Genomic DNA, 121,896 nt, shown 5'->3' with positions numbered 1-121,896 from the left:
AGCAAGCGTGAAAAGGCTGTCAGGAAAATCCCCCTTCCCTGGGTGCCGTGCTCAGTCCCGGCTGCTCTCCCTCAGCAGATACGGCGGGACAGATGGGGCCCAGAGCCGAGCCGTGGATGCAATCAGCCTCCTAGAGAGACTGAAACAACTGGGGCCTCTGGGCTGGGAGAGGCCGTGACTGAGGGAGAACAAACAATGAATAGGTGAGAGAAGGCAAATGGAGTCTCCTAGTTCCCGTCCTACAATACAAGACCCAGGCTTGTCCCGTGGGCAGTTAACCCCAGGTGCACAATGCTACAGGCGAGGGTCCAAGGTCTGACTGGACAGCAAGAACAGCCGGCTGCAGATACCAAGTGCCCTACCCACTAAGTGACGTGCGAGAAATGTTCCCCAATGGCCCCTGCTCTCCCTGAGCCCCACTGCTCTGACCTGGGCTGGCAATCTCAGGGCAGCTCCCCGAGGGCCGGTTCTGGCTGCTGGCCCAGAAGCTGAAGCTTCAACTCATATCCTAGGGCTAGAGCTGCCGGCAGGGCCAGGTTAGGAGCCCAGCAGTTAGGCAGAGTCACTGTGAACCTCTAGGCCAGGCCCCTCCACTTGCGGCTTCCCCGTCCTGGAAAGGGGCAGGCTCTTGCATGCGACACAGCCCTCCGGGGACGGAGAGATGGAATCGGAGCTGGATGTGAAGCCAAAAGGATCCTTCCCGCTGTCTTGGGGGTAGCCAGGGAATTGTGGGGCAGAGCTCAGCAGGGACAGCTTCAAGCCAAGATTCCCTTTCCATGCTGCTTTGTCCTGTGTGCCCCCGTGGGGATGGTCTGCCTGGGTAGAGACTGAGGGCCCAGCGCATTGGTCCACAAGGGCCGAGCAGCCTAGCGCTACGCAGGCTCTGTGCCCAGGGCTGCAGGGGGGAGAGACAGAGAGCACAGACAGATGCCCATCAGGGGGTGCTCCAGGTTTATTAGTGGGGGGCAGACTGCTTGCGACACAGTCTAGAAATCTGGGCTGGTGTTTGTAGCAGCACCGAGATCCGGTCTGAACAGGGCCACTGGGTCCTGCCGGGACACAGAGGCAGTTTGCAGGAATCAGACTAGGCAGTACCCAGCACTGTAAAAAAAGAGTCAGTTCAAGTGATACTGAGACGAGTGAGAACCAAAGCCCTGAGACCAGCGCCTCACTCCTCCTCCTCTTCCTCCTCCTCCATGGCTATTGGCCGGGGGCCAGCAGCCCCAGAAGGGCCCCGCTGGATGGAGACGATCCCGCTGAGGAAGGCATAGCCAATCATCGCCGCCAGTCCCACCAGCACCGACAAGATCTGGTTGCGCCGTTTGTAGGGATCCTCCTCAGACTCAGTCCCTTCGGAGGCAGACATCTTGGGGGTGCTGGACGGGGCGTCCCCTTGCAAGGAAACGACAGGTCAGAAACCCAGACCCAGCTGGCGAAGTGCACCCAGCCCAGAGGGCAGACAGTGGGGGCAGCCTTGTTCAGGGGAGGGAGGGGCACTGCTGCTGGGGAACAGGGTGAACAGGGAATGGTCGGGGCAGGGGTCCGAAAGCAGCAGGGGGATTAAAAAGAGAGCCTGGGGGAAGCTGCCCCTCCTTTTCCAAGAGCCGGACGGGGGGCGCTCCCCATCCTCACTAGACCCCAGTTACAGCCAGCAGGGTGTCAGGAGATGCCCCCACCATGGCCCGACACAGAGCGCTCCCTGTGTTACACCTGGTGGGAAGTCCAGTCCTGTCCCCCTTCCCCCACACACACACAGCAGCCAGGAGTGGAGCAGTCCAGGTGAGCTGAGCTCCCCCCCCAAGGCACTGCCCCACCTCTCCTGATCTGCCGTGGGCTAGCAAGCCTCAGCCTGTGGGCTAGTGGGGGTCTGAGGCATGGTTCAAGCCTGTTCGCATCCTCCCCCATCTTTGTGACCTTGCTTCAGTGATTCCAGTTGACCCCCAGCTTCCCAGCGCCGAAGGAGAGGCTGGAGGCCTGGCTGCTCACCTCCGTCCCAGGGGAAGTAGAGGCTGAGGATGGAGGAGCAAAAGTCACACAGGTTCTGCAGGGACTTCAGGTGCTGCTGCAGTTTCCCGTTGGGCAGCTTGGCTTTCAGGAGAGGCGCCAGATGACTGAAGACGAACGCGTCCAGGGAAGCAGGGCTGCGGCACAGAGAGCTTTGCTAGTGGCTCCCGGCCTCTGCTAGCGCCAGCGGCCCAGGACCCTCAGCACTGGGAACACACGACCCCAGGCTGTAGGAACAGGCTGGCTCAAATTCACACCGTCACTAGGGTCCAACTGTTGTGTGCGCTGGGCATGACCAAATTACCTAGAGCCCTTGAGGCCGCTCCTCTCCCCTGCTACTCCAATCCCAACATGCAGGGAGCAGAGCAGGAGTGCTGGCTGTGGGTGGTGAGCCCAGCTACGCTCATCTTGGCCTGTCCAGCAGACGGTACTGCTGGGAGCTGGGTAGGGCTGCTGGAGCTCACAACTCCTCTTGCAGGCAATCCTGGAGATGCCTGAATGCCAGAGGTGCTGGGTCACCAAAGGCAGGAGGCGGCTTCTCAGCAAGCGCTTGATAAGTGTCTGTCTCCTCTGATTCCTGCTCACCGCAGCTGGTTCTTTGGAAGGGATAAGGAGCATATTCAGCCATTACCGTTTATAGCTTCATAAATTATGAGCCATTAAACATGAAGCAAACAAGGCAGCCGTCTAATGGGCTAAAACTTCCTACGCAGGCCGTGGCTGAAGTGCTGGAACATCTGGTCCTGGCTCTCAGTTTTACGGGAGAGGAAGGGGAACTGTCGGGACGGCAGTGGGAACGGATGGAGCCTAATGGGCTGCAAGAAACTGCCCTCTCCCTGGGCCCTGCCTTCCATTAGAGAGACACTATTCAGCCCAGTTCGCAGCCCCCCTTTCGCTTTAATTGCCTTCGAGGTTTCTCTGCAATACCCAGAGCTCTTTCAAAGGGCTGCCGAGGCCCGTGTCGCAGCACGCCGGGGAACTGCAAGGAGACCTGAGACTTAACGCCAAGAACCCCTCTGCTCCGACGTTCTGCTCCCAGCCATCAGCGCCAGGCAGGGGCGTGAGAGCCACGTGCAGGCAAGTGAGGAAAGAGCCCTCGCTTCCCCCCACAAAGAACGTTTCTCCACGAGCCACTTACGAGTCTCCAAAGAAGAACTTCTGGTCCCCGAGGCGCTGAGACAGGAGCGTCAGGCACTCCCGGGCTTCGCGGTACATCTACGGAGCAGGAGAGAAGCAGCGCTGGTGTCACATCACCTCAGCACACGAGGTGCAGGAGGCATGTCCCAAGACTGAGCTATCTCCAGTCCAAGAACGCCAGCAAAGAGAGCGAAGGTCATCCTTACTGGGAGCAAAGCCACTGGTTGACCTGCCCTTGCCAGCTTCTGCATCACAGCCAGCGACCACAGAGCATTCTGGGGCTGGGCACAAAAGGGTTAAACTCAGTGCCCCCTTGGAGCTGGCTCTGTTCTAATCCAGCGGGAACCAGGAGCCATGCCCAGCGGCTGGGGAAGGGGTGACCCCTCATGTTGCTTCCATCTAGGGCAGGGTGATGGATTCCCAGGAGCCCCAGCCAGCCCTCCCAGCTGCCCACAAGGGTTGCAAGAGCTGCAAACGGAAAGTGCCCGTCACCAGAATCCTTCCCCCCAGAACCAACATGACAGCCGAGCTTAGCTATTCCTCCAGCCCACTCACTTCCTTCTCCAGCTCCTCCTCGTCCTCCAAGCAGCTCTCCCCCCAGACCAGCTGCAGCCGCTCCAGACGCTGCTTGTGCATGCGATTGGGCAGGAAGAAGTTGAGCGGGAAGGGGATGGCTTCCGCATACCATTTCCGCGTGTGCTCCACATAGTTCTTTGCGTCTACCCAAAACGTGTGAATCTACGGCACGAGGACAGTGGTGATCCGCGAGAACTAGTGCAGGGCTGCTTTCTGCAGTGCCCTACGAGACAGCCTGCTACCCCAGACCCCCCCCACCCCCGATCCTCGCACAGCTCTGTCACTGCACCATAATCCCAATCTCCAGCTTCCACCCTGCGGTTCCGGGATCTGCCGATACGCCTCAGTCACTCACTGTGAGGGACCGTCCCCAGAATCCATCTGAATTCTGAACTAGCTCCTCCCATAGCAGTGTTCCGGGAACATTCCCACTGGCCCAGGCGAGCACTCACCAACACGGGCAGCAGCTTCTCCTCTAGCAGAGACACAAAGGCCAGTGTATCTGCCCCTTGTCTCGCAGAGAGGTCGTAGTCAGCATTGTATTTCTACAGAGTAAAGGGAACAGTGTGAGGCCTGGGCTGGAAGTGGCGATCGGGCTCATCCTGTGCTCCAGCCCCCTCCCCATGAACTGCAGAGACAGACACGGCTACGGGGCCCCTGTCTGGGTATTAGAGGCCGGGGGGGAGGGGGTGGGACACTAGCCCCAGGCAAGTTCCCTTCACAGACAGACGCTTTTCCAGGCACTAAGTCCCATGCCTGGGTTTTTCCTAACGCTGATGCGCGGCCGACTCCAGGAGCCTGGGGTCAGAGCTCATCCGCCCGGCTGTTTGCTTTGAGGAGACGTGTTCCCTTTAGAGACCCAGCTTTACCAAAGCTGAACCGTGTTCACGTTAGTCTGGACTTCCAGAGACGCCCCAGGAAGCAGTATCGACGGGCTGGGGGGAGGTGCGTGGACAGGAGCCCAATGCACAGGCCGCCTGCTCCCCTTACATCTTTCAAGGGGAGACTCCGGCCAGCCCTGCAGCGAGCACCGCCTGGTGTGTTTAACCTGGCCGGAAGCCTGTTCCCTTTCAGAGCACACTGGCTGCGGCTGTGCTCGCCTGCGCTGCCGCATGACCCGAAGAGGAAAGCTGGGGCCGAGGCAGAGTCTGGGATGGAGGGTGCAAGCGGCGAAGGAGGGCGGCTCCCGCCTTTCCAAGGAAAGTTGGCACCAGGCCGGCCTATTTCCACCAGAGCCGGGAGCAGCCTGAATAGCGGCGTGGCTGGCACACACCCTGGCGTCTGAAAGCCGCCCGAGTCCCCAGACTGACACTTCCCTCAGGCCTCAAAGGAGCCACTTGTGCTCCTCCCCACAGCTAGCCAGCCCCAGGCAAACCACCCTACTTGCCTCAGCACTTGGGGGCAGGGAAGACAGGAGGGGAAGAACTGAGTCCTCAGACAAAAGTTCCAGACACAGAGCAATTCCGAAGGGTGAAACTAGCACACAGGGACAGAGGGGCTTCTCTGGCGGGGACCCCTGCATCTTCTGCCCTCTCCTCCATGGCCACACAGGGATCCTCTTGTGACAGGGCCACTACAGATGTGCTGCTCGGGGGAGATGGGTCAGGATCTGGGGAGCTGAGCTGGGCTTTGGGCCTTTGGCAGTTCTCACCCCTCTCCTAGTCCAGACTGTCTGACTGCAGAACCAGCCAGATGTCTCTGCATCGGTCCATGGGCAAGGCTCTGTGGCAACTGCGTAACACAATGCTTCCACTGGCTGGGTTTTGCAGACCCTGCTGAGCCCCCTCCCAAGAGTCGCTTCCTACAGGCTCTGGGATTCCCTGCTCACCCATGACTCGGCTTCCCACCCACTGCAGCAAGCCCTTCCGGTTACTTCCATCAGCAACTCCACTCTCAGCTTTCCCCAACTCCCACCCCCTATAGGCCTGAGCCACAGGGGGCACGTGACTGTCTCCTCTGGCTCTGGGGCAGCAGGGCCTGAGTCCATGTCCCCATCCCATACCTGTTTCCTGAGGTGAGTGATGATCTGGTGCATCTGGGAGAGGACACCTTCCTCCTTCGTCTTCAGAGCAGGTAAACACCCTGAAAGCAGAGAAAGGGAATACAGGGGAGACCCTGCCCAGAGCTGCCCCTTCATGGGCCTCCTGCACGCAGCGAGCGCCCCCAGCCCCATCTGCTCTCATTGGGGATCCTGGTGCGGGTGCCAGCATCGCACATGGGTTGCAAGAGACCCCTTTGTTTTCATGTGCCCCAGTGGCGTTCAGGGTTTCCACGTTTGGTCTCAGCCCACGCAGTGACTTCCTTTTGGAAGCCTGAACTGGTCTGGCGTTGAGACTTATTCCAGGGTGAAATGGATTTTGCACATGGACAGCTCGGAACTGGCTGGACTTCACACATGAACTTTCCATGTGGCTAGCCCCTGCTGAGGAGTCTCCAGGCTAGATGTGGCGACAGGATTCAGAAGTAACAAATGCCATGTTGGGCCAGCTGGTCGCAGAGCTCCGCAGAGCTGTCAGCTCTGGCAAGGGTTCTGGGCGGCTCTGACAGCTGAGTTCCAAAAGGGAGAATGTCCCCCCGCCCCGGGGCAGGGCCGTGAAGTCAGGAAAGAGGAGCTGTTTGTTTGCCTGCCTCCTTAAAAAAAATGGGGAAATTAAATGGAAAGCTTTGTTTAAAGGCAGTGCAGCCCAGCAGCCTCAAGGGAAGCTGGGCACCAGCACTCCTCAGTTCTGATATTGGCTGTCCCGCCAGTTTGCCTTGGGCACCTCACCATGCCTCAGTTTCCCCACCTGTAAAAGGGAGATAATCTCTGCCTACTTTCCGGTGGCTTGTGATGGCTCCAATAGCCACCTGTGTGCCACGTGTTTATTTCTATCCCCCACATGCCCCTCCCCCCGTTCTCATAGGTGCCTTTACCTGAGGGACTTCGCCACGGGTTAGTGACCTTGTGAACTTTGAGCGGCGCGCCTGTGAATCTGGCGTAGGTCTGAAGAGAAGCGGAAGAAAGACTCAGACAGAGTCTGTGTACAAATGTGTAACGATGCACGTCTCAGAGTGAGAATGACTCCAGCAGCCAGGGCGCTCAGCTGGATGTGAGACCCCGGTTCCAGTCACGGGGGAACGGCCCCGAACACCCCACAGACCAGTGGTTAGGGACCTCACCTGCCAGACGGGGAGACCCCAGTTCAAATCCCTTCTCCGCGTCAGGGGGACTGAACCCTGGGTGACTAGCTAAAGAGTAGAAGGGGACACCTCCTCCTGTTTCTTGCAAGAAGCAGTGTAGGTGCGCGGCTCCAGGAGAGGGGAGTCCCGAGCAGAGACAAGCGCCTCTCTATGGCCCAGATTCAGGTGCCAAATTTCCTTTGAGCGCCGGGCTTAGGCCAAACCCCGCTCCTTGGCTTTTACTGGCTAGCTAAGGTGGCTTGGCATGTGGATCTGGATGTCAGGCATCGGAAAGGAAACCTGGGGTTGCAAAACCGGTGTCCCTTGGTGGGTCTACCCCGAGGCTTTCTGTGCCTTCCCTCCGCCCAGCATGCCCATGTGCCGGTCCTTCCCCGCGCCCCAGACCCCAGGGGTGCCGGTCCTTCCCCCCCCAAGTCTGCCCCCGGGGGTGCCGGTCCTTCCCCCCCAGTCCGACCCCGGGGGTGCTGGTCCTTCCCGCGCCCCAGACCCCAGGGGTGCCGGTCCCAGTCTGCCCCCGGGGTGCCGGTCCTCCCCCCCCCCCAGTCCGACCCCGGGGGTGCCGGTCCTTCCCCAGTCCGACCCCGGGGGTGCCGGTCCTTCCCCAGTCCGACCCCCGGGGGTGCCGGTCCTTCCCCAGTCCCGACCCCGGGGGTGCTGGTCCTTCCCGCGCCCCAGACCCCAGGGGTGCCGGTCCTTCCCCCCCCCAGTCTGCCCCCGGGGTGCGGGTCCCTGCCCCGCGGAGGGCCCGGCCCGGCGCTCACCAGCACGGCCAGGCAGTCCGGGTCCACCGAGGGCAGCCCCCAGCCCCCGGCCCAGCAGAACAGCTCCATGGGCGCCGCCATCTTCCGCCCGCCCGACCCGGAACCACACGGCCCGGCCGGCCCCGGGCCCGGCTCCTCCCGGCCGGCCGAGCCCCTCCCCCCCGTGCCCCGACCCCCCCATTGCTCCATAGCCCCCCGTGCCCCGACCCCCCCGCACCTCTGTGCCCCTCCCCCCCGTGTGCCGACCCCGCCCCGCATCTCTGTGCCCTCCCCCCCGGGTACCGACCCCCCCATTGCCTCCATAGCCCCCCGTGCCCGACCCCCCGCACCTCTGTGCCCTCCCCCCCGGGTACCGACCCCCCCATTGCCTCCATAGCCCCCGTGCCCCGACCCCCCGCACCTCTGTGCCCCTCCCCCCCGTGCCCCGACCCCCCCTGTGCCGACCCCCCGCACCTCTGTGCCCCTCCCCCCGTGCCCCGACCCCCCATTGCCTCCATAGCCCCCCATGCCCCGACCCCCCCGCACCTCTGTGCCCCTCCCCCCCGTGCCCCGACCCCCCCATTGCCTCCATAGCCCCCGTGTGCCGACCCCCCCATTGCCTCCATAGCCCCCCGTGCCCCGACCCCCCCATTGCCTCCATAGCCCCCCGTGCCCCGACCCCCCGCACCTCTGTGCCCCTCCCCCCCGTGCCCCTGACCCCCCCATTGCCTCCATAGCCCCCCGTGTGCCGACCCCCCCATTGCCTCCATAGCCCCCCGTGCCCCGACCCCCGCACCTCTGTGCCCCTCCCCCCCGTGTGCCGACCCCCCCATTGCCTCCATAGCCCCCCGTGTGCCGACCCCGCCCCGCATCTCTGTGCCCCTCCCCCCCGGGTACCGACCCCCCCATTGCCTCCATAGCCCCCCGTGCCCCGACCCCCCGCACCTCTGTGCCCCTCCCCCCCGGGTACCGACCCCCCCATTGCCTCCATAGCCCCCGTGCCCCGACCCCCCGCACCTCTGTGCCCTCCCCCCCGTGCCCCCGACCCCCCCTGTGCCGACCCCCCGCACCTCTGTGCCCCTCCCCCCCGTGCCCCGACCCCCCATTGCCTCCATAGCCCCCCATGCCCCGACCCCCCCGCACCTCTGTGCCCCTCCCCCCCGTGCCCGACCCCCCCTGTGCCTCCATAGCCCCCCGTGTGCCGACCCCCCCATTGCCTCCATAGCCCCCCATGCCCCGACCCCCCGCACCTCTGTGCCCCAATACCCCAACCCCCCCGTGCGCTCCCGCCCTGAAATGCCCCGCCGCCCCAACCCCCTCATAGCCCTCCCATAGCCCCCCCATTGCCTCCATAGCCCCCCGTGTGCCGACCCCCCCATAGCCCCCCGTGTGCCGACCCCCCGCACCTCTGTGCCCCTCCCCCCGTGCGCTCCCGCCCTGCAATGCCCCCGCGCCCCAATACCCCGACCCCCCCCGTGCCCAACCCCCCCTGTGCCTCCATATCCCCCTGTGCCCCCCTTGCCTCTATACCCCGACCCGCCCGGGCCCAACCCCCCCATTGCCTCCATAGCCCCCCGTGTGCCGACCCCCCGCACCTCTGTGCCCCTATACCCCAAACCCCGCGTGCCCCAACCCCCCTGTGCCTCCATAGCCCCCCGCACCCCTGTGCCCCCCTTGCCTCTATACCCCAACCCCCCCGTGCCCCAACCCCCCCCATTGCCTCCATAGCCCCCCGTGTGCCAACCCCCCGCACCTCTGTGCCCCTATACCCCAACCCCCCGTGCTCTCCCGCCACAACCCTGAAATGCCCCCGTGCCCCAATACCCCAACCCCCCCATTGCCTCCATAGCCCCCCGTGTGCCGACCCCCCGCACCTCTGTGCCCCTATACCCAAACCCCCTGTGCCCTCCCGCCACACCCTGAAATGCCCCTGCGCCCCAATACCCCGACCCCCCATTGCCTCCATAGCCCCCCATGTGCCGACCCCCATACCTCTGTGCCCCAATACCCCAACCCCCGTGCGCTCCCGCCCTGAAATGCCCCCACGCCCAAATACCCTGACCCCCCCATTGCCCCCTTGTGCCAACCTCCCGCACCTCTGTGCCCCTATACCCCAACCCCCCCCGCCCTCCCGCCACACCCTGAAATGCCCCCGTGCCCCAATACCCCCAACCCCCGCATTGCCTCCATAGCCCCCCGTGTGCCGACCCCCCGCACCTCTGTGCCCCTATACCCCAAACCCCCCTGTGTCCTCCTGCCACACCCTGAAATGCCCCTGCTCCTGACCCCGCTGCACCCCAATACCCTGTGCCTCTGTGCCCCCCTGTGCCCCAATACCCCGACCCCCCTCCGTGCCCCAACACACCCTGTGCCTCCATAGCCCCCCGCACCCCTGTGCCCCCCTTGCCTCTATACCCCAACCCCCCCGTGCCTCCATATCCCCCATGTGCCGACCCCCTGCACCTCTGTGCCCCCCGTGCCTCAATACCCTAACCCCCGCGTGCCCTCCCGCCACACCCTGAAATGCCTCGTGCCCTGACCCCCCCTGCGCCCCAATACCCTGTGCCTCTGTGTCCCCCGTGCCCCAATACCCTGACCCCCCGTGCCCCAACCCCCTGCGTCCCAATACCCCGACCCCCTCCGTGCTCCAACCCACCCTGTGCCTCCATATCCCCCTGTGCCCCCCTGTGCCTTTATACCCCAACCCCCCCCATGCCCCAATACCCTGACCCCCCTGTGCCCCAACCTACCCTGTGCCCTACCGCCACACCCTGAAATGCCCCCCGAGCCTGACCCCCCCCCGCGTCCCAATACCCCAACCCCCTGTACCACCATGTGCTGACCCCCCACGCCCCTGCACCCCATACCCCGACCCCCCCGTACCCTGGTGTGGCCGACCCCCTGCGCCTCTGTGCCCCTATACCCCCCCGTGTCCCAACCCACCCTGTGCCCCAATACCCCAACCCCCTGTACTCCCATGTGCCGATCCCTCGCGCGTCTGTACCCCCCATACTCTGACCCCCCCGTGCCCCGACCCACCCTGTGCCATACCGTGTGCCAACCCCCCGCATCCCTGTACCCCAACCCCCCGTGCCCCCATTCCCCCGTGTGCTGACCCCTGTGCCTCTGGTGCCCCTATACCTGACCCCCCCCGTGCCCTGACCTTCCATGTGCCTCCGTACCCCCTGTGTGCTGACCCCCTGCACCCCTACACCCCAACCCCCTGTACCCCCATTCCCCCCGTGTGCCAACCCCCCGCACCTCTGTGCCCCTATACCCCCTGAGCCTGATACCCCTGCACTTTCCCTGTGCCCTGCCAGCCCGGGAGACCCGAATCCCCACCATCACCCCCTTGCAGAGACCTGCTCATGTCTCTCTCCCCAGCAAACCCTGCAACTCTTTCTCTCAGCCCCTATGTGACGAACTGGGCCTGTTCTCACTGTGGTCTGTGAATGCTGACAGGGGATAGTCTGCATTGGAGGATGGGATCTGCCCGAGGGCGCATACCTGAGTGTGTAACATGAGAACCCAGGAAGGGGTTGAAGGCCAGGTGACTCCTGAGCCCGGGAAACTGAACAAAGGCTGTGGGAGGGGTCGCTGAAGGCAGAGTGCTGGAAGCAGGCTGGAGAGATGGCTGGGAGACAGAGATGGCTCTGACCCCCCCGAAGGGGGTGGGCTGGAGTGCCCTGGGACCCCAAGCTGGACTTAACTGAGGGGGGTCTGTTGTCTGTGCCTGCAAGACCTGTCTTGGACTGTATTCCTGTCATCCAAATAAACCTTCTGCTTTACTGGCTGGCTGAGAGTCATGGTGAATCGCAGGAAGCCGGGGGTGCAGGGCCCCTGAGTCCCCCAATACTCCGTGACAACTGGTGGCAGCGGTGGGATCTACTGCACCCCGTGGACGGCGCTTCCTGCAGTAAGTGACCTGGGGAGCAGTAAAACGAAGGGGGATTGACGGGGACCAGGCCTGCTGAGAGTGGGAGAGAGACGGTTATTACCCCTGGAGTGTGTGACCAGCGAGAAGGACTTTTGCAGTAACAGGGTCCCCCGGGGGGGATCGCAGCGAGTGGTCCCAGGGGCGGAGGAGTCTGCAGCTCGACCCTGGCAGAGAGGTGGTGACCTCGAGAAGGGCTGGCACACTAGGGGGCCCCCCTGGGAACTGTGGGGAGCTGTGAGCACACAGGCCGGTGAGTGGCCAGCAGGAAGATGTATGCCAAGCGGCTTAAGAGCGACCTGGTGGAGCTGTGCAAGCAGAGGCGGCTGCGCATTGGGAGGCTCACCAAAGAACAGCTCATTGCCCAGCTGGAGGCGGAAGATCGCGCGAATGAACTGATCCTGTGTCTCAGGGAAGCAGCCTGGCAAATGCAGCGCAGGCACCAGTGTCTGTCCCAGCTGGGAGTGGTCAGCCGGCTGCTGAGGGCTTCCCGAGACCCCTCCTTCCTATGCCTAGGGGAAGGGTGGGGAGGAGCCCAGCAAATACCGAAGGCGCTGTGACCCCCCCGGCCAGCAGGGGATCCCCCCGGCGAAGCCCGCCGGCCAGCAGAGGATCCTCCCGGTGACGTTCGGCATCCGTGGAGCGAATTGGCTGGAATGGGAGAAAGAGCTAAAACTGAGAGAGCTGGAGGATCGTGAACGACAGAGACAGCATGAACAGGAGGAGAAAGAGAGACAGAGACAGGAGAATGAGAGACAGAGACAGCATGAAGAGAGACAGAGACAGGAGAATGAGAGACAGCGTCAGCATGACCTGGAACTGGCGAGATTGAAGGGCAGCGAACCCCCGGCTGCGGTGAGTGAGGGGGGACCCAGGACTGCACGGAGCTTTGAGAAGTGCATCATGGCCCCATACAAGGAGGGGGAGGACATGGATGACTTCCTGGAGGCCTTTGAGACGGCCTGCGAGCTGCACCGGGTTGATCCCGCGGACAGACTCCGGGTCCTTACCCCCTTACTGGACCCCCCAAAGCCGTGGCATTGTACCGCCAACTGGGAGAGGCAGAGAAAGGGGACTACGAACTATTCAAAAGGGCCCTGCTACGTGAGTTTGGGCTGACTCCTGAGATGTACCGGGAAAGGTTCCGGAGTCAAGATAAGACCCCTGAGGTCTCATATCTGCAACTAGCCGTCCGCATGGAAAGATACGCCAGCAAGTGGGCTGGTGGGGCCCAGACGAAGGAGGACCTGATTAAACTGCTGGTACTGGAGCAACTGTATGAGCGGTGCCCATCCGACCTGAGGCTGTGGTTGGTGGACAGAAAGCCAGAGAACCCGCGACACGCCGGCAGCTGGCTGATGAGTTTGTAAAGAGCCGGTCAGGGGGTGGCAGGGAGGAGCCCCAAAGGAACAGGCCCGCCGCGATGCAGAGAGAGAGTCACCCTGGGACCTCCCAAAGGGGGAATATGGGGAATCCCCTCCCACGGGAATGCCCAGCATCAGGGACAACCGACCGGCTCGAGGGGGACCCACGGGACCTGAGCTGCTATTACTGCGGCCAAAGAGGCCACGTTCGGGCCCAGTGCCCCAAGCTCAAGGACAGACTGAGCAGACCGAACCCGCACCGGGTTAACTTGGTAGAGGCCCAGACGGACGAGGGGCAGGTCTTCCCACGCAAGAGGGGCTGGCAGCTTATCAACTGCTCAAGAGAGAGAAGGGCCCCCGGCCAGCTTCTCTGGGGGGCCAGATGCTCCGGATTCAAAGTTCTCCGTTTACAGGGTTGGCGCGGGGCTGTCCCTGCGGAGCGAGTGCCTTGTTCCCCTGGAGGTGGATGGGAAGAAAGTTTATGGATACTGGGACACGGGCGCAGAGGTGACACTGGCCCGGCCCGAGGTGGTGGCCCCAGATCGGGTGGTGCCCAACACCTTCCTGACCCTGACCGGGGTGGGCGGGACCCCATTCAAGGTTCCCGTAGCGAGGGTACACCTGAAATGGGGGGCCAAGGAGGGCCCCAAGGACGTGGGAGTGCACCACCATTTGCCCACTGAGGTGTTGATGGGGGGGGACCTAGAGGACTGGCCAAGCAGCCCCCAGACCGCCTTAGTTGTGACCCGCGGTCAGAGCCGGCGAGGGGCACTGCGCCCTGGCCTTGGGGGGGGTGCCTTGCCTGAGGCGCAGGACCCTAACCTGGTGGGGAGGGAACGCCCAGGGACACGGCTCAGGGAGGCTGCAGCTTCGGACCCAGCGGGCGAGAAAGAGCAGGTGGCCATCCCTGTCCCAGCTGCTGAGTTCCGCCGAGGTGCAGAAAGATCCCCCCTTGCGGAAGATAAGGGACCTGGCCGACCTCAATGCGGTACAGACCATGGGACGAGGTGGCCGGAAAAGGTTCCTGTGGGAGAAGGGGTTCCTGTACCGAGAATGGGCTCCCCCAGGGAAAATGGAGTCAGGGGGGATCAGGAGGCAGCTGGTGGTACCCCAGAAGTATCGCCGCCAGCTGCTGTGCCGGGCCCATGACATTCCCCTCTCAGGGCACCAGGGAACCTGGCGTACCCAGCAGAGGCTGCTACGGAGCTTTTACTGGCCTGGGGTCTTTGTTACTGTCCGACAGTACTGCGGATCCTGTGACCCCTGTCAGAGGGGGAGGAAGGCCTGGGACAAGGGGAAAACAGCTTTAGGACCCTTGCCCAGCATAGAGGAGCCTTTCCGGAGGGTGGCCAAGGTAAAAAGGGCGGCTCTAAACCAAGAGAGCCCAACGCACAGACCTCCAGACTGGAGCGCTGGGAGAAGACCACAGCCCAGTTGGAGCCCCAGAGGTATGGGGGTGGGAAAAGGGCACAGGCCGCATAAACCTTCCCACATGCGAACTGCGAGTGCCATCAAGCACCCCCAACCTAAGGGGGGGCGTGAAACTGGAGGGGCCTGGTGTAATTCTCACCAAGGAATGGGAGGGATGCGGGGGCATCCATGGGAACGGGGGTAGGTTTGAACTTCCCCGGGTCACTGGCTAAAGTGACCCTGCTCAGTTCGGTCTCGAAGGGGGGAGAGATGTGACGAACTGGGCCTGTTCTCACTGTGGTCTGTGAATGCTGACAGGGGATAGTCTGCATTGGAGGATGGGATCTGCCCGAGGGCGCATACCTGAGTGTGTAACATGAGAACCCAGGAAGGGGTTGAAGGCCAGGTGACTCCTGAGCCCGGGAAACTGAACAAAGGCTGTGGGAGGGGTCGCTGAAGGCAGAGTGCTGGAAGCAGGCTGGAGAGATGGCTGGGAGACAGAGATGGCTCTGACCCCCCCGAAGGGGGGTGGGCTGGAGTGCCCTGGGACCCCAAGCTGGACTTAACTGAGGGGGGTCCTGTTGTCTGTGCCTGCAAGACCTGTCTTGGACTGTATTCCTGTCATCCAAATAAACCTTCTGCTTTACTGGCTGGCTGAGAGTCATGGTGAATCGCAGGAAGCCGGGGGTGCAGGGCCCTGAGTCCCCCAATACTCCGTGACACCCTATATCTCCAAAGGACCTGCCTGTCTCTCCCCGGGGACTTCCAGCGCTGGGCCATGGAGCATCTTCTCTCAGCATTGCAAATTCCAAGGACGAATTATTTGTGGAATCTGTGCAGAATGGGTCTGAATGTGCAGCGAGTCATAAAAGAGTTGGAATGTCTTAGCTAGTCCCCACATCATAAACCTGCCACCCCGCCCTGTATGGGGCGGCTGGTAAAAGCTGCTGGGGAGTGGGGGGGAGATTGCAGAAGGATAGATGGTTGGGGGTTGGTTAAAGAGCTGCTTTTGCTCTTGGCTCTGTGACCGATTCCTTGGGTGACCTTGTGCCATATACATCTCCTCGGGGAGGGGGGAACTCGTCTCTGCCTCAGTTTCCCCTCTGTAAAACAGTGATAATGATCCTCTCCCAAGATTGGGCTGCTGTGGCTTGTAAGGCTCTTAGTGATCCGCAAGTGAGCAGGGAACTGACAGCAGTTTAGCATCAATTGCTGCAGCTTTGACAGGCCCCAGGGGATGGTCACAGCTTTGTGACAGATGGTTACAGGCTTGGCCCCGCTTCAGCAGCTTTGCGTTTACAATGCACTCATCCTCGTGGTATGAGGTATGCTCTGTGCAAAACTACTGTGGAGTTAGGAGGCGCTGAAGAAGGGCTCCCCCTGTCCCAGGGACACCGTGTTTGTCTCTCACCCAGGGCTGGATTAAGCTTTTGTGGGGCTACCGCCAAATTTATGTGTGGGCCCCCCATGGAGGCAATGGAGCATGGCACGGGGGGAGGGTGTCAGTCCCCAGAGCAAGGGGACAGCCAGGGGCAATAAAGAGGAAGAATCCCATGCACTGCTACAGACTAGGGACCAAGTGGCTAGGCAGCAGTTCTGCAGAAAAGGACCTAGGGGTTAGAGTGGACGAGAAGTTGGATAAGAGTCGACAGTGTGCTCTTGTTGCCAAGAAGGCTAACAGCATTTTGGGCTGTATAAGTAGGAGAATTGCCAGCAGATCGAGGGACGTGATCATTCCCCTCTACGCGACATTGGTGAGGCATCATCTGAAGTACTGGGTCCAGTTTTGGGCCCCACACTACAAGAAGGATGTGGAAAAATTGGAAAGAGTCCAGCGGAGGGCAACAAAAATGATTAGGGGGCTGGAGCACATGACTTATGAGGAGAGGCTGAGGGAACTGGGATTGTTTAGTCTGCAGAAGAGAAGAATGAGGGGGGATTTGATAGCTGCTTTCAACTACCTGAAAGGGGGTTCCAAAGAGGATGGATCTCGGCTGTTCTCAGTGGTACCAGATGACAGAACACGGAGCAATGGTCTCAAGTTGCAGTGGGGGGTGTCCAGGTTGGATATTAGGAAACACTATTTCGCTAGGAGGGTGATGAAGCCCTGGAATGGGTTCCCTAGGGAGGTGGTGCAATCTCCTTCCTCAGAGGTTTTTAAGGCCCGGCTTGACAAAGCCCTGGCTGGGATGATTTAGTTGGGGATTGGTCCTGCTTTGAGCAGGGGGTTGGACTAGATACCTCCCGAGGTCCCTTCCCACCCTGAGATTCTCTGATTCTATGACTATGGCATGGCAGGGGCAGCCCCGCTCCGCCCAGCCCAGTGCGAGGGCACTATTTACAAACCGACAGCTGCCAGATACACAATGGCCTGCCCGTCCCTGTGCTGCCAGCGTGCTCCTTCCCCTTGGGAGTGGGCCCAGGCTGCGCCACACAGCCCCCTGCCCAACACCGGAACCCCCCCCCCCGATTCCCTAGGGCCAACCCCACCCCCGCGGACCCGCTATGCCTCTTCTGCAGCTTTTCCTGCAGGGCATAGTCTCCCTGTCTCTCTCTCTCTCCCTGCCACATCTCGAATCCACCTGAAAACCTCTCTCTCGTCCCTAGCCGATACCTCTTAACTTCGCAGTCCTTCAGCCGCTGCTCTGCTGTGCACACTGCTCCAGGGACCGAGGGTTACAAGAGAGGCCGTACTGCCTGAAGCCGTCACACTGAAAAGCGCCACCAGAAAACTGCAAACATGAACCAGGAGGAACTAAACCCTAACATGCATCGGCAACGGGGGCTCGTCCCTTGTGACAACAAAAGGCAGAGTGAGTGCTGGATTTGCCACCCTGAGCCCTGGTCTTCGCTGGAGAGGCAGCCTGGCCCCCCTCAGAGCGCGTGTGCGGGGAAAGTAAGTCAGCTGCGGCTGAACGGGAGTGAAGCAGGCCCCGAATCGGGGCCCAGGGCTTCCTGGGGATGTTGTTGTTAGAGAGGGGAGATTGCAGGGTTGATAGCGGGTCTCCCCTCCCCGGGCATGGCAGGCCCTGGGCTGAGAGGTGAGACAACCCTCCTGCCTGCTCTTGTCTTCCCAGCTTTTGTTAATGGAGAGAGGGGCGCTTGCATCACAAGCTGTGCTGTTCTTGTCTCTGCCTTTCCCATCATTTGCGGGGCCTCTGGGGCTGCAGCGGCCTGGGGCAGACTTTCACCTGGGGAAAAACCCTAGAATAAGCTGCAGTTTGACCACGTTCTCTCTGGATCTAGTCTCCTGGGATGTGCGTGTCAAGAGCTCCTGCGTCTGCCTCTCTAGCCAGCAGCACATCTGAGTCCCCATCCTGTTCTTAGCGAGGAGGGTGGTGTGGGCCTGTTCAGACACTGCATGTTTTCAGAAGGTCGTGATGCTTGGATCCAAACCCACCCAGCAGCGCGCAGCCTGCGTTCCAGAGTGCATGTTGCCATGGAAAGAAAACAGGGGTGGGGGAGCAGCACACGCAAAGCACGAGGATGGAAAATCTCTGCTCTCTGTAATTTGGGAGAATCCAAGCAGGAATTCTGTTCCCCCTCCCTCTTTGGAGTCCCTGTTAATTAGGACTCGGTTTAGTCCCTCGCCGCAGTGGATCGAGCCGAGCCGCTGGCATTGGCTTGCCTGGCTGAGAGCAGCAGGAAGGGCTAGGGCTGGAGGGAGCCCACCTGGGCATGGCTCATCGCGTTGTTATGGCGGCAATGGAAACAAAGAGTAAACACGGCTGACGCTGCACTCAGCGAGCCTCGGTGCGGCAGAGGGCTTGGCTGTGGTTCAGGAACGACCTTCCTGGCCAGCTGCGTGAATTCACCAGGGAGCTCCTTGTGTCCCATGGGCCCCAGTCAGATACGGACACAGGCAGGCCTGGAGAGTCACAGCTCTCGCCCCGCCAGGGTCCAGCCCCACTGCCACTTCACCCCAGCAGGGCAGAGGGAGGGTACCAGGATGGCAGAGCAGGATTCGGGAGATCTGACAGGTTCCACAGACAGCGAGGTGCAGAGACGGTGCAGGGCGTGATGCTGTGGGAGTGGATGGGACACTGGAGTGAGGACCCTGCTCTCTCCCTCAGGGGGCTGGGGACTCCAATCTATTGGGGCAACAACAGGAAATCAGACCAGTCACTTGTCTTAACTGTCTGTAAACCGACCCTCTCCCACACTGCCTCCAGATTCTGTGTCCTGCAAACCTCTGCCATCCCCAAATGCACTGACCGTCCGGAGCCTCACCGGAAAGGACCCGTGTCATTGCAGGCAGCTCAGCGAGGATGCCCAGCCACCCCCAGCTAGAGAATGGCATATCCTCATTGGCCACCACCAGAAACTGGGCCCCAGGGCACATGGATCAAAGGCAGGGCCGGCGCAACCCATTAGGAGACCTAGGCGGTCGCCTAGGGTGCTACAATTCGGGGGGCGGTGACCGTGGCAGCATTTTGGAGTGGGACCTGGCGCTGCCCTGGTCCTGTGGGATGCCAGCTGGGTGCCCTGACCAATGGTGCCTCCCAATTCCCTGATCTGTGGGTCCCCGCCTGCCCCCCTCTGCCTTTCCCTGCTAGCAGAGTTCAAAGGTGAAGGTTCTTCCAAGATGACCTCGTTGTTTTGTTCTGGAGCTTAGGTCGGGTCCTGAGAGCTCATTTATGCAGCGGTTGGGTGGCCTGGCTTTGTTGCCTCACCTCCAGCGCGGGCTGAGAACAACCTGTCTTGAGACTTAGGAAGGGGACCCCCCCGCCCCGCCACCATGGCAGACTCTCAAATGTGTGTATGGAGTTAAATCCCCTGTGTATCTGGCAGGCCCTGGGGCATGTGGGGGTGACCCCCTGTCTCTGGCAGGCCCTGTGGGATGGGTGGGGGGGGGGTGACTCCCTGTCTCTGGAAGGCCCCGGGGGATGTGGGGGTGACCTTCCAGGCTCTGGAGCTGCCCCTGTCACACACATCCCCTTTTCTCCCCTTCAGTCTCTGTCATCTGCTCAGGGGGCCCCTGGTTTCTGCTGCCTTCCCTGGAGCATGACCCCTCTCCCCCCGAACCCAATGGAGCCATTTCCCCCACCTAGCTGCTTGACACCCTCTTTCCCATGGCCTTGCCAACTGCCCTGGACCTTTCCTGCGCCAACATTCCCTCAGCCTCTGGAAAGCGCTGGTGCCCAGAACCTCCCCAAGCCCAGGAAGGAGAGTTCCTCAGGGCGGAGGGCAGGTTGTCCCATTTTCAGCTGGGGCGGGTCGGCAGGATGGTTGGTGTCAATTGTTGTCTGGGTGATGGTGTATCATGGGCCGCATGCTGCACACTCCTGTCAGGAAACCTCTCCCAGGGGGGCTTGTGCAACATGCTGCGCTCAGCTTTCCAGCCCACAGTGGCTTGGAGCTGGAAGAGCGCGTCCATCCTTTGTTCCAAGTTCCCATCCTCCTCCTGGGGGCTGACGCTGGGGCAGGCTACGTGCGTGTCTCCTGCACGCGTGGGCGCACAAACGTACACCAGGGCCGGCTCCAGGGTTTGGGCCGCCCCAAGCACCTGCTTGCCAAGCTGGTGCCTGGAGCCGCCCTGGGAAGAGCGCGTCCATCCTTTGTTCCAAGTTCCCATCCTCCTCCTGGGGGCTGACGCTGGGGCAGGGTACGTGTGTGTCTCGCGCACAAATGTGCCCCAGGGCTGGCTCTAGACTGACTGACCTCCCCATGACCCTGCAGCTGCCAGCAGGATCTGAAGTCAGGGCATCAGGTTTAATTTTGGTGAGTGAGGAGTTGGGCCTGGGGAAGGTGGCCGGTAGCAGCCGTCTGGTCCAGCTGTCTCACGAAGGCAGGGCTGCCTGGCTAATCAGGGCTCTGGCGAGGCCGGGCCACTGGAAAGTGAGTCACTGACAGCCACGTGGATGCTGGCTGGGAGTCGCCTCCTCTGCCGTCTGGGGCCATTACGTTCCTGCACTGATTTACCTGGCGGCGCGGTACCGGCCCACGAGCCCAGCTGTCTGTCTGCCGGCCTAACGGTGACTAATAGCCCGTCTGCCTCCAGCCCCTTCCCAGGCAGGCCAGGGCACCGTCTGGCAGCAGCTACCCCCGGGCAGGGAGAGCCCTGCCAGTGCTCAGTGGTGTGCCTCTCTGCGGTCTGAACCCCGGCCTCCATCAGAGGCAAGATAACCCTGAGTCTCCGTGCTAAAGCCCAGCGTGCTCCAGGGCACGGCAGCCCCCGGGTGCTGCAAGCAGAGACCCAGCACACCCCGGGGTGCGGCAGCCCCCAGCAGAGACCCAGCACACCCCGGGGTGCGGCAGCCCCCAGCAGAGACCCAGCACACCCCGGGGTGCGGCAGCCCCCAGCAGAGACCCAGCACACCCCGGGGTGCGGCAGCCCCCAGCAGAGACCCAGCACACCCCCGGGTGCTGCAAGCAGAGACCCAGCACACCCCGGGGTGCGGCAGCCCCCAGCAGAGACCCAGCACACCCCAGGGTGCGGCAGCCCCCAGCAGAGACCCAGCACACCCCAGGGTGCGGCAGCCCCCAGCAGAGACCCAGCACACCCCGGGGTGCAGCAACCCCCAGCAGAGACCCAGCACACCCCCGGGTGCAGCAACCCCCAGCAGAGACCCAGCACACCCCAGGGTGCAGCAGCCCCCAGCAGAGACCCAGCACACCCCGGGGTGCAGCAGCCCCCAGCAGAGACCCAGCACACCCCGGGGTGCAGCAGCCCCCGGGGGCCCCCAGCAGAGACCCAGCACACCCTGGGGTGCAGCAGCCCCCAGCAGAGACCCAGCACACCCCAGGGTGCAGCAGCCCCCGGGGGCCCCCAGCTGAGACCCAGCGCAACCTGCCCCGTGCCGCTGCGCGCTGCTGACAGCCGAGGGCTGGGCTCCCCGCGGCGTGGGAGGGGACGAGGCCTGCGAGCCAGCTGGCCTGGCGGCGGCTCAAACCTCCGAAGCCGGGCTGCGTGCTCCGGGTCCCCGCGAGGAGCGCCCCTGATTGACGGCTCTTTGTTTCCGCCCGCCATCCCCCGCCCCCGAGCAGCAGCGCTCGGGGCTCCGGCGCTTCCCCCGGGCTTCCCCCGCGCGCAGGGGCTGGGGAGCAGCATGGAGACGGGGGCGCTCCGCGGGCTGCTCGCGCTGCTCGTCCTCGGCGCGGCCAGCGCCGCCCGGCAGGAGCTGCAAGGTAAGCCGTGCCCCTGGGGGCTGCCCGGTGCTGCCCCGCGCCCGGGCTCTCCTGCCCCTGCCCCCGCCCCGGCCGGCTGCAGCCCGAGGGCGGCAGAGGGATCCCCGAGTGTGTGTCGGCTTCAGCCTGCCGGGCGCTGCGCCCTGGGTAAGGGAGAGACCGCCCCGAAGATGTAGCAGCGGGAAGCCTCAGCCGCCCTTCTCCTGGGGGACCTGCCTGCCCGGGCTGGGGCCGTGTGGAGCCTGGCGCTGCAGGATGGTGCCAAGGATGCTGCAGTGAATGGATGGGGTGCGGGGTTGTGAGGAGCTGCAAGGGCTGGGGATGCCGGAGTTGGGGGCCAGCGCAAGGTGGGGGCAGGATGGACTTTCTGGGAGCTGCAGGCTGGGGAAGTTGGAAATCCTGGGTATAGGGGGATGGGGTCACGGAGGTGTCTGGGAGCCGTGGGGCCCTGGGAACTGGTTGGGATTTGGGGAGCGGAGCGACTGGGAGAGGGCAGATACCGGTAACATGTTGCCCCGCACCCCTGCCCAGCCTCTCTTCTGTATCCCCTTCCTGTGAGCCAAGGAGTGGAGGAGCCTGGGATTCACATGCCCCAGCGTCCCAGCCAGTGGCTTCCAACTCTGCAGCAGCAGGAACTGGCAAGGGCTCCTGGAACCCTCCTTCCCCAGCCGGGGCAGCCCGTCTGCGCTCAGCTCCGCGCATCAGGCTGGTGGGGACCAGCATGCCGGCTGGAACCTGGGAGCTGGATTCCTGACCTCCCTGGGAGGTCTGGCGCTAGGGACTGTGGACAGCTACAAGTGTCTGGGTCTCTGTGCTGCAGTACAGAAGGACATTCTTCCCCCCCAAGCCTGGAAACCACAGAGCAGCCTGCAGTGTGGTGGTGCTGGAGGGAGTGGGGGGTCCATCCAGGACGGGGTGTTGCCCACAGCGCTCTGCAGGGACTAGTGGTGGTGAACCAGACCAAAGGCTGTGTATAAACCTATCAATCTAAATATTCAGCCGGTAGCTGAGAGCTGGTTCCAGACCTGAAGCTCCATCCAGCACACTGGTGGGTGCAACCAAGTGCTAGCAAAGGGGCTGGTTCCGGAGCAGCCCATGGTCAGAGTTCAGAGGTGCTGTCAGGATCGGGATTATTCAGGGGTGCTCATTGGCCAGGAGGAACCCATAGGTCAAAAGTCAGAGGTGCTGACTGGCTGGAGCTAGCCTGGGGTCAGAGTTCAGAGGTGCTCAAAGGGTCAAGGTGCTAGATGTCTAGGATACAGCCTGAGGTCAGAGTTCAAAGGGCTGGGTCACGGTTCATTCTGGCTTTAATCAGATTCACGTCAGAAAGGAGGCCCCTCTGTTGGTGACCCGGAGTGCCAGCCTGAGCCGGCTGGGACATTCAGGGAGCTTCCTGTCAGGGCTGGATTTGAGGGGCTGCTGGTTGAGCTCACCTACCGCGGGGAAATTCATCGGGGGCACAAGCCACACCCTGCTGCCCCGGATTCCCTTGCAGAAGGAGCAGGCGGCATCTCCGGGCGCATTGGGGTATCTGTGTGCCCCACGCACACTATGTCAGTGTTAAAGATTCTGTGGGGTTTTCCAGGGTGCTGCTGGTGTAGGACGGCTGCCAGGTCCTACCCCAGAGGTAGCTGAAACAGCTGAGGGATCCCAGTATTCAGCATCCAGGACTTCCCATCTCCAGCGTGCTTTTCAGACCTGAACTGGTGACCCTCCTAGCTCCGGTGGGTGGGGGGCAAGGATCACTCTCCCCCCTTTCACAGGTGAGGGGGCTGCAGTGGAGAGGTGGAGTGAGAGAGACCGTAGCAGGGACCGGATCTGAAATCTGGAGCACCAGGCTCCCGGTCACTCTGGAGCACGCTGTTCAGAGTCTGGTGGATGGAAGGGGGGTGGGCAGCCGCTGCGGTTTTCACAGGGGCAGGTCCTATGGCCACTGAACCTTTAGTCCAGATGAGTGCATGGCTGGTGGAGACATGCCAGGCAGTAGGACCAGCAGCGGTAACCCCCCTCCCCCCTGCCAGCATCTCTGTGGCTTGGCCTCCCTGCTGCCTGTTTGTGAGGGGCTCCCAGGACCGGACCCGGCTGTTTCCAGAGGTGGCAGAGACGTGGCTGGGCTGGGCCAGGACAGCGCTGAACGGTGTTAGGATGGCCACAGCCACCAGCCCATCTGCTTGCGATGCCGGAGCGCCACCTTGTGGGGAGTGCTCCTCCGCTCTGCCAAGCCTGCACCTTTCCATGGGGCTGCCACCGCCCGGGCTTGGTCTCCCTGTGGGCAATGCTCCCCCGCGAGAGGCCTGTGGGCTCCGCTCCCAGGAGAGGTTTCTCCCTCCTCGGGCTGGGTGCTGCTGGGTTCAGTTCCAGGCCCCTGGGGCTCTATAGTAATTTCTCCTGCACTGATGCAAGGGAAGAAGAGTGACGTGGGCAGGGAAGATGAGGGGGGATCCTGGGGGCTCCGACGAGCTGGAGAGGAGGCCCTGATCCTGGCTCAGGCAGAATGGAAAGGATGCCAGCCCCCCAAGGCAGGAACTGCAGCCTCTGAGCTCTGCTCTGCCAGACAGTCACTGCCCTGGAGGTAGAGTGGGTTTGCTCTGTTTGCATCTGTCCATCTCTGGGGTCCTTCGCTGCCCTCTTTGACCGGCCATGCCCCTTGCAGGGGAAGCTTTGCAAAGTCTCCCCAAGCGTTGTGCTCCCTTGCCCGGGGGTGGCGGGCAGGTCCTGGGTTAGGCTCTCTGCAGGTACCTCTGGCTGTCGGTGCAATTGCCTGTTCTCTCCTCCCTGCAGTCCTAGACCTGCTGACGGTGACCGAGGCCCGGCACATGGCCAGTGTAGCAGACAAGATCAGGACACAGCTACTGGCAGTCGATGACATTTACCTCCTCTCCACCTTCCGCCTGCCCCCCAAGCAGGGCGGGTTGCTCTTCGGCCTGTACTCCAAAAAGGACAACACCAGGTGGCTGGAGGCCTCCGTCATTGGGAAAATCAACAAAGGTAAGGGGGGTGCTGAGCCAGGGACGGGGGTGCCCGTCGGGAGATGGGAGGCCTCTGGGCTTGTGCCTGCCTCAGGCCCTGGAAGAGAAGTGGACAGGTGAGGTGTATGGGGGCAGTTCACGCAGGGAGCTGGCAATACAGGCGTCCCAGCCAGGAGAGTGGTCCCAGCAAGGCAGGGCGGGCTCTGCGGGGAGGGGAAACTCTGACGGTTGCATCAGTGGACCTGGCCGTTGAGGCGGGCCGTCTGCTGGGTAGGGTACATTGGCTGGCGTGGGCGTGCCCGGCACAGCATGCCCATCCCCTGGGGGTCCCCACCCTGTGGAGAAACCCTCACGGCCGGTCCTTTGCTCGGCAGTGCTGGTACGCTACATGCGGGAAGATGGCAAGGTGCACTCCGTCAACCTGCAGCACGCCAGCGTGGCGGACGGGCGGAGCCACACGGTGATCGTGCGGCTGAGCGGCCTGCGTGGGGACACCCTGGCCGTGGAGCTCTATGTGGACTGCAAGCAGGTGGACTCCAGCGTGGGGCTGCCCGAGGTGATGATCCTGCCCCAGGCCGAGGTGGAGTCGGTCGAGGTGCGCACAGGGCAGAAGGCCTATCAGAAGATGCAGGTGAGCAAAAGGGGGTGCAGGCTGGGAACTGCGGGGCTGCAGGAGCCCAGTGCTGCAGGCGGCCGTGTCCCACTCTGACCCACGGGTACCGAGACCATGGCAGTGGGATCCCAGAGGCTGAGCCATTTTCTCTTTGTGGATCAGGGGTTCGTGGAGTCAATGAAGCTGATTTTAGGAGGGTCCATGAGCCGAGTTGGGGCCCTGAGCGAATGTCCCTTCCAAGGGGATGAATCCATCCAGAACGCAGGTAACTTCAGGGGGCACCGCAGGGGCGCACGTGTCCCGCACACACGTATGTCATACAACCAACACGGGCACCGCAGGGGCACACATGGGCCGGACACACGTATGTCATACACCCCACATGAGCACCGCACAGACACACATGGGCCGGACACACATATATCATACATCCAACACAGGCACTGCACAGACATACACACACGTTACATACTGAACAAGGGCTCCATACCGGCACATACGGGGGGTCCAGGTACACCTACATGTGTGTGTCACATACTGAACAGGGGGCAACTGCAGGGACATGGACAGAATTCGAGTCATGTGTGTTACACATGGAAAGCAGGTGACCCAGATGTGTGTGGCACGTAGGAAACACAGGTGGCCACAAAGCTCACACACACACAGGTTGCTGAGAGAGTCCGTCAGGCAAAGCACAACTGGGTGGTGCCACTTCCTTCTCCTCCAGCACCTGACACCACCAGGGCAGGCTCTCCCCAGCAGCCTCCTCCTGGAGGGCGCAAGGCCTCGAGCCACCTGGAAGCTTTCCCAGGGGGCTCTGAGGCATTCATCATCTCTGCAGCCTGGCTTCCATCTGGCCAGCGGCTACCCCTGCTGGTGACCTGCCAGGAATGGCTGGCCCAGTGGCAGCTGCAGCAGCCCTGAGCCGTGGTCTCCTGCCCCAGGAAGGCAGGTGATGCGCTAGCTGGACTAACTTCTCCTCCTGTCTCTTCCCTTGCAGTGACCGGGGTGCTGAACTCCATCCTGGGTGAGTTGCTGGCTGCTCGTCACCCTCCCACCCTCTGGGGTCTGGGGAGCCGCTTGTGGGCAGCTGGAGGCCTCAGGGATGCTGGGTGGGGAAGGGGAATCGTGCAGCTGTCTAATGACCTCACCTTTTTCCCAGCCACACTTTGGTGCAAACACTGCCAGAGCCACCAATGCAATGAGTTTGGGGGTCTCAGCCTGCTCCCTTGTCCACAGCATAAGGCCACTGAACAGGAGTGTCATTCTGTGCTCAGAAGACCTAGGGTTGGGATATGAGGGGCACTAGCAGGGCTGTGTGGGATGGGACTCAGCCCTCGTCTGGGTTGCTTGGCCCTGGCCCTGTCTGTCTCGGCAGGTCTGGTGACCAGGGGAAGAACCAGGAGCCCAGGGTTGACTCGGGGTTTGTCCCTGGCGGGCTCGGCTCCTACTGGCCACTAGGTGGTGGCGTCTGCCCTTCCCCGTGAGCTCAGGGCGGCAGTGGGCAGAGCGGTCCCCAGCCAGCGGCCCCCAGAGTCTTTGCCCTGGACCCTGACCTTGTCCTTTGTGTGTGGGCAGGTGAGCAGGCCAAGGCCCTGGTCACTCAGCTGACCCTCTTCAACCGGATCCTGGGGGAGCTGCGAGAGGACATCCGCGACCAGGTGAGCCAGCTTCGGGGGCCGGTGCTCCCGGTTCCAGGGCGGCCCCCTTGCTGTGGCAGGATCAGCACTGTCACGGAGTCCCCGGGCGATGCTCTGGAACTGCTCCCTACGAAGCCAGGCAGGACTCTGGGGAAGTCTCCTCTCTGTGAGCAGAGTGTCTTCAGGGCAAGGAGCTCACACGGCTTCACCTTCCTGGGTCTGCCCTTGGAGCATTCAGCATCCTCTGCCCCTCCGTGCGCTTCCCACAGCGAGTCCGCCCCGGCGGGGTCCTGGGGCAGCCAGAGGGTCCTGCATCCCCAACTCCGCAGTCAGACGTGACTCTCAGCCAGCCAGTAACACTGAGGTTTATTAGATGACAGGAACACGGTCTAAAACAGAGCTTGTAGGTACAGCGAACGGGACCCCTCTGCCGGGTCCATTCGGAGGCCCAGCGAGACAGACCCCCATCTGCCCTCCCTTCCAGTCCCCAGCCAGCTCCAAACTGAAACTCCCTCCAGCCCCTCCTCTCTGGGCTTTGTCCCTTTCCCGGGCCAGGAGGTCATCTGATTCCTTTGTTCTCCAGCACCTTCAGCTATCTCCTTGCAGGGGGGGAGGGCCCCAGCCATTAGTTGCCAGGAGACAGTGTGTCGGCCATTTATTTTACACTGGCCATTTGCTCTGCAACAATTACACCCCTTATCCCACCACCTAGAGACTTAAGAAGTGCATAGGGGAAACTGAGGCACCCCTACAGTATTCAGAGGAAACATTAAGAACAGTCCCACTTTGTCACAAGCACAGTCTGGATGTGGCCATTAGCCCGACTCTTGCCCTGGGCCCGCGCGTTGGCAGGAGGCTGGTGGTTGGGTGCTGGGGTGGAGTCTAGGGCGGTACAGGTGGGGTCACCGAATGTAACTACAGCTGGGAGCCAGGGGACTTCCCATTGTTTCACCTGCCCCCACACTTCCCAGATTGGTTCCCGTGGCCCCACCCCCACCCCCACTGACCCACCTGGCCCCTTCCCCTCTCTCTGTGGCGTGAAGAAGGTTCTTGTGTCCTTAACTGGGCCCTGTAGTGACATTTGGGGGCGCAGCATCTCCCCCGCTTGCTGCCCGGTGCGGGGACCGTCTGGCCTGCAGACCGTGCCCTGCCTGGCACCCAGTCCCTGGCTCTGAAATCCTCCATTCGGCTGCCTTGCAGGTGAAGGAGATGTCTCTGATCCGGAACACCATCATGGAGTGCCAGGTCTGCGGTGAGTGCCTGGGCCCTGGGGGAGCTGGCGCCCGCCTCGGGGGTCCCCTTCCCTGTGCTGGGCCGGCCAGCTGACCTGCGCTCCCCTCCCCTCCCCGGCTCTGTCTGCAGGGTTCCATGAGCACCGCTCTCGCTGCAGCCCCAGCCCCTGCTTCAGTGGCGTCGACTGTATGGAGACGTACGAGTACCCCGGGTACCGCTGCGGGCCCTGCCCGCCCGGCTTCGAGGGCAACGGCACTCACTGTGCTGACATCAATGAGGTGAGAGCGACACCCCCCCCGCCACGCCCCTGGGGCCAGCGTCTCCACTGAGCGCCCCCCCCCCGCCACGCCCCTGGGGCCAGCATCTCCACTGAGCGCCCCCCCGCCGCGCCCCTGGGGCCAGCGTCTCCACTGAGCGCCCCCCCCGCCACGCCCCTGGGGCCAGCATCTCCATGGAGCCCCCCATCGCACCTCTGGGGCCTGTGTCTCCGCGGAGCCCCCCCCTGCACCCCTGGGGCCTGCGTCTCCACTGAGTGCCCCCCCCGCCGCGCCCCTGGGGCCAGCATCTCCATGGAGCCCCCCATCGCACCTCTGGGGCCTGTGTCTCCGCGGAGCCCCCCCCTGCACCCCTGGGGCCTGCGTCTCCACTGAGTGCCCCCCCCCGCCGCGCCCCTGGGGCCAGCATCTCTGCACGGCTAGCAGCTGGAGCTCACGAGGGCCCAGGAGACACCACCCCGTCCTTCTCCAGCACACAATGGGGCTCCATTACCTTCTGGCTCCAGGCTAAGGGAAGCACCTCTGTGCCCCTGCTGCCCATTAGTCCCAGCATCCCCCAGGGCCTGCCTGCAGGCTGTGCCCTCTAGGGAGGGTGCCAGGACCCCACAGCTCATCACCAGCCCTCGCCAGATGGGAGCTGATCCTGCAGATTCCCGGCTCTCACAGCAGGAGAGTCTCAGCTTTCGGTGAAAACAGAATTTCTAGCCATGGTGTCTGCGGGAAGCACTGGGGAAAGTCACCCAAATGATCCCCTCTCCCCATGGGCCTCCTGCCAGGGGGCCAAGGAACGGACCCAAAGGGAGCCTTGGCCTTGCTCCTGGTTCTAGGGACCTGGCTCATCACTCGGGACCATCTCTCTGTCTCACAGTGCGGTTATACAGACCCCTGCTTCCCGGGCTCCAAGTGCATTAACACCGCGCCTGGCTTCCGCTGCGAGCCCTGCCCTCGCGGGTACAAGGGGAACCTCATCTCTGGCGTGGGCGCAGACTATGCCAAGGCCAGCAAGCAGGTGAGTGCAGCACCTCCACGGCCCTGCTGCCGGCAGCTCTGTGCAGCTGGGAGCCTCTGGAGAGCACAGGAGGCGGGTGAGGCTGGGAGCGGGTTCCTCGAACAGGCTCTGTGCCCAGCCTGTGGCAATGGGTGCTGTGGGGATACGTAGCCTTTGGGGGGGGGTGTCTGGGGAGACGCTGGGCCCAGGGGCGCGTGATGCTGCTGCAGGACAGTACGAGGCAACAGGCTGAGTGATGGTCTCCACGTGCTGGGCCTGGTCTCCCCCCAGCAATTCCAGAGGGGCGCCTGCAGGGAACACTCAGCTGGGGAGGGGCAGATTCCCTCTGGGCAGCGGGTATTGCAGTGTAACTGGGGGGCGTTATGCTGTCGATGGGCCCTGGGCTGGGCCCAGCCCAGGAACCCCTTGTCCCTGCGCGCTCAGAAGCACCCATAGGAGCCGCAGGCAGGGAGAAGCCAATGAGTGCCTGAGTTTGAGGCCCATGGGTGCAGGGTGAGGCCTATAGCTACGTGCCCTGGGACCCCTGAGAGCAGGGAGGGTTGAGGGCCTGCAAAAGCCAGGCAGGGCGTGGGGTCCCTGTGGTGTCGGGGTGGAGGGGGTCCCCGTGCGTGCCAAGGATGGCGCTGGGTTGCTGTGGTGCCAGGAATGGAGTGGGGTCCCTGTGGTGCTGGGGGGGGTGTCCCCGTGGTGCTGGGGGAGCGGGGGTTCCCCGTGGTGCTGGGGGTGTCCCCGTGGTGCGTATCTATGCTAGGGAAGGCACAGGGTCCCTAGGGGCCCGTGCCACGGAGTGACCGTCTCTCTGGGCTGCTGCAGGTTTGTACAGATATTGACGAATGTAACGATGGCAACAATGGCGGCTGCGACCCGAACTCCATCTGCACCAACACGGTGGTGAGTAGCACCTGCCCCCTCGCCTGCACCGAGCGGCCTGAGCCGGGGCTGCCTGGACGCGTCTCACCTGCTCCGCCCCGTCTCCCTGCAGGGCTCCTACAGGTGCGGGCCGTGCAAGGCTGGGTTCCTGGGGAACCAGACGCTGGGCTGCGTCCCACAGAAATCCTGCAGCAGCCCCACTCACAACCCCTGCGACATCAATGGCTACTGCATGTTCGAGCGGAACGGCGCCGTCTCCTGTGCGGTGAGCGCGGGGGGGGGGGGGGGGTTGGCAGAGCCGGGGCAGGGCCCAGTGAGTGCGGGGGGTGGGGGCAGAGCCAGGGCAGGGCCCAGGGAGCGCTGGGGGTTGGGGGGCAGAGCCGGGGCAGGGCCCAGGGAGTGCGGGGTGGGAGTGGGGTGGGCAGAGCTGGGTCAGGGCCCAGGGAGCGCTGGAGGTCGGGGGGGGGGCAGAGCTGGGTCAGGGCCCAGGGAGCGCTGGAGGTGGGGGGGGGGGCAGAGCTGGGTCAGGGCCCAGTGAGCGCTGGAGGTGGGGGGGTGGGCAGAGCCGGGTCAGGGCCCAGTGAGCGCTGGAGGTGGGGGGGGAGGCAGAGCTGGGTCAGGGCCCAGGGAGCGCTGGGGGTGTGTGTGGGGGGGCAGAGCTGGGTCAGGGCCCAGGGAGCGCTGGGGGTGTGTGTGGGGGGGCAGAGCTGGGTCAGGGCCCAGGGAGCACTGGGGCTGTGGGGGGGGGCAGAGCTGGGTCAGGGCCCAGGGAGCGCTGGGGGTGTGTGGGGGGGGCAGAGCTGGGTCAGGGCCCAGGGAGCGCTGGGGGTGTGTGGGGGGGCAGAGCATGGGCAGGGCCAAGTGAGTGCGGGGGTGGGGGGTGGCCAGAGCCGGGACAGGGCCCAGTGAGTGTGGGGGGTGGCGGGGACAGACACGGCTGGCTGCTCCCTGTGGGCCTCTTTCCCCCATGACGGCTCCCACTTTTCCCACCTCTCCCTCCAGTGCAATGTGGGCTGGGCCGGGAACGGGAACGTGTGTGGACGGGACACGGACATCGATGGCTACCCGGACGAGCCACTGCCCTGCATCGACAATGACAAGCACTGCCAGCAGGTGGGGGGCTGGAACCAGGGGGGCTGGTGTGGGGGACCCAGCCCCGGGGCGAGAGCGGCTGGTGTGGGGGACCCAGCCCCGGGGCAAGGAGGGTCGGGGGACCCAGCCCTGGGGTCTGGAGGCTGGCTGTGGGACCCTGCCTCTGGGAGGGGTGCAGTAGGGAGAGCAATGGGGGTTCCCAGTTCCAGGCTGGTTGAAGGGGGGAGCTGCCCCAGCTCTAACGCGGGTTCCCCACTCCAGGACAACTGCCGGCTGACGCCCAACTCCGGGCAGGAGGACGCTGACAATGACGGCGTCGGAGACCAGTGTGACGATGACGCGGACGGGGACGGCATCAAGAATGTGGAGGTGCCGTGGTGCTGCGCCCTGGGCTCTGTCCCTGGCACTTGGGCTGAGGGAGGCAGGCGCCGGGCAAGACCCCTGCCATGGCGCCCAAGGAGCGGGGCTTTCTGCTTGTGGTGGGCTCTCAGCTGAGAGCCCCACTGATGGCACCTATGACGGTGTCCCCCGGCATGGTGGGGGCAGGATCTGTCCTTCACCTCCCTCCCCGGCTGGGATGTGGGTCTCTCCCCATTCCCCCTCCCAGTGACGGGGGTCTCTCCCCATTCCCCCATTGCAGTGATGGAGTCTCTTCCCATTTTCACCCCCACCCCGGCTGTGAGGGGGGGGTCTCTCTCCCTGTCCCCCGGCTGGGATGGGGGCCTCTCCATGCCCCCCCACAGCGGAGATGAGGGGGGTCTCTCCCCATCTCCCCAGTGATGGGGGTTTCTCTCTCTCGCACAGGACAACTGCCGACTCTTCCCCAATAAGGACCAGCAGAACTCAGACACCGACTCCTTCGGGGACGCCTGTGACAACTGCCCCAACGTACCCAACAATGACCAGCGGGACACGGACAGCAATGGTGAGGGGGATGCCTGCGACAACGACATCGACGGGGATGGTGAGTGAGGGGAGCTGGGGGCTGGGGTTGGGGTCTGGGCCATCAGGAGGCCTGGGGGCTGGGTCGGGAGGGGGCTGGGGGCTGGGCTGGGCGGGGGGTTGGGCTGACAGGAGGCCTGGGGGCTGGGCTGGAAGGGGGTTGGGCCAGGAAGGGGCTGGGGGCTGGCCTGGGAGGGGGTTGGGCTGGCAAGAGGTCTGGGGGCTGGGCCGGGAGTGGGGTTGGGGGCTGGAGGCCTGGGGGCTGGGCTGGGAGGGTGTTGGTGCCAGGAAGGGGCTGGGGGCGGGGCTGGGAGGGGGTTGGGCTAGCTGGAGGCCTGGGGGCTGGGCTAGGGGGAGCAGGGCCGGCGGGAGGCCTGGGGGCTGTGCCGGGAGTGGGGTTGGGGGCTGGAGGCCTGGGGGTGGCCCGGGGGCTATGTGGGGCAGGGGCTCGTGTGCCCATTCACACACACACACTGCTGTCCTTCAACAGGGATCCCCAATGTTCTCGATAACTGCCCCAAGGTGCCCAACCCGCTGCAGACGGACCGGGATGAGGATGGCGTCGGGGATGCCTGCGACAGCTGCCCTGAAATGAGCAACCCCACTCAGGTATGGGGCCGGGCGGCACTGACCCTGCCATGCTCGCCCCCGGCTGCCGGGCCACAGGCTACGTCGACTGCTGCTCCGAGCTAGAGGGCACCATGGACTGTCTAGTCTGGTCTCCCACAGAACCGGCAGGGCTGGGGCTGGGAGTCCCCATTACAAATTCACAGGGGTGAGCTGCCTGGCCCTCGTACAGAACCTCGAGGGAAGAGCCACGGTTCTCTGCCAAGCCCGCCACTCGGGCTTTCCCGCGAGTGAGCTTTGCAGTCCCTGGCTCTGAGACTGCGCTGTCGGGCTGCAGCCCCCACCCCTGGTTCTCTCCACGGGCTCCCAAGGGTGAGTCCAGCCGAGCTCACACTCCTGCTTAGAGGCTTTTTCTCCTGGAGGGGGCAGCACACCCAGCAAGTAGTGCAGCCTCGTCAGAGCAAGCCAGCGTTTATTAATCACCTGGAATCCAGCACTGGCCAGCGCAGGTCAGCATGGGGAAGCCAGGCTGCAGACACAGCCAGAGCTGGGCGAGGAAACTACCCCGATACCCCAGGCTCTTCTGGGATCCATTCTGGGGCTCCCCGGCCCCGTCCTCGGTAGCAGCCTTAACAGAGACCCCTCACATCTCATGCCCTGGTGCTGTGTCCCCCTCTTCCCCTGCCTCGGCTGCAGGGCTTCACAGCTACTGTCCCAGTAGGTTGCTGAGGCTTCTGTTCTCTCCATTCATACGTGGACAGTCCTTGGTAGTTCATTCACACCCGCCTAGGGCCTGCACATGCGCCTCCAGCACCCGGCTTCTATTCTTTGTCCCACTGAGTGCGCAAACTGAATCACCGTATAGTGTTCAATAAAATGTTACCAAAAATTTACACATTTTCTTCCCCTCCCTACTACTGGGATACCTGGGAGCCCCCTCTCCCCCAGTAGGTGGGGGTGCCTGGGGCTGGGAGCCCCCTCTCCCCCAGTAGCTGGGGGTGCCTGGGGCTGGGAGCCCCCTCTCTCCCAGTAGGTGGGGGTGCCTGGGGCTGGGAGCCCCCTCTCCCCCAGTAGCTGGGGGTGCCTGGGGCTGGGAGCCCCCTCTCCCCCAGTAGCTGGGGGTGCCTGGGGCTGGGAGCCCCCTCTCCCCCAGTAGCTGGGGTGCCATTGGGGTGCCTGGGGCAGGGAGCTCCCTCTCCCCCAGTAGCTGGGGTGCCATTGGGATCCCATTGGGGTGGCTGGGGCAGGGAGCCCCCTCTCCCCAGTAGCTGGGGTCCCATTGGGGTGGCTGGGGCAGGGGGCCCCCTCTCCCCCAGTAGCTGGGGTGCCCCTCACTGTCCCTCGGAGGTTCCTTGCTGAACTAGGGCTCTGGTCTCTTTCAGACAGATGTGGACAGCGACCTGGTGGGAGACGTCTGTGACACCAATGAGGACAGGTGGGTGCCCGTGTCCCTGCCCTGCCCAGCAGAGATTGGCTGGAGGGGGCAGCTATTGGCTTTCCTGTCTCTGTCCCTCCCTGGAAGCTCTGTGCTCCCACAGGAGGAAGCGCGGGTCCCTGCGGGGCAGCAGGGCTCTCTAGGGGGCAGTGGGAGTCCCTCAGGAGTTGGGATGATGAGAGCCTAGGTGGAGATGGGGGTGGCAGGGGCCCTGGGGGGAATCCCTTGGGGAAATTTGGGGTCCCGGGGGGAGGTGAGCATCGCTGGGGGGGCACAAGGGGCTTAGAGGAGGTCATGGGGGGTCTCTGGGGATCCATGGGTCCCTGTGTTGTGCCCCACATGCACTCATCCCGCTCTCCGTCCGCTCAGCGATGGGGACGGGCATCAGGACACCAAGGACAACTGTGCCGAGATCCCCAACAGCTCCCAGCTGGACTCGGACAACGACGGGCTGGGGGATGAGTGTGACAACGACGACGACAACGACGGCATCCCCGATTACATGGCCCCCGGCCCCGACAACTGCCGCCTCATCCCCAACCCCAACCAGAAGGACTCGGATGGTGAGCGGCCCGGCCTGGCGGGGAGCAGGGAGCAGCACGGCTCAGGCCTGGGTGACTTGAAGGAGCCAGCTGTCCCTGCAATGCAGACATGTGGGCTGCTGCCATACAGACTGTACCACTTTGGCCCGGGAAACGGGCCCTGCTGGGACAGGCATTTCCTGGCCACTGGAACCGTGTCTGCCGAAGGCTCTGCTGGCATGGAACGGTCACCCAGAGTCAGCCCCCAACTGGCAGCTACAGCACCGAGTGCCAGGCTGGTCAGAAGCTCTGTTGCTCCCAGGCCCTAGAGCCCGTGAGCTGGAGGCTGAGCCCCCACTGCTCTGTCCTGCGTCCTCCCCTGGCGCCGTGTGCTCTGCCCCGCGCCCTGCCCTCCCCTCCCCTGGCGCCGTGCGCTCTGCCCCGCGCCCTCCCCTTCCCTCCCCTGGCACTGTGCGCTCTCTGCCCCACGCCTTCCCCCTGCTTTGTACATGTGGGTCCCTGCCCATGGCCGTTCCCGTGACCAGCCGTGTGCTGTGTGCTCAGGGAACGGTGTGGGCGACGTCTGTGAGGAGGATTTCGACAATGACACTGTGGTGGACCAGCTGGACGTGTGTCCGGAGAGCGCCGAGGTGACACTGACCGACTTCCGGGCCTACCAGACCGTCATCCTCGACCCCGAAGGGGATGCCCAGATCGACCCCAACTGGGTGGTTCTCAATCAGGTACAGCTGCGCCAGGTGCCCCCTCGTGGGGCAGGGGGTACGTGGCCTGTGTGAGCTGCATGGGGGGAGACCCAGCCCCATCTCCTGTTCCCCAGCTGGTGCCCGGGGCACACAGTGCTGGGGAGAGTGAAAGCAGGGAACAGCATGGGGAGCTCCTCCCTGCAAACAGAAGGGACCATGGCTGGGGCAGTGTGTGGGGCCGGAGAAGTGCTGGCCCTGGGGCAGGGCGCTCAGAGCTGTACTTACAGAGACTGAAAGTCACATCCAAATTCTCTTTCCAGGGCATGGAGATTGTACAGACCATGAACAGTGACCCAGGCCTGGCAGTAGGTAGGTGGGTTTTCCTGGCCTTTGCCCAATGTTCCTGTGCTGCTGCTGGTCTCTACAGCAAGTTACACCTCCCCACCTCCCCCTCCTCCTTCCCCTTTTCCCTCATTAGCTGAGATTTAAGGTCCAGGCTCCCCACTCCCCCCACGAGCGTGACCTCTGGGTCCCGGTGCCGGAGACAGGAGATGAAGGCTGGGAGGCAGCAGGCTGCTGGGGTGATGCTGGACAAGGCCTTGTCTCGCCATGGCCAGTCCCCCAGCTGGAGCACTGAGGTCCCTTCCCCTCTTGACCAGGTAGCCCAGGTGTGGTTGTCGCTTGCTAACTCTCCCCCCTGCCCTTGTGCACAGGCTACACGGCCTTCAATGGGGTCGATTTCGAGGGCACCTTTCACGTTAACACCATCACGGATGACGACTACGCCGGCTTCATCTTCAGCTACCAGGACAGCGCCAGTTTCTACGTGGTGATGTGGAAGCAGACAGAGCAGACATACTGGCAGGCGACGCCCTTCCGGGCGGTGGCCGAGCCAGGTCTACAGCTCAAGGTCAGTGCTGGGCAGCTGGGGAGCTGCATGGGAACCCCCGGGCCTGGACACAGCATCAGGCAGCCAGCTGAGTCCCTGCCCCACTGTGGGCACCCTAGTCCCCATCCTCTACCCTTGGGATCCCTCTCCACTAACTCTCCTGCCCGCTTCCCACAGGCCGTGAAGTCCAAGAACGGCCCCGGGGAGCACCTGCGCAATGCCCTGTGGCACACAGGCCACACCCCAGACCAGGTCCGGCTCCTCTGGAAAGACCCCCGCAACGTGGGCTGGAAAGACAAGACCTCCTATCGATGGCAGCTCACACACAGGCCCCAGGTGGGCTACATCAGGTGAGGAGGGGCAGGCCCAGAGCCCGGCAGTATGAGTGGGGCGGACACGGAGAGTACACACCCCACTGGGGATAGTGCGGCTGGCGGGGGTGTCCCAGCACCCCACGGGTATGGTAGAGCTCTGTGGGTTTGGTGGGGCCCCCAGTGGATATAGTGGGGCTGGCAAGGGGACCCCAGCACCCGTGGGTTTCATGGAGCCCCAGTGGTGATAGTGAGGTTGGCGGGGGGACCCCAGAGCCTTCTGGGTTTGGTGGGGCTCCAGTGGGGATAGTGGAAATAACAGGGGGACTCCAGAGTCCTGCAGGTTTGGTGGGCCCCAGTGGGACTGGTGGGGGGACCCCAGAGCCCTGTGGGTTTGGTGGAGCCCCAGTGGGTATATGGGGGCTGGCAGGGGGTGTCCCAGCACCCCATGGGTCTGGTGAGGCCCTAGTGGGTATAGTGGGGCTAGCGGGGGGGGGTGTCCTAGCACCCCGTTGGTTTGGTGGGCCCCCAGTGGATATAGTGGGTCTGGCAGGGGGACCCCAGCACCCGTGGTTTTCATGGGGCCTCAGTGGGGATATGGGGCTGTTGGGGGGACCCCAGAGCCCTGTGGGTTTGATGGGGCCCTCAGTGGATATAATGGGGCTGACAGGGGGACCCCAGAGCCCATTCTCAGGGCAGGGGGCCCCACTGGAAGCTGGGCTCAGGAGGATGGCCATGCAAGGCAGTTTCCTTTTTAACCAGGCCACCGCGCTGGTTGGCAGCTCCTGGGGGGTGGGTGGGGGACGTGTTTGTGCAGCTCAGCGCCTGGGAACCAGCCCCCACAGCCCAGCGCTGACTCCATTCACAAGCTGGGCCTCAGCGGCCATTGTCCCTGTCGCCATAGCAACCCAATCCCTGCTCGGAATGCTCCAGCCCAGCAAAGGCCTTTCACATGCAAACAGGCCGAACAATGGGGCCCGGAGAGGCCAGGTGCTGGGGCCTGAGAATGTCCCTTCCTGAGCCCTGGGGGGCAGCCTGGGAGCTGGCTGTCCCCCAAAGGGTGCCCCCCCATACATGGCCCCCCAGGTCTCGATGGCCAGCGCCCCCACCCCGTGGCACTATGCTCACTGGGCCCGGCCCATCTCTCCCCAGGGTGCGGCTCTATGAGGGACCCCGTCTGGTGGCCGACTCTGGGGTGATCATCGACACCACCATGCGGGGCGGGCGGCTGGGCGTCTTCTGCTTTTCCCAGGAGAACATTATCTGGTCCAATCTGCAGTATCGATGCAATGGTGAGCATGGCGGGGTGGAGGATAAACCTGCGTCCTCAGGGGCACGCTGGCTCCAGGATTCAGCCCCGAAGCCTGTCTGCCCTGCTGTGTGACCTGCCCGGGCAGGGACGGTTTGGGTGGGGGTGGGATCCCCCCACACCTGGGCTGCACAAGAGGTTGTGCCAGGCAGCACCCATGCAGCCGTGGTGTCAAGAACTCGACAAGGCTCTTCTCAACATAGAGCGTTCGGATTTTATTGATGTTCTGCCAGGGCCGGGGGGCTTGGACTCCGCGCCCCTCCACTGGGGCTGCCCAGGGCACCGGTGCAGGTGCTGATCTCTGTGGCGTGGGGAGCCACAGCCCGCTTAGGGATCACTGGGGCAGCAGTGAGCGAATGCCCTTTACAGTCAGATCAGAGCCAGCGCCCCCGAGAAGAGAAGGTCTGTGTCCCATTCCCCTGAGCCAGCTGGTTCCCCCCAGCCTGCATCAGACCTGGTGCCCCCTAGAGGGGAAAGCCCCTGTGTCCCACTCCCCACCTCTCTGAGGGAGGCATGAGCCCATAGGGTCAGGGTGTAGGAGCCGCTATGGGGCAAAGTGCCCAGTGATCCCTGTTTCCAGGTGCCCCCTGCATTTGCCTTCATCCTGTCTCTCTCCTACCTGGCAGACACGATCCCAGGAGACTTTGAGCCTTTCCGCCGATTCCTGCTGGAGGGCCGTGAGTGAGCCAGCCTCCTTCCCCAGCCACACCCAGGACCTCTCCAAGTGCGTCACCAAGGGACTTCTTGTGGCCTCCACAGCCTCCTCCTTGAGCTGGGCCTCGGCCTCTCCCTGCCTGTGGCCCACAGGCCTCCACGCTGTCCAGACCCGGGTACTGGAACCCATTGGACCTTGCGTTGCAGCTAACTGGTACTAAAGTGCCTGCCCAGCCCAGCTGGGCCTGTCTTCCCCTCAGCAGGATAACCAAAGCACACACCCTTGCCAGGACCCAGCCTCATGGGGCTCTGTAGCTGGGCATTGAGCAAAGGACCGCAAGGCAACTGGTGTGTCTGCCGGTGGATTGGGGCCATCAGGCGAGCTTCTCCAGTTGGTACTGCTAGTGCCCAAAGCACCTGCCCCTCAGCCCTGGCGCTCCTTCTCCTGCTGGAACCTTCACCCTGAGTCTGGCCATAAAGTTCTGATTGTTTTCTACCCTGTGCACCTTGTTTCTGGGTGGGGTGGGGGGGCAGGGTGAGGAGAAAGAGGGCAGATCGACCCCAGCACTTGGAGCTGCTTGCCTTGTAGATCCCTGTATCCCCTGGGTTCACAGGGGCCCTGTTTCCCATTGGAAGCTTGTCCAGGGCTGGTGGGAATGCTGGGGTCTCTCTGGGATGCTGCTGGCTGCAGAGAGGAACCCAGACTACGTCCTCTTTGCTGACATGCACTTCCAGTCTTACTGCGGTTTCTAGCCTGTACTGGCAGGGCACTGCTGGGAGGAAGCTCGCAGCATTGAGGTCTCAGCTAGGCACTGAGAGGGCACTGCTGTTGGGAAGCGTGTGGTGCCTGGGTCCTCAGCCGGGCACTGACCGCACACTGTTGGGAGGAAGTTTGCAGCACCGGGAATCGTGACAGGCCACTGCTGGAAGAAGCTCACACGCATGGTAAGTCAGCCCTGGCAGGAGGGGTAACTAATCCCTTGCCAAGGAACCTGTTCCAGGACGGGGCGCTCATCTCCTTGCTGAGTGGCTCAAATCCCTTCTGACTCCGGCCGGGACGAGTGCAATGCCTCTGAAAAATAGTCATGCCAATTACAGCTCTCCCAACCTTAGAACGAAAGGGACCGGCTCCTCCCCGCAGGGCTGGGGAGCAGCGAGCAAGGCCGGGCAGGAGGGGGCGGCTCTGGAGCCTTGGGTGCGGAGGAGCCCAAGGAGGCAGGAGGCCGGGACGAGTGCAATATTGGTTGGTGATAGAACAACACTGCACAGCATCCCGTCCCTCCTGCTGCCCTGGAAGGAGATGGCAGCCGCAGCCCTTCACCCGAGCGACATCTCACCTCCGCTGGGCTCATCCTCTCGGGCTCCCCCTGCTCCAGGGGGCAGCGCCTGGCTCCACGGCTTCTCCTGGCCCCGGGGTTGAGGCTGGGCCCCAGCTAAGAGCTCTGGGAAAGTTCAGGAATTACTGATCCCCCCAGCACAGGCCCAGGGCTGTTGGAGGATCCAGGCGGGCCAGAACCACCCCAGCCAGGGGGGAGACCTGCCTGGAGCCAGTGGGTCCCGGTGCAGCTAGATTCCGCAGCCCCGTCCGGACCCACTGGGTCCCTGCACTCCAACGCACCCTGGCTCTGTGGGAATTCAGTTAAATAATCAGAGTTACTGTTGCCATGGAGACAAGTGCCCCAGCAACAGGGCTGAATGCAGGTCACATTGAGCAGCTGAGCCCGCAGCCTCCCCTCCCCCTGGAGCAGCCCAGCCCCGAGCCCAGGTCCCCAGGGAAAGGACCCCCCTTACCTGCCTCGCGCCCCCAGCCAGGCAGAGGAGCAGGGGGACCCAGCTCTCCTGTGCCGGCCCCGGGCTGCTCTCTGCGCCCATCCCGGCTCCGGCCACCTGCCTGGGCCGGGTCCTGCCTCCTTCCCCTCCAAACTCTGCCGCAGGGAGTGCGAGGAGCGCCCAGCCCCGGGCTCCGGCCCCAGCCGCAGCAACAATGGAAATGCCAAGTCGCCTGAGTTCACTGAGGCATGGAGAGTCCCCTCTTAAAAGGGCAACGCGCTCCCACCGGCCTGGGACTGAACCGACCCACTGGGGATAGCCCAGCCTGGCAGTGTGCCCTGCCCAGGCCAGCTTTCAACAGTGCCAGCCAGGGGGCTTCCAGCCCTTGTTGGGGGGGGGGTGCAAGGGACTGTGGTACAGTCAGCTGGTTATGCCCCCACTTCACACCCCATGCACAGGAGATGGGGCTGAGGGCCTGCTGGAGGCATTCAGTGCCACCTCCTAGTCACCAGGGGCTGCCATGTCCCTGTCCGGTCTAGGCAGCAGGGTGTACAGGTGGGTGTCACCTGTACTGGAGAAGCGGCGGCTTGTCCCATTTTGAGCTCCTGCCAAACCACACTGATGGGGAGATGGAGCGGCTCATTGCCACCTGTAGTCAAGGTTGCCTCATGCTTCCCGCGATAAGACAATTTTCAATTGCTTGTAACTTGACCAAACTTAGGCTGTTTTGGCTGAAATTTCCCAGGCTGAGCATCTGCTTTCGGCTGAATTTTTCTGGAAATTTTCAGCCAAAACAGTTCAGTTATTTCTGAGAATGAGGTTATGGGGAAATCCATCATCCATGTTACAGATGTCTTACAACTGCTTCAGTGAGAAGCTCTAGTTCAGGGGTCGGCAGCCTTTCAGAAGTGGGGTGCCGAATCTTCATTTATTCACTCTGATTTAAGGTTTCATGTGCCAGTCATACATGTTAACGTTTTTAGAAGGTCTCTTTCTATAAGTCTATAATATAGAACTAAACTATTATTGTATGTAAAGTAAATAAGGTTTTTAAAATGTTCAAGAAACTTCATTTAAAATTAAATTAAAATGCAGAGCCCCCCAGACCGGTGGCCAGAACCCGGGCACTGTGAGCGCCACTGAAAATCAGCTCGTGTGCCGCCTTCGGCACGCGTGCCATAGGTTGCCTACCTCTGCTCTAGTGCCCCCATGCTTTGGTGCAGGGACTTGTCATTTGGTCTTTGTGTCGGGGAGGGGCCTTTTGCCGTCCCCATGAAAGTGGACCCAAATCTGCCCATTATAAACTTCTGACAATATGCACACGTTTAGTAAAGGCTCATCAGAGGCTGGTAGCTACATTCTCCAAACATTCCACCTGCACTGAGTCTGCTCCACCCCCCATGCCCCAGCTCCTACATGGCAACTGTCCTGAGGTCAGACTTTCTCTGCAATTGCTCCTTCCAAACCCCAGAGTAGCACAACAGAGGGCAGAGAGACTGTCTCTCCCATGCGCTCTGTGCCCTTCCCCCATCCGCACTAGCCTCAGGCAGCCTGGAGGAGAGGAGAGACATAGAGCCCTTTTGTGAGACAGGAGACAATACTCACCTGCAGAACCTGGCATGGAACCCAGGATTCGTGAGTCTCAGGCTTCGTCTACGCTAGAGCTTACTTTGGTATAACTTACGGTGCTCAGGGCTGTGAATAATCCACCCCCAGCACCAACCTAAGTGCCAGTGTGGATGTGCTACGTCGGTGGGAGAGCAGCTCCCGCCTCCCAGAGGTGGATTTATTATGCCAATGGGAGAGCTCTCTCCTGTCAGCATAGAGCATCTTCTCCAGACACCCTGCAGCTGCACCACTGTAGCACTTCTAGTGTAGGCGGGTGCTAAGTGTTCCTCTCCTGTCAGCAAACAGCTGTGAAACCCACTGGCAAACAGTGTCTCTCATCCCCCTCTGCTGGTGTGTCCTCATAGAGAATGACAACCTACTACTGCTACCAGTTACCTCCCTTAGCTCTGTGCTGTCGGTCGAAAGGTTCCAGCCCTGATGGCAGTTCGTGTGTGGGTCAGTGTGATGCCACAGGATGGAATTTCTATTTTTTCAGTTGTCTTTTTGAAAAACCTAGGATCTACATTACAAAAAAATCTGTGTTGCAAGACCAGTAAGGCTACAAAGGCATGCATTAGGAAATGCCCAAATGAGCTCTGCCCATGCAAACTTAATTTGGCCCCCTTGTATGTACGCATTATGATTAGGCTTGGTAGAATTTGATTTTTATTTTTCTAATAATTTTGACGTGTAATAGCAATGTTTATCCTTAAGCAACCCCCCTTCCAGTTTTTAATCAATGTAAATGTTCACACTTGCACAAAGTTATGGGTTTACATTTTTTTTTCCAGTTTAAATTTTGACAGTTGGGAAGTCAGACAATAATTGTTGAATGACAGCAGACATTGAGATTCGAAAAGTTAAAGCTTTATACCCATTAAAACACAAATGATCAACATCACATGTCAAAATATACAAGGTAAATATCCTTAAATCAACCAGCATTTTTTGTAATCTGCCTGGTTATAAATTCCAATCATTACTGAGGGCAATAGTTGTCATTGGTTTGTGTGTGTATTATGACATAGATGTTTATCAACATTTACCGATTTAAAAAATCTATTCCTTCCAAGCCTAATTATGAGACAATCTTTAACTAAACAACCACATACGAGTTTTTGCACAACAGACGAGCCAGCCCTGGATCGCACGGTGCGTATTTCAATGTCAGTACATGCTTCCCAGCTGCCCCTCCCTCACAGGCAGTTCCTTCTGGTCAGAAGCACAAACACGCTCATGTTTTCCAAGTGTTGGTGCTGACGAGGTGAGGGTGGAGTCTGGCTCAGTGGCTTACGGGTTTTTGGGAAGCCATTCCAAGGGCAAGGGCAGAGGTGTCACACCCCTCCCCCACCCCCGTGGGTGAAGAACGGCTCATGTGACTGCGTGAAAGCATGTTCCCAGAACTGGTGCTCACACTGCCCCAGCACCTGCTGATCGTGGAGGGCTCAGCGCTTGGCAGGGTGGAGGCACTTCAAGGTGCCCAAACCCAGCCAAGCAGCTTGGTCTGGCAGGCTGGGAGTCGGGTTCTGTTCTTGAAGGTTTGAGAAATCCAGGTGCATCCCATCTTACTGCGGGTCTCTCTGTTATAGTAACAGGGAGACTGAAGTCTCCTTTGACCCCCAGGAGAGTGGGGTCGCTCCAGACCCAAGGCAGGGTCCATTGGTAGGAAGTGTGAGAAAACAGCAGGCTAGCTGGAGAAAAACTGCAACATGTAGATCTGAGACTGGGCCCATTGGTGCGTGCTAGTGTGCGGCAATGGGATGGCCCCACCAGTGGGTGCTGGGGAGCTGCCAGTGGGCAGTGCTGGGGGCTGGGCCCACCAGAGGGCGCTAGGGACCCGCCAGTAGGTAGTGCTGGGGGCTGGGCCAGTGGGCAGGTTGGGGGTTTACAATTGATGGCAGGCAAATGAAATTCACACACACAAAACACCGTTTTTAAGTGGTGTCTGTGCCCTGGTTCCTGTCTTCCTCCCTGCGGGGCATCTCCTCAGCAACACTGGACACCATGTGCGTCACCCCTGCCCTCTGCTCCCTACACTGGCCTCCCAAAGAACAGAGCCAAGTGTCACGGAGTGTGGGGGAGTCCAGGCCCCGTACCCCCCACTTCCTGCAATTCACCGTGACTCTCAGCCAGCCAGTAACGCAGCAGGTATTTATTAGCCCACAGTCCTAAGCAGGCCTTGTAGGTACAACCAGGACCCCTCAGCCAGGTCCCTCCGGGGGGCAAGAACCTTAAACCCTAGACTTGGGGTTCCCTGCCTCTTCCCAGCCAGCCCAAAACTGAAACCAAAAACCCCTCCAGCCGCTCTCTCCCTCCTTCTCTCCCCCTCTCCCTTTGTCCAGTTTCCCCGGGCAAAGGTGTCGACTCGCCCCACCCCCCTCCTGGCTCAGGTTACAGGCTCAGGTACGGTCCCTCACCTAAAGTCACCCCTGCTCTCCCATCCTCCATGCAGACAGTCCCAGTAAAACTAACCGACATTCCCAGGTCAGTCCTCCCCACTCCCTGCTGTGTCACACCAAGTTCAAGGTCTCCGTGTCCAGGCGCCTCCTGGCCTGGTCCCAGGGTATCTGTAAGATTAGGGTGAGACTTTCAGGGGGTGGGGGTAGAGTCTCACACATCTGCCTAATGCAGGGTATTTACACCTTCCTGTGCAGCATCTGGTGTTGCCCTGTTAAAGAGAGACACTGGCGGACCTCAGGTCTGACCCAGTCTGACTGTTCCTAAACACAATCCCTCTGCCCTGGGAGGAGGCGGAGGGAGAAGACGAATCACACAGGACACACGTTAGTCAGTTGCAGTGTTGTAGCAGTGCTGGTCCCAGCAGACGAGGTGGGTGAGGTAATAGCTTTCACTGGACCAATGTCTGGGTGGTGGAAAGTACCAGCCTTCCGGCTACGGAGCATAGGAAGAGCTCCGTGTAGTTCAGACGTTGGTCCAATACCAGGTATTACCCCACCCACCCAGTCTCTCTCCGATGTTAGTCATGGTGCTTGGTGCACTGATGGTTTTTGTTGCCCTTCTCTGCACCTTTTCCAATGCTAACACGTCCTTCTGAGATGGGGCGACCAGCCCTGCCGGCAGTGTTCAGGTGTGTGTGTGGGTAACCAGCATTTACATAGTGCCATTATGGTATTTACTGTCTATCCCCTTCCCTAGCAGGCCCTAACCCCGTGTTCTCTGCTTAGCTGGCCGCTGCACACTGAGCACCTTTCCAGAGAACCAGGCACGATGAAGCAGCTGGTGCTGAGCGAGGGGCCGGGCCCCGAACTGGCCAGTCCTGGGGTCCCTCGCTCAGGCTCAGACTCACCTGCACTTCAGTGACCCCAGCGGCCAGGTGAGCTGCTGCGAACACAAACATGCCCAGTAGGTGGCAGCGTCACTCGAACAATGAGCTGCTGTCATTGCAGAACAGGTGCCACTGGGATGTGGGAAGGGGATGTGGGAAGGGCGGGGGCAGGAGGGGAGGAGCTCACCGGACACCCCCCCCCCCCAAACTTTACCACTTTACAGGGTTACACTGTTGGGGGAGGGGAACAAGGCCAGGGCAGGGGATGTAGAGGGCATGGGGCAGATAGATATGGGCAGGGTGGGGGTGTAGCAGGCATGGGGCAGATAGACATGGCCAGGGAGGAGGTGTAGAGGACATGGGGTGGATAAACATAGGCAGGGTGGGGGGTGTAGAGGGCACAAGGCAGATAGACATGGCCAGGGTGGGGGGCGTGTAGTGGGCATGGGGCAGATAGACATGACCAGGGCGGGGGGTGCAGAGGGCAGGGGAGAGATAGGGAGAGGCACCAGCCTCGGCCCTCCCCTTGCACCCTGTGTCCATCCCCCTCCCGTCTGACCCCCCTCGCCCCTTTGTCAGGAATGAGGCAGTGAAAAGGGTGGCTGGTTATAAAGGAGCTCACCCCCTCCTGCTGCATCCTGGGGAACTGCTGCCCCATTGGAGAGGTCTGGTCCTTCCCCTCTCCCCCCCCCCCCGCCAGCATATCTCAATCACCCACTGCAGGGGAACGGATCATTTTCACCCCACGGCTGGGGACCCGGACGTCCGTAATTGCTCCAACCCAGCCAGGTGCTCAGTGATCTGGGCAGGTTCCTCGAGGCCTTGTAGCTCGGGGCAAGGGCAGCACCGAAAGGAAGTTGCTTTTCCCCGATCCGCCGGCCACACCCTTGGCTTGTGCCCAGGCTCACCACCCCGGTGCCTGCTGGCGGCTCCTAAGAGGCAGTGCTCACGTTCAGGAGCGTCCTTGGGTCATCTGAATCTGCATAATCTCTTCCCTTGTTTGCTTTGACTACTGCGCCCTCCTGCCAGCCCCGTCAGCTGGGGTCTGAGTTTCCTTTTTCTCCGGGGCTTTGGGCAGTTTGCTGTGTAAGTTTGCACCTGTTAGACTCTCTCTGTTTGCAGACCAAGGACATGGGAGGCTTCCAGTGCTGCTATTTCCAGCACCGGGGTGGCTCCAGGCACCCATGCACCAAGCGCGTGCCTGGGGTGGCAAGCTGCGAGGGTGGCAGTCAGGGAGCCTTCGTCGGCGTGCCTGCGGGAGGTCTGCCGGTCCCGCGGCTTCAGCGGTAATTTGGCGGCGGGTACGCCGAAGTGGCGGGACCAGCGGACCTCCCGCAGGCATGCTGCCGAATCCGCGTGTCACGGAGTGTGGGGGAGTCAGGACCCTGCACCCTCTTCCTGGGATTCACCGTGACTCTCAGCCAGCCAGTAAAACAGAAGGTTTATTAGATGACAAGAACACAGTCCCAAGCAGAGCGTGTATGTACAACCAGAACCCCTCAATCAAGTCCTTCTGGGGGATTTAGGGAGCTTAGACCCAGTTTGGGGTTCCCTGCGTTCCCCACCCAGCCCAAACTGAAACCAAACCAAAACTCCTCCCGCAGCTCCTCTCTTCCCCCTCCCCCCAGCTCCTCCTGTCCTTTGTTCAGTCTCCCGGGCAGAAGGTGTTAATTCTCCCAACCCCCTCCTGGCTCAGGTTACAGCTCAGATTACTTCCTTCAAGGGAAGTCCCCTATCCCCAGTGCAACCCCCCTGCAACATTCCCAGGTCAAATCTGCCCTGCTCCGCTCCCTGTTCCGTCACACCACATTACCAGCCGGACCTCCCGCAGGCGCGCCACCGAAAGCTGCCTGACTGCCGTGCTTGGGGCGGCAAAATACATAGAGCCGCCCCTGCCAAGCGCACTGGGTGTCATCTGCAGCAGGGGCTCATTCTGCACCCGCCTAGGAAACGAGATTTCAGTGTGAACCCTGGGCACTCGCTAACCTTGTCTGTCAGGGGGTCGCGCTGTGCTCAGCGCCTGCCTTTGTACATCTAGCGTGAGACCCTGGCAGACCCTGCTTCTGCCTCGTCTCCGTCAGAGCTCTGGCCGCCCGAAGTGCAGGCGGGCCTGGATTTTGCAGCTCTTTGCTGTTGGTGCAGGGGTGACGTGCTTCCAACACTGCTGCGTTTCTCACGTGAGCCACTCTTGCCCCGTGGGCTCAACATGGTGTGGTGGTGGCCTCCACATTTCTCGCAGACACGTGCTCTCTGCTCTCCCCATCCCCCGTATCCCATTTTCACACTGGGGCATCAGCACTGATTACCCTGGCCGCAGTTCTGTTGCCCTGGGCTGCCACGTCCCTTTGGGAAGCGCTGGCCCTGCAAATCTCTGCTGGTCGTTGGTCTCAGCTCAGCCCACCTGGTAGCTGTTCAAACCCAGCTGCCTTGGCGTCATTCCGCAGTGCAGCGCTTGCTGGGCTCCCCCGGCCCCGCATGTCTTTGCCCAGAGCCGCTCCTGTCTCCGGAACAGGCCCAGCCTTGCCCTGCTCCTGCTGGACTCTCCCCACATTGTGAGTGCAGCACTTAGCCCCAGCCCACCCCAGTCCAGCACAGAGACCTTGTACCACAGCGCTGGGCTCGTCAGGCGCCTGCTGGGGGGCCTGGCCAGACCCCGTGCTCCTGGGGTGTCCCTGGGCCTGCCCCCTCCTGATTCCCAGGTCGTCTCGCCTCTTGGCTCCCATGCCCAGTGCAGCCAGGTGGGCGCCGTGGGGTGGCAGTGGGACATGGGGGGGGCAGGATGCACCTGCCACACTCCCAGCTCCGGCAGCTGGCCCCAGGCCCGGGGCGCCTGTATGGAGACAGCCCCCTCCCCCATCATCTCCCCCAGCCCAGCCCCGCCCTGGCATGGCGTCAGCAGCCCTGGCCTGCTCATGACATGCCTGGTGAAACTGCTTTTTCCTTTTTCCTTGTTTCTGTTGGGCAATTCCTGCTCTCGCTCCTTCCCTGTTAGCAAACATGAGCTCCATGTCACCAACTCCCCTGATGACACCCGGGCGGCTGGGAGTTTGTGTGGCCGTGGATGGCGCCGTGGTCTGGCAGGGGTGCTGGGCAGAGGACCATGTTCCCCAGTTCCTGGTGCTGCAGACCGGGCCCCCTGCCCAGGCACTGGGAACTCCGGCGACACACAAGGTCCAGCCCCCAGTGACTCAGTGCCGGAGGGGCAGGGAATCGGGGGCTCAGCACAGAACTCTCTGCTGCCACTGGGCTCCCCTTCCCCAGGGTGCCCTCGGCGTGGGCCTGGGTCACTGAGTCAGCTGCCAGGGGCATGAGGGCAGCTCATGGGCAGAAGTAGGGAGGGGGCAGAGGCCCTAGTGCCAGTAGAGGGAGAGACACGGTCACTCCAGCCCCAGAACCATGGCAGGTGGGAGCCCGAGGCGGGGTGGGGGTGGGGGCTGGTGCCCAGCAGAGCGAGGGCTGCTGGCAGCCGGCAGGGTGGGCTCCCACCACCATGGCCTGGGCATGCCCTTGGGATTACACCATGTGCGTTCCACAGGGGTGAATCTGGGGCAGGTGAGGGGAGCCCAGGGCCAGACAATAGCTGGCGCCTGGAATGATTAACCCCACGCCGGGCGTGAGCTGGGGAAGGGACCAGGCGGCCGGCTGAGCAGCACCAAGACCCCCAAGGCATCTGGGTGGCTGAGCCAAGGGGCTGCAGGGACCCTCTAATCCTCCCCCCGACATCTCTGGCCCGGCTCTGGAGCTGTGGTGCAAGGCCAGGGCTGAGCCCAGGTGGGACGGGGGAATTAGACCCCCCCCCCATTCCTCCAGCCTCGGGCTTCTGCCCCATTCTCCACCCAGTGGGGCCTCTCCCTATCCCCAGTTCGGGGCCTCCCCTGGCCCTCACCGAGCTCCTGTGCTGGGGACAATCCAGGGGTTTGTTCTGACCTTTCCACGCCCATCTCCAACCTAGGGAGGGCGGGTGAGGCAGGGCTGGGGGCGAGGTTTTTGGGGGCAGGGTCCCAGGGCTGGGGGGTGCCCTGGGGGGGGGCAGGGCCCTAGGACCAGCACAGACCTGGGCAACACTGAGCGAGCTCCTGGGAGTGTCCCCAGCCCGCTGAGTGAGGCCCCACCTGCTCGCAGGTGCTGCTATAAAGCTTCAGCCACAGAGCCGCTGCCAGTTCCTGATTCCTGGATTGTGGAGAGCCCTGCGGGCTAACGGGAGGCGCAGCCCCATCGAGCGAGGCAGAGAGAGACAGAGCCCGGTGCTGGGACACTCGGGGCCGAGCCCCCCACCTCACCACCTGCCATGAAGCCCCGAAGTCTGGGCACAGCTGCCCTGCGGCTGGGTCTAGGGCTGCTGCTGCTGGCCACAGGTGAATGGCACTTGGAGCCGGATCGGCCCCACCCCGGGGCCCTGGGCTGCGCAGGGGGTTGGGGGAGGCGTGGAGTGGGGGACGGTGGAGGACCCGGGGCAGGTTTCTGTCCGTTCCTAGAAGGATCCGAGGGGTGGGGCCGTGGCTCAGCAGGTCGGGCAGCCCCAGGGCCCAGCTCTGTTCCGCTGCCTTTAGCCACTGATCTACCGCTCGGGGGGAGGGGGGGGGGGGGGGGGGGGAATGGGCGAGTGGGGCCTGATTGTCCCAGGCGCCGCAGTGACCCAGAAAACAATGGGCAGCGCCTGGCGTTCCCGGGGTCCCCTCTGCCCAGCCCCCCCAGGGCCCAGTGTTCCCAGGGTCCCCTCTGCCCACCCCCCCAGGGCCCAGTGTTCTTGGGGTCCCCTCTGCCCAGCCCCCCCCCAGGGCCCAGTGTTCTTGGGGTCCCCTCTTCCCTGGGGAGGGTGCTTTGGGGAGCCCCTTCTCCTCCCCCAGGGACCCTTGCTGACGATGCCCAGGAGCAGCGGGTTGGGACCCAGGAGGGCGTTGGCCGACAGCCATTGGTGCCTCTGCCCAGGGGCTGACCCTGGTGTGTCTGCCCTGGGTCGGTCTGGCTGAGCCCAGCGCTAACGGCCCGGGGCCAGTCAGGGAAGCCCAGCAGGGAACGTCCTGTCCAGGACCCTGGGGGCAGCATGTAGATCCCTGACTGCGAGTGCAGGTAGCCCACGCCCTGCGTGACCTGCCAGGAGACCGGGACACGGCGCCCTAAGAGAAGGGGGGATGTTAGCCCCAGGCTGGTGCTGGCTGCAGGACAGGCCCCGGCTGTGGGCTCAGGCCGAGGACTGCGGGGCCCATGGGCCTCCTGTGGACGGGGCAGCGCTGCCCACTGGCCGGCCGTGCTCTCTGCATCAGGGTGGGCTGCTGGGTTAGTGGCAGGAATTGCTCCGCAGGACGCGCCAGCCGGGCGCTGTGAGGCCCAGGAGGGACGGGGTCAGAGCCTCAGCGCTCCAGGGCTGAAGTCCCGGCCGTTCTTACTGCCTGGGGGTGTCAGCAGGGGAGGAGAGGCCAGGAGGGGCAGGGAGGGCTCTGCCCATGGGGTCAGCGCCGTTCCTTCAGGCACCTTCCACAGCACGGAGGGAGGCAGAGGCCGCGGGAGCCCCTGGTGGGCAGGACGCTCTGGCCAGGCTGGCGCTGCCAGGCCCCTGCTCTGGACCCCCAGCTACTGACGCCAACAAAAGGTGCTTGGGGAATGAGCCAAGTACACCAATAGGCCAGAACACAGAGCGCAGCCCAGCCCAGCCAGCCCCACGGCTCGCTCCACACAGGGCACACGAGGGTGGGGGTGTGGGGAGCGCTCCGGGGAACCTAGGGGGGGAGGCAGATCCCCGGACCCTGCAGGGCTTGTCTCTGCTGGGGACGTGAGGCAGCTCCAGATGGGACCAGGGGCTCCCGACACCCAGCTCACACCAAGTCTGACCCCAGACGCGAGGCTTGGGGAAGGTGCCTGATCCGCAGCGGGGCTGAGCTGTGCTGGAGCCCCCAGGGCACTCGGCTGGGCCCACGTCAGACCCCACATTGGGGTGTTTGAGCCCCAGCAGCGCAGCCCCTCTCTGAGTTTGAGCGGGGGGGCTCGGTGCATCAGGCTGCGGCCCCAGGCGCTCTGGTCGCTCCCATCCAACTGGGGATCATCAGCACGGCCCCGGGACCTGCCCCCCAGGGGCCACCCCCGGCTCCTGCAGGATCCCCAGAGGACAGTGACATTTCCCTTCCTTGGAGCAGCTTTGTCCCCTCGGGGTCATCATCTGTCCCCCTTGTCCCTGTGACCGTCCAGGTCTTGGCTGAGCCCTGGGAATTTTCGGCCTCACTAGGATCTTGTGGCAGTGAGTTCCCCAGGCTAGTCACGTGCTGTGTAAAATAACTGCCCCTGACTCATGGGCGCCTGACGCCTCAGCTGCCACATCCAGGGGTTTCTACTGCTCCCCTGTGCCCCATATTTTGTTCTGTTTTCTTCTGAACTGAATGGACCAATTCTCTCCTAGGCGCAACACAGGGCACCACCAGCCTCACTGGCGGCACCGACACGACCACCCTGCCCCTCAGCAACACGACCACCGCGTCCACCACCAACACGACTACAGCACCCCGCGGCAACACAACCACCCCTCTCCCCACCAACACAACCACCCTGCCCCCCACCAACACAACCACCCTGTCCCCCGGCAACACGACCACCCCTCCCCCCAGCAACACGATCACCCCTCCCTCCACCAACACAACCACCAAGCCCCCCGGCAACACGACCACCCCTCCCCCCAGCAATGTGACCACCCTTCCCCCAGGCAACGCGACCACCCTTCCCCCCGGCAACGTGACCACCCTGCCCCACAGCAACACAACCACCCCTACCCCGGGCAACACGACCATTCCGTCCTCCAGCAACACGACCTCCCCTCCCTCCACCAACATGACCACAGCGCCCCCCGGCAACACAACCAACCTGCCCCCCAGCAACACGACCACCCCACCCCCCGGCAACACACCCACCCCTCCCCCCAGCAACGTGACCACCCCGCCGCCCGGCAACGTGACCACCCTGCCCCCCAGCAACGTGACCACCCTGCCCCCTGGCAACGCAACCACCCTGCCCCCCAGCAACACGACCACCCCTCCCCCTGGCAACACGACCACAGCGCCCCCCGGCAACACAACCAACCTGCCCCCCAGCAACATGACCATCCCGCCCTCTAGCAACACGACCACCCCACTCCCCAGCACCTCCATTACGACCCCGGCCCCTATCCGTTTCTCTCTCTCGTTCCGCATTGTGAACTGGAACTTCAACGACTCCCTGCTCGACCCCAGCACCAGTTACTACAAGGATTTATATTCCAAAATCCAGAGCCTGGTGAGCACAGCAGCCCCTCCCTCCCCTCCCGGCCCCCTGCCCCTGCCTGCCAGCTGGGGGCGGCTGCCAGCCCCAGGCTGGGGGGCTCCGCGGGGAGCTCCATCGAGCTGCCGTGTGATGAGCCTTCGGGGCTCTGGTGGCTGCTACAGTTCAGGCTCCACAGGCAGAGACCCCACGGAGCGGGGAGGGGAGACGCCCCCACCCCACCCCCAGGCCCAGCCCTGGGCACCAGGCCCCTCAGCCCCACAGTCTCCTGTCCTGGAGCAGTGAAGGGAGAGTCCCTCAATCCTGTCTGGGGAGCCCCCCTGACTCCCCCGGGACCCTGCCCTCAGCTCTGGGCTTCTCTGCCCCTCTCCAGCCAGCTCTGGGGATACCCCCCCCGACCTTGCCCTCTGCTCTGGGTCCCTCTGCCTCTCTTCAGCCACCTCTGGGGAGGCACCCTGTGCCCCTGCACCACAGGGAAGAGCAGAGAGAAGAGCAAGGAAAGTTGGCAGGGGCCAGGGCAGATCTGCCAAGCTGGGTGCTCCCTGCCCCCCTGAGCTGGCTGGGGTGCTGGCAGTGACCCTGTTCCCCTCTCTGTCTGTGACAGTACAACAAGACCTATGGCTGCCCAATGTGCCTGAATGGGGAGAACTACCTGGGATTCACTGATCTGCATTTCAGGTACAGTGTGTGCCATGGGGCTGCCCCACCTGTGGGCAGGGAAGGGTGCCTCCGGGCTGAGGGGTGGGGAGAAAGGGGAGGAGAGAGAAGCTAAATCTGTGTGACCCTGGGGGTGCCATGTCTGACAGCCCAGAGCTTTGGTTGCCTGAGGCTGTGCTGGGCGGAGCTGCGAGGGGCAGATGGATGGTGTGGGGACGCCAGTGCAGGGGCAGGTGGGAATGGGGGAGCCGGGGCAGAGGTGCGGGAAGGGCCAGGGCCAGAACCAGTTAACTCCCCCTCTCCGGCACGCTCTGCAGCCAGGGGTCGGTGGTGACTGAGTCCGTCCTGCAGTACCGAGTGAGCAACACCAGCATCAACGCCACCAACCTTGAGCAGCAGCTGACACAAAGGCTGGACGGCCAGAACAGCACAGACGGGCTCGAGCTGGACAGTATCCGCGGTGAGCAGGCTCTGGCCGGACCCCACAGTGTCTCCACAGCCACGTGTCCCGGGGTCCCTGTGCTGGGGATTCAGCCCATGGCTGAGGGGGGCTGGTGTCCATGGCCCTTGTGCAGAGCTCTGTGGAGACGGGGCTGCCCTCGGGGCCTCCTCCAGCTCCCAGCAGAGGCCCCTGGCTGGGTTGCTTTGGGGCGTGTGGAGGGTGCCTGCCCTGCCGGCCCAGCCCAGCCTGTATCTGTCCCGGGGGCGGGGGGGAGGGAGGGCTGAGCCCTGGGAACTTTCGCCCTCGCTAGGACCTTGTGGCAGTGAGTTCCCCAGGCTAGTCACGTGCTGTGTATAACAACTACCCCTGACTCGTGGGCGCCTGATGCCTCAGTTGCCCCGTCCAGAGGATTCTACTGCTCGCCTGTGCCCCATATTTTGTTCTGTTTTCTCCTGAACTGAATGGACCAATTCTCTCCTAGGCGCAGCACTGGGCCCCAACAACACCACCCCGCCCCCTGGCAACAACACCACCCCGCCCCCCAGCAACACGATCCCCCCACCCCCCAGCAACGCGACCATAGTGCCCCCCGGCAACACGACCACGCCGGCCCCCGGCAACGCAACCACCCCACCCCCCAGCAACGCGACCACAGCGCCCCCTGGTAACACGACCACGCCGGCCCCTGGCAACGCAACCACCCCCCCACCCGGAAACGCAACCACCCCGCCCCCCAGCAACATGACCACCCCGCCACCAACCAACACGACCACCCTGCCCCCCGGCAACAATACCACTCCGCCCCCCGGCAACACGATCCCCCCACCCCCCAGCAACGCGACCATAGCGCCCCTCGGCAACACGACCACGCTGGCCCCTGGCAACGCAACCACCCCACCCCCCAGCAACGCGACCACAGCGCCCCCTGGTAACACGACCACGCCGGCCCCTGGCAACGCAACCACCCCACCACCCGGAAACGCAACCACCCCGCCCCCCAGCAACACGACCACCCCGCCGCCAACCAACACGACCACCCTGCCCTCTGGCAACAATACCACTCCGCCCCCCGGCAACACGATCCCCCCACCCCCCAGCAATGCGACCATAGCGCCCCCCGGCAACACAACCACGCCGGCCCCCGGCAACGCAACCACCCTACCCCCCAGCAACACGACCACAGCGCCCCCTGGCAACACGACCACGCCGGCCCCCGGCAACGCGACCACCCCACCACCCGGAAACGCAACCACCCCGCCCCCCAGCAACACGACCATCCCGCCACCAACCAACACGACCACCCTGCCCCCCGGCAACAACACCACCCCGCCCTCCAGCAACACGACCATCCCACCTCCCAGCAATGCAACCACCCCGCCCTCCAGCAACACAACCACCCCGCCCCCCGGCAACACGGCCACCCCACCCCCCGGCAAGACGACCACCCCGCCACCAACCAACACGGCCACCCCACCCCCCGGCAACACGACCATGCTGCCACCAACCAACATAACCACCCCGCCACGAACCAACATGACCACCCCGCCCCCCGGCAACACGACCATCCCAGCCCCCGGCAACACGACCACAGCATTCCCCCCGCAACACGACCACCCCGCCCCCAACCAACACAACCACCCCGGCCCCCAGCAACAGGACCACCCCGGCACCCAGCAACATGACCACCGCACCCCTCAGCACCTCCATTACAACCCCGGCCCCGATCCATTTCTTTCTCTCGTTCCGCATTGTGAACTGGAACTTCAACAACTCCCTGCTCGACCCCAGCACCAGTTACTACAAGGATTTATATTCCAAAATCCAGAGCATGGTGAGCACAGCAGCCCTCCCTCCCCTCCCGGCCCCCTGCCCCTGCCTGCCAGCTGGGGGCGGCTGCCAGCCCCAGGCTGGGGGGCTCCGCGGGGAGCTCCATCGAGCTGCCGTGTGATGAGCCTTCGGGGCTCTGGTGGCTGCTGCAGTTCGGGCTCCACAGGCAGAGACCCCACGGAGCGGGGAGGGGAGACGCCCCCACCCCACCCCCAGGCCGAGCCCTGGGCACCAGGCCCCTCAGCCCCACCGTCTCCTGTCCTGGAGCAGTGAAGGGAGAGTCCCTCAATCCTGTCTGGGGAGCCCCCCCGCTCCCCCAGACAGTTGGCAGGGGCCGGGGCAGATCTGCCAAGCTGGGTGCTCCCTGCCGCCCTGAGCCGGCTGGGGTGCTGGCAGTGACCCTGTTCCCCTCTCTCTGTGACAGTACGTCAATATCTACGGCTGCCCAACGTGTCTGAATGGACAGAACTACCTGGGATTCACTGATCTGCGTTTCAGGTACAGTGTGTGCCATGGGGCTGCCCCAGCTGTGGGCAGGGGAGGGGGCAGCCTCCTGCCTCCTGGGCTTGGCTGTGGGGGGGGGAGAAAGGTGAGGAGAGAGAAGCTAAATCTGTGTGACCCTGGGGGTGCCATGTCTGACAGCCCAGAGCTTTGGCTGCCTGAGGCCGTGCTGGGCAGGTGTGTGCTGCCCTGCGGGGGGCGGGGGCAGGTGGGGGCATAAGGGGGGTGGTTCAAGGGGGTTGTGGGTGGGGCAGCTGGTGCAGGGCCCAGTGGGTAGTGTGGGGAAATTGGTGCAGGGCCAGGTGGCAGGAGCTGGGGGGCAGATGGATGGTGTGGGGAGGCCAGTGCAGGGGCAAGTGGGAATTGGGTAGTCAGGGCATGTGGGACTGTGGCGCGGGAAGAGCCAGTTAACTCCCCCTCTCCGGCACGCTCTGCAGCCAGGGCTCGGTGGTGACTGAGTCCGTCCTGCGGTACCGAGTGAGCGACACCAGCATCAGCGCCACCGGCCTTGAGCAGCAGCTGACACAAAGGCTGGACAGCCAGAATAGCTTTGATGGGCTCCAGCTGGACAGTATCCGCGGTGAGCAGGCTCCGGCCGGGCCCCACAGTGTCTCCGCAGCCACATGTCCCGGGCCCCTGTGCTGGGGGCTCAGCCCATGGCTGAGGGGGGCTGGTGTCCATGGCCCTTGTGCAGAGCTCTGTGGAGACGGGACGGGGCTGCCCTTGGGGGCTCCCCCAGCTCTCAGCAGAGGCCCCTGGCTGGGTTGCTTTGGGGCGTGTGGAGGGTGCCTGCCCTGCCGGCCCAGCCCAGCCTGTATCTGTCCCGGGGGGGGGAGGGCTTCTGGGCCCCCTGGCAGCGCGCCCATTGACAGCCGTCCTCGCTGACCCTGGGCTGGGGCTGGGCCCCCGGCCATCACACTCAGCCTCTTCCCAGCACCCCAGGGCCAGCCCCCTTCCGACAGCCCCTGACTGTCCCTGGCCCTTCTGCCTGGCCAGCTGCGTCCCCTGGCCTGGGCCCCTCTCCTAGGATCCCTCCCCTCCGGGTCCTCCCCAGCCCCTGACTGCTCCTTCTTGTGTTTCAGCCAACTCTGGCAGCTCTCCCCCGGCCACCTCGGCGCCAGCCCCCCTGGTGCCTGGCTGGGGCATCGCCCTGCTGGTCCTGGTCTGCATTGGGCTGGTGCTGAGCATCGTCATCTTCATCCTGCTGGTGAGTGCCCCCCGCTGCCCATCCCTCCAGCCTCAGGCCCCACTCCAGCCTCTCTGCTCCCTGCCTGACCCCACCATCCCCTCTGCGCCCCGCCCCCACTTACCAGCCTCCTCTCGCCCCTTCAGATCGTCTGCTCGTGCCGCAGGAGGAACCGTGGGAAGCTGGATCTGTTCAGCTCACAGGCCTCGTACCAGCCCATGAACGAGTACCCCACCTACCACACCCATGGGCGCTTCAGCGGCCCTGGCAAGAAGCAGAATCCCTACAGTGACGTAAGCAGCGGGGCCTGGGCCTGCCCTGGGTGCCCCCTTGCCCAGCATGTGCCCCAATGTCTGTCCCCGTACACTGCCTGGGTACACACCTGGACCCCGGTGCCCGGTACCTGGCAGCCCTGCCAGGCACACGCTGGGGTGCCAGTGGCGGGCACTGAGGGTGGATGCCCCCCCATTGCTCACTGAGGGCGGGGGTTGGGGGGAGGAGGGGTTGGTCAGCTCATCCTAGAAAATTTCACCAGAGGGAAGAACACAAACCCGGGGTGCAGGGGTTAGTGTGTGATGGTGGCACGGTGTTTCCCACGGTCCTAATTGTGTCCCACCCAATGCACACCCCCCCCGGGAGAGAGCCGGGGGGGGGTCAAGGGCACAGGGGGACCCAGAGACAGAAATGTGAGCACGGGGCCCTGCTGCACTAGTCAGCTCGTTGGGGGGGATGTGCTGGGGGGGGGGATGCGATGTGGGGGGAACTCCTAGGGTAGATGGGGTGGGATTATGGGATTATAGGGCCTGGACTTGGTTTGGTTATGGGGTGTGGTTCTTGGGGGCGATGAAATGGGGGGTGGGCCTGGGGGATTATAGCGCGAGGTACTGGGGGGTAGTCCTGGGGTGGGGGGGTGCATGTCCCTGGGGGGCAGGGGACTGGCCTGGCCAGATCCAGGGGAAATGTTGCTCTCCCCAGTCAGGTAGCTGCAGCCCAGGCCCCGTGTGGCGGCCTCTGACCTTAACCCTGGCCCCCCTCGCTGAGTTAATCAGTAATGGGGCAGCTCCCGGCTGACATCAAACCAGCAGCTAAACAAACAGCTAATGGGGCAGGCCGATGGCTCTGCCCACCCCACCCCCACGGCTCTGCCTGGGTCTCTGGGGGCCGCTAGACCTGTACCTGCCATGGCCTGTCCTGCCCTCGGCAGCACCAGCATCCCTTCCTGCCCTGGGACCGGCCCCGAGCCCTGCTGGCTTCTCCGTCCCCGGCAGGGTCTGTGGCCAGACAGGACGTTTGCTGAACGCTCGGCCCTAGTTCAGCAGGAATTCACTCCGGGCCGGTCTCTGGCCTGGGCGCGACGGGAGGTCAGACTAGACGGTCACCATGGGCCTGCTGGCCTGGGACACTCGCACCTGGAATCTGTGACTCCTGCCTCTGTCCGTGGGGGACGAGCCCCCTGCCTTGCTCCAGAGGGGTGGGGGGCTGGGAGGGCTGGAGTGGGGCTGGGGTCAGAGGGTGGTACTGTGGGTGGGGGGGGTTGGAGGGGTGGTCAGAGGGTGGCTTCGGGATGGCATTGGGAGTGGGGCAGGGTGAGGGTGGGGCGATGGAGTGGGGGTAGGGTTGCAGGGTGGAGTTGGGGTAGCGGGATGGGGTGGGGTCACAGAGTGAGGTTGTGGGGCAGGGGAGGGGGTGGGGTCGCAGGACGAGGTTGTGGGGCAGGGATGGGGGTGGGGTCGCAGAGCGAGGTTGTGGGGCAGGGGAGGGGGTGGGGTCGCAGGACGAGGGTGTGGGGCAGGGATTGGGGTGGGGTCGCAGAGCGAGGTTGTGGGGCAGGGGAGGGGGTGGGGTTGCAGGACGAGGGTGTGGGGCAGGGATTGGGGTGGGGTCGCAGAGCGAGGTTGTAGGGCAGGGATGGGGTCGCAGAGCAAGGTTGTGGGGCAGGGATGGGGTGGGGGTGGGGTTGCAGAGTGAGGTTGTGGGGTAGGGATGGGGATGGGGATGGGGTCGCAGAGCGAGGTTGTGGGGCAGAGAGGGAGGGGGGTGGAGGTGGGGCTGATGCCTGGCTCTGGGAGAAGTTACTCTACAAATGGCGCCGTGGCAGCGCCGGTTGTGCCCCTTGCCCAGGGCGGCCTGGCTGGGCTCTGCCCCGGCACCGTGCCTATGGATCCCAGGCGGCCCCGCTTCTGCCCCGGGACGGGGGTTAGTGTAACTCTCATGCCCCACAACCTCGCGGGGCTCCCGGCGGGGGGCAGCCTGCCCTGACGGAGCCTGGCTGGAGCCGGGCCTTGCGCTCCCAGGGAGGGACGCTGGGCTCCCTCAGCCGAGCCCATCCCTGCTGGCCGGTGGGAGGCAGGCGAGGCCTGGGCTGTGCCCTGTGCAGAGCCCGGGGTGGCAGGTCCCTCGGGGAGGGCGGCTGGGCTGGAGCCGGCGGAGTCTGTACGTGGGGCTCTAGTTTTCCCTCCCCTGACCCGTGGGGACCCGGCCGCCCTCGGTGGGTGGCTGGTGCCTCCTCGGCTCCACGTCTCTCCCTGTGACTGAACGGCCGCCGTGCCCCCTCAGCCCGGCTCTGGCCCGGCACCGCCTGAGGGACTGGGGGGCCGGGGGAGCCTGTCAGGGCAGTGGGTCACTCTGCTGTTAAATGGCCTTAGCCAGGCCAGCCCCAGGGTACCCGGCCAGCCCCACAGCCCCAGGCCAGCCCCAGGGTACCAGGCCGATTGGGCAGCTGTGAACATGGAGAGGGCTGGTCTGCTGGCCTGTGGGGCCAGCTCAGAGGTGCCGCATGTGGGGAAGTTGGGGGATGAAGGGGGCTCTGCTGCTAACTCCCTGCATCAAGCACAAATTGTTTCCCAAGTAAACCTTGGGGGGGCGGGAGGGGAGGGGGCTGAGGGATCAGGGAACTCCTCAGCGATAACGGGGTGGAGTCACCAGTGGGCTCAGGGATGAGGGGCGTAGGCAGGTGCAGGGGTAGAGGACTTGAGGGGACATTATCCGCGTGAGGGGCCTAGTGATGCCAGCACCACAAGCCCTGCAGTGGGTGGGTGCGTCCGCCGTGGGCCCCGCCAGCCGAGCAGCCTGTGCTGGGCCGGGCTCTGCCTTTGGCATGGCAGAGAAGCGCTGCTGCCCGGCCGTGGCCGTCGGGGGGCGGGCCCCGGTGAGGTTCCTGTGGGGCTGGGCCCTGAAACCGCCCCAGTGGGTGTTTGTGTTACTCGCGTCCCTGTTCCTAGCTGGGCTGGATCCAGCTCCTCTGCTCTGTGCAGCCAGTGGCTCAGGCTGTTCAAACACCCGGGCTGAGTAAATATTTACCTCTGCAGGCTGGCTAATGGCGGGAGACAAAAGAGCCAAGTCATGGGAAGCCTGGGCGGGCGGGCGGGGGGAGCGTAGCCAGCTCATAGGCACCCAGGAGGGGCTGGTGTTGCTGGAGGGTGGGGACACTCCTGCCCGGGTGTGCCACCTCAGCCTGGACCCCTCGCCTGCGGAGCGGGGCAGGCCTGTGCACGTCCGGGGTGGGGAACGGGACGTTGGGGGCAGTGAGGGGCAGAGCTGGGCGCGTGACGAGTGCCGTATTTACAGTAGACACTGGGCTGTTTGTGGTGCTCTTGGCAGGAGGCCAGCGCTTGCTCCAGCGGCGCCAGGTGCTCTGAACATTAACCCCCTGAAGCAGCCACAGCCCTGCGGGGCTCTGGGTTGGAGTCACCTTCTGGCCCCGTCATGTGCCCCCCGTGCTGCCGTGGGGCGGCGGAGCTGGAGCGGGTCCCTGATGTCTCTCCCTGCTGGCAGGGATGGGGGTGGCCGGTATCGAACGTGACTGGGGTCTGTTCGCCAGGGCTAGGCCCAGTGAGCCCCTCCCCGGGCCCAGAGCCCCGGTTTCTATGCCCACAGGGATACGTGGTGGTTGCCTGGCTGGGGGTCCTGGTTACCAGGTAACGGTGGATTGGCCCAGCCTGCCTCTAACTCCATCCCCTCTGCTTCCTCCCAGATCGCCACCGGCAACGGCACCAACGCCTTCTACACCAACCCTGCCACGTCAGACAATCTCTAGGGGCGCCACCCTGAGGACTGGTGGGAGCAGAGCTCCCACCATCGCCATGTGCTTCCTGCAGCTCGACTCCAGGGTGCTGGGCAGGGCCGACAAGGCAGCCCCAGGCAGGGGTTTGCTGCACGGGGCAGAGGGGGTATCAGCCCTGGGGACTCCCCCCCCCCTGCAACTCCCGGCCCTGTGGGAGGGGGAGCTGCTCCAGCTCCGATTGGGCCTGTGGGGCAAGCACTGATGGGGCAAATTCCTCCCCCCGCTCCACAAGGGAGGGCAAAGGGGCTGCTCCAAATATACCCCACCAACCAGCCTGGGCAGTGCAGGGAATACGACAGGGACTCCCCAGGGGAGCCCCCCCCCATACTGTCCCAAGCTGTGTATGGGGTGTGTCCCTGCTCCTCCCCCCACAACCTCCCCGCAGCCTGGGGAGCTCTCTCTGGCCCAGCTCCTGCCTGTTCCCAGGAGGTGGGGGAGCATCAGATGGTTCCGGAGCAGCCGAATTTGAATGCATGAAGGAACTGGATGAACAATGCAAGGGAGGGACCCTCCTCTGTCTCCCCCCAATTCCAAGCCCCTCCTGCCCCCAATCACTTGCCAAATGTATCCTGCCATGGGGCCCCCAGTATGCAGTGTTCAGGTTCCAGGGGTCGCGTTTGCCTGCACCACTGGCCTGGGGCTCTGTTTTTATACCTGTGATCTGTAACCACTTGGCTCTGTGACGGCCGCCCCACCGTGCAGGGGGGTCACAATGTCCTTGGGAAGGTCTGTATTTACAGTGCTGCACAATAAAGGGATCTGTGCTGAGTCAGGCTCTAGGCTGGTTTTCTCCTGCACCTCTCGGACCTCTGCTTCAAAAGGGTTGGAGCAGTGGCTGCCCTGGCCCTGTGACGGGGCAAGGTGGGGCTGTGCCAGCCCTGAGCTCTCGTTCTGCAGGGCAGCTGGAGTTCTCAGGGGCTGAACGGCTCTTGCTGGGGATCGGGGCCTATGGCGGAGCCGCCCTTCAGTGCCATCTCTTACTGGCTCACAGCATGTGACGGGGAGAAACCGCCTGCCACTGCCCTCCTCCCTCCAGCTGTGTGTTGACGTGTGGATCCAGGCGCCCAGCCTGGGACAAGCTGAGACTCATAGGACGGGCTGGGCAAGGCACTGGGCAAACATTGAAATGCCAGAAAACACGGAAACAAAAGTGAATAGTTATGTAAGGAAATGACTGTGGGCTAGGCAGCACCACCCCAGCCAGAGCCTCAGGTCCCTGGACCCTTGAGCTCCCTGGATCCTGACTCAGGAAAGCTGCAGCTACAGCCCCAAACCCAAACCCCTGTGCCCCAGGAGGGCCTGACCCCAGTCTGCTGGTATGGAGTGCACCCAGGAGGGGCTGGGACCCATGGCCATCACCACGCCCTGGGGGTCCATGAACTCCTTCTGGCCCCTCGATGGGGAGGAGGAAGCAGGAAATGCTGCTGTCTCCTGGCATGTTTTGAAGCTACTTTCTCCCAGAAGCAGTCAGGCGGGATGCGTGGAGAAGCCTGTGACGGCGTGGGAATTATGCATAATATATTGGATGAATATTGTGTTTCTCAGTTTCCCCCATGTGATGCATGGGTAACTAGTTGTGGAGGAAATAGTTATTTGCTCTTTGCAGAGACACAGGCACGCTGCCTGGAGGCCCAGGGAGAGTCCCAGAGGACAATGGCCACTTGAATTGCCTGGACTCTTGGTACCTAGCAAAAAAATGACCCTTGCTCTCCCCCAGAGCCAGATGGGTGTGACTGGCTGGGTGACAAAGGACTGGGGAGGGTCCAGGTGGGGCTTTTACCTGTGGGCTGCTGGAGGCTGGAGAAGCCTCTAGACTGGGCCTGAAGAGGGGTCAGAGGGCTCTGGGCTGACCCAGCTGGACTTTGCTGTAACTTTCTGGTCTCTGTGATAACTAAGGCCGCTCTGTGCTGTGTCCAGACACCTGATAACCCTCCTGCTGTCACCCCGCTGGCTGAGAGTCCCTACAGAGTCAGGAAGTCGGGGTGCAAGTCTCCCCAGGTGTCCAACTCAGGTGGAGTCGCCGCAGGGAGCTCACGGTGTGACCCAAGGGTGCTGAAGGTGCCAGAGGTTCGGTCCCAGGAGGCAGTGAAGCCGAGGGGCTGAGCCCACTGAAAGTGTGACCCTAAGGGCGGGGTGTGTGTGAGGGGACGAGGCAGGTGGGGAGGTGGACATGAGGGGATAAGGCAGGTGGGGTGGGACATGGGGCTGGGTGTGAGGGGAAGAGGGAGGTGGAGGTGGGCTGTGGGGCTGGGTGTGAGGGGACGAGGCAGGTGGGGTGGGGTTTGAGGGGACGAGGCAGGTAGGGGTGTGGAAATGAGGGGATAAGGCAGGTGGGGATGGGTCATGGGGCTGGGTGTGAGGGGATGAGGAATTTGGGGGTGGGTCATGGGGCTGGGTGTGAGGGGATGAGGAAGGTGGGGGTGGGCCATGGGGCTGGGCGTGAGGGGATAAGGCGGGTGGGCCGTGGGGGCTGGGTATGAGGGGAAGAGGGAGGTGGGAATGGGGGTTGAGGGGACTGTGACGTTGCACTCCATATGTTTTATGGAAATATGCTGATGAGAGAGTGAATATGATGTAACTGGAATATGCTTCATGCAAAAGGTCTCTTGTAAGGTGAGTGTGATCATCCGATTTGTAGGAATGTGTCATTTCTTGTATCTGAAGCTAGAAATATGAAGTATTACTCTGAACTCTTACTGTAACTATGCAAAGTGTGGGCCATTAATGGTGGTTTAGAATCTTGATGGTTCCCATTAACCAGGACAATTGGTTGTAAATGGCTCTGTTTACTTGTAAGCCTTCCTGTGTTCCTGTGAGTCAGGCCGGAAAGAATGGAGGCTGGGGTCTCACAGGACATGTGATCATGTCACCTGGGACTGGAATCCATCTTAAACCTGGTGCTTTTCCATTTAGAAGCAGGGGTGGGGACCCAGAGAGACAAAGGATTCCCGCCTTGTGCCAAAGCTATAAAAGGGGGTGGAAAAGAACAAAGCGGGCTGCCAGTCATGAGAAATTCCCTAGTTACCACTTGAGCTGGAACTAACAAGAACTGTACCAGGGGAAAGGATTGGGCCCAGACTAAGGTGTGAGCATCAACTGCTGGGAATGGGCCACATCCACCTTGATTGAATTGGCCTCATTAGCACTACAAAAAGTAATTTTACCTGTTAATATTCACACCTTCTTAACAACTGCTGGGAAAGGGCCACATCCACCCTAATTGAATTGGCGTTGTTAGCACTGACCCCCCACTTGATAAGGCAACTCCCATCTTTTCATGTGCTGTGTATTTATACCTACTTACTGTATTTTCCACTCCATGCATCTGATGGAGTGGGCTGTAGCCCACAAAAGCTTATGCCCAAATAAATGTGTTAGCCTCTAAGGTGCCACAAGGACTCCTCATTGTTTTTACTGATACAGACTAACACGGCTACCGCTCCGTAGTCAGTAACAGAAGCTTCCTGGAACATCTGAGGGTGAGATTTACCTGTATTCAGTTTCTTAAATGTATTAGGCTTAGACTTGTGTGTTTTTGTTTTACTTTGCTTGGTAACTTACTTTGTTCTGTCTGTTATTACTTGAAGCCACTTAAATCCTACTTTTTATATTTAATAAAATCACTTTTGTTTATTAATTAACCCAGAGCAAGTAATGAATCCCTGGGGGAGCAAACAGCTGTGCATATCTCTCTATCAGTGTTGTAGAGGGCAAACAATTTATGAATTTACCCTGTATAAGCTTTATACAGAGTAAAACGGATTTATTTGGAGTTTGGATCCCATTGGGAACTGGGTGTTGGGGTGCTGGAGACAGGAATATCTGCTGAGTGTTTTTTGGTTAAAGTCTGCAGCTTTGGGGGGGTGGTTCAGACCCTGGGTCTGTGTTGCAGCAGACTAGCGTGTCTGGCTCAACAGGGCAGGGTTCCCAAGCTGGCAGGGAAAATGGGCTCAGAGGTAGTTTCAGCACATCAGGTGACAGTCCCAAGGGGGTCTCTGTGACCAAACCCATCACAGGGACGAGGCAGGTGGAGGTGGGGCTTGAGGGGACAAGGCAGGTGGGGGCTGGGTGTGAGGGGACGAGGCAGGTGGGGGTGGGCCGGGAGTCCGTTAGCACCCTGGCTAGTCCATCCCAGTACCCAGTCAGAGCAGTGCCACGTCCTCCCTTAGCTCCAGTCTGGTTGCTGGCACTTGCAGGGGGTACAGGAGGAGTTCTCATGTGGCCTCACGCCCTTTTGCCACCCCAAAACCTTTAGGTTTGAAACTGGGCTGGGGTTCTGCCATTGCCCTTCCCCCTCGTCTGCCAGGGAGTGAGGGGGGCAGGACCCCACCTGCCTCCATGTATCAGCTGCCTTGGCCACAGACCGGGGTGTCCTGCCCCCTGGTTGGAACAGGGAGTGATGCCATGATCATTGGTGCTTACCCCAGCCCTCTGGGGCTCTGGTGCCCCGGGGAATGGTGAGACCAGGGTGCAGGGTGCCCCTGCAGGCCCCCTCTGGAGTCGCATCCCAACCCCAGGGCTGTGTGTATGCCAGGAGCCCAGCCTCCCTTGTGGGGTTAACCTGTTGCCCTCACTCCCTGCCCCCCTTCCAGGGGGGCTGTGATTTGGGCTCTCTCACCATGGCCCCTCTCTGACCAGGCCTCTGTGTTACCAGCAGCATCCTTCCAGCTGCTCCCCTATTCCCTGGGGTCTCTTTCACCCCTGGACAGGGGAAAACATGTTTGGCCATGGTCCTGCCCTGCCCGGGGCCACCCCGTGCTCGGTTGGGAGCTCAGCTCCCACCATGCTCAGCTCTGCCTTTGCTTTCCCGGGGGTGGGGGGGTGGGGAAGGGAGTGTCAGAGCCAGCATAAGTCGCATCTCCCATGGGGGATGGGTGGGGACCATCCCTCTGTCCCACTCAGATACCGGGCTCTGGTTACAGACAGGCCAGTATCCAGAGCTTAGCAGCTCCTCCTTGTGTTACCAGCCAGGGGGAAAATCCCCTCTTTCCTGCCAGCCGAGCTAGTCACATCTTCACATGCACCTGCCTTCTCCGCCTTCTGGCTCCCTGGATTTGAATCCTTGGCCGTTACAGACGCAGGGCTGCCTGGATCCTGTGTTAAAGAAAGACAGTCATTTTCCAAAAGGATGTCAAAGCTGGTGTCCTGGAGAACCTCAGCTACCAGCCATCCCGACCTCTCCTGTGTCTGCACAGGGATCCGGGCCATAGGCAGGGCAAGTGGCTTCATCCCGGGGACCTTCACCCAGGTCATATAGCCCCTCAGCATTGGCTGGAGTTGCACCACACAGGGTCTGACAAGGGGTCTCTGTGTCCCAGAATCTCCCCACCCCAGGAATGTCTCCCCCATTGACCACCTCCTTCCGCTTCCACTGGGAGTCCGAGGGGCCTGAGCCAATAGGGTACAACAGGACATGTGTACTGGGGCCTGGCGTGGGAGCCCGTCTCTCACCCCCCTGCCCCCGAGGAGCTGGCTGCGTGGCTGTTTCCCTCCCAAAGTCCGTCACACAGTTCACTCTCGGAGCCTGGGCTACAGGCTGCCTCCCTGGGCCGGCAGAGGCTGAATTAGCCCATGTCCTAGGCATTCGCCAAGTTAACCCTTCGAGGGTTCTGCTTGGCCACCATTTCCTTGGTCTCTGGGCATTGCGCCCACTTCTGCCCGCAGTAGTTACATCTCAAGTCCAGTCGCGTAGTCAAGGTCTAAGTGTAGGGGGAGCAAACAGAAAAAAGGCGCTCCCCCTTGGCTCCTCCCATTCTCCCCCCCCCCCCCGATTAACCCCGGGGCCCGGCTCAGGACTCCTGCGGGCTTCCCGGGGGTGCGGATACCCCCGTCCCCCCGCGGTCCCGGGAGAGTCTCTCCTGCCCAGCCCGCTCTGCAGGTGTCCCCCGCCAGGCTGCGCCGCCCGGCCCTACCCACGGGGTCCCGTCCCCCCAGCCCGGGGCTCCAGGTTCCTGCGCCCCGCCAGGGCCCCCCGTCCAGACAACGCGGCCTGCGCCCCTGCCCTGCGGGCCCAGCCCTGGGGAGCCCCTCGCCTGGAGGGGACCCCCCAGTGCAAGGCACCGGACCCCCACCGCTCACGTTCTGTCCTGCGCCGCCACCTGTCCCCGGCCGATCCCGGCCCCGCGCCGCAAGCGGATCCTGGCTCCGGCTCGGGGTGGGGAGCGCTTGGCCGCTGAGCCCCGAACCACCGCAGGAGGTGGCTGCGCCTGTGGCGATGTTGGGGTCACGTGGGGTGCAATGGCCGAGGAGCCGGCCCCCTCTCTTCTCCGGCCACGCCTGCCGCTCCCTCCCATGGCTCCTCCAGCAGTGCTGCCCCCCGCGCCGGCCCGGCAGGCGCCGCTTTTGGGAAAAGCGGTGAGGGGAAGCGGCTGCTTCCCCTGCATCCCGCTAGCTACGCTACTGCTCACTTCCCTTTGGGTCTCTTTTCATATCCGGACCTACTGTCCACAAACTCATCTGCCAGCCTAGGCTGCAGGTCACACCCGCAGTCTTTTGCCCACACCAAAACCTCTTCCTATGTGCCTCAGTGGTCAATTCAAACTTTAGCAGCAAAGCTCTGTTGAACAGTTCATAGTCCCCAATCTCCACTCCGTCCACTTGGCTGTATGCCTCTGTGGCTTTGGGACCGAGCCAGGGGGTGAGACAGTAGAGCCGATCCGCAGGGTTCAAATCCCTAGCCTTTTGAGGCAGTGAGGTAGGCATCTATATCGCCCCCCACCCCTTAAACTGGGGCAACAATTTGTTATCTAGGTTCCCTGCGGAATTGGCATCCCGAGGCCCTTCCTCACTTACCCCTTGGTGGGCCCTCTTGCCCCTCGGCTTCTCCATCTCCAGGTCATGCTTTCGCTGCTTCTCTGCTGCTCCAGCTGCCGCCCCTTTGCCCTTAGCCCCAGCTCCCACGGCTTCAAATCCACCATCGGGAGCCAGGTCATGAAGGCCCCTGCTGGACGAGGTGCTGGGTCTGGTGGATGCCCTGCTGCCGCTCGCTTCGGCTGTTGCCTCTGCTGCGCCCAGATCCTCTCAAAGCCTCACTTGGGCCTGGAACCCGCTTCTTGTCTCAGGGAGATGGTTCTACAGCTTTTCCTCGCTGTGTCCTTTAACGTCCCTTGTTTTACTGCTGCCAGTCACTTAGCGCAAGGCACTTCCGGTGCCTTCAGCAGCCAACCGTCCACTGGGTGCATTCGCCATCCATCCAATGGTGCCACCTGTCACGGATCCCCAGGCCTGGTGCTCTCGCACGGCTCTGGAACAGTCCCTGGGAGGAGCCCGTCAGTGTGTCAGCCCCTCGGGATTGAACCTCAGCGCCTTCAGCACCTCTGGGTCATGCCGTGAGCTCCCTGCAGGGAGTCCATCAGAGTTGGACCCCAGAGGGAGAATTGCACCCCCAAAGGCAGCACAGCACCCCGACTTCCTGACTGCAGCAACTCTCAGCCAGCAGGGTAACGGCAGGAGGGTTATCAGGTGTCTGGACAAAGCACAGAACGGCCTTAGTTACCACAGAGACAGGAAAGTTACAGCAAAGTCCAGCTGGGTCAGCCCAGAACCCAGAGCCCTCTGACCCCTCTTCAGTCTGAGTCCAGAAGCTTTTCCTGCCTCCAGCAGCCCACAGTAAGAGCCCCTCCCTCGTACTTTGTCCTCCAGGCGGTCACACCCTGCTGGCTTCCTGGGCCATCTATGGTAGTTTGTTGCTAGGTGCCAAATGTCTGGGCAATTGGAGTGGCCATTGTCTTCTGGGATTCTCCGTGGGCATGGGGCCCTGCGTGGGTCAGTCCTGTGTCTCTGGGTCTCTGCAAAGAGTAAACAACCCTTACCCCTACCTCGTTACCCATGCACCACATAGGGGAAACCGAGGCACAGACAATATCCACCCAAAATATTATGAAAAATTCACTCTGTCACAGGCGTGGGGGAGAGGGCTGGATGTGAGGGGCTGAGGCAGGTGGGAGTGGGCCATGGGGCTGGATGTGGGGGAATGAGGAAGGGGGGGCTGGGTATGAGGGGCTGAGGCTGGTGGGGGTGGGCTATGGGGCTGGGGATGAGGGGTTGAGGCAGGTGTGGGGGCTGGGTGTGAGGGGATGAGGCAGACGGGGGGCTGGGTGTCGGGGGCTGAGGCGGGCTGGGGGTAAGGGGGCTGAGGCAGGCAGGCAGGGGTGGGGTATGAGAGGGCGGTTGGGCGAGGAGGCCAGCATGTAATGGACACAGTCCCTGCTCTGTGGGAACAGGCAGCTATAAAGAGCCCTGAGGGCTGGGTGCGGCCAGGCCAGGGGAGATTACAGGAGCCCTGTGTGGTGAAGGAGCAGCGGTCACAGCCCTGAGCTCCTGCGTCACTGAGCCGTGCGCCCCCCTCACAGCAGGGCCCTGGCAGAGCCCTGATGAGAGTGACTGTGATGTTACCTGCCAGCTCTGTACAGCCTCCTCCCCCCGCATGCCCCCAGTCTCTGTGATTCGGGGCACAGGCCTCTCAGGTGTGTCGACACTGCAGTGTGAGCCCAGGGTCAGAGGGACTCGCGTCAGCTGACCTGTGAGAGAGAACCTGGGGTGTGGCTGAACCCCATGTTAACAATGTTCTAACCCGGGATTGAACCAAGGGTTCTGGTGTCCCCCCTGCAGCACTCAGCCCTGCGTCAGCCCAGCCCGACTCCCCAGCGCCCGCCCGAAATGGGGCCACTCCAGCCCTGTGACCACCATGCGCTGAGCGGGGACTTGGCTTCCACCCTGCACGGCCCAGGAGGTTTGACCAGCCCCAGCACAGCTACTCCGAAGGTAAGTGCTGGGCACAGAGCCTGTCCCCAGGGTCAGCCGGGCTCCCCTGCAGGGCTCTGGCTGGCTCTCCAGCCCCCGTGGTCTCAGCCGCTGGCCTCTCTGCAATGGCTGTGTCTGGCGGGGGGCAATCCGGGAGCACCATGCACCGGGTCTGCGCGGGGGGACACGCTCCCCCCATGTCAGACCCAGAGACGCCTGAGTCACCACCTGGCTGCGCCATCTGCACAGTGCTGTGTCCAGGGACAAAGAACCCCAGTGGGGCCAAAGGGCCTATGGGGAAGCAGGGCCAGAGCCCCGGGCACCCCTGGCCTGGGTCAGCGCAGGCAGCACAGCTGGGCCAGGAGCCTGGGTCTCTCCCTCAGGGCTTCTCTCTCCCCCACTCAAAACTGAGTCCCACGCGCTGGGCGGAGGTGCTGCCATGTGCAAACGAGCCACCTTCCATTCCTGGAGGGCTGGGCACGGTGCCCGGGCTGCCTGTCCTGCCCAGCCATCGCTAGGCTCAGCAGGGCCCTGGGCAGGAGCTGGACCAGCGCTGCCCACCCCTCCCCCTAGCGCCCGGCACACCCTGCTCCACACCTGGACACAGGTGTGTCACAGAGACGCTTCTCACCCGCCTGCCACAGCCCCTTTCCCGTTCCCTCTGAGTCACTGAGTGAAGAATTGTTTCGGAGTAGCAGCCGTGTTAGTCTGTATCCGCAAAAAGAACAGGAGTACTTGTGGCACCTTAGAGACTAACACATTTATTAGATTTATTTTGTAAATATTTTATTATTTTTTAAATATTTTAAATATTTTTTAAATTTATTTTTTAAGCTTATGCGCTAATAAATGTGTTAGTCTCTAAGATGCCACAAGTACTCCTGTTCTTTTGACTGAAGAATGGAGACAACTGGGGACAGGGCAAGACGTTTCCTCCACACCCTGTGGCCAAACCCCTCCCATGTCCAGAGGCCCCCACCCCCCCACCCGAGAGTGGCTGTCCTGCCCCTCTGAACCACAGCCCCCCGCCCCCTGGGAGGGCCCCTCCTCCAGCTTCACAGGCCCCTGCTCCTCTCTCCCAAGGGCTCCAAGGCATCAGAGCTGGATGGGCTCCCTGGGGTGCCAGCCCCGGCCCAGGGGCATGAGCCTCCTCCCCTCTCCAGGGCTCAGCTGGAAATCCCCTGGCACTGAGCCAGTCACACTCAGCCCCTGGAGCCCCAAACCATGCCCTGCTCTGGGAGCTGGACGCCCAGTGCTAGCAGCTGGCTCCTAGCGGGCCCATCGCTGGGCCATGCTGGAGTTTGTGGGCTGTGATGGGTACGGGGGGGCCCGTAACATCAAGACACACGTCCAGCTCTTGCTAGTGGGCATGAGCCCCCCAGGGAATCTGTGCAGCCCTTTGCCATCCCCCCCTGCACCACAGGTGCTGGAACTAGGAGGGCTGGGGGGCGCTGCACCCCCTGGCTTGAAGTGGTTCCATCATACACAGGGTTACAGGTTGGTTCAAAGCTCTCAGCTCCCCCACTGTACATTGTTCCAGCAGCCCTGCCCTGCACCCCCTGCTCAGTCCTGCGTGACTCTGGTGTTCCCAGCCCAAACAATGATCTTTTATGACCCTTTACACCCCTCATAAACCTTTACAGCCCCCACCGCAAGCACATGCCAGGGGAAGGCTGGGCAGGGACGAGGAAGTGTTGCCCCAGAAGTCCCACCCAGCCACTGCCTGCAGAGCCCGTGTCCGTGTCCAAGGGCCGGGCAAGCGAGCAGCGCACTCCCAGCTACGTGTCCACAGCCCTGCGCGCCCCTGGGCCCCAGCCCCACACCGTGCCCGGGTGCGAGACTGCCCCCTGCTGCCAGGGCATGGGGATACACGGCCAGAGTGCAGGGTTGGCACCGCAGTGCATGGAGCTGTCTGTACGGCAGCCCCTCCCCTGGCTCCCGGTGTCCATCCCTGGGCTGACATTGCCCTCTGCCGGCCGGCCGTAGCGGTGCAGTGCAGTGTCTGCTACACACAGGCCTGTTCGGGTGGACTCCTGACTGCACAGACCAGGGAGCAGCAGCTGTGACCCCAGGGAAGCCACCTTCACCCCCCAGGGCCAGGACCCCCTGCTAACAGGGGGAGGGGCCAGTGTAGCAGGACCCAGGCCAGGCTCTGGACACTCCCCCCCAGCAGCTGCCAGCAATTCCTCTACAGGGACCATGGCCTAGTGGTGAGAGCAGGGTCAGGAATCAGGAATCCCCTCTGACACTGATTGACTTGGACAAATCTCTTGACACCCACGGTCTCTTCCCTAGGGTGGTTGGGATGTCCAAGGTCTCTGGGGGCAGCTGCTGGAAGGTTTTGGGGGGCATGGCCCCAGGGCTGCGGGGAAGGCTGTCGACGCCAGTGCCCCAGGACTCAGGGGGAGGTTCTTGGGGGCAGGGCCCCAGGGCCAGTGCAGACCTGGGTGACACTAAGCAAGCTCCTGGGTTATGTCCCATGTCACGGATCCCCAGGCCCAGAGCTCTTGCTCTGCTCTGGGACAGTCCCTGGGAGGAGCCCGTCAGTGTGTCAGCCCCTCGGCTTCACCACCTCCTGGGACTCACCTCAGCACCTTCAGCACCCCTGGGTCACGCCATGAGCTGCCTGCACTGAGTTCCCCTGAGCTGGACCCCAGAGGGAGACTTGCACCCCCAAAGGCAGCACAGCACCCCGACTCTGCAGCGACTCTCAGCCAGCGGGGTGACAGCAGGAGGGTTATCAGGTGTCTGGACACAACACAGAACGGCCTTAGTTACCACAGAGACCAGAAAGTTACAGCAAAGTCCAGCGGGGTCAGCCCAGAGCTCAGAGCCCTCTGACCCCTCTTCAGTCTGAGTCCAGAAGCTTCCACTGGGCAGCCCACACTTACCAACCCCACCTGGCCCCTCCCCAGTCCTTTGTCCCCCAGCCGCTCACACCCAGCTGGCCCCTAAGGAGGGGGGACAGCCAGGGGCCTTTGTTGCTAGGTGCCAAGTGCCCAGGCAATTGGAGTGGCCATTGTGGTCTGGGACTCTCCCTGGGCCCCCAGGCAGCTCTGTGTGGGTCAGGCCTGGGTCTCTGGGTCTCTGCAAAGAGCAAACAACCCTTTCCCCCACCTAGTTACCCATGCACCACATAGGGGAAACTGAGGCACAGACAATAGTCATCTGAAATATTATGAAAAATTCCCATTGTGTCACAGCCCAGCCCGCTGGGTGCGGCCTGCCTCCCTCCCTCCCCACCTGCTCGCAGGTGCTGCTATAAAGCTCCAACCCCAGAACCACTGCCAGTTCCCAATTCCTGGATTGTGGAGAGCCCTGCGGGCTAACGGGAGGCGCAGCCCCATCGAGTGAGGCAGAGAGCGACAGAGCCCGGTGCTGGGACACCCGGGGCCGAGCCCCCCACCCCACCACCTGCCATGAAGCCCCGAAGTCTGGGCACAGCTGCCCTGCGGCTGGGTCTAGGGCTGCTGCTGCTGGCCACAGGTGAATGGCACTTGGAGCCGGATCGGCCCCACCCCGGGGCTCTGGGCTGCGCAGGGGGTTGGGGGAGTAGTGGAGTGGGGACGGCGGAGGACCCGGGGCAGGTTTCTGTCCGTTCCTAGAAGGATCTGAGGGGTGGGGCCGTGGCTCAGCAGGTCGGGCAGCCCCAGGGCCCAGCTCTGTTCCGCTGCCTTTAGCCGCTGATCTGCTGCTCGGAGGTGGGAGGGGGCGGAATGGGCGAGTGGGGCCTGATTGTCCCAGGCGCCGCAGTGACCCAGAAAACAATGGGCAGCGCCTGGCGTTCCTGGGGTCCCCTCTGCCCAGCCCCCCCCCCAGGGCCCAGTGTTCTTGGGGTCCCCTCTCCCCTGGGGTGGGTGCTTTGGGGAGCCCTTTCTCTTCCCCCAGGGACCCTTGCTGACGATGCCCAGGAGCAGCGGGTTGGGACCCAGGAGGGCGTTGGCCGACAGCCATTGGTGCCTCTGCCCAGGGGCTGACCCTGGTGTGTCTGGCCTGGGTCAGTCTGGCTGAGCCCAGTGCTAACGGCCCAGCAGGGAACGTCCTGTCCAGGACCCTGGGGGCAGCATGTAGATCCCTGACTGCGAGTGCAGGGGGCCCACGCCCTGCGTGACCTGCCAGGAGACCGGGACACGGCGCCCTAAGAGAAGGGGGGATGTTAGCCCCAGGCTGGTGCTGGCTGCAGGACAGGCCCCGGCTGTGGGCTCAGGCCGAGGACTGCGGGGCCCATGGGCCTCCTGTGGACGGGGCAGCGCTGCCCACTGGCCGGCTGTGCTCTCTGCATCGGGGTGGGCTGCTGGGTTAGTGGCAGGAATTGCTCTGCAGGACGCCCCAGCCGGGCGCTGCGAGGCCCAGGAGGGACGGGGTCAGAGCCTCAGCGCTCCAGGGCTGGAGCCCCGGCCGTTCTTACCGCCTGGGGGTGTCGGCAGGCGGAGGAGAGGCCAGGAGGGGCAGGGAGGGCCCTGACCATGGGGTCAGCGCCGTTCCTTCAGGCACCTTCCACAGCACGGAGGGAGGCAGAGGTTGCGGGAGCCCCTGGTGGGCAGGACGCTCTGGCCAGGCTGGCGCTGCCAGGCCCCTGCTCTGGACCCCCAGCTACCGACGCCAACAAAAGGTGCTTGGGGAATGAGCCAAGTAAAACTCCTCACCAATGGGCCAGAACACAGAGCCCAGCCCAGCCCAGCCAGCCCCACGGCTCGCTCCACACAGGGCACACGAGGGTGGGGGTGTGGGGAGCGCTCCGGGGAACCTGGGGGGGGAGGCAGATCCCCAGCCCCTGCAGAGCTTGTCTCTGCTGGGGACGTGAGGCAGCTCCAGACGGGACCAGGGGCTCCCGACACCCAGCTCCACACACCGAGTCCGACCCCAGACACGGGGCTCGGGGAAGGTGCCTGATCCGCAGTGGGGCTGAGCTATGCTGGAGCCCACATCAGACCCCACATCGGGGTGTTTGAGCCCCGGCAGCACAGCCCTCTCTGAATTCGAGCGGGGTAGGGGGACTCGGTGCATCAGGCTGCAACCCCAGTCGTTCCAGTCGCTCCCATCCAACGGGCACGGAGATCGTCAGCACGGCCCCGGGACCTGCCCTCCAGGGGCCACCCCCGGCTCCTGCACGACCTCCAGAGGACAGTGACGTTCCCCTTCCTTGGAGCGGCTTTGTCCCCTCGGGGTCACCATCTGTCCCCCTTGTCCCTGTGACCGTCCAGGCCTTGGCTGAGCCCTGGGAACTTTCGGGCTCACTAGGACCTTGTGGCAGTGAGTTCCCCAGGCTAGTCACGTGCTGTGTAAAATAACTGCCCCTGACTCATGGGCGCCTGATGCCTCAGCTGCCCCGTCCAGGGGTTTCTACTTCTCCCCTGTGCCCCATATTTTGTTCTGTTTTCTCCTGAACTGAATGGACCAATTCTCTCCTAGGCGCAGCACAGGGCACCACCAGCCTCACTGGCGGCACCGACACAATCACCCCACCCCCCGTCAACACGACCACACCTCCCCTGAGCAACAAAACCACCCCACCCCCCACCAACACAGCCACCCCGTCCCCCAGCAACACAATCACCCCTGCCCCCGTCAACACGACCACACCTCCCCCCAGCACCACAACCAACCTGCCCCCCAGCAACACGATCACCCCTCCCCCCACCAACACAACCACCCTGCCCGCCGGCAACGCGACCACCCCTCCCCCCGGCAACGCGACCACCCCTCCCCCCGGCAACACGACCACAGCGCCCCCCGGCAACACAACCAACCTGCCCCCCAGCAACACGACCACCCCTCCCCCCAGCAACACGACCACCCTGCCCCCCGGCAACATGACCACCCTTCCGCCCGGCAACGTGACCACCCCTCCCCCCAGCAACATGACCACAGCGCCCCCCGGCAACACAACCAACCTGCCCCCCAGCAACATGACCATCCCGCCCTCTAGCAACACGACCACCCCACCCCTCAGCATCACGACCACCCCGCTCCCCAGCACCTCCATTACGACCCCGGCCCCGATCCATTTCTCTCTCTCGTTCCGCATTGTGAACTGGAACTTCAACGACTCCCTTCTCAACTCCAGCACCAGTTACTACAAGGATTTATATTCCAAAATCCAGAGCCTGGTGAGCACAGCAGCGCCTCCCTCCCCTCCCGGCCCCCTGCCCCTGCCTGCCAGCTGGGGGCGGCTGCCAGCCCCAGGCTGGGGGGCTCCGCGGGGAGCTCCATCGAGCTGCCGTGTGATGAGCCTTCGGGGCTCTGGTGGCTGCTGCAGTTTGGGCTCCACAGGCAGAGACCCCACGGAGCGGGGAGGGGAGACGCCCCCACCCCACCCCCAGGCCCAGCCCTGGGCACCAGGCCCCTCAGCCCCACAGTCCCCTGTCCTGGAGCAGTGAAGGGAGAGTCCCTCAATCCTGTCTGGGGAGTCCCCCTGCACCCCCCGGGACCCTGCCCTCGGCTCTGGGTCCCTCTGCCCCTCTCCAGCCACCTCTGGGGAGGCACCCTGTGCCCCGGCACCCCAGAGAAGAGCAAGGAAGGTTGGCAGGGGCTGGGGTAGATCTGCCGAGCTGGGTGCTCCCTGCCCCCCTGAGCCGGCTGGGGTGCTGGCAGTGTGACGAACTGGGACTGTTCTCACTGTGGTGTGTGAATGCTGACAGGGGAGTGTGACTAGGATGGTCTGCATCGGGGGATGGGAGCCGGCCCAAGGGAACATACCTGAGCTTGTAACATGAGAACCCAGGAGGGGGTTGGAGGTCAGGTGACTCCGGGGCCCGGGAAACTGAACAAAGGCTGTGGGAGGGGTCGCTGAAGGAGAGTGCTGGAAGCAGGCTGGAAGGAGGCTGGAGAGATGGCTGGGAGGCAGAGATGGCTCTGACCCCCCAAGGGGGGTGGGCCGGCATGCCCTGGGACCCCAAGCTGGACCTAACTGAGGGGGGGCCCTGTTGTCTGTGCCTGCAAGACCTGTCTTGGACTGTATTCCTGTCATCCAAATAAACCTTCTGCTTTACTGGCTGGCTGAGAGTCATGGTGAATCGCAGGAAGCCGGGGGTGCAGGGCCCTAACTCCCCCACAATCCGCAACAACTGGTGGCAGCGGCGGGATCTACTGCACCCCGTGGATGGCGCTTCCTGCAGTAAGTGACTGGGGAGCAGTAAAACGAAGGGGGATTGACGGGGACCAGGCACGCTGAAGAGTGGGAGAGAGACGGTTATTACCCCTGGGAGTGTGTGACCAGCGAGAAGGACTTTTGCGGTAACAGGGTCCCCCGGGGGGATCGCAGCGAGTGGTCCCAGGGGCGGAGGAGTCTGCAGCTCGACCCTGGCAGAGAGGTGGTGACCTCGAGAAGGGCTGGCACACTAGGGGTCCCCCTGGGAACTGTGGGGAGCTGTGAGCACACAGGCCGGTGAGTGGCCAGCAGGAAGATGTATGCCAAGCGGCTTAAGAGCGACCTGGTGGAGCTGTGCAAGCAGAGGCGGCTGCGCATTGGGAGGCTCACCAAAGAACAGCTCATTGCCCAGCTGGAGGCGGAAGATCGTGCGAATGAACTGATCCCTGTGTCTCAGGGAAGCAGCCTGGCAAATGCAGCGCAGGCACCAGTGTCTGTCCCAGCTGGGAGTGGTCAGCCGGCTGCTGAGGGCTTCCCGAGACCCCTCCTTCCTATGCCTAGGGGAAGGGTGGGGAGGAGCCCAGCAAATACCGAAGGCGCCGTGACCCCCCCGGCCAGCAGGGGGTCCCCCCGGCGAAGCTCGCCGGCCAGCAGAGGATCCTCCCGGCGACGTTCGGCATCCGTGGAGCGGAATTGGCTGGAATGGGAGAAAGAGCTAAAACTGAGAGAGCTGGAGGATCGTGAACAACAGAGACAGCATGAACGGGAGGAGAAAGAGAGACAGCATCAGCGTGAAGAGAGACAGAGACAGCATGAACGGGAGGAGAATGAGAGACAGAGACAGCATGAAGAGAGACAGCGTCAGCATGACCTGGAACTGGCGAGATTGAAGGGCAGCGAACCCCCGGCTGCGGTGAGTGAGGGGGGACCCAGGACTGCACGGAGCTTTGATAAGTGCATCATGGCCCCATACAAGGAGGGGGAGGACATGGATGACTTCCTGGAGGCCTTTGAGACGGCCTGCGAGCTGCACCGGGTGGATCCCGCGGACAGACTCCGGGTCCTTACCCCCTTACTGGACCCCAAATCCGTGGCATTGTACCGCCAACTGGGAGAGGCAGAGAAAGGGGACTACGAACTATTCAAAAAGGCCCTGCTACGAGAGTTTGGGCTGACTCCTGAGATGTACCGGGAAAGGTTCCGGGGTCAAGATAAAACCCCTGAGATCTCATATTTGCAACTAGCCGTCCGCATGGAAAGATACGCCAGCAAGTGGGCTGGTGGGGCCCAGACGAAGGAGGACCTGATTAAACTGCTGGTACTGGAGCAACTGTATGAGCGGTGCCCATCCGACCTGAGGCTGTGGTTGGTGGACAGAAAGCCAGAGAACCCGCGACACGCCGGGCAGCTGGCTGATGAGTTTGTAAAGAGCCGGTCAGGGGGTGGCAGGGAGGAGCCCCAAAGGAACAGGCCCGCCGCGATGCAGAGAGAGAGTCACCCTGGGACCTCCCAAAGAGGGAATATGGGGAATCCCCTCCCACGGGGAATGCCCAGCGTCAGGGACAACCGACCGGCTCGAGGGGACCCACAGGACATGAGCTGCTATTACTGCGGCCGAAGAGGCCACGTTCGGGCCCAGTGCCCCAAGCTCAAGGACAGACTGAGCAGACCGAACCCGCATAGGGTTAACTTGGTAGAGGCCCAGACGGACGAGGGGCAGGCTTCTCACGCAAGAGGGGCTGGCAGCTTATCAACTGCTCAAGAGAGAGAAGGGCCCCAGGCCAGCTCCTCTACGGGGCTGGATGCCCCAGACTCAGGGTTTTTGGTTTATACGGTGGGCGCGGGGCTGTCCCTCCGGAGAGAGTACCTTGTTCCCCTGGAGGTGGATGGGAGGAAGGTCAATGGATACTGGGATACGGGCGCAGAGGTGACGCTGGCCCGGCCCGAGGTGGTGGCCCCAGATCAGGTGGTGCCCAACTCCTACCTGACCCTGACGGGGGTGGGCGGAACACCAGTCAAAGTGCCCGTGGCAAGGGTACACCTGAAGTGGGGGGCCAAGGAGGGCCCCAAGGATGTGGGGGTACACCCGTATTTGCCCACTGAGGTATTGATGGGGGGGGACCTGGAGAACTGGCCAAGCAACCCCCAAAAGGCACTGGTTGTGACCCGCAGTCAGAGCCGGCGAGGGGCCCTGCGCCCTGGCCTTGGGGGGGGTGCCTTGCCTGAGGCGCAGGACCCTAACCTGGTGGGGAGGGAACGCCCAGGGACGCGGCTCAGGGAGGCTGCAGCTTCGGACCCAGCGGGCGAGAAAGAGCAGGTGGCCATCCCTGTCCCAGCTGCTGAGTTCCAGGCCGAGCTACAGAGAGACCCCTCCTTGCGGAAAATAAGGGACCTGGCCGACCTCAATGCGGTACAGACCATGGGACGAGGTGGCCAGAAAAGGTTCCTGTGGGAGAAGGGGTTCCTGTACCGAGAATGGGCTCCCCCAGGGAAAATGGAGTCAGGGGGGATCAGGAGGCAGCTGGTGGTACCCCAGAAGTATCGCCGCCAGCTGCTGTGCCGGGCCCATGACATTCCCCTCTCAGGGCACCAGGGAACCTGGCGTACCCAGCAGAGGCTGCTACGGAGCTTTTACTGGCCTGGGGTCTTTGTTACTGTCCGACAGTACTGCGGATCCTGTGACCCCTGTCAGAGGGGGAGGAAGGCCTGGGACAAGGGGAAAACAGCTTTAGGACCCTTGCCCAGCATAAAGGATCCTTTCCAGAGGGTGGCCAAGGTTAAAAGGGCGGCTCTAAACCAAGAGAGCCCAAAGCACAGACCTCCAGACTGGAGCGCTGGGAGAAGACCACAGCCCAGTTGGAGCCCCAGAGGTATGGGGGTGGGAAAAGGGCACAGGCCGCATAAACCTGCCCACATGCGAACTGCGAGTGCCATCAAGCACCCCCGACCTAAGGGGGGGCGTGGAACGGAAGGGGCCTGGTGTAATTCTCACCAAGGAACTGGAGGGATGCGGGGGCATCCATGGGAACGGGGGTAGGTTCGAACTTCCCCGGGTCACTGGCTAAAGTGACCCTGCTCAGTTCGGTCTCGAAGGGGGGAGAGATGTGACGAACTGGGACTGTTCTCACTGTGGTGTGTGAATGCTGACAGGGGAGTGTGACTAGGATGGTCTGCATCGGGGGATGGGAGCCGGCCCAAGGGAACATACCTGAGCTTGTAACATGAGAACCCAGGAGGGGGTTGGAGGTCAGGTGACTCCGGGGCCCGGGAAACTGAACAAAGGCTGTGGGAGGGGTCGCTGAGGGAGAGGGCGGGAAGCAGGCTGGAAGGAGGCTGGAGAGATGGCTGGGAGGCAGAGATGGCTCTGACCCCCCAAGGGGGGTGGGCCGGCATGCCCTGGGACCCCAAGCTGGACCTAACTGAGGGGGGGCCCTGTTGTCTGTGCCTGCAAGACCTGTCTTGGACTGTATTCCTGTCATCCAAATAAACCTTCTGCTTTACTGGCTGGCTGAGAGTCATGGTGAATCGCAGGAAGCCGGGGGTGCAGGGCCCTAACTCCCCCACAATCCGCAACAGGCAGTGACCCTGTTCCCCTCTCTGTCTGTGACAGTACAACAAGACCTATGGTTGCCCAACGTGCCCGAATGGGGAGAACTACCTGGGATTCACTGATCTGCGTTTCAGGTACAGTGTGTGCCATGGGGCTGCCCCACCTGTGGGCAGGGGAGGGGGCAGCCTGCTGCCTCCGGGCTGGGGGGGAGAAAGGTGAGGAGAGAAGCTAAATCTGTGTGACCCTGGGGTGCCATGTCTGACAGCCCAGAGCTTTGGTTGCTTGAGGCTGTGCTGGGTGGAGCTGCGAGGGGCAGATGGATGGTGTGGGGACGCCAGTGCTGGGGCAGGTGGGAATGGGGGAGGTTGGGGCAGGGGCAGGTGGGAATGGGGGAGGTTGGTGCAGGGGCAGGAGGGAATGGGGGAGGTTGGGGCAGGGGCAGGTGGGAATGGGGGAGGTTGGTGCAGGGGCAGGAGGGAATGGGGGAGGTTGGGGCAGGGGCAGGTGGGAATGGGGCGGGGGTTTGGTGCAGGGGCAGGAGGGAATGGGGGAGGTTGGTGCAGGGGCAGGAGGGAATGGGGGAGGTTGGGGCAGGGGCAGGTGGGAATGGGGGAGGTTGGTGCAGGGGCAGGAGGGAATGGGGGAGGTTGGTGCAGGGGCAGGTGGGAATGGGGAAGCTGGGGCAGGGACGCAGGAAGGGCCAGGGCCAGACCCAGTTAACTCCCCCACTCCGGCACGCTCTGCAGCCAGGGCTCGGTGGTGACTGAGTCCATCCTGCGGTACCGAGTGAGCAACACCAGCATCAACGCAACCGACCTTGAGCAGCAGCTGACACAAAGGCTGGACGGCCAGAACAACACAGACGGGCTCGAGCTGGACAATATCCGCGGTGAGCAGGCTCCAGTCGGGCCCCACAGTGTCTCCGCAGCCCCGTGTCCCGGGGCCCCTGTGCTGGGGGCTCAGCCCATGGCTGACGGGGGCTGGTGTCCATGGCCCTTGTGCAGAGCTCTGTGGAGACGGGGCTGCCCTCGGGGGCTCCTCCAGCTCTCAGCAGAGGCCCCTGGCTGGGTTGCTTTGGGGCGTGTGGAGGGTGCCGGCCCTGCCAGCCCAGCCCAGCCTGTATCTGTCCCGGGGGCGGGGGGGAGGGAGGGCTGAGCCCTGGAAACTTTCGGCCTCGCTAGGACCTAGTGGCAGTGAGTTCCCCAGGCTAGTCACTGCTGTGTAAAATAACTGCCCCTGATTTGTGGGCACCTGCTGCCCCAGTTTCCCCGTCCAGGGGTTTCTACTGCTCCCCTGAGCCACATATTTTGTTCTATTTTCTCCTGAACTGAATGGACCAATTCTCTCCTAGGCGCAGAACTGGGTCCCAACACGACCACCCCACCCCCTGGCAACACGACCACCCCGCCCCCCGGCAATACAACCACCCAAAACCCTGGCAACACGACTACCCAGGCCTCCAGCAACACAACCACCCCGCCCTCAACCAACACGACCACCCCGCCCCCCAGCAACACGACCACCCTTCCCCTCAACACAACCACCCCGCCCCCCGGCAACGCGACCACCCCGCCCCCAACCAATGCAACAACCCCGCCCCCCGGCAACATGACCATCCCACCCTCAAACAACACAACCACTCCGCCCCCCGGCAACACAACCACCCCACCCCCCAGCAACACGACCACCCTGCCCCTCAGTAACACAACCACCATTGTCCTCAACATGACCACCTCGCCCCCAACCAATGCAACAACCCCGCCCCCCGGCAACACAACCACCCCGCCCCCAACCAACATGACCACCCCGCCCCCCAGCAACAGGACCACCCCACCCCCCGGCAACATGACCACCGCACCCCTCAGCACCTCCATTACGACCCCGGCCCCGATCCATTTCTCTCTCTCATTCCGCATTGTGAACTGGAACTTCAATGACTCCCTGCTCGACCCCAGCACCAGTTACTACAAGGATTTATATTCCAAAATCCAGAGCATGGTGAGCACAGCAGCCCCTCCCTCCCCTCCCGGCCCCCTGCCCCTGCCTGCCAGCTGGGGGCGGCTGCCAGCCTGTCACGGAGTATTGGGGGACTCAGGGCCCTGCACCCCCGGCTTCCTGCGATTCACCATGACTCTCAGCCAGCCAGTAAAGCAGAAGGTTTATTTGGATGACAGGAATACAGTCCAAGACAGGTCTTGCAGGCACAGACAACAGGACCCCCTCAGTTAAGTCCAGCTTGGGGTCCCAGGGCATCCCAGCCCACCCCCCTTCGGGGGGGTCAGAGCCATCTCTGCCTCACAGCCATCTCTCCAGCTCGCTTCCAGCACTCTGCCTTCAGCGACCCCCCCCCCACAGCCTTTTTCAGTTTCCCGGGCCCCGGAGTTACACGGCCTCCAACCCCTTCCTGGGTTTTCATGTTACAAGCTCAGGTATGTTCCCTCGGGCAGACTCCCATCCCCCGATGCAGACCATCCTAGTCACACTCCCCTGTCAGCATTCACACACCCCAGTAAGAACAGACCCAGTTCGTCACACAGCCCCAGGCTGGGGGGCTCCGCGGGGAGCTCCATCGAGCTGCCGTGTGATGAGCCTTTGGGGCTCTGGTGGCTGCTGCAGTTCGGGCTCCACAGGCAGAGACCCCACGGAGCGGGGAGGGGAGACGCCCCCACCCCACCCCCAGGCCCAGCCCTGGGCACCAGGCCCCTCAGCCCCACCGTCCCCTGTCCTGGAGCAGTGAAGGGAGAGTCCCTCAATCCTGTCTGGGGAGCCCCCCTGACTCCCCCGGGACCCTGCCCTCAGCTCTGGGCTTCTCTGCCCCTCTCCAGCCAGCTCTGGGGAGACACCCCGTGCCCCTGCACCCCAGAGAAGAGCACAGAGAGGAGCAAGGAAGGTTGGAGCACCCGGCCCCCTGAGCCGGCTGGGGTGCTGGCAGTGACCCTGTTCCCCTCTCTCTGTGACAGTACGTCAATATCTACGGCTGCCCAACGTGCCCGAATGGGGAGAACTACCTGGGATTCACTGATCTGCGTTTCAGGTACAGTGTGTGCCATGGGGCTGCCCCAGCTGTGGGCAGGGGAGGGGGCAGCCTGCTGCCTCCTGGGCTGGGCTTGGGGGGTGAGAAAGGTGAGGAGAGAGAAGCTAAATCTGTGTGACCCTGGGGGTGCCATGTCTGACAGCCCAGAGCTTTGGCTGCCTGAGGCCGTGCTGGGCAGGTGTGTGCTGCCCTGCGGGGGGCGGGGGCTGGGGCAGGTGGGGGCATAAGGGGGGTGGTTCAAGGGGGTTGTGGGTCGGGCAGCTGGTGCAGGGCCCAGTGGGTATTGTGGGGAAATTGGTGCAGGGTCAGGTGGCAGGAGCTGCGAGGGGCAGATGGATGGTGTGGGGAGGCCAGTGCTGGGGCAGGTGGGAATGGGGGAGCCGGAGCCGGGGCAGGAGGGAATGGGGGAGCTGGTGCTGGGGCAGGTGGGAATGGGGGAGCTGGTGCTGGGGCAGGTGGGAATGGGGGAGCCGGGGCAGGGACGCGGGAAGGGCCAGGGCCAGAACCAGTTAACTCCCCCTCTCCGGCACGCTCTGCAGCCAGGGCTCAGTGGTGACTGAGTCCATCCTGCGGTACCGAGTGAGCAACACCAGCATCAACGCCACCGGCATTGAGCAGCAGCTGAGGGATAGTCTGGACAGCCAGAACAGCACAGACGGGCTCCAGCTGGACAATATCCGCGGTGAGCAGGCTCCGGCCGGGCCCCACAGTTTCTCCGCAGCCACGTGTCCCGGACCCCTGTGCTGGGGGCTCAGCCCATGGCTGACGGGGGCTGGTGTCCATGGCCTTTGTGCAGAGCTCTGTGGAGACGGGGCTGCCCTCGGGGGCTCCCCCAGCTCCCAGGAGAGGCCTCTGGCTGGGTTGCTTTGGGGTGTGTGGAGGGTGCCTGCCCTGCCGGCCCAGCCCAGCCTGTATCTGTCCCGGGGGCGGGGGGGAGGGAGGGCTGAGCCCTGGGAGCTTTCGGCCTCGCTAGAACCTAGTGGCAGTGAGTTCCCCAGGCTAGTCACGTGCTGTGTAAAATAACTGCCCCTGATTTGTGGGCACCTGACGCCTCAGTTGTCCTGCCAGGGGTTTCTACTGCTCCCCTGTGCCCCGTATTTTGTTCTATTTTCTCCTGAACTGAACAAACCAATTCTCTTCTAGGCGCAGAACTGGGCCCCAACACGACCACTCTGCCCCCCGGCAACGCAACCACCCCACCCCCCGGCAACACAACCACCCCACCCCCCGGCAACACGACCACCCTGCCCTCCAGCAACACAACCACCCCACGCCCCGGCAACGCAACCACCCCGCCCCCAACCAACGCAACCACCCCAGCCCCCAGTAACACGACCATCCCGCCCCCCGGCAACACAACCACCCCGCCCCCCGGCAACATGACCATCCCACCCTCAAACAACACGACCACCCCGCCCCCCGGCAACATGACCACCCCGCCCCCAACCAACGCAACCACCCCGCCCCCCAGCAACGCGACCACCCTGCTCCCTGGCAACGCAACCACCTCGCCCCCTAGCAACACGACCACCCCGCCCCCCGGCAACGCAACCATCCCGCCCCCAATCAACGCAACCACCCTGCCCCCCAGCAACGCGACCACCCCGCCCCCCGGCAACACGACCACTCCACCCTCAAACAACATGACCACCCCGCCCCCCGGCAACACAACCACCCCGCCCCCAACCAACGCAACCACCCCGCCCCCCGGCAACATGACCACCCCGCCCCCCGGCAACACGACCACGCTTCCCCTCAACACGACCACCCTGCCCCCCGGCAACGCAACCACCCCGCCCCCAACCAACGCAACCACGCTGCCCCCCAGCAACGCGACCACCCCGCCCCCCGGCAACACGACCACTCCACCCTCAAACAACACGACCACCCCGCCCACAACCAACGCGACCACCCCGCCCCCCGGCAACGCAACCACCTCGCCCTCCAGCAACACAACCACCCAACCCCCCGGCAACGCAACCACCTCGCCCCCCAGCAACACGACCACCGTTCTCCTCAACACAACCACCCCACCCTCAACCAACACGACCACCCCGCCCCCCGGCAACATGACCACCCCGCCCCCCAGCAACAGGACCACCCCACCCCCCGGCAACACAACCACCGCACCCCTCAGCACCTCCATTACGACCCCGGCCCTGATCCATTTCTTTCTCTCGTTCCGCATTGTGAACTGGAACTTCAACAACTCCCTTCGTGACCCCACCACCAGTTACTACAAGGATTTATATTCCAAAATCCAGAGCATGGTGAGCACAGCAGCCCCTCCCTCCCCTCCCGGCCCCCTGCCCCTGCCTGCCAGCTGGGGGCGGCTGCCAGCCCCAGGCTGGGGGGCTCCGCGGGGAGCTCCATCGAGCTGCCGTGTGATGAGCCTTCGGGGCTCTGGTGGCTGCTACAGTTCGGGCTCCACAGGCAGAGACCCCACGGAGCGGGGAGGGGAGACGCCCCCACCCCACCCCCAGGCCCAGCCCTGGGCACCAGGCCCCTCAGCCTCCTGTCCTGGAGCAGTGAAGGGAGAATCCCTCAATCCTGTCTGGGGAGCCCCCCTGGCCCCCCTGGGACCCTGCCCTCAGCTCTGGGCTTCTCTGCCCCTCTCCAGCCAGTTCTGGGGAGACACCCTGTGCCCCGGCACACCAGAGAAGAGCAAGGAAGGTTGGCAGGGGCCGGGGCAGATCTGCCAAGCTGGGTGCTCCCTGCCCCCCTGAGCCGGCTGGGGTGCTGGCAGTGACCCTGTTCCCCTCTCTGTGACAGTACGTCAATATCTACGGCTGCCCAACGTGTCTGAATGGACAGAACTACCTGGGATTCACTGATCTGCGTTTCAGGTACAGTGTGTGCCATGGGGCTGCCCCACCTGTGGGCAGGGGAGGGGGCAGCCTGCTGCCTCCGGGCTGGGGGGGTGGGGGGAGAAAGGTGAGTAGAGAGAAGCTAAATCTGTGTGACCCTGGGGGTGCCATGTCTGACAGCCCAGAGCTTTGACTGCCTGAGGCCGTGCTGGGCAGGTGTGTGCTGCCCTGGGGGATGGGGGTGGGCAGCTGGGGCTGGGGCAGGTGGGGGCATAAGGGGGGTGGTTCAAGGGGGTTGTGGGTGGGGCAGCTGGTGCAGGGCCCAGTGGGTATTGTGGGAGAATTGGGGCAGGGCCAGGTGGCAGGAGCTGGGGGGCAGATGGATGGTGTGGGGAGGCCAGTGCTGGGGCAGGTGGGAATGGGGGAGCCGGAGCCGGGGCAGGAGGGAATGGGGGAGCTGGTGCTGGGGCAGGTGGGAATGGGGGAGCCGGGGCAGGGATGCGGGAAGGGCCAGGGCCAGGCCCAGTTAACTCCCCCTCTCCTGCACACTTTTCAGCCAGGGCTCGGTGGTGACTGAGTCCGTCCTGCGGTACCGAGTGAGCGACACCAGCATCAGCGCCACCGGCATTGAACAGCAGCTGACACAAAGGCTGGACAGCCAGAACAGCTTTGATGGGCTCCAGCTGGACAGTATCCGCGGTGAGCAGGCTCCGGCCGGGCCCCACAGTGTCTCTGCAGCCACGTGTCCCGGGGCCCCTGTGCTGGGGGCTCAGCCCATGGCTGAGGGGGGCTGGTGTCCATGGCCCTTGTGCAGAGCTCTGTGGAGACAGGACGGGGCTGCCCTCGGGGCCTCCTCCAGCTCCCAGCAGAGGCCCTGGCTGGGTTGCTTTGGAGTGTGTGGAGGGTGCCTGCCCTGCCGGCCCAGCCCAGCCTGTATCTGTCCCGGGGGGGGAGGGCTTCTGGGCCCCCTGGCAGTGCTGTCCTCGCTGACCCTGGGCTGGGGCTGGGCCCCCGGCCATCACACTCAGCCTCTTCCCAGCACCCCAGGGCCAGCCCCCTTCCGACAGCCCCTGACTGTCCCTGGCCCTTCTGCCTGGCCAGCTGCGTCCCCTGGCCTGGGCCCCTCTCCTAGGATCCCTCCCCTCCGGGTCCTCCCCAGCCCCTGACTGCTCCTTCTTGTGTTTCAGCCAACTCTGGCAGCTCTCCCCTGGCCACCTCGGCGCCAGCCCCCCTCGTGCCTGGCTGGGGCATCGCCCTGCTGGTCCTGGTCTGCATTGGGCTGGTGCTGAGCATCGTCATCTTCATCCTGCTGGTGAGTGCCCCCCGCTGCCCATCCCTCCGGCCTCAGGCCCCCTCCAGCCTCTCTGCTCCCTGCCTGACCCCACCATCCCCTCTGTGCCCCGCCCCCACTCACCAGCCTCCTCTCGCCCCTTCAGATCGTCTGCTCGTGCCGCAGGAGGAACCGCGGGAAGATGGATCTGCTCAGCTCACATACCTCGTACCAGCCCAGGAGCGAGTACCCCAACTACCACACCTACGGGCGCTTCAGCGCCCCTGACAAGAAGCAGCATCCCTACAATGACGTAAGCAGCGGGGCCTGGTCCTGCCCTGGGTGCCCCCTCGCCCAGCGTGTGCCCCAATGTCTGTCCCCGTACACTTCCTGGGTACACACCTGGACGCCGGTGCCCGGTACCCGGCAGCCCTGCCAGGCACATGCTGGGGGTGCCAGCGGCAGGTGCTGAGGGTGGATGGCCCCCCATTGCTCACTGAGGGGGGGTTAGGAGGAGGAGGGGAGTTGGTCAGCTCATCCCAGAAAATTTCACCAGAGAGACGAACACAAACCCCGGTGGCATGGCGATGGTGGCACGGTGCTTCCCACGGTCCTAACTGTGTCCCACCCAATGAACGCCCCTGGGAGAGCTGGGGGGTGTCAACAGCACAAGGGGTCCCAGAGCCAGAAATGTGAGCACGGGACCCTGCTGCACTAGTCAGCTCATCGGGGGGGATGTGCTGGGGGGATGCGATGTGCGGGGGGGGTGGGGTCGCAGAGTGAGGTTGTGAGGCGGGGAGGGGGTGGGGTCGCAGAGCGAGGTTGTGGGGCAGGGATGGGGTGGGGGTGGGGTTGCAGAGTGAGGTTGTGGGGTAGGGATGGGGATGGGGTCGCAGAGCGAGGTTGTGGGGCAGGGATGGGGTGGGGTCGCAGAGCGAGGTTGTGGGGCAGGGGAGGGAGGGGGGTGGAGGTGGGGCTGATGCCTGGCTCTGGGAGAAGTTGCTCTACAAATGGTGCCGTGGCAGCGCCGGTTGTGCCCCTTGCCCGGGGCGGCCTGGCTGGGCTCTGCCCCGGCACCGTGCCTATGGATCCCAGGCGGCCCCGCTCCTGCCCCGGGACGGGGGTTAAGTGTAACTCTCATGCCCGGCTCGGGGCTCCGGCGGGGGGCAGCCTGCCCTGACGGAGCCTGGCTCCACGTCTCTCCCTGTGACTGAACGGCCTCCCTGCCCCCTCGGCCCGGCTCTGGCCCGGCACCGCCTGAGGGACTGGGGGGCCGGGGGAGCCTGTCAGGGCAGTGGGTCACTCTGCTGTTAAATGGCCTTAGCCCCACAGCCCCAGGCCAGCTCTGGGGTGGGGTCACCTTCTCCCGCCCCATCATATGCCCCCCGTGCTGCCGTGGGGCAGCAGAGCTGGAGCAGACCCTGAGGCCTCTCCCTGCTGGCAGGGACGGGGTGGCCGGTATCGAACGTCACTGGGGTCTGTTCGCCAGGGCTTGGCCCAGTGATTCCCTCCCCGGGCCCAGAGCCCCGGTTTCCATGCCCACAGGGGTACGTGGTGGTTGCCTGGCTGGGGGTCCTGGTTGCCAGGTAACGGTGGATTGGCCCAGCCTGGCTCTAACCCCATCCCCTCTCCTTCCTCCCAGATCGCCGCCGGCAACGGCACCAACGCCTTCTACGCCAACCCTGCCACGTCGTCATAGGATCTCTAGGGGCACCACCCGGGGACCGGCGGGAGCAGAGCTCCCACCATCGCCATGTGCTTCCTGCAGCTGGACTCCAGGGTGCCGGGCAGGGCCGACAAGGCAGTCCCGGGCAGGGGTTTGCTGCACCGGGGGGGTACGGGGGGCGTTTGGAGTCACAGTGTGGCAGGGTGGGGAGGGGGTGACTGCCCCCCCTTGCAGCCCATGGCCCTGCAGGAGGGGGAGCTGCTTAATTCCTCCCCCGCTCCACAAGGGAGGGCAAAGGGGCTGCCCCATATATCCCCCCTCCAATCAGCCTGGACAGTGCAGGGAGTATGGCAGGGGCTCCCCAGAGGAGCCCCCCCATACTGCCCCGAGCTGTGGATGGGGTGTCCGCCCCCCCCCCCCCCACACACACAGCCTGGGGAGCCCTCTCTGGCCCAGCTCCCGCCTGTTCCCAGGAGGTGGGAGTGAGCGTCGGAAGGTTCCGGAGCAGTCGAATTCGAACACATGAAGGAACTCGATGAACAATGCGAGGGGGGACACTCCCCCCAGCTCCAAGCACCTGCTGCCCCCAATCACTTGCCAAATGCCGTATCCTGCCATGGGGCCCACAGTGTGCAGTGTTCAGGTTCCAGGGGTTACGTTTGCCTGCACCATTATAAAGGCCTGGGGCTCCTTTATAATGTAACCACTTGGCTCTGTGACGGCCGCCCCACCGTGACGGGGGGTCACAATGTCCTTGGGAAGGTCTGTGTTTATAGTGCTGCACAATAAAGGGATCTGTGGTGAGTCAGGCTCTAGGCTGGGTTTCTCCTGCACCTCTCGGACCTCTGCTTTGGCAACGCTGCCTGCAGGGTGGTCTAATCAGCTCAATGGTCCGTGGGCAGGGGGCTGCGGGACCATCCCTCAGAGCCAGCACCGCCCAGCTCACAGCCCAGCAAGTCATCCCTCCATCTAGGGCCAGGGTACCCCGGCCTCAGGTGCCCTCTCCTGCTCCGACAAAGGGGAGCTCAGCCCCTGGTGAGAGCAGGGCAGCGAAACGCACCAAGGAAATGGCTGGGCAGGTGTAAAATGGACTCAAGGAAAAGTCTGGCTCTGAGACTGGCCTCGGTGTGACCAAGAACCCTGGCAGAACCCAGAATCCCCGGTGTTACCCAGAATCCTGCTGGGCAGCACGTTGGCAGTACCCAGAATCCTCTGGGTGTTACCCAGAATCCTCTCATCAGCGCCAGCGCTCTGTCGGGTATTTCAGTGGGACTGAACTGCAGTAAATGGGGTTTCACGGCAGCCACATGCAACCGGCAATGGCCCCAAAGGCAAATTGGACAAGAGGAGGAGGGGGCCATAAAACCATCATGAGGGGCCAGAACAGACCCAGCTGCCCTCGCACCAACAGTAGCAGCTTTAGAAATACCTGTGAGCTGCTGTCATGGGCAACATGCCCCCACCCAGGGACGGTGACAGCTGGTCTCCAGGCTTCCTGGCCAGGGCTGGATTAACCCATTGGGGCCCTAGGCACAACACACGTAGGGGCCCTACCCACTGATGCATAACAACACGGCGCTAGACAGCGCACTCCCTGCAGCTGGGCTGGCCGTGCTGTGGCTGCCCCGGGACCGGCTGCGTGTTCTGTTGCTGCTCGGGGCGCTGCTCATCGTGACTGGGGGGCGGGTCGTACCTCCACTCAAATTTCCCTGGCCATAAAGTACTCCGTGTGGCTGTTTGTTGGCCCCCCAGGTCCCTCCCCCCACGTGTGGGCCCCAGGTGCACACCTAGTGTATGTATGCGTTGTTCCTGGCACTGGGCACCGCTGGTCACAGGCCGGTCCCTGGGGAAGGGTGGGAGCAGTGGCTGCCCTGGCCCTGTGACGGGGCCGGGTGGGGCTGTGCCAGCCCTGAGCTCTCGTTCTGCAGGGCAGCTGGAGTTCTCAGGGGCTGAACAGCTCTTGCTGGGGATCGGGGCCTATGGCGGAGCCGCCCTTCAGTGCCATCTCTTACTGGCTCACCGTGTGTGATGGGGAGAAACTACCTGCCACTGCCCTCCTCCCTCCAGCTGTGTGTCGACGTGTGGATCCAGGCGCCCAGCCTGGGACAAGCTTGAGACTCATGGGCCGGGCTGGGCAAGGCACTGGGCAAACATTGAAATGCCAGAAAACACGGAAACAAAAGTTAATAGTTCTGTAAGGAAATGACTGTGGGGCTAGGCCCAGCCAGGAGCGCTGCCAGTTTTTTTGCCGCCCTAGATGGCGGAAGGTCCCGCCCCTGAAATACCGACGACGACCGGGGCGGCCGAAGATCCGGCCGCTGCAGTCGCCGCCCCCCAAATGTTAGCACCCTAGGCGACCGCCTAGGTTGCCTAATAGGTTGCGCCGGCCCTGGGCCCCAGGCACGGGGCCAGGCAGCACCACCCCAGGTACATAAGAACGGCCGCACTGGGTCAGACCAAAGGTCCAGCCAGCCCAATAGCCTGTTTTCCGACAGTGGCCAATGCCAGGTGCCCCAGAGGGAATGAACAGAACAGGGAATCATCAAGTGATCCATTCCCTGTCGCCCATTCCCAGCTGCTGGCAAACAGAGATTAGGGACACCATCCCTGCCTATGCTGGCTAACAGCCATTGATGGACCTGTCCTCCATGAACTGATCTAGTTCTTTTTTGAAGGTGGGAGCCAGTGAGCCCCAGACAGGGCCCTGGCATGGGGACAGGCAGACCCCTGGAGAGCCTCCGGGCACAGCCAGGGCATGGTGCCAGCCAGTGCCTGAGGTGCCTGGGCCCCTGATCTGCCCCACCCCAGCCCCAGAGGTGGGTTACTGGGCTCCCCAGCCCCTGACTCAGGAAAGCTGCAGCTACAGCCCCAAACCCAAACCCCTGCTGCCCCAGAGAGGGCCTGACCACAGTCTGCTGACCACCCACCTGTCACAGCGTTTGCGGGAGACAAGGCCCTGCACCCCCAGCTTCCTGGGATTCACCATGACTCTTAGTAAAGCAGGTTTATTTAGATGACAGGAACACAGTCCAAGACAGGTCTTGCAGGTACAGACAACAGGACCCCCCCAGTCAGGTCCATTTTGGGGGGCCAGGGAGGCCAGAGCCCCATTTGGGAGGCTAAAGCCCCGTCTGGGCTCACCTCCATTTTCCCAGCCAGCTCCATACTGAAACTCTCCAGCCCCTCCTCTGCCTTTGTCTCTTTCCCGGGCCAGGAGGTCACCCGATCTCTTTGTTCTTCAATACTTTAGTTGGTACCTTTGAAGAGGAGGGGCCCGGGCCATTAGTTGCCAGGAAACAGGGTGTCGGCCATTCTCTGTGCAGACAGGATCACACTGGCCCCCCAGGGCTCTGCAACAATCACCCCGCCCCAGACACTCGAGAAATGCATAGGGGAAACTGAGGCACACACACAGCACCCAGGGAAAACACCAAGAACACTCCCACCTCGACACATCTTTATCCCACTTCATCACTGTGACGAACTGGGACTGTTCTTACTGTGGTCTGTGAATGCTGACAGGGGAGTGTGGTGAGGATAGTCTGCCCGAAGGCGAATACCTGAGTGTGTAACATGAGAACCCAGGGAGGGGTTGGAGGCCAGGTGACACCTTGGCCCGGGAAACTGAACAAAGGCTGGGGGAGGGGTCGCTGAAGGCAGAGTCTGGGAAGCTGGGTGGTGAGATGGTGGGGAGGCAGAGATTGCTCTGACCTCCCAAGGGGGGCTGGGATGCCCTGGGACCCCAAGATGGACCTAACTGAGGGGGTCCCTGTTGTCTGTGCCTGCAAGACCTGTCCTGGACTGTATTCCTGTCATCCAAATAAACCTTCTGCTTTACTGGCTGGCTGAGAGTCATGGTGAATCGCAGGAGGCCGGGGGTGCAGGGCCCTGAGTCCCCCAATACTCCGTGACAATCACAACACCCCGCCAAGGCAGGGCTGGGGCCCACGGCCGTGCCCACGCCCCAGGGGTACATGAACGCCTGTCCTGTGGTTAGGGAGGAGGAAGTAGGAAACACTGCTCTGTCCCTTCCGCCTGTGACGAAGTGGGGAATTTTCTTGGTTTTTCCATGTTTTTCCAGTGGTTTGCATGCAGAGGGGGTGAGACTCAATTTGCCTGAGTGTTACTGGTTTAACGAGTTGAGGGGAGAGGGAGTTCGTTGGGACACAAGACTAGAGAGGGAACCTGGGACCCCAGCCGATGGCCTGGAGGAGGGACACCCCAGCGACTGGTGACCTGGCGACCCAGAGGCCCAGCTCAGGAATCGCAGCTGATTCTGGCCAGTGGGAGGACAATGGGCTGCGGGGAGAGGGGACCCCAGTGACCTGACCAGCCGGTTCCACCCAGAGGGCCCAGAGGACAGAAGAGGGGAGAGGAGGCCCAGGCGACCTCTTTACGACCCTGTTTCCCTGGAGAGAAGACAATGGACAGAGGCGGGGCTTGGGGCCGGGGGTATCAGATGCCCAGCTGGGAAGCAGGGGAGCTCAAGGCTGGAGAGGGGGAGCAGGCAGAGCCCCCCTGGATACAGGGGAGACAATCCGGGAGCACCGTGCACCAGCTCTGCGCAGGGGGACACGCTCCCCCCCGTCAGACCCAGAGACGCCTGAGTCACCACCTGGCTGCGCCGTCTGCACAGTGCTGTGTCCAGGGACAAAGAATGCCAGTGGGGCCAAAGGGCTTATGGAGAAGCAGGGCCAGAGCCCCGGGCACCCCTGGCCTGGGTCAGCGCAGGCAGCACAGCTGGGCCAGGAGCCTGGGTCTCTCCCTCAGGGCTTCTCTCTCCCCCGCTCAAAACTGAGTCCCACGCGCTGGGTGGAGGTGCTGCCATGTGCAAACGAGCCACCTTCCATTCCTGGGGGGCTGGGCACGGTGCCCGGGCTGCCTGTCCTGCCCAGCCATCGCTAGGCTCAGCAGGGCCCTGGGCAGGAGCTGGACCAGCGCTGCCCACCCCTCCCCCTAGTGCCCGGCCCACCCTGCTCCACACGTGGACACAGGTGTGTCACAGAGACGCTTATCAAACGCCAGCCACAGCCCCTTTCCCGTTCCCTCTGAGTCACTGACCGAGGACTGGCCACAGGGCAAGATGTTTCCTCCACACCCTGTGGCCAAACCCCTCCCACGTCCAGAGGGCCCCCTCCCCGAGAGTGGCTGTCCTGCCCCTCCGCACCACAGCTCCCCGCCCCTTGGGAGGGCCCCTCCTCCAGCTTCACAGGGCCCCTGCTCCTCTCTCCCAAGGGCTCCGAGGCATCAGAGCTGGATGGGCTCCCTGGGGTGCCAGCCCCGGCCCAGGGGCATGAGCCTCCTCCCCTCCCCAGGGCTCAGCTGGAAATCCCCTGGCACTGAGCCAGTCACACTCAGCCCCTGAGGCCCCAAACCATGCCCTGCTCTGGGAGCTGGACGCCCAGTGCTAGCAGCTGGCTCCTAGCGGGCCCATCGCTGGGCCATGCTGGAGTTTGTGGGCTGTGCTGGGTACGGGGGGGCCCGTAACACCAAGACGTGCGTCCAGCTCTCGCTAGTGGGCATGAGCCCCCCAGGGAATCTGTGCAGCCCTTTGCCATCCCCCCCCTGGCACCACAGGTGCTGGAACTAGGAGGGCTGGGGGGCGCCGCACCCCCTGGCTTGAAGTGGTTCCATCATACACAGGGTTACAGGTTGGTTCAAAGCTCTCAGCTCCCCCACTGTACATTGTTCCAGCAGCCCTGCCCTGCACCCCCTGCTCAGTCCTGCGTGACTCTGGTGTTCCCAGCCCAAACAATGATCTTTTATGACCCTTTACACCCCTCATAAACCTTTACAGCCCCCACCGCAAGCACATGCCACGGGAAGGCTGGGCAGGGACGAGGAAGTGGTGCCCCAGAAGTCCCACCCAGCCGCTGCCTGCAGAGCCCGTGTCTGGGGCTGTCCGAGGACCGGGCGAACAGGCAGCGCACTCCCAGCTACGTGTCCACAGCCCTGCGCGCCCCTGGGCCCCAGCCCCACACCGTGCCAGGGTGTGAGGCTGCCCCCTGCTGCCCATGGCCAGAGTGCAGGGTTGGCACCGCAGTGCATGGAGCTGTCTGTACGGCAGCCCCTCCCCTGGCTCCAGGTGTCCATCCCTGGGCTGACATTGCCCTCTGCCGGCCGGCCGTAGCGGTGCTGCGCGGTGTCTGCTACACACAGGACTGTTCGCACAGACCAGGGAGCAGCAGCTGTGACCCCAGGGAAGCCACCTTCACCCCCCAGGGCCAGGACCCCCTGCTAACAGGGGGATGGGGCCAGTGTAGCAGGACCCAGGCCAGGCTCTGGACACTCCCCTCCAGCAGCTGCCAGCAATTCCTCTACAGGGACCATGGCCTAGTGGTGAGAGCAGGGTGCGGTGTCGTGGGTTCTGTTCCCCCCTCTGACACTGATTGACTTGGACAAATCTCTTGACACCCACGGGCTGCTCCCTAGGGTGGTTGGGATGTCCAAGGTCTCTGGGGGCAGCTGTTGGAAGGTGCTACACAAAGGCCAAAGATTTGTACAAGGGAGAGATGCGTGCAGCCAGCCCGAGCGTGCCTGGGTGCCCCCTCCAGCGCTGGGTCCAGCAGTGGGTATGGCAGAGCCCAGAGAAGAGTCTCTGTGTTATGTCAAGGGGTAAATAACACTTCACTTCATTCGTGATGTATAGCCCTCTACCATAGCCCACCCCCCCCCAGCCATCTCTTTTTCCAGCTGAACATTCCCAGATTTAATTTCTTCTTGTACAGAAGCTGTTCCAGCCCCGTGATGGTTTTTGTTGCCCTTCTCTGCACCTTTTCCAATGCTAACACGTCCTTCTGAGATGGGGCGACCAGCCCCTCCGGCAGTGTTCCGGTGTGTGTGGGGGTAACCAGGATTTACATAGTGCCATTATGGTATTTACTGTCTATCCCCTTCCCTAGCAGGCCCTAACCCCGTGTTCTCTGCTTAGCCGGCCGCTGCACACTGAGCACCTTTCCAGAGAACCAGGCACGCTGAAGCGGCTGGTGCTGAGCCAGTCCTGGGGTCCCTCGCTCAGGCTCAGACTCACCTGCACTTCAGTGACCCCAGCGGCCAGGTGAGCTGCTGCGAACACAAACATGCCCAGTAGGTGGCAGCGTCACTCGAACAATGAGCTGCTGTCATTGCAGAACAGGTGCCACCGGGATGTGGGAAGGGGATGTGGGAAGGGCGGGGGCAGGAGGGGAGGAGCTCACCGGACACCCCCCCACCCCCCCTGCACGGTTACACTGTTGGGCGGGGGGGGAACAAGGCCAAGACAGGGGATGTAGAGGGCATGGGGCAGATAGATATGGGCAGGGCCGGGGTGCAGAGGACAGGGGGCAGATAGACATGGCTGGGGGGGGTGTTGTGGAGGGTAAGGGGCATATAGACACAGCCGGAGCGGGGGATGTAGCAAGGATGAGGTAGGTAGACATGGCCGAGGTGAGGGGTGTAGAGGCACTGTGTTTAGGACTAGCCCCACCAGAGGGCGCTGGGGAGCTGCCAGTGGGCAGTGCTGGGGGCTGGGCCCCCGGAGGGCGCTGGGGAGCTGCCAGTGGGCAGTGCTGGGGGCTGGGCCCCCGGAGGGCGCTGGGGAGCTGCCAGTGGGCAGTGCTGGGGGCTGGGCCCCCGGAGGGCGCTGGGGAGCTGCCAGTGGGCAGTGCTGAGGGCTGGTCCCCAGAGGGCGCTGGGGAGCTGCCAGTGGGCAGTGCTGGGGGCTGGGCCCCCAGAGGGCGCTGGGGAGCTGCCAGTGGGCAGTGCTGAGGGCTGGGCCCCCAGAGGGCGCTGGGGAGCTGCCAGTGGGCAGTGCTGAGGGCTGGGCCCCCAGAGGGCGCTGGGGAGCTGCCAGTGAGCAGTGCTGGGGGCTGGGCCCCCAGAGGGCACTGGGGAGCTGCCAGTGGGCAGTGCTGGGGGCTGGGCCCCCGGAGGGCTCTGGGGAGCTGCCAGTGGGCAGTGCTGGGGGCTGGGCCCCCGGAGGACGCTGGGGAGCTGCCAGTGGGCAGTGTTGGGGGCTGGGCCAGTGGGCGCTGGGGAGCTGCCAGTGGGCAGTGCTGGGGGCTGGGCCCCCAGAGGGCTCTGGGGAGCTGCCAGTGGGCAGTGCTGAGGGCTGGGCCCCCAGAGGGCGCTGGGGAGCTGCCAGTGAGCAGTGCTGAGGGCTGGGCCCCCAGAGGGCGCTGGGGAGCTGCCAGTGAGCAGTGCTGGGGGCTGGGCCCCCAGAGGGCACTGGGGAGCTGCCAGTGGGCAGTGCTGGGGGCTGGGCCCCCGGAGGGCTCTGGGGAGCTGCCAGTGGGCAGTGCTGAGGGCTGGGCCCCCGGAGGGCTCTGGGGAGCTGCCAGTGAGCAGTGCTGGGGGCTGGGCCCCCAGAGGGCGCTGGGGAGCTGCCAGTGGGCAGTGCTGGGGGCTGGGCCCCCAGAGGGCGCTGGGGAGCTGCCAGTGAGCAGTGCTGGGGGCTGGGCCCCCGGAGGGCGCTGGGGAGCTGCCAGTGGGCAGTGCTGAGGGCTGGGCCCCCAGAGGGCGCTGGGGAGCTGCCAGTGGGCAGTGTTGGGGGCTGGGCCAGTGGGCGCTGGGGAGCTGCCAGTGAGCAGTGTTGGGGGCTGGTCCCCAGAGGGCACTGGGGAGCTGCCAGTGGGCAGTGTTGGGGGCTGGGCCAGTGGGCGCTGGGGAGCTGCCAGTGAGCAGTGTTGGGGGCTGGTCCCCAGAGGGCACTGGGGAGCTGCCAGTGGGCAGTGCTGAGGGCTGGGCCCCCGGAGGGTGCTGGGGAGCTGCCAGTGGGCAGTGCTGAGGGCTGGGCCCCCGGAGGGCGCTGGGAAGCTGCCAGTGGGCAGTGTTGGGGGCTGGGCCCCCAGAGGGCGCTGGGGAGGTGCCAGTGAGCAGTGCTGAGGGCTGGGCCCCCGGAGGGTGCTGGGGAGCTGCCAGTGGGCAGTGCTGGGGGCTGGGCCAGTGGGCAGAGTTGGAAGTTTTGGGGGTTGTTTCTTACATAGGTACCTATTACCCCCCATCCCCATCCCGATTTTTGCTCTTGCTATCTGGTCACCCTAGTCAGATGTGTAGGGACACCCAGGGCATGGACTTGAGTCCCTGCCCATCCTGGCTAATAGCCACTGACAGACCAATCCTCCATGAACTGATCTCATGGGTTTTTGAAGCCTGTTATAATTTTGACCTTCACAACAGCCCCTGGCAACAAGTTCCACAGGTGGATTGTGCGTCGTGTGAAGAACTTCCTCAGATTTGTTTTACACCTGCTCCCTGTTAATTTCATTGGGTGGCCCCTGGTTCTCGTTGTATGTGAAGGGGTAAATAACACTTCCCTCTTCGCCTTCCCCACACCGGTTGTGATTACAGCCCTCTGTCATATCCCCCTTCATCGGCTCTTTCTAGCTGAACGGCCCCAGATTTCATCTCTGCTCATACGGAAGCTGTTCCAGCCCCGTGATGGTTTTTGTTGCCCTTCTCTGCACCTTTTCCAAATCTAATACGTCTTTCTGAGATGGGGCGACCAGCCCCGCAGGCAGTGCTCAGTGTCCAGCGGCCAGGTGAGCTGCTGCAAACACAAACCTGCCCAGTAGGTGGCAGCGTCGCTCGAACAAGGAGCTGCTGTCCCTCGCCGAGCCCCTGTGCTGGGGACACTGCCGGGGTTGCTGCTCTCAGACCTTTCCACGCCCATCTCAGGGGGAGGTTCTGGGGGGCAGGGCCCCAGGGCTGCGGGGAAGGCTGTAGAGGCCAGGGCCCCAGGGCTCAGGGGGAGGTTCTGGGGGGCAGGGCCCCAGAGCCAGCGCAGACCTGGGTGACACTAAGCAAAGTTCCTGGGTTATGTCCCATGTCACGGATCCCCAGGCCCAGAGCTCTTGCTCCGCTCTGGGAGGAGCCCGTCAGTGTGTCAGCCCCTCGGCTTCACCACCTCCTGGGACTCACCTCAGCGCCTTCAGCACCCCTGGGTCATGCCATGAGCTCCCTGCAGGGAGTCCATCCGAGTTGGACCCCAGAAGGAGACTTGCACCCCCAAAGGCAGCACAGCACCCCGACTCTGCAGGGACTCTCAGCCAGCGGGGTGACAGCAGGAGGGTTATCGGTGTCTGGACACAGCACAGAACGGCCTTAGTTACCACAGAGACCAGAAAGTTACAGCAAAGTCCAGCGGGGTCAGCCCAGAGCTCAGAGCCCTCTGACCCCTCTTCAGTCTGAGTCCAGAAGCTTCCCCTGGGCAGCCCACACTTACCAACCCCACCTGGCCCCTCCCCAGTCCTTTGTCCCCCAGCCGCTCACACCCAGCTGGCCCCTAAGGAGGGGGGACAGCCAGGGGCCTTTGTTGCTAGGTGCCAAGTGCCCAGGCAATTGGAGTGGCCATTGTGGTCTGGGACTCTCCCTGGGCCCCCAGGCAGCTCTGCGTGGGTCAGGCCTGGGTCTCTGGGTCTCTGCAAAGAGCAAACAACCCTTTCCCCCACCTGGTTACCCATGCACCAGATAAGGGAAACTGAGGCACGGACAATAGTCATCCAAAATATGAAAAATTCCCATTGCGTCACAGCCCAGCCCGCTGGGTGCGGCCTCCCTCCCTCCCCACCTGCTCGCAGGTGCTGCTATAAAGCTCCAGCCACAGAGCCGCTGCCAGTTCCCAATTCCTGGATTGTGGAGAGCCCTGCGGGCTAACGGGAGGCGCAGCCCCATCGAGCGAGGCAGAGAGAGACAGAGCCCGGTGCTGGGACACTCGGGGCCGAGCCCCCCACCTCACCACCTGCCATGAAGCCCCGAAGTCTGGGCACAGCTGCCCTGCGGCTGGGTCTAGGGCTGCTGCTGCTGCTGGCCACAGGTGAATGGCACTTGGAGCCGGATCGGCCCCACCCCGGGGCTCTGGGCTGCGCAGGGGGTTGGGGGAGTCGTGGAGTGGGGACGGTGGAGGACCCAGGGCAGGTTTCTGTCCGTTCCCTGTATGGATCCGAGGGGTGGGGCCGTGGCTCAGCAGGTCGGGCAGCCCCAGGGCCCAGCTCTGTTCCGCTGCCTTTAGCCGCTGATCTGCCCCTCGGGGGTGGGGGTGGCGGGGACAAAGGGCGAGTGGGGCCTGATTGTCCCAGACACTGTAACCCCCCAGAGTATCACGAGCAGCGCCTGGCACTCCTGGGGTCCCCTCTGCCCTGCCCATCCCAGCCAGCCCCACAGCTAGCTCCGCACAGGGCACCACGGGGGTGGGAGAGTGGGGAGCTCTCCAGGGAACCCAGGGGGTGGGGGGAGCTCCCCGGGGACCCTGCAGGACTTGTCTCTGCTGGGGACCTGAGGCAGCTCCAGATGTGACCCCAGGGGCTCCTGACACCCGGCTCCACACACCGAGTCCGACCCCAGACACGGGGCTCAGGGAAGGTGCCTGATCCGCAGCGGGGCTGAGCTATGCTGGAGCCCACGTGAGCCCCCACATCAGGGTATTTGGGCCCCCACAGCACAGCCTCTCTCCGAGTTCAAGCTGGGGGTGGGGGCCCTGTGCGCCAGGCACTCTGATCACTCCCATTCAACCGGCAGGGAGATCGTCAGCACGGCCCCGGGACCTGCCCCCCACGGGCCAGCCCGGGCTCCTGCAGGGCCCCCAGGGGACACTGACGTTCCCCCTCCTTGTCTGACTCCTGCCTTGGAGCGGCTTCATCCCCTCGGGGGTCACCAGCTGCCCCCCTTGTCCCTGTGACCGTCCAGGCCTTGGCTGAGCCCTGGGAGTTTTGGCCTTGCTAGGACCTTGTGGCAGTGAGTTCCCCAGGCTAGTCATGTGCTGTGTAAAATAACTGCCACGACTCATGGGCGCCTGATGTCCCAGGTGCCGCGTCCAGGGACTTCTGCTCCTCAACTGTGCCCCACATTTTGTTCTGTTTTCTCTGAATTGAACGATCCTCTGTCTACACCACAGAAAACACATCTGCGACCACTACCAGTGAGACAACCACCAGTGAGACAACCAGTGACACGACCACCACCAGTGACAGAACCACCACCACAGACGTGACCACCACCAGCGAAGCGACCACCACCAGTAGCATGGCCACCACAACCGACACAACCACCGCCAGTGACACAGGTACCACAACCCATGTGACCACGACTGGTGACACAACTGCCAACAGTGACAGAACCACCAACAGCGACACGACCACCACCAGTGACACGACCACCAACACCGATGACACAACCACTATCCGTGACACAACCACCACAACCACCGCCAGTGACACAAGTACCACAACTGACGTGACCACGACTGGTGACACAACTGCCACCAGTGACACAACCACCACCAGCAAAGCGATCATCACCAGTGACAGAACCACCACAGATGTGACCACCACCAGAGACACAACCACCACCAGCGAAGCGACCACCACCAGTAGCATGGCCACCACAACCGACACAACCACCGCCAGTGACACAGGTACCACAACCCATGTGACCACGACTGGTGACACAACTGCCAACAGTGACAGAACCACCAACAGCGACACGACCACCACCAGTGACACGACCACCAACACTGATGACACAACCACTATCCGTGACACAACCACCACCAGTGACACAACCACCACCACCGACGCAACCACCGCCAGTGACACAAGTACCACAACTGACGTGACCACGACTGGTGACACAACTGCCACCAGTGACACAACCACCACCAGCAAAGCGATCATCACCAGTGACAGAACCACCACAGATGTGACCACCACCAGAGACACAACCACCACCAGCGAAGCGACCACCACCAGTAGCATGGCCACCACAACCGACACAACCACCGCCAGTGACACAGGTACCACAACCCACATGACCACGACTGGTGACACAACTGCCACCAGTGATAGAACCACCAACAGCGACACGACCACCACCAGTGACACGACCACCAACACCGATGACACAACCACTATCCGTGACACAACCACCACCAGTGACACAACCACCACCACCGACGCAACCACCGCCAGTGACACAAGTACCACAACTGACGTGACCACGACTGGTGACACAACTGCCACCAGTGACACAACCACCACCAGCAAAGCGATCATCACCAGTGACAGAACCACCACAGATGTGACCACCACCAGAGACACAACCACCACCAGCGAAGCGACCACCACCAGTAGCATGGCCACCACAATCACCGCCAGTGACACAAGTACCACAACTGACGTGACCACGACTGGTGACACAACTGCCACCAGTGACACAACCACCACCAGCAAAGCGATCATCACCAGTGACAGAACCACCACAGATGTGACCACCACCAGAGACACAACCACCACCAGCGAAGCGACCACCACCAGTAGCATGGCCACCACAACCGACACAACCACCGCCAGTGACACAGGTACCACAACCCACATGACCACGACTGGTGACACAACTGCCACCAGTGATAGAACCACCAACAGCGACACGACCACCACCAGTGACACGACCACCAACACCGATGACACAACCACTATCCGTGACACAACCACCACCAGTGACACAACCACCACAACCGACACAACCACCGCCAGTGACACAGGTACCACAACCCACATGACCACGACTGGTGACACAACTGCCACCAGTGATAGAACCACCAACAGCGACACAATCATCACCAGTGACACGACCACCAACACCGATGACACAACCACTATCCGTGACACAACCGCCACCAGCGACACAACCACTACCAGTGAGACAGCCACCACCAATACCATGACCACCACCAGTGATGCGACCACCACCATTGACACAACCACCACCAGCAACAAGACCACCACCAGTGACATGACCACCACCGATGACACAACCACCAACACCGATGACACAACCACTATCCATGACACAACCACCACCGGTGACACAACCACCACCACCAACGCAACCACCATCAGTGACACAAGCACCATCACTGATGTGACTAGGACTGATGATGCAATGGCCACCAGTGACACAACCACCACCACCACTGTGACCATCACCAGTGACACAAGCACCACCACCAATGTGACCAACACTGGTGACACAACCACTGTCCGTGACACAACCACCACCGGTGACAGAACCACTACCAGCAACGCGACCACCAGTGAGACAGCCACCACCAATGATGCGACCAGCACCAGTGACAGAACCACTGTCCGTGACACAACCACCACCAGTGACAGAACCACTACCAGCAACGCGACCACCAGTGAGACAGCCACCACCAATGATGCGACCAGCACCAGTGACAGAACCACCTCCAGCGACACGACCACGACTGGTGACACAACCACTATCCGTGACACAACCACCATCAGCGACACAACCACCACCGGTGACACAACCACCACCAGCAGCACGACCACAACCGGTGACACAACCACCACTGGTGACACGACCACCACTCGTGACACAACCACCGCCACCACTGTGACCACCACCAGTGACACAAGCACCACCACCAATGTGACCAACACTGGTGACACAACCACTGTCCGTGACACAACCACCACCGGTGACAGAACCACTACCAGCAACGCGACCACCAGTGAGACAGCCACCACCAATGATGCGACCAGCATCAGTGACAGAACCACCTCCAGCGACACGACCACGACTGGTGACACAACCACTATCCGTGACACAACCACCATCAGCGACACAACCACCACCGGTGACACAACCACCACCAGCAGCACGACCACAACCGGTGACACAACCACCACTGGTGACACGACCACCACTCGTGACACAACCACCGCCACCACTGTGACCACCACCAGTGACACAAGCACCATCACCGATGTGACCAACACTGGTGACACAACCACTCTCCGTGACACAACCACCACCGGTGACACAACCACTACCAGCAACGCGACCACCAGTGAGACAGCCACCACCAATGATGCGACCACCACCAGTGACAGAACCACCACCAGCAACATGACCACAACTGTTGACATGACCACTGTGACCACCACCATGACTGTTGACACGACCACTATCCATGACACAACCACCACTAGTGACACAACCACCACCACTGTGACCACCACCAGTGACACAAGCACCACCACCAACATGACTACGACCAGTGACACAGCCACCACCAGTGACACAAGCACCATCACCGATGTGACCAACACTGCTGACACAACCACTATCCGTGACACAACCACCACCGGTGACACAACCACTATCCGTGACACAACTACTACCAGCGATGCCACCACCACCAGTGACGCGACCACCACTGATATGACCACCTCTCCCCACAGCAGCACCGACACGACCCCGGCCCCCAGCCCCTCCACTGCAGTCGAGATCCGTTTCTCTCTCTCGTTCCGCATTGTGAACTGGAACTTCAACGACTCCCTGCTCAACCCCAGCACCAGTTACTACAGGGATTTATATTCCAAAATCCAGAGCCTGGTGAGCACAGCAGCCCCTCCCTCCCCTCCCGGCCCCCTGCCCCTGCCTGCCAGCTGGGGGCGGCTGCCAGCCCCAGGCTGGGGGGCTCCGCGGGGAGCTCCATCGAGCTGCCGTGTGATGAGCCTTCGGTGCTCTGGTGGCTGCTGCAGTTCGGGTCCACAGACAGAGACCCCACGGAGCGGGGAGGGGAGACGCCACCACCCCACCCCCAGGCCCAGCCCTGGGCACCAGGCCCCTCAGCCCCACAGTCCCCTGTCCTGGAGCAGTGAAGGGAGAGTCCCTCAATCCTGTCTGGGGAGCCCCCCTGACCTCCCTGGGACCCTGCCCTCTGCTCTGGGCCCCTCTGCCCCTCTCCAGCCAGCTCTGGGGAGACACCCCGTGCACCGGCACCACAGGGAAGAGCACAGAGAGGAGCAAGGAAGGTTGGAGCACCCGGCCCCCTGAGCCGGCTGGGGTGCTGGCAGTGACCCTGTTCCCCTCTCTCTGTGACAGTACGTCAATATCTACGGCTGCCCAACGTGTCTGAATGGACAGAACTACCTGGGATTCACTGATCTGCGTTTCAGGTACAGTGTGTGCCATGGGGCTGCCCCACCTGTGGGCAGGGGAGGGGGCAGCCTGCTGCCTCCAGACTGGGCTTGGGGGGGTGAGAAAGGTGAGGAGAGAGAAGCTAAATCTGTGTGACCCTGGGGTGCCATGTCAGACAGCCCAGAGCTTTGGTTGCCTGAGGCCGTGCTGGGTGGAGCTGCGAGGGGCAGATGGATGGTGTGGGGACGCCAGTGCAGGGGCAGGTGGGAATGGGGGAGCTGGCGCTGGGGCAGGTGGGAATGGGGGAGCCGGGGCAGGGGCAGGTGGGAATGGGGGACGCCAGGGCTGGGGCAGGTGGGAATGGGGGAGCCGGGGCAGGGACGCGGGAAAGGCCGGGGCCAGACCCAGTTAACTCCCCCTCTCCGGCACGCTCTGCAGCCAGGGCTCGGTGGTGACTGAGTCCGTCCTGCGGTACCGAGTGAGCAACACCAGCATCAACGCCACCGGCATTGAACAGCAGCTGACACAAAGGCTGGACGGCCAGAACAGCACAGACGGGCTCGAGCTGGACAGTATCCGCGGTGAGCAGGCTCCAGTCGGGCCCCACAGTGTCTCCACAGCCACGTGTCCCGGGGCCCCCGTGCTGGGGGCTCAGCCCATGGCTGACGGGGGCTGGTGTCCATGGCCCTTGTGCAGAGCTCTGTGGAGACGGGGCTGCCCTCGGGGGCTCCTCCAGCTCCCAGCAGAGGCCCCTGGCTGGGTTGCTTTGGGGTGTGTGGAGGGTGCCTGCCCTGCCAGCCCAATCCAGCCTGTATTTGTCCCGGGGGCGGGGGGGAGGGAGAGCTGAGCCCTGAGAACTTTCGGCCTCGCTAGGACCTTGTGGCAGTGAGTTCCCCAGGCTAGTCATATGCTGTGTAAAATAACTGCCCCAGATTTGTGGGCACCTGCTGCCCCAGTTGCCCCGTCCAGGGGTTTCTACTGCTCGCCTGCACCCCATATTTTGTTCTGTTTTCTCCTGAACTGAATGGACCAATTCTCTCCTAGGCACAAAATTGGGCCCCACCATGACCACCCCGCCCCCCAGTGACATGACCACCCCGCCCCCCAGCAACACGACCACCCCGCCCCCCGGGAACAACAACACTCCAGCCCACACCAGCAAGACCACCACACCCCTCAGCACCTCTATTACGACCCCGGCCACGATCCATTTCTTTCTCTCGTTCCGCATTGTGAACTGGAACTTCAACAACTCCCTGCTCGACCCCAGCACCAGTTACTACAAGGATTTATATTCCAAAATCCAGAGCATGGTGAGCACAGCAGCCCCTCCCTCCCCTCCCGGCCCCCTGCCCCTGCCTGCCAGCTGGGGGCGGCTGCCAGCCCCAGGCTGGGGGGCTCCGTGGGGAGCTCCATCGAGCTGCCGTGGGATGAGCCTTCGGGGCTCTGGTGCAGTTCGGGCTCCACAGGCAGAGACCCCATGGAGCGGGGAGGGGAGACGCCCCCACCCCACCCCCAGGCCCAGCCCTGGGCACCAGGCCCCTCAGCCTCCTGTCCTGGAGCAGTGAAGGGAGAATCCCTCAATCCTGTCTGGGGAGCCCCCCTGCCCCCCCCTGGGACCCTGCCCTCAGCTCTGGGCTTCTCTGCCCCTCTCCAGCCACCTCTGGGGAGACCCCCCGTGCCCCTGCACCCCAGAGAAGAGCAAGGAAAGTTGGCAGGGGCCAGGGCAGATCTGCCAAGCTGGGTGCTCCCGGCCCCCCTGAGCTGGCTGGGGTGCTGGCAGTGACCCTGTTCCCCTCTCTCTGTGACAGTACAACAAGACCTACGGCTGCCCAATATGCCCGAATGGGCAGAACTACCTGGGATTCACTGATCTGCGTTTCAGGTACAGTGTGTGCCATGGGGCTGCCCCAGCTGTGGGCAGGGGAGGGGGCAGCCTGCTGCCTCCGGGCTGGGCTTGGGGGGGGGAGAAAGGTGAGGAGAGAGAAGTTAAATCTGTGTGACCCTGGGGGTGCCATGTCAGACAGCCCAGAGCTTTGGCTGCCTGAGGCCGTGCTGGGCAGGTGTGTGCTGCCCTGCAGGGGGCGGGGGCTGGGGCAGGTGGGGGCATAAGGGGGGTGGTTCAAGGGGGTTGTGGGTGGGGCAGCTGGTGCAGGGCCCAGTGGGTAGTGTGGGGAAATTGGTGCAGGGCCAGGTGGCAGGAGCTGGGGGGCAGATGGATGGTGTGGGGAGGCCAGTGCAGGGGCAAGTGGGAATTGGGGAGTCAGGGCATGTGGGACTGTGGCGCGGGAAGAGCCAGTTAACTCCCCCTCTCCGGCACGCTCTGCAGCCAGGGCTCGGTGGTGACTGAGTCCGTCCTGCGGTACCGAGTGAGCGACACCAGCATCAGCGCCACCAACCTTGAGCAGCAGCTGACACAAAGGCTGGACAGCCAGAACAGCTTTGATGGGCTCCAGCTGGACAGTATCCGCGGTGAGCAGGCTCCGGCCGGGCCCCACAGTGTCTCTGCAGCCACGTGTCTCGGGGCCCCTGTGCTGGGGGCTCAGCCCATGGCTGAGGGGGGCTGGTGTCCATGGCCTTTGTGCAGAGCTCTGTGGAGACAGGACGGGGCTGCCCTCGGGGGCTCCTCCAGCTCCCAGCAGAGGCCCCTGGCTGGGTTGCTTTGGGGCGTGTGGAGGGTGCCGGCCCTGCCGGCCCAGCCCAGCCTGTATCTGTCCCGGGGGGGGAGGGCTTCTGGGCCCCCTGGCAGTGCTGTCCTCGCTGACCCTGGGCTGGGGCTGGGCCCCCGGCCATCACACTCAGCCTCTTCCCAGCACCCCAGGGCCAGCCCCCTTCCAACAGCCCCTGACTGTCCCTGGCCCTTCTGCCTGGCCAGCTGCGTCCCCTGGCCTGGGCCCCTCTCCTAGGATCCCTCCCCTCCGGGTCCTCCCCAGCCCCTGACTGCTCCTTCTTGTGTTTCAGCCAACTCTGGCAGCTCTCCCCCGGCCACCTCGGCGCCAGCCCCCCTGGTGCCTGGCTGGGGCATCGCCCTGCTGGTCCTGGTCTGCATCCTGCTGGTGCTGAGCATCGTCATCTTCATCCTGCTGGTGAGTGCCCCCCGCTGCCCCTCCCTCCGGCCTCAGGCCCCCCTCCAGCCTCTCTGCTCCCTGCCTGACCCCACTGTAACGGGTTCCCCCCCCTTCAGGGTGCCACTTGCACCTGGGGTACCACTGAGCCCGCCTGACCCACCAGCCTGGGCTCCCTCTCACACTGTGCTGCTGTGACAAGTTGCTAATCTCTTCAAGTTTGCTCTTTCCCCAGTGCACACCCTGGCAGGGACACACCCAGCTGCAGCTGTACACACAGATGCTGATATCAGCTCTGCATGGGAAGGCCCAGCTAAGGAACTGCCCAGTTACTCAAGTGCACATCCCCCTTTGAAGGGTAAATCCAAAATTATGCCAACTTGCACTGCACAGAGAACTGTACAGCGCAAGCTCATGAAATTTGCCCCCTCCCTCAATGTGGAGAGGAATAGACACAGGTGTCTGCCCCAAGTTATGATTTCCACACACTGGTTTTAGACAAAAGAAAAACAAGTTTATTAACTACCAATGATAGATTTGATCTGATTATAAGTGATAGCAAACAGATCAAAGCAGATTACCTAGTAAATAAACAATACTGCAAACTGAACTTACCACACTAGGTAGATAGGATATGAATTAGTCAATTCTCACCCTGAGTGATAAACAGGTTGGCAGATTCTTAAGGCACAAGCTGCCTTTGCTTTGCACTTGGGTTTCCAGGTTTTCATACACAGGCTAGAAATCTCTTAGCCTGCGACCATCACTTCCCACAGTTCAGTCCTTGCCCCTCAGAAGTTTCCAGGTGTGTTGTTGTAGGGGGAGTGAGGTCCCTTCATGATGTCATTTTCCCCCTTCTATATCTTCTTCCCACTTGCTGGAAAACTCTTTTGCTTTGACCTGGGTCAAACAGTTCCCATTATGCAGTGCTATCTCTGAGAGGTTTCTATTGTACACAGTTCCTGGGGTAATCCTTGTGTTTGTGTGCATTTCCTCAATAAGCCCATAGGCGCCAACTTTCCCCCACGCCGATGGGTGCTTGCACCCCCCGCCCCTGCCCCACCCCCATTCCAACCCCTTCCCCAAAGTCCCCATCCCAACTTGGCCCCCTCCCTGTCCCTATTGGACCCCTTCCCCAAATCCCCGCCCTGGCCCTGCCTCTTCCCGAGCGTGCTGCGTTCCCCCTCCTTCCCCCTCCCTCCCAGCTGTGTAAAACAGCTGTTTCGTGGCACAAGCACTGGGAGCTAGGGGGAAAAAGCGGTCACGCAGCGCACTCGGGGGAGGAGGCGGAGGTGGAGGTGAGCTGGGCGGGGGGTGGGGAGCCGCCAGTGGGTGCTGAGCACCCACCAATTTTTCCTTGTGGGTGCTCCAGCCCCGGAGCACCCACGGAGTCGACGCCTATGAATAAGCCAACAACATTGTTTGGCCTTTTTACTGTTGTGCCTGAAAGGCTGCTTGTGGGTTTTTTCAACCTCATAACATGTTTCAGTAACTCAAACATAGCCACACGTCATACCTTCACATACGACGATAACACGCACAATCCGGCGAGATATTACTGTCTAGCAGATCAAGACTTTTAAAATGACACCTCACAAGGCAGACTTTGTACAAAGCACATCCTAATTACATGACAGTGGTGAATATTGGGGTGCCAGGGTGTCACACCCACTATCCCTCTGCGCCCCCCCCCCCACTCACCAGCCTCCTCTCGCCCGTCTAGATCGTCTCCTTGTGCCGCAGGAGGAACCGTGGGGAGCTGGATCTGTTCAGCTCACAGGCCTCGTACCAGCCCACAAGCGAGTACCCCACCTACCACACCTACGGGCGCTTCAGCAGCCCTGGCAAGAAGCAGGACCCCTACAATGACGTAAGCAGCGGGGCCTGGGTCTGCCCTGGGTGCTCCCTTACCCAGCGTGTGCCCCAATGTCTGTCCCCATACACTGCCTGGGTGCATCCCTGGATGCCGGTGCCTGGTACCTGGCAGCCCTGCCAGGCACACGCTGGGGGTGCCAGCGGCAGGCGCTAAGGGTGGATGCCCCTCATTGCTCATTGGGGCGGGGGTTGGGGAGAGATGGGGTTGGTCAGCTCATCCCAGAAAAGAGAAGAACACAAACCCGTGTGTGTGGTGGTAGCACAGTGCTTCCCATGGTCCTAACTGTGTCCCACCCAATGCACCCCCCCGGGAGAGCTGGGGGGGTGTCAACAGCACAAGGGCTCCCAGAGCCAGAAATGTGTGCACGGGACCCTGCTGTACTAGTCAGCTCATCGGGGGGGATGTGCAGGGGGGATGCGATGTGCGGGGGGGTTATGGGGTGTGATCCTGTGGGATTATAGTGCCTGGTCTTGGTTTGGTTATGGGGTGTGGTTCCTGGGGGCGATGCAATGGGGGGTGGGCCTGGGGGATTATAGAGCGAGGTCCTGGGGGGTAGTCCTGGGGTGTGGGGTGCATGCCTTGGGGTGAGGGCAGGGGACTGGCCTGGCCAGAGCCAGGGGAAATGTTGGGGTCAGAGGGTGGTACTGTGGGTGGGGGGCTGGGGTGGGGGGGGGTTGGAGGGATGGTCAGAGGGTGGCTTCGGGATGGCATTGGGAGTGGGGGCAGGGTGAGGGTGGGGTGATGGAGTGGTGGTGGGGTTGCAGGGTGGGGATGGGTGTGGGGTCGCAGAGCGAGATTGTGGGGCAGGGAGGGATGGGGTGGGGTCACAGAGTGAGGTTGTGGGGCAGGGGTGGGGTTGCAGGACGAGGTTGTGGGGCAGGGATGGGGGTGGGGTTGCAGAGTGAGGTTGTGGGGCAGGGAGGGGGGTGGGAGTGGGGGCAGGGTGACGGTGGGGTGATGGAGTGGTGGTGGGGTTGCAGGATGGGGATGGGGGTGGGGTCGCATCGCAGAGCGAGATTGTGGGGCAGGGAGGGATGGGGTGGGGTCGCAGAGCGAGGTTGTGGGGCAGGGGAGGGGTGGGGTCACAGAGTGATGTTGCGGGGCAGGAGTGGGGGTGGGGTTGTGGGGCTGGAGTGGGGGTGGGGTCGCAGGATGAGGGTGTGGGGCAGGGAGGGAGGGGGGTGTAGGTGGGGCTGATGCCTGGCTCGGGGAGAAGTCGCTCTACAAATGGCACCGTGGCAGTGCCGGCTGTGCCCCTTGCCCGGGGCGGCCTGGCTGGGCTCTGCCCCGGCACCGTGCCTATGGATCCCAGGCGGCCCCGCTCCTGCCCCGGGACGGGGGTTAGTGTAACTCTCACGCCCGGCTCGGGGCTCTGGCAGGGGGCAGCCTGCCCTGACGGAGCCTGGCTGGAGCCGGGCCTTGCGCTCCCAGGGAGGGACGCTGGGCTCCCTCAGCCGAGCCCATCCCTGCTGGCCGGTGGGAGGCAGCCGAGGCCTGGGCTGTGCCCTGTGCAGAGCCCGGGGTGACAGGTCCCTCGGGGAGGGCGGCTGGGCTGGAGCCGGCGGAGTCTGTACGTGGGGCTCTAGTTTTCCCTCCCCTGACCCGTGGGGACCCGGCCGCCCTCGGTGGGTGGCTGGTGCCTCCTCGGCTCCACATCTCTCCCTGGAGCGGTCCCTGAGGCCTCTCCCTGCTGGCAGGGACGGGGTGGCCGGTATCGAACGTCACTGGGGTCTGTTCGCCAGGGCTAGGCCCAGTGATTCCCTCCCCGGGCCCAGAGCCCCGGTTTCCATGCCCACAGGGGTACGTGGTGGTTGCCTGGCTGGGGGTCCTGGTTGCCAGGTAACGGTGGATTGGCCCAGCCTGGCTCTAACCCCATCCCCTCTGCTTCCTCCCAGATCGCTGCTGGCAACGGCACCAACGCCTTCTACGCCAACCCTGCCATGTCGTCATAGGATCTCTAGGGGCACCACCCGGGGACCGGCGGGAGCAGAGCTCCCACCATCGCCATGTGCTTCCTGCAGCTGGACTCCAGGGTGCCGGGCAGGGCCGACAAGGCAGCCCCGGGCAGGGGTTTGCTGCACAGGAGGGAGGGGTTTGGATTCAGTGTGGCAGGGTGGGGAGGGGGTGACTGCCCCCCCCCACCCTGCAACCCCTGGCCCTGCGGGAGGGGGAGCTGCTCCAGTTCCGATTGGGCCATGTGGGGCAAGCATTAATGGGGCAAATTGCTCCCCCACTCCACAAGGGAGGGCAGAGGGACTGCCCCATATATCCCCCCGCCAACCAGCCAGGGCAGTGCAGAGAGGAGCCCCCCCATACTGCCCTGAGCTGTGGATGGTGTGTCTGCCCCCCTGCAATCTGGGAGCCCTCTCTGGCCCAGCTCCCGCGTGTTCCCAGGAGGTGGGAGCGAGTGTTGGAAGGACCCTCCTCTGCCACCCCCCAATTCCAAACGCCTCCTGCCCCCAATCACTTGCCAAATGCCGTATCCTGCCATGAGGCCCCCAGTGTGCAGTGTTCAGGTTCCGGGGTCGCGTTTGCCTGCACCGCTGGCCTGGGGCTCTGTTTTTATACCTGTGATCTGTAACCACTTGGCTCTGTGACGGCCGCCCCGCCATGACGGGGGGTCACAATGTCCTTGGGAAGGTCTGTGTTTATAGTGCTGCACAATAAAGGGATCTGTGGTGAGTCAGGCTCTAGGCTGGTTTTCTCCTGCACCTCTCGGACCTCTGCTTTGGCAACGCTGCCTGCAGGGTGGTCTAATCAGCTCAATGGTCCGTGGGCAGGGGGCTGTGGGACCATCCCTCAGAGCCAGCACCACCCAGCTCACAGCCCAGCCAGTTATCCCTCCATCTAGGGCCAGGGTACCCCGGCCTCAGGTGCCCTCTCCTGCTCCGACAAAGGGGAGCTCAGCCCCTGGTGAGAGCAGGGCAGCGAAACGCACCAAGGAAATGGCTGGGCAGGTGTAAAATGGACTCAAGGAAAAGTCTGGCTCTGAGACTGGCCTCGGTGTGACCAAGAACCCTGGCAGTACCCAGAATCCCCGGTGTTACCCAGAATCCTGCTGGGCAGCACGTTGGCAGTACCCAGAATCCTCTGGGTGTTACCCAGAATCCTCTCGTCAGCGCCAGCGCTCTGTCGGGTATTTCAGTGGGACTGAACTGCAGTAAATGGGGTTTCACGGCAGCCACATGCAACCGGCAATGGCCCCAAAGGCAAATTGGACAAGAGGAGGAGGGGGCCATAAAACCATCATGAGGGGCCAGAACAGACCCAGCTGCCCTCGCACCAACAGTAGCAGCTTTAGAAATACCTGTGAGCTGGTCCATGGCCGACATGCCCCCGTGGGCCCCCCCCCGGTTGCTTGAACCTGGCCTAGTGCACTGACCTTCCTGAGCCCGTCGTCTCTAGGGGGGCCCTTCAAGGGCTGCCCAGGACTCAGTTGTTTTGACGCCCGTACGCTGAGACGCCTTTCCATGGCCTGGGGGTGTGGGCAGGCTTGGGCAGCGCTGCTTGTTCCTGTGACTGGCCCGGGCAGTGTCCGTGGGAGAGGGCAGGGACAGGCACACAGGGAAGGTGACAGCTGGTCTCCAGGCTTCCTGGCCAGGGCTGGATTAACCCACTGGGGCCCTAGGCACAACACACGTAGGGGCCCTACTTACTGATGCATAACAACACGGCGCTAGACAGCGCACTCCCTGCAGCTGGGCTGGCCGTGCTGTGGCTGCCCCGGGACCGGCTGCGTGTTCTGTTGCTGCTCGGGGCGCTGCTCATCGTGACTGGGGGGGGGGTCGTACCTCCACTCAAATTTCCCCAGCCATAGAGTGCTCCGTGTGGCTGTTTGCTGGCCCCCAGGTCCCTCCCCCCACGTGTGGGCCCCAGGCGCACACCTAGTGAATGTATGCGTTGTTCCTGGCACTGGGCACCGCTGGCCACAGGCCAGTCCCTGGGGAAGGGGTGGAGCAGTGGCTATCCTGGCCCTGTGACGGGGCCGGGTGGGGCTGTGCCAGCCCTGAGCTCTCGTTCTGCAGGGCAGCTGGAGTTCTCAGGGGCTGAATGGCTCTTGCTGGGGATCGGGGCCTATGGCGGAGTCGCCCTTCAGTGCCATCTCTTACTGGCTCACCGTGTGTGATGGGGAGAAACTACCTGCCACTGCCCTCCTCCCTCCAGCTGTGTGCAGAGGCACCCAGCCTGGGACAAGCTGAAACTCATGGTCTGGGCTGGGCAAGGCACTGGGCAAACATTGGAACGCCAGAAAACCCGGAAACAAAAGATAACAGTTATGTAAGGAAATGACTGTGGAGCTAGGCCCAGGGCACGGGACCAGGCAGCACCACCCCAGGAACATAAGAATGGCCACACTGGGTCAGACTAAAGGTCCATAGATTCACAGATTCTAGGACTGGAAGGGACCTCGAGAGGTCATCGAGTCCAGTCCCCTGCCCATCTAGCCCAGTATCCTGTCTTCTGACCATAGTCAGTGCCAGGTGTCCCAGAGGGCATGAACAGAACAGGGAATCATCCAGTGATCCATCCCCTGTTGCTCATTCCCAGCTGCTGGTAAACAGAGGCTAGGGACACCATCCCTGCCCAGCCTGGCTAACAGCCATTGATGGACCTGTCCTCCATGAACTGACCTAGTTCTTTTTTGAAGGTGGGAGCCAGTGAGCCCCAGACAGGGCCCTGGCATGGGGACAGGCAGCCCCCTGGAGAGCCTCCGGGCACAGCCAAGGGCACGGTGACAGCCAGAGCCCCAGGTGCCTGGGCCCCTGATCTGCCCCACCCCACTCCCAGAGGTGGGTTACTGGGCTCCCCAGCCCCTGACTCAGGAAAGCTGCAGTTACAGCCCCAGATCCCTGCTGCCCCAGGGAGGGCCTGACCCCAGTCTGCTGCCCCGGAGCCGCCCAGGAAGGGCTGGGGCCCACGGCCGTGACCACGCTCCAGGGGTACATGAATGCCTGGCCTGGGGTTAGGGAGGAGGAAGCAGGAAACGCTGCCCTGTCCCCAGCGGACAAGCCAATAAAGTAACCAGAATATCCCAGTTCAAACAAAGCTAAGTGGGGGGGGGGGAGCCTAGTGATCCCCAGGGAGAAACCCCCTTTTCCTGCCCACTTCCAACCACTGCTCACCCAGAGGTGGTGGGGGGGGGAGGTTGGGCGTAAGCCTGACTCTGATCCCAGGCTCACACTGCAGTGTAGACGTGCCCTCAGAAGCCCAGGGCAGGACCTCCCCATCCCGCCGTCTGGGAAACTGGCCTGTTGAGTGCTGGGCACTATTCGGGGTGTGTGACAAAGTGGGGGATTTTCTTATCTTTTCGTGGTTTTCCAATGGTTTGCATGCAGAGGGGGTGGGACTCAGTGCCCCTGGGTGTTGTTGGTTTAATGAGGTGAGGGGAGAGGGAGTTTGTTGGGACACAGGAGTGGAGAGGGAACTTGGGACCCAGCCGATGGCCTGGAGGATGGATACCCCAGCGACTGGTGATCTGAGACCCCGACCCGGAGACCCAGCTCAGGAGTTGCAGCCGGTTCTGGCCAGTGGGAGGACAATGGGCTGCGAAGAGAGGACCCCGGTGACCTGACCAGACGGTTCCAGCCAGAGGGGGGCGGAGAGGAGAGGAGGCCCAGAGGACCCTGTTTACCTGGAAAGAAGACAATGGACAGAGGCGGGGCCTGGGGCTGGTGATATCAGATGTGGAGCTGGGAAGCAGGGGGGCTCTGGGCTGGAGAGGGGGAGCAGGCAAAGCCCACCTGGATGCAGAGAGACTGGGATGTGCTGGGCTGAGGGAGGCCAGGCCTGAGGGTCAGAGAGTTTCCTGTGCTGGGTTCAACGCTCAATAAACCCTCCTGTTTTACGCTGGCTGAGAGTCGCTCTGGTCTAGAGAACAGGATCGCATCGACCCCTTCGGGGGGGAGGCGGTGGCGGCCCGGAGGGTCCAGAGCAAGGGGACTCCCTGAGGGGGCCCGTGGCAGAGACAGACGTGCTAAGGCTCAGAGAGGTGCGGCTCCAGGAGGTGGAGGGGCCTGACCCCGAGAGAGTGAACACCTGAGAAGGGCTGTCGCACTGAAAGGGGCACCCCCCACGGACCGCATGGGACCAAGAGTGGGCACGATCTGTGAGTCCCTGACAGGGTGGTAAAGGCCTAGGGGGACCAAGAGGCAGGATTCCCCCTCCCCACCCTGGGGGCCAGCACAAAGCCTGTCCCTGGGGCAGCCAAAGTCAGGGTCAGCCGGGCTCCCCTGCAGGGCTCTTCCTGGCTCTCCAGCACCCACGGGCTCAGCCGCTGGCCTCTGCAATGGCTGTGGCTGGCGGGGTCAATCTGGGAGCACCATGCACCGGCTCTGCATGGGGGACACGCTCCCCCCCCTGTCAGACCCAGAGACGCCTGAGTCACCACCTGGCTGCGCCGTCTGCACAGTGCTGTGTCCAGGGACAAAGAACCCCAGTGGGGCCAAAGGGCCTATGGGGAAGCAGGGCCAGAGCCCCGGGCACCCCTGGCCTGGGTCAGCGCAGGCAGCACAGCTGGGCCAGGAGCCTGGGTCTCTCCCTCAGGGCTTCTCTCTCCCCCGCTCAAAACTGAGTCCCACGCGCTGGGCGGAGGTGCTGCCATGTGCAAACGAGCCACCTTCCATTCCTGGGGGGCTGGGCACGGTGCCCGGGCTGCCTGTCCTGCCCAGCCATCGCTAGGCTCAGCAGGGCCCTGGGCAGGAGCTGGACCAGCGCTGCCCACCCCTCCCCCTAGCGCGCGGCACACCCTGCTCCACACCTGGACACAGGTGTGTCACAGAGACGCTTATCACCCACCAGGCGCTTATCACCCGCCAGCCACAGCCCCTTTCCCGTTCCCTCTGAGTCACTGATCGAGGACTGGCCACAGGGCAAGACGTTTCCTCCACACACTGCGGCCAAACCCCTCCCATGTCCAGAGGGGCCCCCCCACCCGAGAGTGGCTGTCCTGCCCCTCTGAACCACAGCCCCCCGCCCCCTGGGAGGGCCCCTCCTCCAGCTTCACAGGCCCCTGCTCCTCTCTCCCAAGGGCTCCAAGGCATCAGAGCTGGATGGGCTCCCTCGGGTGCCAGCCCCGGCCCAGGGGCATGAGCCTCCTCCCCTCCCCAGGGCTCAGCTGGAAATCCCCTGGCACTGAGCCAGTCACACTCAGCCCCTGGGGCCCCAAACCATGCCCTGCTCTGGGAGCTGGACACCCAGTGCTAGCAGCTGGCTCCTAGCGGGCCCATCGCTGGGCCATGCTGGAGTTTGTGGGCTGTGATGGGTACGGGGGGGCATGTAACACCAAGACACGCGTCCAGCTCTCGCTAGTGGGCATGAGCCCCCCAAGGAATCTGTGCAGCCCTTTGCCATCCCCACCCCCATACCACAGGTGCTGGAACTAGGAAGGTTGGGGGGCGCCGCACCCCCTGGCTTGAAGTGGTTCCATCATACACAGGTTGGTTCAAGGCTCCCAGCTCCCCCCCTGCCAGGGGAAGGCTGGGCAGGGACGAGGAAGTGGTGCCCCAGAAGTCCCACCCAGCCGCTGCCTGCAGAGCCCGTGTCTGGGGCCGTCCGAGGACCGGGCGAGCAGGCAACGCACTCCCAGCTACATGTCCGCAGCCCTGCACGCCCCTGGGCCACAGCCCCACACTGTGCCCGGGTGCGACGGCCCAGTTCGTCACAGGCTGCCCCCTGCTGCCCAGGGCATGGGGACACACGGCCAGAGTGCAGGGTTGGCACCGCAGTGCATGGAGCTGTCTGTACGGCAGCCCCTCCCCTGGCTCCCGGTGTCCATCCCTGGGCTGACATTGCCCTCTGCCGGCCGGCCGTAGCGGTGCAGCGCAGAGGAGGGGCCAGTGTAGCAGGACCCAGGCCAGGCTCTGGACACTCCCCCCAGCAGCTGCCAGCAATTCCTCTACAGGCACCATGGGCTAGTGGTGAGAGCAGGGTGCGGCGTCGTGGGTTCTGTTCCCCCCTCTGCCACTGATTGATGTGGGCAAATTTCTTAACCCCCACGGGCTGCTCCCTAGGGTGGTTGGGATGTCCAAGGTCTCTGGGGGCAGCTGTTGGAAGGTGCTACACAAAGGCCAAAGATTTGTACGAGGGAGAGGGGCCCAGATCTATCCAGCCAGACCGAGCGTGCCTGGGTGCTCCCTCCCGGGCTGGGTCCAGCAGTGGGGGTGGCACAGCCCGGTGAGAATCGCTGCTCATGGAGTCTCTGGCATTGCAGTTTATTGTAGGAAATCATGAAAATACAGCGATTGCCCAGTGCAGACCCCATGAGACCCCACAGAGACTCTGGAAGCTCCCAGTGCCGGAGCCCAGGCTCTGAGAGGCCTCGGTCCTGCCATGCCCAGCCAGCCCAACGCCTGCCCCCTGCCCATGGCACAGGCTGGGGAAGGATCCAAGTCGGTGGATTTGCTCCTGGGCGCTTTGCCGTTTGTGGAGGTGAAGCTGCACTAGCCACCCCCCGGGAAGGAGGTGTGTGGAGGGTGCTGGCACAGCGGGCAGGGAGGCGGCGGGCGCACTCCATGCCGGTGCCGTAGGGACATCGCGGGACAGGTGCAGCAGGGCAGGGCTTGGCCCACATGGGGAGTTCCCTGCATGGCAGCCTGGGGGTCGGGGCGAGACCCCTCCGTGCTCTCCCATCCTCCCGCACACCCGACGGGATGTTTCCAGCAGGCCCCAGCCTGGGAAGGGAGCTTCATTCTGCAGCCTGGTGCCCCCCAGCGAGAGGGGCTCTCCGCACCCCTCTGCCATCTCCCGTCCCCACTGCCCCTGCAGAGCCGCGCTGAGGGAGCGGCAGGATGAGCCCTGGCTCTGGGTAGTAGCTGGACCGGCTGGGTCAACGATTAGCCTTTAAAACACCCTCTGCCCCACCCAGCCCAAATCCCCCAGTCAGCTCCCCCCTCAGGCCCAGGCCCAGCGGCTGGGTGCTGCTCCCTGGTCCGTGTGAAGGGAGGATCTCAGGAACGTGACACCCGCCCAGGCCCTGGCAAGATGGGGGCTGGTTCTGGGGCACTGCCAGTCTCTGCTTGGTGCCCTCAGCACCCACAGCTCAGACCCCCAGGTTAAACGTTGGCAGGCCGTGGGGAGGAGCTGGGGGGGAAGGAGAGAGGTTTTTTGGGGGGGAGTGAAGGGGAGCCGTGTGGCCCAAACCCTCCCCCCACAATCCAACAGAACAGGAAGGATTCACGAGCCCAGCACGGAGACGCGGGGGAGCACAGCCGGGCTCTCCTGGCTCCCGAGGCCTCAGCTCAGGGCTGGGTCCCACGCTGGCAGGGGTCTGCCCTACGCCGCCCTTCTGCAGCCTGCGCTCCGGGCCCACGGGCTGAGGCCCTAAACCAGCCCCATGTCAGAGCCTCACTCTCCTCCCCGTCAGCTCTGTGGCCCCCCTCGTTAACCCCGCAGGCCGGAGCTCAGCGCTCTCGAGAGCCAAAGTCCCTCGCCGGTCGGAGGGCAGGGCTCAGGCAACTCCCCCCGGCTGTGTGTCCGCAGCACGCTATCCCACTGGCGGCCGGTGTGTGCCTGGGGCCGGCTCAGTCCAGCTTGGAGAGGCCCCCGATGGTCACTTTGCGCTCCTGCTTGCTGGCCACCAGCTCCTGCAGCTGCAGGGCCCCGCCCCCGATGAAGCAGAAGGCCGGGCAGACGGGGCCCGAGCAGTCCACGCCGCACTCCCACAGGCCGCGGAAGGAGACGGCGTCGTAGAAGCTCACCTTGCCCCGCTCATAGTCCAGGCAGATGCCGATGCGGGGGGGCAGGGGGATGGTGCAGCCGCTGGGGTCGCGGGAGGTGAGGGCCGAGCCGTGGGACAACAGGATCTTGCCCATGCCGATGGTCAGGAAGGCATATGGGGGGGGCGCATCCACGGTGGCGTCCTCCGCCCCACTGTCGTGCCCGCTGTCTGGGTCGTACCTGCCCGGCGGGAGGGGGAGCGTGAGCGCATGGTGCAGACAGACACACGGACGGATCCACCCCAGAAGATCCCATCCCCTGGGGCATGGCAGTCTCAGACAGAGTGAGCTGAACCCCCCCCAATCTCTGCCCCTCTGCCCGGTTAGCATCCAGGCCCCTCCCTCGGGGAGCAGGAAAGCAGGCCAAGAGCTGAGCCGGGTGTGGGCTGCAACGAAGAACCCAGGACCCCTGCGGCGGAGGGAGGGACCCAAGGGGATGCTGGGAGCTCCAGAGAATCTGCCCAAGGGCCCGGCAGTGACATGGGAGCTCCAGCCCGAGGCCCACGGACCAGGGGGTGTCGCCGGGGCCTGCTCTGTGACCAACTGGGACTGTTCTTACTGTGGTCTGTGAATGCTGACAGGGGAGTGTGGCTAGGATAGTCTGCAATGGGGGATGGGAGACTGACCAACGGAGAATACCTGAGCATGTAACATGAGAACCCAGGAAGGGGTTAGAGGCCAGGTGACACCTTTGCCCGGGAAACTGAACAAAGGCTGTGGGAGGGGTCGCTGAAGGGAGAGTCTCGGAAGCTGGCTGGTGAGGTGGCTGGGAAGCAGAGAGGGCTCTGACCTCCCAAGGGGGCTGGGGTGCCCGAGGACCCCAGATGGACCTAACTGAGGGGTATCCTGTTGTCTGTGCCTGCAAGACCTGTCTTGGACTGTGTCCCTGTCGTCTAAATAAACCTTCTGCTTTACTGGCTGGCTGAGAGTCATGGGGAATCGCAGGAAGCCGGGGGTGCAGGGCCCTGAGTCCCCCCACACTCCGTGACATGCCCCTCCACCCAGCATGGGTAGCCCAGCTCCTGCACTCACCTGGGGCTCACCACGTCCTGCGGCACCTGGAACCACTCCTGCAGCTTGCTCTCCAGCCCCACGCCCACCTTGACCAGGTAGGAGCTGGGGTCCACGCAGCAGGCCCAGTAACTCCGGCCCTGCGTGACGGCCACGTCGCCAATGAGCAGGTCGATGGAGAGGTGGCAGCTGGTCATGAGGCGCTCAGCGGCAAAGAGCATGGGCAGGCCGGGCACACTGCGCACGGCCCGCTGGTCCTTGCTGATGGCCAGGCGCTCCCGGTTGAAGCCCCAGCGGTTGTCGAGGAAGAAGTTCAGGACTGAGAAGGGGGAGAGAACAGAGAGTGGGGAGGGGCTGAGAGACAAGAGGCGGCCCCACACCTCTGCAGTCTCCTCTCCTGGGGGGACGCAAGGGGCACGTGTGACTCCTCAGGGGCGCAGCGGCCTGGCCTTCCCCCTAGCTGGGAGTCCCACAACCCGGGGTTCAGTGCACGTGAGTCGCAGACACTGAACCTCACTGCACTTCCCCGGGCAGCGGCTCTGGGGCTGGGCGACGCCCAAGGTGCAGCCCCATGGAGATCCCCAGGGCTGGCCTAGAGCCCTCCATTTGCAGGGCAGAGATGTGTGCAGTGGGAGGTGTGGGCAGGTATGTCTCCCGCACCTGGCATGGGCGGCGTGGGGGGGTATAATAAGAATGTCCAGACTGGATCAGACCAAAGGTCCATCTAGCCCAGGGTCCTGTCTTCCCACAGTGGCCAGTGCCAGGTGCCCCAGAGGGCATGAACAGAATGGGGAATCATCCATCCCCTGTCGCCCCTGCCCAGCCTCTGGGAAACAGAAGGGAGGGAAGGTGGGTTAAAGATCATCAGTTCCCATAGCATCTAGATACTGAGGTTTTAGACCTGCTTCTGAGTCCTCATCTTTCCTAATCCCTGTGGTGTATCACAGCCCCAGTGCATGGGTTGGGACATCTGGTAACATTGCCCAGGGATTGCTTGCCAAGGACTGAAATATAGGTGCCTCTGGGGTTGGGTGCAGCAGCTGGTTGATAGCCAGATAGC

At 63.1% G+C, this 121,896-nt stretch overlaps 6 protein-coding genes and 2 long non-coding RNA genes across 13 annotated transcripts in view; 5 read left to right on the top strand and 3 right to left on the bottom strand.

Moving 5' to 3' along the window:
- Positions 1 to 934: 934 nt before the first annotated feature.
- Positions 935 to 7,815, bottom strand: MTX1 (metaxin 1). 2 transcript variants are annotated; one of them, XM_065574252.1, is made up of 8 exons: positions 7,659 to 7,815; positions 6,631 to 6,700; positions 5,720 to 5,799; positions 4,170 to 4,262; positions 3,697 to 3,879; positions 3,143 to 3,219; positions 1,987 to 2,141; positions 935 to 1,392 (listed from the first exon to the last, which is right to left on the bottom strand). In XM_065574252.1, exons 1-8 carry the CDS (start codon positions 7,737 to 7,739, stop codon positions 1,169 to 1,171), a joined length of 963 nt encoding a protein of 320 aa, XP_065430324.1. In that variant the 5' UTR covers positions 7,740 to 7,815; the 3' UTR covers positions 935 to 1,168. The 2 variants fall into 2 exon arrangements, with proteins under 2 accessions (XP_065430324.1, XP_065430325.1); XM_065574253.1 differs by lacking the exon at positions 3,697 to 3,879.
- Positions 7,816 to 17,136: 9,321 nt separating this feature from the next.
- THBS3 (thrombospondin 3) lies at positions 17,137 to 39,002 on the top strand. 2 transcript variants are annotated; one of them, XM_042846279.2, is made up of 23 exons: positions 17,137 to 17,158; positions 24,255 to 24,461; positions 24,817 to 25,073; positions 25,218 to 25,320; positions 26,056 to 26,082; positions 26,634 to 26,716; positions 27,896 to 27,947; positions 28,058 to 28,206; positions 29,072 to 29,212; positions 30,026 to 30,103; positions 30,195 to 30,347; positions 31,085 to 31,195; positions 31,436 to 31,543; positions 31,979 to 32,138; positions 32,607 to 32,725; positions 34,066 to 34,118; positions 34,488 to 34,681; positions 35,204 to 35,382; positions 35,664 to 35,712; positions 36,057 to 36,253; positions 36,410 to 36,582; positions 37,696 to 37,835; positions 38,479 to 39,002. In XM_042846279.2, exons 2-23 carry the CDS (start codon positions 24,290 to 24,292, stop codon positions 38,535 to 38,537), a joined length of 2,757 nt encoding a protein of 918 aa, XP_042702213.2. In that variant the 5' UTR covers positions 17,137 to 17,158; positions 24,255 to 24,289; the 3' UTR covers positions 38,538 to 39,002. The 2 variants fall into 2 exon arrangements, with proteins under 2 accessions (XP_042702213.2, XP_005280729.2); XM_005280672.4 differs by lacking the exon at positions 17,137 to 17,158 and adding an exon at positions 21,186 to 21,473.
- On the bottom strand, positions 38,047 to 40,486 carry LOC135976789 (uncharacterized). The gene is made up of 2 exons (XR_010594078.1): positions 40,298 to 40,486; positions 38,047 to 39,578 (listed from the first exon to the last, which is right to left on the bottom strand). It is a non-coding gene; the product is annotated as an uncharacterized LOC135976789 (long non-coding RNA).
- Positions 40,487 to 49,291: 8,805 nt separating this feature from the next.
- LOC135976786 (mucin-2-like) lies at positions 49,292 to 56,416 on the top strand. The gene is made up of 7 exons (XM_065574236.1): positions 49,292 to 49,525; positions 51,562 to 52,427; positions 53,017 to 53,090; positions 53,387 to 53,529; positions 53,993 to 55,342; positions 55,763 to 55,836; positions 56,277 to 56,416. The coding sequence occupies exons 1-6, from the start codon at positions 49,459 to 49,461 to the stop codon at positions 55,822 to 55,824; spliced, it is 2,562 nt and encodes an 853-aa protein (XP_065430308.1). The 5' UTR covers positions 49,292 to 49,458; the 3' UTR covers positions 55,825 to 55,836; positions 56,277 to 56,416.
- A 1,525-nt stretch (positions 56,417 to 57,941) lies between these two features.
- LOC122172947 (uncharacterized) lies at positions 57,942 to 61,856 on the top strand. The gene is made up of 2 exons (XR_006173473.2): positions 57,942 to 58,386; positions 60,999 to 61,856. It is a non-coding gene; the product is annotated as an uncharacterized LOC122172947 (long non-coding RNA).
- Positions 61,857 to 73,099: 11,243 nt separating this feature from the next.
- Positions 73,100 to 90,051, top strand: LOC112061628 (mucin-2-like). Of its 3 annotated transcripts, XM_065574230.1 has the most exons (13): positions 73,100 to 73,316; positions 75,243 to 75,940; positions 80,531 to 80,604; positions 81,217 to 81,359; positions 81,822 to 82,468; positions 83,431 to 83,504; positions 84,044 to 84,186; positions 84,648 to 85,774; positions 86,277 to 86,350; positions 86,868 to 87,010; positions 87,499 to 87,623; positions 87,748 to 87,894; positions 89,224 to 90,051. In XM_065574230.1, exons 1-13 carry the CDS (start codon positions 73,250 to 73,252, stop codon positions 89,278 to 89,280), a joined length of 3,519 nt encoding a protein of 1,172 aa, XP_065430302.1. In that variant the 5' UTR covers positions 73,100 to 73,249; the 3' UTR covers positions 89,281 to 90,051. The 3 variants fall into 3 exon arrangements, with proteins under 3 accessions (XP_065430302.1, XP_065430301.1, XP_065430303.1); XM_065574229.1 differs by lacking the exons at positions 73,100 to 73,316; positions 75,243 to 75,940 and adding an exon at positions 76,433 to 78,886; XM_065574231.1 differs by lacking the exons at positions 73,100 to 73,316; positions 75,243 to 75,940; positions 84,044 to 84,186; positions 84,648 to 85,774; positions 86,277 to 86,350 and adding an exon at positions 76,434 to 78,886.
- Positions 90,052 to 99,969: 9,918 nt separating this feature from the next.
- LOC135976690 (mucin-22-like) lies at positions 99,970 to 112,786 on the top strand. The gene is made up of 10 exons (XM_065573717.1): positions 99,970 to 100,039; positions 101,117 to 104,643; positions 105,136 to 105,209; positions 105,610 to 105,752; positions 106,216 to 106,484; positions 106,983 to 107,056; positions 107,501 to 107,643; positions 108,133 to 108,257; positions 109,960 to 110,106; positions 112,008 to 112,786. Exons 1-10 carry the CDS (start codon positions 99,970 to 99,972, stop codon positions 112,062 to 112,064), a joined length of 4,629 nt encoding a protein of 1,542 aa, XP_065429789.1. The 3' UTR covers positions 112,065 to 112,786.
- A 5,520-nt stretch (positions 112,787 to 118,306) lies between these two features.
- Positions 118,307 to 121,896, bottom strand: part of TRIM46 (tripartite motif containing 46) — a 13,249-nt gene continuing 9,659 nt past the window's right edge. For both annotated transcript variants that reach the window (XM_008171945.4, XM_008171946.4), the window contains exons 9-10: positions 120,858 to 121,155; positions 118,307 to 120,006 (exon numbers count right to left, since the gene is read on the bottom strand). In XM_008171945.4, the coding sequence (XP_008170167.1) occupies positions 119,631 to 120,006; positions 120,858 to 121,155 (674 nt within the window). In that variant the 3' untranslated portion in view covers positions 118,307 to 119,630. The remainder of the gene's footprint in view (positions 120,007 to 120,857; positions 121,156 to 121,896) is intronic.

This window comes from Chrysemys picta, chromosome 20 (assembly GCF_011386835.1).
Source record: "Chrysemys picta bellii isolate R12L10 chromosome 20, ASM1138683v2, whole genome shotgun sequence".
Lineage (NCBI taxonomy): Eukaryota > Metazoa > Chordata > Testudines > Emydidae > Chrysemys > Chrysemys picta.
Note: the sequence above shows the minus strand (reverse complement) of the source record. Positions and strands in the feature narration are given on the sequence as shown.

Bases quoted from the DNA above. Each gene is read 5' to 3' on its own strand.
- MTX1 (XM_065574252.1), bottom strand. From the start codon at position 7,739: ATGGCGGCGCCCATGGAGCTGTTCTGCTGGGCCGGGGGCTGGGGGCTG. The intron at 3,880-4,169 runs GTGAGTGCTCGC...CTCGTGCCGTAG, and splicing joins AGAAGCTGCTGCCCGTGTTG to ATTCACACGTTTTGGGTAGA. The intron at 2,142-3,142 runs GTAAGTGGCTCG...TCTGTGCCGCAG, and splicing joins AAGTTCTTCTTTGGAGACTC to CCCTGCTTCCCTGGACGCGT.
- THBS3 (XM_005280672.4), top strand. From the start codon at position 21,395: ATGGAGACGGGGGCGCTCCGCGGGCTGCTCGCGCTGCTCGTCCTCGGC. The intron at 25,074-25,217 runs GTGAGCAAAAGG...TTTGTGGATCAG, and splicing joins AGGCCTATCAGAAGATGCAG to GGGTTCGTGGAGTCAATGAA. The intron at 30,104-30,194 runs GTGAGTAGCACC...GTCTCCCTGCAG, and splicing joins CCATCTGCACCAACACGGTG to GGCTCCTACAGGTGCGGGCC.
- LOC135976786 (XM_065574236.1), top strand. From the start codon at position 49,459: ATGAAGCCCCGAAGTCTGGGCACAGCTGCCCTGCGGCTGGGTCTAGGG. The intron at 49,526-51,561 runs GTGAATGGCACT...ATTCTCTCCTAG, and splicing joins GCTGCTGCTGCTGGCCACAG to GCGCAACACAGGGCACCACC. The intron at 53,091-53,386 runs GTACAGTGTGTG...CACGCTCTGCAG, and splicing joins TTCACTGATCTGCATTTCAG to CCAGGGGTCGGTGGTGACTG.
- LOC112061628 (XM_065574229.1), top strand. From the start codon at position 77,237: ATGTATGCCAAGCGGCTTAAGAGCGACCTGGTGGAGCTGTGCAAGCAG. The intron at 87,011-87,498 runs GTGAGCAGGCTC...CTTGTGTTTCAG, and splicing joins CCAGCTGGACAGTATCCGCG to CCAACTCTGGCAGCTCTCCC. The intron at 87,624-87,747 runs GTGAGTGCCCCC...TCGCCCCTTCAG, and splicing joins TCGTCATCTTCATCCTGCTG to ATCGTCTGCTCGTGCCGCAG.
- LOC135976690 (XM_065573717.1), top strand. From the start codon at position 99,970: ATGAAGCCCCGAAGTCTGGGCACAGCTGCCCTGCGGCTGGGTCTAGGG. The intron at 105,753-106,215 runs GTGAGCAGGCTC...ATTCTCTCCTAG, and splicing joins CGAGCTGGACAGTATCCGCG to GCACAAAATTGGGCCCCACC. The intron at 107,057-107,500 runs GTACAGTGTGTG...CACGCTCTGCAG, and splicing joins TTCACTGATCTGCGTTTCAG to CCAGGGCTCGGTGGTGACTG.